Source organism: Sphaerodactylus townsendi, linkage group LG06, assembly GCF_021028975.2.
Source record: "Sphaerodactylus townsendi isolate TG3544 linkage group LG06, MPM_Stown_v2.3, whole genome shotgun sequence".
NCBI lineage: Eukaryota > Metazoa > Chordata > Lepidosauria > Squamata > Sphaerodactylidae > Sphaerodactylus > Sphaerodactylus townsendi.
In genome coordinates this window covers 132,802,373-132,916,068 of record NC_059430.1, presented here as the reverse complement: position 1 = coordinate 132,916,068, position 113,696 = coordinate 132,802,373, and the positions used below count along the sequence as shown (strand labels likewise).

At 50.0% G+C, this 113,696-nt stretch overlaps 1 protein-coding gene across 5 annotated transcripts; it reads left to right on the top strand.

Moving 5' to 3' along the window:
• Window positions 1-18,604: 18,604 nt before the first annotated feature.
• PAK4 (p21 (RAC1) activated kinase 4) lies at window positions 18,605-94,836 on the top strand. 5 transcript variants are annotated; one of them, XM_048499309.1, is made up of 10 exons: window positions 19,339-19,573; window positions 19,676-19,793; window positions 60,308-60,531; window positions 70,897-71,568; window positions 73,097-73,585; window positions 74,690-74,823; window positions 75,919-76,045; window positions 84,958-85,083; window positions 86,907-87,041; window positions 90,878-94,836. In XM_048499309.1, the coding sequence occupies exons 3-10, from the start codon at window positions 60,328-60,330 to the stop codon at window positions 91,031-91,033; spliced, it is 2,043 nt and encodes a 680-aa protein (XP_048355266.1). In that variant the 5' UTR covers window positions 19,339-19,573; window positions 19,676-19,793; window positions 60,308-60,327; the 3' UTR covers window positions 91,034-94,836. The 5 variants fall into 5 exon arrangements, with proteins under 5 accessions (XP_048355267.1, XP_048355266.1, XP_048355265.1 ...); XM_048499310.1 differs by lacking the exons at window positions 19,339-19,573; window positions 19,676-19,793 and adding an exon at window positions 18,605-18,796; XM_048499308.1 differs by lacking the exons at window positions 19,339-19,573; window positions 19,676-19,793 and adding an exon at window positions 22,608-22,630.
• The last annotated feature ends 18,860 nt before the right edge of the window (window positions 94,837-113,696 follow it).

The window sequence follows — 113,696 nt, the reverse complement described above, 5'->3', positions numbered from 1 at the left end:
CACGTTCCCATCAGAATATTGTTTCACGGACCCCGCAGGGGGTCCCTTGGTGGATCTCTTGGTGCCCACAGAACCTTCACTACTGAATCTGGGTGGGGGCCATTCTACGCAGATTGTGGATTACAAACAAATGAGTGTTCATTTCTCCACCGACTTTCCCGGAGGTGCTCGGCCAAAGTCAACTGCTCGGATAGTCCAGCAAGAATGTCTGTGCATCAACCCCGCCGTGGGTCAGGGATTGCGTTTCTCGGAAGTCCCTGTGTGACTGCCATCTCAGTCAGACTCGGAGGGGTCTGACGGAACCGGTCGTAGGGAATTGGAGTTGCAATTACTCGATGTGCAAATTCGGCTGGAACAAATGGAGGCTAGAGCACAGTAAGCGGAGGCGAAGGTGTTGGAATACAGACGGCAAAGTTCTGCATCGCAGTCGGTTAGCCGTGCTTCCATTAGCAAACCCGTGCAGACCTCGCCTCAGCCTACCCCAATCCACCGGGATCAGACAACCCAGAGTGCTCAGGTCCAGAGTGCTCCCATTCCACAAACGATCCCCAGGGCCCACAGTACCTTTGCTCCGCAACAGATGCCCTCTCAGCAGCAGCTATTAAAGCATATGGGCATGCCTTATCAGTATATGCAGCGGCCCCCGATGATACCTGCAATTCACCCTAAGTTGTCTGTACGGTTTGATGGCACGCCTCAGAAACTACCCTACTTTTTGATCCAGGTCGATACCCGTATGAATGATTTCGACCAGTACTATCGCAATGATGATGAGCGAATTCGAGATGTGGCCACTGCCTTTGAGGGTGATGCAGCGGAATGGTATGTGGAGCTGTTCGGACGGGCCGCTCCGGAGCTCACCTTGTTGCCTCTCTTTCTTATGGCCCTCCGTGAACGGTTCGAGCAATCCCACATGGATGAACAGGCCAAACGGGACATTGGAAATCTGAGACAAGGTTCTATGTCTTGTGCAGAATACTCCGGCAAGTTCCGTGCCATGGCGAGCCAGATTTCTGACTGGCTTGAGCAGATGTTTGCTATTGCCTTTTCGGAAGGTCTTAATCCGAAGATCCAGAAATGGGTCCTTATGAGAGCCGAGCCAGCGTGTTTGGCGGAATGTGTCACAGGCTGGCCACAAAGGAGGCACGAGGCAAAGTGTAGGGAATACTCACAGCTTACTGATACAAAATAATCAAAGAAGCTCACCGCTCCGTTGGCGCAGCACACAAACTAAGTTCCCCAGAACCAGTTCAGCAAAGTCCATAAGGTCAGGTGTAACACAAGGTTCAGCAAAGTCCACAAAGTCAGGCTTAACACAAGGTTCAGAGCAGGGCAGCCAGCAATGTGAGCTGTTGTTGTCTGCAAAAGCATGAAGCAGCAACCAGCCTTCTTTATCCACGTGGGACTAATTGCCAAGCTTCAGGGAGCCAAGTCTGTGAACACTCACATTTTGCGAGCAGCCAGGTCCTGCCGCAGCCATTGCCGGTGCTGCTCTAGCAGGGTAGGGGAACTAGGAGGACTGCAAGCTGGAGGGGAGGGGCTGGAGGTGAGCTCTGGGCCTGTTCTGGGGGTCCTGGCTGAGATGGCTGAGCTGGCCCTAGGTCTGTAAGGCCATCAGAGGCTGGTGTGGCCGCAGCTGGTTCCTTCTCCTCCAATGAGGTACTGTGGCTAGGTCTCGCTAAGTCAAAAGACCAGCACAACAGGCTACCATCCTCACTGTTGCTTACATCCGTGCGCCTATTTGTCTAAAAAAATTGTCGGGTGCGGAACTCAACTGGACTATTGGTAATGAAGAAACGGGTGATTAAATTGGCTTTAGCTACCTGGAGGCATTGACTTGAATGGCCTGCCCATCCCTTTGAGGTCTGGACTGATCATAAAAATCTAGCAGCCCTGTCTACACCAGGATGTTTGTCAGCCAAACAGCTACGGTGAGCAGATTTTTTTCTCACACTTCCAATTCACCGTCCACTTTTTCCTAGGAGCGTCCAACAAACTTGCTGATGCATTACCCTGCCTTCCCCCAGTTGATGGAGGTGTGAATTTACAGGAGGAGCCTTGGACAATGCTCACGCCACCCTGACTGGGCTTGGCCGTAACTCGTTCGCAGACACGCCTCCAGCACGGCCCTTCCAGCTCGTCACTGCCCGCGCCCCCCTCCTCTCTGCTATCTTCCTCTCTAGACACTGGCAAGCTTACGGTTGCACCGGAAGAGGGTGGATCTTCTCTGCAGTTGAAAGATGGCTTGTGGCATAAAGGCGACTGTTTGTGCCTCCCCTTTATGTAAAACAATAATGCAACAGGGTCATGATTCTAAATCTGCTGGTCATTTTGGCTTTTTGAAAACCCTTCATCTACTTCGCTGGCAGTTCAGGTGGTGGACCATGCGTAAGGATATTGAAGCCTGTGTTCGGGGCTGCCCAGTGTTCTGCCGCGAAGTCGGCTCCTGGTAAACCACATGGACTGTAGCAACCCATCCCTGCCCCTGAGGAACCATGGCGTGTTATTTCCATGGATTTTATTACCTATTTGCCTGAAAGCCATGGAAAAACTGTGATTTGGGTGGTAGTGGATTTATTTTCTACAGGCTCACTTTATTCCTTGCACCTCAATTCCGTCTGCTCCCCAGCTGGCTAAGATGTTCATTCAGCACGTCTACCGGTTTCACTCAGCCCCACTCAAAACAATTTCTGACAGGGGCCCATAAAGTTTTGGAAAGCCTTTTTGGAACTGATTTAATTAGTCATGCGGGTGAACTTTCTTGTCAACTTCTTTAGGATTGGTGCAAGTGAAGAAGGGGACGTTCCCTGTGTGTGCTCTCCCCTCAAACTAAGTTCCAAAGTTCCAAACAGGAACAGCAAGAGCAGCAAGAAAAGAGAAAGACCCACACAAAGAGATTGTCGGATCCTGACCCAGTAAACACTCGGTTGGTTCAAGGATTTATTTGGCAGACTTCAGAGAACAATGAAAAAGATGAAACTGGCAAAAAGGCGCCAAGCAGTTGGTCAAATGCCTCACTCCTCCCCACCCCCACGTGAGAACATGACAGAGCAGAGAAACCCAGGCCTGGGGCCCCTCCCAGCAAAGGCCTCCCCAGGCCAGGCTGACGGATAGCCAGGCACCTGCAAAAGTGACAGCAACCCGGAGCAACACCCCGGAACAACACTGCTCCTCCTCTGCTTCCTTCTTCTGCCGAACTTGCCATAGGGTCATGGAAGAGACCACCAGGGCCACCCAGTTCAGCCCCTGCCCTGCAGGCACACGCAGTCAAGCGAAGCATAACGTCCACTGGGCGGGTTGGGCCAGCGCCCAGGCATCGGCGCTTTGAGCCCGCTGGGGGCACGTGGGGCGGGCTCAGTGTGCCCAGGTGCGCCGCGCCAGCCGAGAGCCAGAGACGCCTCCGCCTCCGCGCCCCGCCTCTCCCCAGCCCGGCGGCCTCTCTGTTTTGCCAGGGAGGGGAGGAAACGTGCTCGGCGGCGCCTTCTCCGGCAGCGGTCCGGCAGCAGCAGCCATCGCCCCTGCCCCTGCCCCTGCCCCCGCCCCCGCCCCTGCCCCTGCCCCCGCCCCCGCCCCTGCCCCTGCCCCTGGCCGGGCGTCTCTCGTGTTTGTTGGGAGGGCGGGGGCAGGGCGAGGAGCTCGCCAGCCCCTGGGAGTCGCCTGCAGGAGAGAAGGGCGGGGAATCAATCCCAACTCTTCTTCTTCGCCTGTGCCCGGAGACAACTTTTTCTGCTTCCCGAAGCACCGGTCTGAACAACGGGAGGACTGCGCTTGGCGGAGGCAGCAGCAGCCCCGCCCTCTCCTCCTGCTCCTGCTCCGCCCAGCTAACCGACGTGGGGTGGGCTGTGGGCAAGATGCCCTGGGTCTGGGGCCCCCTTCCCTCTCCCTCCCTGCGGGGCTGCAGCCGGGCTCCGGGGCTCGAGCCGTCTGCCTTTTTGAAAATCGCCTTTGTTGTTCCCTCTCTGCAATAGATGCTCTTCCCCGCCTCTGGCCAGCCTTGCTCTGAGTTGCGTCTATTTGACCTGGGAGGAGGCTGATATTGGGGGTGGGGGTGAGAAGGTCTTTTTCATCTTCCCCAGGATTTGTGTGATGATCACAGCATCCATCCGGAGGGACACTTCGGAAAGGGGATTTTGTCTTCCTGCCGAAGGGCAGTGTGAAAAATCAAGAGACCATCCATCACTGTGTTGTGTAAGGCTGTGAAGGTGGAGAATTACAATAGTCCAGGATAACTGGCCATCCGAGGGGTTGCGAACATACGTGTTGTGAGAAATCATGAGGCAGTTAGTCATGTGTTGGTGTCTTTTTTCACCCACTTATCCAGAATTGTTGTGTGTGTGTGTGTTTAGATTTGATAGGAGATTTTTTCTTTCTGTTGTGTGGCATGGCCCATTGCTGTGTTCAGATTTGTGAGTTGGGGCATTTTCTATAATGTGATGATGATTTAGAAATGACCTGGTGCAAAAAATATTTTTTTTTGGTCATGGTGGGGTGGCTGCCCATGGCGGGGGGCGGGGGGGGGGGCATTCAACTCAGGTTTTGCCCAGGGCTCCAGTTTGCTTCGTTGTGCCCCTGCAGCCAAAGCATTCCTGACCGATGGGCACCCAGCCTCTGTTGAAAAACCTCCACAGACTTCCCAGCATTATTGTCTTTCCCAATGATTCTTGTCTTCTGATAATTGTTAGCCTCAGTTTAGTCATTTCTAATAATGTGATAGCCTCGGTATAATAGCCTCAGTTTAGTCATTTCAGCTGCTAGGGACAGTTCAGGCTTGATTTTATCTAGAAACCGCGGTGTTCATAAAATTCTTCTTCAGCACCACAGTTCAAAGGAATTCACTTTCTTCCTGATAGCTTTTTTCATTATCCAACTTTCATACCTGTACATAGTAATATCATGGCATGAATTAACTTGATCTTGGTCGACAGAATCATTTCTAGCTCCTTCATGTCTGCCCCTACCTTGGACTTCAGAATCATTTCTAGCTCCTTCATGTCTGCCCTTACCCATCTCCGACTCCTTCTGATTTCTTGGTTACAGTTTCTTGGTTGCAGCCAAAGAACAGAAGTTTTGAACGATTTCAATTTCCTCATTGTCTACCTTAAACCCGAGTAACTCCCCAATAGTCATTACTTTTGTCTTCTTGATGTGTAGCTGTAGTCCTGCTTTGGTTCTTTTTGCTTTAACCTTGATCAGGAGTGGTTTTCATGTCTTCACTATTTTCTCTGCCAGTACTGTGGTATCTCAAATTCTTAATGTTCCTCTCCTGATTTTCACTTGACCATTGTCTAAATCTAATCCAGTTTTCCATTTGAACAAATAGGGAAATTAAACACATCATTTTCTGACACCTTCGCCAACTGGAAACCATTCTGTTTCTCCATATTCTGTCCTAATAGCAGCCTCTTGTCCAGAGCACCAGCTGCGCATCCAAACAATCAGATGCTGTGGTTATTTTGGAGGTTATTAATTCATAGGGTCACCTGCCCTTACTTAACACACACAAAGTAGGATGAGCTCTTAACAACTGGGAGTGATCCCACTCCCCTTGGAGTAAATTGAATACTCTCTGGCTACTAGTAAACAGAGTACTGAGTAAGTTCCACTAAGGAACAGCATCTGAGCCGTACAAACAGGTCGAAGGTAACAGTAGCTAACCTGGAAAGGGTTGTTTGGGTCCTGGCAAACTGCTTCATGAGACTGTATGCTCAGAGGGCAGTCATAGTGTAAAAGGGACTTTCCATCCCAGGTAGTATTTATGGGAAAGACACTACAAATAAAATTGTGCCTGTTCCTTTTTAACTTGATAATCAACAGATTATTTAAAAAACAACAGGAGAGCAAAAATAAAACTGCACTGTATTGCATTTATATAAATTGTCCTGTAGCTGTGCAATTGGAGTATTGCAGTGATTTTTAGTTGCCCCGTCTCAAAAAGGAAGGCCTGAAGTTTGGGGGTGGGGAAGGAACAGCTTAACTGAACTTTTGCACACAGAGTCTGAAGAGAGCTTAGTTTTAAAAAAATACAACTGGGGAAATGACAATGCTAGAATTTCTCCCGATGCAGTTGCTTCACAAAAGGCATAGTTTCAAAAGGTAGCCAAGTTGGGCAGCACTGCAGAAGACCGGCTATAGTTGAGCCCAGCAGCATTTTATAGACTCAACAAGAATTTGGGAGTATGAGCTCTTTAATGCATAATTAACTCCCAGAACTGGGGTGCCACGAGTTGGATCGAGGACAACTGGTTCTCCCTTACTCTTTTCTGTGTCACAGCAGCCCTGTAGTTTAAATGACTTTCAATAGGGATTGGAGAAATGAGTGGCTCGGTCTGTGTGTGACTTGTGAACCAGGACGGCAGGTTTCCCAGGGCAGCTCTGCCTTTGATAAACCTGTGGGGCTAATTCGGGAGCAGATGTTGCAAGGCAATTTTACTTGGACCTTCACAGATGGAGTGGCACAGTGAGATGTGTGTGGGGTCACTCATGGATGTGACTGTGGGCAGAAAGTGGCTGAGAAGGACCCTGTCAAATCAGCTCAGGAGCTGGCTCTCATCTGCAACAGTTCTGGGGTGAGCCACGTCTAGCTTCTCCACAAAGTGTGGGGTTCTTATGGTGGACATCTCTTGCAAAAAGGAACAGGTTGGATGTCACAGCAACAAGGCTTCTGTCAGCAATTCCAGCACCACCAAAATGTCCACCCAAATACCAAACATGACGGTTATATACAATAAATATATATAATTTGGGGGTGTTGTGGGTTTTCTGGGATGTCTGGCCGTGTTCTGGTAGCATGTTCTCCTGATGTTTTGCCTGCATTCAGAGGAAGATGCAGGCGAAACATCAGGAGAAAATGCTACTGGAACACGGCCATACAGCCCGGAAACCCCACAGCACTCCAGTGATTCCGGCTGTGAAAGCCTTCGACAATATATATAATTTATATATGATATATTTACTGGTTCTGGTGGGTTTTCTGGGCTGTGTGGCCATGGTCTGGTGGATCTTGTTCCTAACGTTTCACCTGCATCTGTGGCTGGCATCTTCAGAGGTGTATCACACAGAGAAGTCTGTTATAAGAGAAGTGTGTAACAGACTTCCCTGTGTGATACACCTCTGAAGATGCCAGCTACAGATGCAGGAGAAACGTTAGGAACAAGATCCACCAGACCATGGCCACACAGCCTGGAAACCCCACCAGAACCAGTTGAATCTGTCCGTGAAAGCCTTCGACAATACACAATATATATAGTTTTAAGTTGCTTTATACAGAATGAGAAAAGAATCCAGGAAATCCCATTCAGCACCTTCCTCTGCTACTACCCCCTGCAACTCCGCACTAAGCCAGCTAATTTATGCGGGTGACCCCGGCAAAGACAGGGGGGGGGGTTTGCGTGCTCTCGATCTCGCCGCCAGAGGGCGCCTTTGCTCTGCAGCGGCCTCCCAAACTTTCGTGCTGCGGCCGGAGAGGCCCCCCCCCCCCCCCCCATGCAAGCGAGGAGCTGTGCGCCTATTTGCATGAATGGGAAATTGTGGTGGGAAAATTGCCCCGTGCAAAAAAAGGGACATGAAAAGCAAGCAGCCGGCTGGTAAATGGTGGATTAATTAATCAATTAATTAATAAGCAGGACCTAATTTCATTAGCAATTATTATTATTGCGACAGTTTATTGGTGACGGTGCTAAGTTATGGCATGTGATCGCTCGTTGCGACGAAGGTTTGGAGATGCCAACTTGCAGGAAATTAGGAGCGGAGCCTGAAGAAGGCAGGGATGCGATGCCCTAGCGCAGCAGCGTCTGCCCTCCAAAGCAGCCATCTTCTTCGCGGCGGGAGGGGGGGGGGGGGCTGCACTGGGGAGCTCATTTGTCATCCTGGAAAATTTCCAGGCCCCACCTGGAGGTTGGCAACGGTAAGTGGGCCCGTTTCCCGGGAGCAGAGCGAAGGCACGTCCCCTCCACAGTGCTTTTCAGTTACCTTCGTGGCAGTCAACGACCGGGCTACCTCCGCCCGGCTAGCCACTCCTCCTGTGCAACCTGCGGCTCTCCAGATGTTCGTGGACTATAATTCCCATCAGCCCCTGCCACCATGGCCGCAGTGGATGATGGGAATTGTAGTCCACGAACATCTGGAGAGCTGCAGGTTGCAGACCCCCGCTTGACCGGTGCCTGGGCAACTGCCCCGCCCATCGTGTGCTATGTTCTGCCAATCAAGGAGCAGGGTTCTCTCTTTCCGGTCCGGCGGGGCCCGCCCCTCTAAGAGGCGGGCGGACTCTGTTGCCATGGTGACGGGAGGGCTGTCCCCGGATGTTGCTTGGCCGTCTCCCAAAATGGCGGCGGCGTGAGCGGAGGCTGGTGAGGGAGAGCGCCGAGAGAGGACGGCGGCGGAGGAGGAGGAACAACACGGACGGGGAGGAAGGAAGGGAGGCCGCCCGACAGGTAGGCGCGCTGAGGGGATATGGAGGAAGGCGAGTGGGGGGCAGTCCAGCCTACCTCGCAGGGCTGTTGTGAGGGAAATCAGGCGGAGGTCTCAGGGAGGATTTTCTTTCTGCCCCTCCACTTACCTTTTTCAGTCACTCAGGAAAAAATGGGCAGCGCGCGTCTCCTTGCCTGCATTTTCCCCTCACAACAGCCCTGCGAGGTAGGCTGGACTGAAGTTAAACCGACTGACCCATGTTCTGGGGATCTCTCTAGAGAAGAATAAGAGTTTGGTTTTATACCCCACCTTTCTCTCCTGCAAGGGAACTCAAGGTGGCTTCCAAGCTTCTTTCCCTTCCTCTCCCCACAACAGACACCTCATGAGGCAGGTGGGGCTGAGAGAGTGCTGAGAGAACTGTGACTAGCCCAAGGTCACCCAGCAGGAATGTAGGAGTGCAGAAACACATCTGGTTCACCAGATAAGTCTCTGTCACTCAGGTGGAGCAGTGGGGAATCAAACCTGGTTCTCCAGGTTAGATTCCACCTGCTCTTAACCACTACACCACGCTGGCTCTTAAAAGAGAGATTCTTAAAAGGTCTCACTGTTCATCTGTGGAAGTCGGGGTGGCTTGCATGGTTCTCCCTTACTTTTCTTTGCATCACAACAGCCCTGTAAGGTAGGAACAGGTTGAGAAAAAGAAAGCTGGTGTAGGGGCAGGGCCTGGAAACCAACTGCCTCCTCTTTTGTACTGGTTTGCCCTTTGTCCCTTGAGTGCTGACTTGCCAGTGTGAGGAACTCGGATGAAATACGTCACATTCTGACCTGATCTTTCTGGGGCAGAGGATGTTCCTCTTTCCCTTCTGGATCTTGGCCCTGCAGCCACCCTGTGAGGTAGGTGATGGTGAGCGAGAACAATTGGTGCAAATCACTAGGTGGAATCCGGGACCATTTGAGGATTTGAACTTGGGTCTTCCTAGCACAGCACTAACTGCTTTGTTAGGTTGGCTGTAAGTTCCCCATGGCTCCCTTCCCTGCCACTGAGGCTGTGTGAATTCTCCTTCAGGGGGCCAGGCTTTGCACTGCATTTGCTTACTTCTGCCTTTAAATCCTCCTTCCTGTTGTTTTCTTCTCCCAAAGCTCTTGGGAGGGGCAGCATAGCATAGAAGCCAGCAGCAGAAGTGGGGCAGGTCAGGCTGTGGCCATTTGGGGCCAGCATCACCCATACGGTGTCGCTTGTCTGGCGACAGCATGGATCTTTGCTTCTGCTGTGCTCTGTAAACGGCATATGGTTTATGCCCACAGAAATCACCAGTCTGTGTTTATTGAGCCTTAAATAACAATATAAAAAGAGCAGATGGCGTTTTGCCACCGCATGTTGCCAGGACACGTTCCTGTGGTGGCTGGCCCTCTCGATGCTGCTCCCCCCCCCCCCCCCCGCTAAGGTCAAGACCTTCTGAATGAAGGTGTCCTTTGCCCTCTTTCCCACACTGAAGCTGGGCAAGAACCATCCACCTCTGCTGGGCAGGGAAATCAACCCACCTGTCAAGCAAGCAGGATGTTGTGGTTGGGGCTGGGAGAATCCTGAAGCTGTCCTGGAATGTTGTGGGGGAAGCTTTTCCTGAAGTCTCTGGGGGTGGCCCATCAAGCAGGGGTCCAAATTGAAGGGCATCCTCCTCCTATGGCAAAGCTCCCTTTTTGTTTCTTTGAGTGTTGAGGATGAAGGAATGTGGGGAAGCAGATGCCTCCTGTGTGTAAGAAGTAGGCATATGGCAGGTGTGCTTCTGAACAGCTGTTCAGGTGCCCAAAGGACACGATGCACCACAATGTTTTGAGAACTTCTTGTGGTCGTCAGGTGCTCTTCCAAATCCAGTAGAGCCACAGTCTCTGAGGGATGGGTTGTCTGGGATGGTAGCCATTGGACTGTGCTTGTTAAAGTGCAGACTGTGAGGTGATGAAATGGGCAATTATTCAAAATATTAGAAGGGGAAAGTATCCTTCAGGGCGGTGCGGGACCTGACTTGCCAATGTCTCCTGTAATTTCAGAGGAAGAGCTGTCCTAGCTTCAGAGCAAGTGTGGGGATATGTTTTGCACAAGTTGACTCCTTTCCTTGACATGTTTGGTAGCTGCATCCCTGGAACAGCTCTGTTGAGCAGATGTCTCCAGCAGGAGCATGCAGCGTCTCTTTCCGTTGGCCTGTGTGGAAAAGCCTTTAATCGCTAAGAAGCGGAATGCAAGTGTGCCTTAAAATTGAAACTAAGGTTTGTCTTCTGCCTGCCCACAGTTTTTGGGAAGGAGACACACACATTCAGGTAGTATAACGTGAAAAGTGTTTCCTTTCACTGAAAGCATATTGATTGGTCAGTTGTGCTTCCTCACTTTTTTTCTTGACACAGATGCATCTTGTGATGGATGCAGATTAACCTGGTTTATAATTCACTTTAAAACTGTGCTTAATTCCCTTGGAGTGACAATCAGTGTGCATGTGTATGCTGTTCTGTGACAGCTGCAGCTGCATGCAGAAGGCCCAGAGTGCAATTCCTTGTCTGAGCAGCAGACAGACCCTTCCTTGAAGAAGATTTTGGGCTTGGTTTTTTAACAGTTCTCGGACACCGTGTAACTCAGGTTGTGGTTACAAAAAATGTCACATCCCCAATCGCACCCGTTAACGCCTGCTAAAGCACCACTCTTTGCAAGTTTGATCTAGTCCGCCAAAATTAGGACTCCCCAAGGAACAAATGTTCTGCAGCTGCAGGCAACTGTTGAATTCGTGCCTTCCCACCCCTGTTTGTCCAGGTTTGGAATACCATCTTTGGAGTTGCGACTGAGCTCTTTGGGGCCACAGGTGTGCTCTTTTGTAAATCCCAGAGGGGGCTGCAGAGTGTTGTGCCTCTTTGGTTGCTGAGGATCTGTAGTTCCTAAAGCAGGCTCAGCCAATGTAAGGCCTGTCAGTCAGACTTGAGGAACTAATTTGTGTTTCAGAGGCTTTCTGAAGCATTGCTTATAACTTTTTAAAAATTGTCCTGGCAACATGTTTAGATTGCAGAACTGCACTGTGAGATACTACAGAAAGGTACAAAGGTCAACTTGAGGGAAGCTGGTTTATCATGCATTTGACCTTTTTAAAAAATTATATTATTGGGCTTTTTACTGGACTGCTGGACTCTGGGTGGCTAACACACAATCATACATCAAAACATTTAAAACTACATTAGCAGTCATACTAATTCTAAAAGATGGTGACAGTCTTTGAACTCTGCCAGGTCCTCTGGCGCTCTGGCTGAGGGGGCCAGTTGGGTCCACTAGCATAAGTGTGACATCTCTGCTCCGTATGCTTTTGTGGTCTGCGTTTTCGAAGGCTTCTTTCCACAATCATGAGCCAGTTGTTATCGTGCGGGGCTTAAAAGGTGTCCTTCCCACATACTTCTGCTGACTTTGGTGGGTCATTCACAAAGTCACTGCTTTTCTCTGAAGAACTGCAAGTTTTGCTTACAGTGTAACAGCTGGGGACAGGACAGAGAGACGATTCAAGCACCCTCACAACAACCACCATAATGAAAAAGGAGCTGCTTTTGCCAGGAATTGAGGCATCCATCTCATTTCAGTCTCTTGTTCATCCTGTGTGTGGGAGAGCACAAAAGAAGTTAGGTTCATGGGGTTTCTTATGCCAGGATATCGTACCACTAGCACACTCTAGTTTGAAAATGTTCCACACAAATTAATCAAGCGTCTGATGCAAAAAGCAGGTCTCTCACCCAGGGCATCTTCTATCTATTTGCTGCTCCTAGTTCGGAATCACTTCAAAGAAGTAGAGAATTCCTTCCACATGGAAACCACCAAAGGAAACCCCAAGGAACTAAGAGATGAAACGTTTACTAAACTTGGCAGAGTTGAAAAGGAGTGTGTTGCAAACAGCGATTAGTACTTGCTGCATTTGTTAAGGAGGGCAACAGGATTGAAAAAGTTTGCTGTCAAGCACCATACTGTCTTTTTGCAACCATAAGGACTAGAAACTTAAGAAAAAATAAAATGTGAATTCTTGGCTTTCTAGTGAACTTTTGCCTTCTTGGATCTTCCTGAAATCCTCCAGGTGTGACGTGGTGGGAGGGGAAATGTGGGCCACCCCAGAAGCTCCAAAAATGCTTATAATGGAACACAGTAAACAAGGCCTGAAAGCCGGCCAAAGGAGCCGCCTCCTCCTGCCAGTGAAAACATTAACTAATCCCAGCAGCATTTTTTTTTTAAAAAGCTTGACTTCTGGTAACGGAATAAACCTGCTGGATGAATAAATATATTGTTCTTTGCATCTCACAACTCTGGCAGAGAATAGAAAAGCTTGTGAAAATATCTGGATAATAGGCCGGAAGGATTATGTTTGAGTGGAGGCAGGAGGGGTCATTTAATTGCAGACCCTGAGAGGGAGGGGAGAGGGCTGCCCATATCAGACGGGGCCCTGGGGGCATCTGGCCAGAGTCCTCCTCCGCAGTACTCCTCCCGTGGCCTTGTTGAAGCTCTGTTTTCTTCCTTTTAAACCTTTACATTATACTTTCTAGGTTTTTGTTTCCTGTTTGGCAGTAACAGCAAGAACCTCTGTTTAATTTGTGAATTTCTTTTGAGCGTACCCAGTCCCCCGCCCCCGGTCTGTACGGGTGAGACTGTAAGAGCTGCTTATGCTCTGTGAGTGGCTGGCTAGAAGCTTCCAGGCAGGCTGGGCCATCAGCATCCTTGCTCTTTCTCCTTTGCATCTTGCATGTGTTCATGGAGGCTCCATTTAGCTACCCTGGCTGGTTGCTGTGGAGAGGCTGTCGTCTGTGTGTTCTGCCTAATCCTTTTAGTCCTGGGTGGCCTCCCCTTCTGGTGTTAATGAATTCCAGATGTTTAGTGTATGCTATGAGGAGTCCTTCATACTTGTCAGTCCCAGAGCACCAGTCTTTTGGCTGTGCTGACTCCTGAGTTCTCATGGGGCAGGGGTGTCCAACATTGGACACCTCTGTCATAGGGGAAGAAAGAAATGTCCCTCTGCCTCCTCATTCCAATTGTTGTTGCAGTGGGTCTCTTCCCCTCCGGTGGCACTGATTTTTTTCAAAACTGAAAAGGCCCCTTTGGAGTCCATATATGGTACCCACTTTGTGTGGGTTTACACCCTCCTCATTATAAATTCACCTCTGTATGATGATGCTTATCTTTTTGTGAGAGAACGTGTAGTCTGCTCTGTAGACTGTAGTAAGGAAATGTGCCTGCTGCTTTCTCAGACTTGGCTCACACAGTAAAAAAAAACTCATTGAAATTGTCAACATTAAAGTAAAACAAGCAGGGTAGAGCCGGACTGTTACGTAAATGGGAGACCATCAAGGAAGTCTAAGGTCACTATGCAGAGGCAGCGGATGGCAAACTACCTCTGCTCATCTCTTGTGCTGAAAGCGCTACAACAGGGGTGTCAAAACTCATTTGTTGCGAGGGCCATGTATGACATAAAGGTGACTTGGCCAAGCAGTGGGGGGAGGGGGCTGATGGCTGCCTCTGCTGGCCCCCGAATGGCACAGTGTGTGTGTATGTGTGCCTGGACTGGCAAGCCTGCAGTGGCTGCTTTGATGGGGCTTATCAGGCCCACAAGCCAGTTGAGGCAACCCCTCCTGGCGCTGAAGGGGGTTTGCCTCAGCTGGCTTGTGGGCCTGATAAGACCCCTCAAGGGACTGTACCCATCCCCCCCCCACATGTTTGACACCTGTGTCCTCCTACAGGGTCATTTTAAGTTGGCTGCCACTTGGCAGCCCTTTTCTCTACCTCCAATAAAATGGCCCTCAGGCTAGAAGCGGACTATAAAAACAACTACAAAAGTGCAACTGCATGACTTGCCATGTGCTCAAAAATACTGGTTGGTTGAAGTTGGGAATGTATTTCCCCCATGGTTATCTGCAGGTAGACAAATGTTCCTGAGGACTGGAAAATGCTTGCCTGTGCGGCAGCTAGCAAGTGTGCTGATGACCCCTGGAAGCAGTGGAGAGGTGACTAGATGAAGGGGATGCTGAATCAATTTGGGCTGTGATGTCCAAACTGATAGTCTGCGTTGGTCGCTCAGGAGAACCTTGTGAATCCTAATGGGCAGAGGGTTTGCTTCTCAGGGGTGGGTCATAAATTGTGGTCCCCCGGGCCTCTTCTTCAGGGGTTCCTTGTCTGTGTCCTACCTGCCTGCTGGGTTAACCTAGACTGTTTAAGATGGCACTTGATGGATTTTTAGAAATTGGCCCCAGTGTGGTGTAGTGGTTAAGAGCAGCAGAGGTATGGGTTTGATTCTGCATCAGCGGCCTCTACTTGGAGAACTGGGTTCTGTTCCCCGCTCCTCCACATGAACCCTGCTGGGCTTGCTTGGGCTAGTCATGCACAGTGGGGTCTCTTCCAACTCAATGATTCTATGACTTGACCTGCCTGCTTTATGGTGGGGAATACAACTTTATCATGGAGTTATTTTTTTATGTGATGACACCAGTGGTGAGGTTTCGGTCCACATCTTCTGTTTTTTTTTACATCGAAGTGAAAATGCAGGAGGCCAATTTCCACTGTTTATTCCCATACCCAGGTTTGGCTTTCGATAATGTGCTTTGTTTCCCTGTGTGGTGTTTTATCAGCACCCCAAAAAGGAAACAGCTCTCTAAATAAATATATTAAAACTGTCTGGCTTCCTTGGGATGGCACAATACTTGGGGGTGGGGGAACATGGTTGGTGGCTGCTTTCATGGATCTGGCCTTTCCATTAAGCATTAGTGTAGCACAGTCAGTGTTCAAAGCAGTTCAGATAGATTTTGGTATAATCCTTGCCACAGCCCTGTAAGGTAGGCTGGTTCTGCTACCTCTGTATTACAGATGGCTGGCCGGCCTAAGAAGTTTATGGCAAAAGCGAAATTTTAATTGGGGATCTGTTTCCTGGATTTGTTTCTCTTGGTCACATTTTTTATCCTCCCTTTTATGATTCTGTTCTCCTCTAATGTGTTTTCACAACAGCCCTGTGAAGGAGGCTAAGCAGAGAGAGAGTCAACCTGCTGCCAGTGAGTGAGAGATTTGGGCAGTTCATGAGGTTGGGCGAGTACTGAAGAGAAAGGGGGCGGAGTGCATGTCAAAGCATCTGATACTTCTCAAGCCTTCCCTTTGGCTGATTCCGCATGGGTCAAAAACAGTGGTGTGAAAACAGTATAAACCCTTTTACACCGTTTTAAACCCTTTTGCACAATTTTCACACCGTTTTCACACTGCTGTTTTTGGCCCATGCGGAATCAGCCTTTGATTCCATGATGTCTGGTGGCTGGTGGTTCCTGCCTTCTCCCCCCCCCCCCCCCAAAAAAAAAAAAAAAAGGATCTGTGTGGGTAGAAAACAAACAGGAGGAGGAGATGGTATTTTTATATCTGAGCCTCAAGTTCTGCACAGCCTTATGTTCTAATTTTGAGTTTTTCAGAACAGAAGGATGAGTGGCTCTTTGAACATCTATGCTAGAGAAGGGAGAAAATTGCCCATCTGTTCATCATTCAGTTTTGGGTGTTGGTGCGTTGCAGGGATGGGGGGGGGGCAGCTCTTGCCTGCATCCTCTGTGTTACCCTCCACTCCATGAATGGAGGCTGCTGATTCAGTGGCAGAGATGGCTGCCTTGAAATGGGACTGACACTTATTTACTTAGCACCGTCTACTAAAACAGCACTTTAAAATTTAGAAGTGTAAAATATAGTAAAAAATGAACTACAAAGGCAAGTGAAAAGAAGCATGGTTGTGCATTCATGAAAGCTAAAAAAAGCTAGCCTCCAAGGGAGTAAATGCATACAAACGAGCAGATGAAAAACCATAATTATTTGTAGAGCTTGCCAAGTTACGCAGATGCTTGGAAGTCTTTTTCCACTGTCCTGTGGAGCAGTAGAAGTCCAGCAGGGTTGGTCTTAAATGCCAGTACTAGAACCCACCCCTGGCTGTCTTGGTGACTTCTGGCCATCTGCAGTCTGAGCCAATATTTGGACGTTGTATTTGTGGGATATATATCCTGTCTTGTGGTTGGACGAGGGTCTCCAACATAGTTTCCAAGGGTGCCATAATGCCCACTCACCCTTTTTCAGAAAGTGGGAAGGGCTAGGGGAGGCATGTCCCCATAGGGGTTCTGATTGGGTATGCAGATCAAAAGGCCTCTGGCTTAAATGTTGAGAGTTGTGTGTAACCTCTCTCCCTGGCCTTTCTGGCTGGCTAGCTGGCTCCGTCTCCTATGGAAGCCATTTTGTGGATGTGTCCATCATTGTGTTTCAAAATTGGAAGGGATTTTCAGAATTGTGCCCACATCCAGATTTTCAGAATTGTGCCCACATCCGCAAAAATACTGGGGGCCCAGGGTCTAGGACAGGTCTGCAACCTGCGGCTCTCCAGATGTTCATGGACTACAATTCCCATCAGCCCCTGCCACCATGGCCAATTGGGAATTGTAGTCCATGAACATCTGGAGAGCCGCAGGTTGCAGACCCCTGGAGAAGGAAAAGAGTGTCATTTTAAGGCTCTAAGAGTATAATTTTAAAACTCTAAATGTATTGAAGACAAAAATACTCAGAGTTCATTGGACTGTCGGTAGGTCTGTAGTCTGACATTCTGAAACTGTTTTCTGGCCAAGCGCTGCTCCAAATGTTAGGCAGCAAGGCCATAACATATCATAAAACAATAATTAAATGTCAAAAACATTGAAACCCTAAAAACAATGTGAGATAGGCCAGTGGTACTAAAAGTTACAAGTTTAGCCCAGTAGAAACACATTTAAGAGCAGAGAAATTTCTAGCAGTTTCTGAACTGACGTTGAGGTAGAGTTTCCTGACGGAAGGGGCAAGCTGGGAGTTTAGCGTCTGTCCTCCTTGCATTGTTTGGCCTTCTGGGCTCTTGGTGCAAGCAGCTCATCCACGATTAGGTTTGCCTGAACAATCTTTACAGTTGCCAGGAAGACTGGGCCTCGGTTCTTATTATTTGGACAGGATTGTGTGTGTTGGAATTTCACTCCTTGAGGAAGAAAAACAAATCCAGCATCCTCTCTGCTCAGCTTTATGAGTGGTCCTTCTTTTGACAGGTAGTTTATCCTGGAAAGGTGTGGCGTGGGTTCTACTCTGGTAGCAGAGTGGCCAGGGTGGTGTGGAGGGTAGAATGTTATAGCAGGACAGAGACACCTGGGTTCAAATCCTCTCCCAGTTATGAAGATTCTGGGTGGCCTTGGGCCAATCACACATATTCAGCCTCACTTTCCTCACAGGGTTGTGTGCAAATGCATGTGAAACTGCCTTATACTGGCCCCTCCCCAAGGAAGAGGAAAGAAAATACCCTGCCCTGGAGGGATGGCTGGATTAAATATATAGCATGAGGCTGGATCGCAGGTGTCTCTTCTGGGAGCCAAGAACCCCCTTCCCCCTCCACCTGGTGCTTGAAGAGGCATTGGTCCATCCCATTCCTTTGAACAAAAGGGGCACAGAATGGGAGACTTGGATCCGCTAATAGAGGGTGAGGAATCTCTGCTTTCTCCTTCCCAGCTTCTCTCCTTGAGAACAGTTAAAATGCATTTAAGATTCCTTAAGCCATTTTTGTGGTGTAACAAAATACTTCCAAAGCCCTCTTCCCTACTGTTCATCAGCCAAAGGCGAAGGTGCCCCTTGGCCTGATACCGTCTGGTGTTGCCTCTGATCTGCTGAACAGTAGAATTCACAAAAGGAAGGAAGGAAGGCTCAACTATCACCAAAGCTCATCTAACAGTTGCAAACCATTTTCTCAGCCAGCTGTGTCCCAAGTGCCCGGATTCTAAATTAATTCTGCTGTTAGTGCCTTGGAACAACCTTTTCTGCTCTGGGCTCTCCTTGCAGTGGCTGTTTCTGGGTGCCCCCGGGGCATTTCCTGGGCAAGCTGCAGTGGGAAGAATCCTTGGGGCCAGGCATGTGGGCTGAAGGAGGTTTTCTGAAGGAAAACTTAGTCCTCTCTTTCGGCATTCGCTGACCTTGTGATGGTCTCTTGGAAGATTCTGCTAGGCCTGGATGGTGTTTTTAGTTTCTTTTCCTAGGCCAACCACCTCTTTCTCTTTCAGATCCCTCTCAAAAAAATTTATCCACTTACCACCAACTTAAACTTACCACCAACATTTTCTCTCAACTCTCTCTCTCTCTCTCTCTCGTGTGTGTGTGTGTGTGTGTGGTGTACTCACACAGGCCTACGATGGAATGAGCAGTCTGTGTTTTGCTCCATCACCATGATACAGAGTGACAGAAGAGGTGCAGTAATCTGTCCGCTTGCTAAACAGATTATTTGACGCTGACGTAGGAGGAGAAAAGCGGGGTCCAGTCACTGGGACAAGGCGCTCGGCAAAGATGTGTGTCTGCTGGAGTGGAAGGGCCAGGCAGGTGGTGTTGACTTGAATTTGCTGCATAAGCTGGTGACATCCGTGGTTGGAAAATGCTGGTATATGTAATACCACGAGTTGTTAATGTAGCCAACAAGTAGAAATTTCAGACACAGTTTCTACTTTCATAATCACCCAACCCAGAGCTTGACTGCATTCGGATGCTGTGACAAACCTCTTCTTGAGTGGTAGAAATGCATCTTCTTTGCCTGCTGGTGCTCTTCTTCCTCCCTGTGTACATGGAGTGTGTTTGAAAACTTCTTAACTTGGAAAAGCTTCAGTCAACTTGCTAAAACACCTGGACTCATACGTCTGAGTAAATGGGAGCTTTCTCTCTCACAGAGTAAGACTGTCAATTGTGGTTTAATCCTAGTTTAGAATTCCCCTTGAAGGGAGGAGACCAACTCCAGTTTGCCCAGCTGCTGGATTGCACTGCCGCAGCAAACTGGAGTCTGAAGGCTTCCCAAGCCCGGCCTCTTTCAGCTTTGCCTCCACGCCGCCGTGTTCTTGGGAGGAGAGAGCGGGATGCACGAGCACAAAAATAAGCTGCATTCTTGCTGGTCACAAATGAACAGGTTTGTCGTGTTGTCTGAAGACAGCTATGCATTCCTGAACATTTTCAGTGGCTCTGATTGGGTGGTTTACATTGTGACCTTGAAAGGCAATTAGAGTTTGGAATGCTGGAGCTGTTTGAAGCAATGGGTGCTCTGGGGAGACCTTGTTAACAAGGCAAATAAGCAAAAAATGCCTTGGAGGAGGAGAAAATAAGAGGGAACTTGTAAGTACTTAGAGTGAATAGGACCAGGCAGTTGGCAGGAGTGATTTTAATAGGGGAGAATTGGCTGGAAATGACTCTCATTATGAGTGGCTTGTATTATAGCTGTTGCTGCAAGATGAAGTGCCCTGGAAAGGAGAGGTGTGGTGAGAAAATAAATCTTGGTAATAACAGCAGGAAGTGAGAAAGAGCAACACGGTTTGGAAATGAGCAAAAGATCCAGGTGAGTTGGATCTAAAAATTAGGCAGTCTTGCCTTGAATCTTGGCTGCTGCAATTTGGTTCCGATGTTACAGGGCAGGGTACAAAGCTCTGTCACTGTGTCTGTGCCTCTGGTTTAGAGGTGGAAACGGAGTGGTGCCAGTGCCCACTGCTGTTTGTGGTAGGCAGACATTTGGCTGTCCCTTGGGAGGGCCTGGGTCCTTCTCACCTGAGGGGCCTCATCTTCTGAAAGAGGCAGGAGCTTCCTGTGGAATCCTGAAGTCCCACAAATTGAGAGACCCACTGCAAAGTCTGCCTGATGTTCTTTTCTGCCCTCCCACACACTTGCTTAGCAGAGAGGTAATTGTGGTAAACAAAATAAAAGACTAATTAAGGGTCTTGCATAATCAGTTTGCAGCTTAATTAGCACCAAATAGTGCTTGCTGGCTGGAATGTGGCTGCTGCAAACCCTGGGACATTTGAGTCTGTCATTGGGCACCTGAGAGCTCCCATGAAACAAGAAGTGAAGCTTGTGACCAAGGACCCTCCAAGGGCCTTCATTTGCTTTCAGTGGCTTGAGAGGTTTGATATTTGAAGGATCCTTCAAGTGCTGTTTATTTATTAGGGCTTGTAGCCAACAGATTTCTGCTATTGGAAGGAAGCGTGGGTGTGAGAGGGTTTGGGGTGGGGATTCAGGAGGGGGCTACACTATCCCCTTCTTGCGACAGACCTTTCTGCTATACCTTGTGCTGTTTCTGGGAGTCCCCTCAGTTGTCGGGCCAGGGATTCTAGGGCCGGAGTGACCTGCTTGCAACACCCAAGAACCCGCTTCGGCCACTCTGCCCCTGCCTGCTGCAGCTCACTCCAGTTCCAGAATCCCTGGCCCCAGGGCTGAGGGGACTAAACAGCACGAGGCATAGAGAGAGCTTCTTTGTGGTTTGTTACCCAAACACTGGCCTGATCCTCTGCTTTTGCAGTATGTATTAAATGTCTTTATATTGCTCTCATGATCTTAGTTTTGAAGATGACTTACAAGTCATACAATCATAGAGCTGGAAGGGACCGCAAGGCTCAGTGTTTCAGTGGCTGGGTGGGGGCTCTCACTTGGTTTTTCCTCCCTGGACAAGCGTTCTCTTCAACTCTGTGATGAGGCAGTGGGCGTACAGCCACTGTTCTCAGGCTCTAGGTGGGATGCCTGAAGACTCTGGTGTGGGACCTGCCTGCATTCCTGGCATGCCTGTTTTCCTAGTACTCCCTTTTGTCCCCACCTCCCTGTGAAGATCTGTCAAGCTCTTTGGCTGAGTGAATGCTGCTAAATTGGTCAGGCCTGTTTGCATCTCCCAGAGCTTCTGATCTCCTGCTCTCTCTCAGCAGACAGCTGCTTTGTGTGTGTGTGTGTGCTCATGCATGCATGCTGATTGCTGTTTGATGCCTGTACCCAATCGTCAGTCCGGTCCCCCCCATCCCCCCCAGTTGCTAGGAAATCACGAGGCACCTGGCCCTGCAACTGGGTATGGAGTGAGTGTGTAAGTTCACCCACCAGCACTAAAGTTCTCCTTGGAGCAGAGCCACTCTGTGTTCCACTTAGTTCTTTGGTGGGGTTGAGGCAGACTATTTCAGCCATCCTTGTTTGAAGCAAGAAGTTGATGAGGCCGGCTTGCTCAGGCTGGGAGCAGCTCCCAAGGCAGCCTGTGTGAGAGAGATTCCAGAGACAGCTTTGTGTACCCATCTTACTTTTCAGAAGGAAAAGTAGCTCCAGCTCCAGCAGCTGATGAAAGAGATCTTCTTGGAGAACCTGGCTGCCATTGCTGGTTCAATGGCTGAGAGGTCTGCATTTGGCCCCAATCAACTTGAAGTGATCCGTAGGCACTCCCACCCCCTCCCCCCCAAAGCTGTCTTTGTCAATAGCTACTGTCCTGGCTCAAGCTCTGTCCAGTCCCAGCTTTTGGCCCGAGAGCTGGCAAGACCCCAAGATGCCTTTCCTGGCTGCCAGTACAGATCCCATCTGTATACGTGTGATATTGAGGGAGGGGTGTGTGTGTTTTCTACCCCAATGCGTTTGGTTTTACACTGAAATCCATTTGCCAGTTGCCTGCCACTTTGTGATCTCTGGGAATTTCAGCATCCTGAATAATTTGGTACCCTCAGCTAACGGTGTTTTGACTCTGGATCTTTTGCAGTCAAATTAAATACTGTGATGCTGTGAGTGTCTTATACTAGGTGGCATTGGGGCAAGCAACCCTCCTCCCTCACCCATCAATCTGGTCACTACACACACTTAATGATGACTAAGATGGTCTAGTAGGTTTAAAGCAATTGAATTCAGGTACAGTATCATCCATAAAAAGGTTTGCAAGTGGAATGCACCGTTGAAATGGTAGACTGCAAAGCACCTCCCCCCAAGCAGTTGTGTGGGGAAGCCAGCGTGGTATAGTGGTTAATGGCAGATGGATTCTAATCTGGAGAACCAGGTTTGATTCCCCACCCCTCCACCTCCGTTTAGTGAACTAGATGTGTTTCCACACTCCTACATTCCTGCTGGGTGACCTTGGGTTAGTCACAGTTCTTTGGAACTCTCTCAGCCCCACCTACCTCACAAGTTGTCTGTTGTGGGGAGAGGAAGGGAAAGGAGCTTGTAAGCCACCTTGAGTCTCCTGAACAGGAGAAAAAGGTGGGGTGTAAATCCAAACTACTACTACTACTACTCTTCCTTCTCCTTCTCCTCCTCCTCCTCCTCCTCCTCCTCCTCCTCCACCACCACCACCACCACCACCACCACCACCACCACCACCACTACTACTACTTTGGTATCTTAGGAGGCATTAGCTTCTTGGAAACCTGAGCATGCTCAGAGAAGGAGGTACGTCCCAGCCTTCAGATTGCTTCCCTGTTCAGTATTGCTCCAAACTGTCCCCCTCTCTCTCTTCAGCAGAATTTTACTCTGGATTCCAGAGGGAAGAGAAGGTCTGGGTAGGATCTTTGGGGGTGCTGCTTGTCCCACCTTTCTGGGTTTCTTTTTAACTGCTTCTCTGTCATACTGCCCTCACTATCGGGGGGCGGGGGGTTGGTCTTCAATTTCCTGGCTGTGGCAATCAGGATTCTTACTAATGTCCACTTCCGGATCCTGTGTTGTCAAGCCAGTCTTTGTGGTATACGCAGTGGTGGGATTTAACAACAGTTTCTGGTGGTGGTTTAAAATAATTTAACAATTGGTTGTTTACAAGCACCATTTTAACAACCGGTTCTGCCGAAGTGGTGTGAACCGGCTGAACCCCACCACTGGGTATAGAACATAGAGTGACTTGGGTGGGGGGAGTTGCCTTAGCTGGCTCACAGACCTGATAAGTCCTCTCAAGGTCCTCTACAGTGCTGTTCTGGGACCAGCCAAGACAAGCCACCTAACCCTGGAGCCCAGCCAGGCCAAGCCATATTTACGTCATATCCAGCCCTCGCAATAAGTGAGTTTGACATCCCTGCATTAAGCCCCTTTGAATGAATGGCAGCAGCACCAAAGGGCATTTGGAGGGGAAGTCGTGTCTGAGAGAGGATGGTGCTCCTGCAGGCTGCATTTGACTGGTCTCCCTTGGCTGAAGTTTGCTTCTGGGTCCCCCAGCTGTGCCTGACTCTGCAAACAGCCACCCCATCTGACCCAGCTGCTTTGAGCAAGTATTTCAGTTTATCTGCCCCATTAGTGGGTCTTGGAGAGATGAAAACTGAAAGCCCGCGCAGCAGTAGCAAGTGGAAAAATAACTGGACAGACTAAATTAAATTTGGGAGGCCCACAAGAACAAACAGCAGGGGGGAAGCGCCCCCCCCCCCCCAGCAGGCCCTTGTATTCTAACATTGCTTTAATGGCGTGACCAAGTCTAGGGGTTAGAGTTTGTTGTTACTTGTTATTAATTTGGAATTCATAGGCTTGTAATGCAGCTTTTCTTGTGGTTGTTGTGGGCTTTCTGGGCTGTGTGGTATATCTTGTTCTGGTATATCTTGTTCCCAACATTTCGCCTGCATCTGGCGTCTTCAGAGGCTGTAGCACACTTCTTTCTATGAGACACCTCTGAAGATGCCAGCCACAGATGCAGGTGAAACGTTAGGAACAAGATCTACCAGACCACGGCCACACAGCCCGGAAAACCCACCACAACCAGTTGAGTCTGGCCGTGAAAGCCTTTGGCAGCTTTTCTTGCTTTTGATACTTATTTTATTTAAAACATTTATTAGCCCACTTTCTACCTTATAGAGTTCAGCACAGCTTAACATTGAAATAAAATACATAAATAAATCACATCAAAGTACATAAAACCAAAATTTACAATCACAGTGTTGAACTGTTTTAATCAAATGTAGTCCTCAATAAAACCATCTTCAACTGCCTCCTGAAGATTGACAACGAAGGCACGGGCACACCTCCTTAGGCAGGATGTTCTATAACTGTGGGGTTGCGACTGAAGACTGAAGTGAGAACTTGTGTTCCCCTGTTGAACTCCTTTGATTGTTAAGACAGTGTGTGTGTGTATGTGTCTTCCTGTGCTCTTAATTCCCAGGCAGAAAACTATCAGAGAAGACAGTCCTTCAGATCCACTGGTCCCAAGGCAGGCTGGCTGTCCCGTTCCCTCTCACAGCTTTGCAGCTCAATGTGTATTGTGAGCTTGTTCTCCGTTTGTGTGGTCACCATTCCTCAGAGTGGGCAGTGGTGGCTGAACCCCCCCCCCCCCCCCCGGCACATTGATCGCTTTAATTCTGCCTCCACAAAACCATCCTGATGGCTGAAATGAACTTGCTTTGATTGTCGTCAGTGGGAATATTCTTTGTGGAACACCATAATGCTGCATTGTCATACGCTCCCTGCGGGCATCCTGTTTATATGAAAAGCTGTCTCAAGAACCATCAGTGGTGGCGTGTAGGGGAGAGATGTTTAAATTAAAACAATGTAAAAGACACGTACAGCTGGGAAGAAGGTTTTCCTCAGAGAGTAGATTATTTAAAATATGTTAGTTCTTCCTTGCCCCCTTCCACAGCCACGAGAGGCTCACAAAATCCATCAAAATGCACCTAGTTACCAGCATCTGGACAGCTGTTGAGGCCCACCTGCTGCTGCGCTGTTGTTCTTCCAGGTGGCAGTTCGTAAAAGCCCCCCCCCCCCCCCCCGTAACTTGCCAGACTTTGATTCAGCCAGGTGTTCTCCATATCTGTGATGCTGGGGCAGTTTCCTCCCGTCCAACTTGGGAACAGCTATTGGAAGCATCGGCCTCTCAGAGAGTAGTCGCAGTAAAATGTGGGGATTGTATAGTGGTGGCCATGACTTTAGCTGTGCGCTCTGGAGAGGGCCCAAGTGTCTGTCTGAGTCACCAAGGTTATCCTTAGACTGGAATGTGGCACTTGGGGAAACTCAGCCCTGCTTGAAGCTGCCCCCTAAAGATGAACTTGTATTGAAAGACACTCAGTTAGCTGGAGGCCTGGTCTCGTTCATTCTGACAGCAGCCCTGTGAGGTAGAGCTCCTTTTGGACAGATGAGGCAAGTAATTGACCAAGTCCTGCTGTGTGTAGATCAGATCCTGTGCACTGGTTCTGCTCACAGAGTTGTCTTCCTCTCACATAGGGTTTCTCTGCCCTTTGGAACCTTTGGCACAGTGTGGATACTGTCACAAAATGGCTTCCAAAGGGGGCAGAGCCAGTCACAAAATGGCTTTTACATCTTTTCTTCAATCCTTGTGCTGTGGTGGCAACAGTTTCCAAAGCAACCTCTTCAAAGTACAGCCAATCAGAAGTCTTGCTGGACTTGCTGGGCCTGCACCCGGGAATTGTTGACGGGCATCATGCCTCCCACAGGCACCTCGTTGGGGACCCCTGCTCTAACCGGAGGTGGGACTCCAACCCTGGACCCCTGCTTAAGTAGCATTTGGACTCCAGGTCTTGGAAGTCCAGTATTCTGCCCAGATTAGCTTGTGTGATCCAATACATGCCAGCTGGGTGACCTTGGGCCAGTCACAGTTCTTTGGAGCTCCCTGAGCCCCACCTACCTCACAAGGTGTTGTTGTGGGGTAGGGGTAGGGCAAGGAGATAGTAAGCCCCTTTGAATGTCCTTACAGGAGAGAAAGGGGGGATATAAATCCAAACTCCTGCTCCTGCTCCTTCTTTTTCTTTTTCTTCAGAAGGGGTAAAAAAACTGAAACTAAACTGAAACGGCAGCTCCTATGGAGGGTTCAAGGGGACCTGTTGGGCACATTCTTATGGTGTTGCCCCTGCAGCTTTTCCAGAACCTTCCTACACTTGCAGCTGAAGGGCGGCAGAACCAGCAGCTGATGGTTGTAACCGATTAAGGGTAGTCTGGGAAGGCACCTTCTGGAAGAAGCCTCCTCACAGCTGGCATAGTCCCGCTGCCTCTAACAGGGCCCGGCTCCCACCCCTTCAGGGAACAGGGGGTCTTTGTTGCTGGCCCAAGAGGGTGGTCACTCGGTGCCTTCCGCCCCCTTACTCCTCAGTGAGGTGTTTTATTTTACCCAAACCCCAGCTGGTGCCTAATGCCCTGCACAGCACAGCGCAGCAGTTGCAGAATGGGGTCTACCAGGTTGCCCTCCAGCAGGGCAAGTCGGAAGTGGGTGCGACTGCTCTTCCTCCCACCAGGCTGCTTCCACCCAAGGCACCTCTATGGAGTTAGGGAAGGCAGAGGATGGCAGGCAGGTGGGAATGCTTTTCCGAGACATGAAGGGATGCCTGGTGCAGGTTGGACCCGGAGATCTCTTGGAATTATAACTTATCTTCAGATTACAAGGGCAGTTCTTCTGGAAACAGTGACAGCTCTGCAGCCTGGGCTCTATTGCCCTAAATCCCATTGATGTCCCTCCCTAGGAGGAGGAGGGGGGAGGGGGGCCATCCCCAGGTGCGACCGCTGCAGCCGTGGCAAAGTGCTGTCTGCAAAAGAACCTGATCCACTGCTGAATGAATGGGGCCAAGGAACGGAGGTTCTCCTGGGGTGACATTGCAAACTGTTTCTTGTGGCTTTCTGGGTGAATCCTCACAGGCTCCCTCCCTTGTGTATTTTCTTCAGGGTAATGTAAAGATTAGCTGTTTGGAGCATCTTGGCCATGACTGATTAATGGTTGTTAATGGGCTATTGCCCTGGTCAACAGATGCTGCTGTGGAAGGTGTGCCTCCTCCTCGATGGGGAGATGGGAGGTGTGGCTCTCGAGTGTCTCGGGCATTCCAGTTTTCCCAACCTCCATTAATTCAGGGCTGGAGCTGAGAAAAGTCATGATTGGAGGAGACCCCCTAAACAGCAGCCCCCAAAGTCCCTCTCAGAAGAAGCAGTGATTGAGCAGGCCAAAAACTCAATTCCCCTTTTTTGATGTCGCTGTTAGATCCCTTTAGAAAGTATTTTTGCGGCAAGAGAAACTGCTCACCAAACACAATATAAATGAAGAGTGGAGGGCCAGTTGTATTTGACAGGACCATATATGCCAAAATTCCCCACTCTGCTCTCTCTTCCGACACCATTTTGGCCATAAATAAAAAAATTTTTCACTTCTTTATGGCCTGCCTTTCTCCCCAGTGGGGACCCAAGGTGGCTGGCACACTTCTCCTCCACTGCACTGTGTTATCACAGCAACCCTGCTCACCACACCCGAGGGTGTGCGACTGGCCCAAGGTCACGGCAGAGCTGGGATTCAAACTTGGGACTCCTGGATCCTAGCCTGACATTCTAATTGCCACGCCATAGCTGGTTGTCCCACCTGGGAATGAGTGAAAGCTGGTCGTCAATGAAACGCTTTTGTAAAAATAGGACGGGTGTTTGTAACTTTTACATTGTGTGTTAAATTATGTGTTTTCTGTACTCTGACCTTTTGCAAAGAAGGGGGGGGGGGGAGTTCTCTGGTGTGCCTGCGGTAAGAAGGCTTGTTTTTGGTCCAGAGTCCAGTAAGTGGCAGTTTACACTGGTGTGGAGTTGTGGGGCGGGGGTGAGTGGGTGGGGGGTGCAGCTGAGAATGTGAACCTTTTGCTTGGCAGTTCCTGTATCAGATGTCTGTCTACTTTGTTGTCCCACCCCCCACCCCTTTCCACTTGATGTTGACTCACCAAACACAGAGCTAGATTGGCTGCCTTTGTTTCAAAAACTGCTGCCTCATTGGCCCTGGTCCTGGTTTCTGTTAACCCCTTTCTGTCTGCTGTGGGGCTGGCAGGCGTGAACACAGCCCAGAGGCTGGGAGAAGGGAAAGCTGCCAGCAGGAACAGAAGCAAGGAAATCTTATGATCCCCCAGCTCATTAAAACCTAGCATGTAGAAACCCTTAAGACCCCAACACCTTGCTCAGCTGAGTCTGGGGCTTAGAGCAGCTTGTGCTTCTCAGGATGAAAACTCTTGTCCTGGAGAGCCTCGTTTGTTCTGTGTGGCTGCGTTCCAGCTGTAAAATCCTAATGTCTACAGACTGTTTGATACAGAAGGTTCTTACCCCCCCCCCGCCCCCACCCCAGCAGATGGACAAAAGACCTGCAGACATACCCAGCTAGACTTGCTTGCTGTATTTGTATCTCGCCCAAACTAACAAAATCAATTTCAACAGAGATAAATGTAAGATACTACACTTAGGCAGAAAAAAATGAAATACACAGATATAGGGGTGGGGACATCTGGCTTGACAACAGCACTTGTGAAAGGGATCTGGGAGCCTTAGTGAACCACAAACTGAACATGAGAGTCAGCAGTGTGATGCAACAGCCAAGAAAGCCAATTCGATTCTGGGCTGCATCAACTGAAGGCCAGTGTCTAGATCAAGGGAAGTAATAATATCCCTCTGTTCTGTATTGGTCAGACCTCACCTGGAATACCGTGTCCAGTTCTGGGCACTGCAATTCAAGAAGGATATTGAGAAACTGGTATGGGTTTAGAGTAGGGCGATCAAAATTGTAAAATGTCTGGATTCTGTGCCTTATGAGGAGCTACTTAGGGAGCTAGGTATGTTTAGTCTGGAAAAGAGAAGGATGAAGGTGACATGATGGTCATGGTTCAATATTTGAAGGGATGTCACATTGAAGATGAAGCAAGCTTGTTTCCTGCTGTTCCAGAGACAAAGACAAGGAGTAATGGATTCAAACTATGACAGAAAGGGATTCTACATAAACATTGGGAAGAACTTTCTGACGGTCAGGGCTGTTTGTCAGTGGAATTCACTGCCTTGAAGGGTGGTGGAGTCTCCTTCTTTAGAGACTTTTAACAGAGGTTGAATGTATGGAAAAGTGACGTAAATAACTAAATAGTTGTGAAGATTGTCAACTGTGTGTTAGATTTGGAAGGAGCACAGCCTCTTTCTGGGACTAATTGGAAGAGAACTATGATTGGTGAGTGAACTATATATAAGGCAGCACTGTGCTTTGCATTGTGAGACACTTGTCTTCGCACTGCCTGGCGAATCACTTTGTCTGAGAGAGCAACATCTCTGTGAACTGAATAAAGTAGGACCGCTTCTGTGAAGCTGAATTTCTGTGTGCGTCTCAGTTCCTGCTGCGTTCCAGTGTGTGTTGTGCAACTCTGCTATCTGGGGATTGAACCCCACTTCAGTACCACCACCCCTCAACAGTCCATCTGTGAAGGGTGCTTTGATTGTGTCTTTGTGCATGGCAGGGGGTTGAAATTGATGGCCCTTGTGGTCTCTTCCAACTCTGTGATCCTTTTATCATTCTCTTCTCTGTTTTATCCTCCCAACTATCCTGTGAGGTAGGTCAGGCTATGAATGTGACTTGCACAGTCTTCCATGGTCGGACCAGGATTTCCCAGGTCCTAGTCTAACACTTTACCTACTACATCATGCCAGCTCTCTATTGCAATTGGATGCTACTTTTTTTAGATTGTAAGAGGGGGTTCTGATGACATTCTTCTGCCCTCTGTGTGGTATGTCTAAAACTACCAGCGGCAGGGGTCACTGGCTGCTAGGATGATTCCCTTCCCCATTTGACTTGTCCACTCCCTGCATACCCTGTGGGGTTTGATCTGCAGACTTCTTCCACCTATGGTGGAGTCTTACTTTTCTGTAAGGAGCCAGAAGCCTCTGTGTATCAGAGGAAACTTCTTCCATTAATGAGACACATCCATAGGATCCAGCATCAAGTTGCTGAAGAAAGATTATTTTAAAAAATATTTCTTCAATCTGGCTACTAGATTTTGTGAGATTTTGTCTCAAAATAATACTCTCCACTTCGCTTTGGTGTACATGTTAGTTCCATCAAGTCGCAGCCAACGTGTGTCGTGGTTGGGCTAGGATCTGGGAGACCCACTGAGGGATCGCCACTCTGCCATGGAACCTTGTGGGATGACTTAGGGCCAGTTATGCTCTCTCAGCCCAACCTACCTCACTGGGCTGTTGTGAGAATAAGATGGAGGAGAGGAGAATTCTGTCACCTGCTTTGGCTCCCACTGGGGAGAAAGGTGGAATATAAATGAATTAGATAAAAGATCGTGATCCGTCAGGGTTTTCTAGGCAAGAGGTTTGCCAGTGCCTGTTTCTTTGGTCTCCCATCCAAGCACTGACCCGAGCAAACCCTGCTTAGCCTCTGAGATCTGATGAGATTGGACCGGCCTGGGCCATTTGGGTCAGGGCACATATTAGTACCCACCCTAAATTCCTGATTTTTGTATTGTTGCATACGTTCTTAGTATAGTTGAGCTGACACCTTCGTCCCCCTTTAGAAATTGACATTTGTTCTTCATGGAGAAAATTTCCTGTAATAGATTTTTTAAAATAAGGAAATGTTCTAAAGGAGTGTTGTGGGGTTTCTGAGCTGAACGGCCATGTTCCAGTAGCATTTTCTCTTGACGTTTCACCTGCAGGTGAAGCATCAGGGGAAAATGCTACTGGAACATGGCCATACAGCCCGGAGACCCCACAACACTCCAGTGATTCCGGCCGTGAAAGCCTTCGGCAGTAAGTGTTCCAATGTTCTCTATGTTGGGATCTTTTCCCTTTGTATTCTTTGTTGCAAGAGCTCAGAGCACCTTCCTCCTACAACACTCCTACAGCTCTTCCTCCTACGACACCCCTCCCTTCCCCCAGTCCCCGCTGCTGCCTGTTGTCTGATAGGTTTAGACTCTGTTCCCAGTACTGGCAATTCTGCCAAGTGAAACTGAGCTAACAGAAAGGCCAAAGTCTCAGTTTCGCTGGATTGCTATTTCCGATTGGGTAGGGTTACCACCTTCCTGAGATGGGAGGGTCTGATGGTGTCTATATTCATGCCTATTAACACATGCAAAGGGGTCTCTGGCTGCCGAGTGAGCAGCCTCAAACCTTCCAGGTGGGCAGGCTGGTGGACTGAGAAGATCAGAGGCGCGCAGACAAAAGGTGTTTTTGTGCCCTACTAGGCAGTACCAGCTCCTCCCCTCGGAAAATGGCCAGAAGAAGAGGAAATACTTTGAGACTAAAATGGCCACCTGTGACAAAGAAGAAGGCGTTTGGAGATCAGATGACCCTGTCCTCGCTCATGTGCTTGCGTGTGTTTGCAGGGTCATGGGTCTCCCCTGTACTCTTGAGGGGCATTGCAGAGAGGAAGGCAATTGATGACCAAGTATTTTCAGTGCTTGGGGAAGGGCCCACTTTGACTGGCAGGCCCCAAAAGTGGGGGAAGTGGGCCTGTTGGGTTACTGGCCAGAAGGCCTGCAGTTTTGAGGGGGCCAACTCTCTCCAGTCGAGGCAAAGGGAAATATTGATAGGCGTTGTCAAAGGCTTTCACGTTCGGAATCACTGGGGTGTTGTGGGCTTTCTGGGTTGTATGACCGTGTCCCAGTAGCATTTTCTCCTGACATTTCGCCTGCATCTGTGGCTGGCATCTTCAGAGGATCTGGCAGTGTCATTTCCTGTAGTCCATCCAAGCAGAGTGAAAACCGGAAAACCTACAACACCCTACTAGGAATATTGATATTTTTGAAGGCTTTTACAAATGGAGTTAAATATTTGTTGTGAGGTTTTTGGCTTATGTAGCCATGAGTATTGTGAAGAGAGTATTTTATTCTGTTGTGTTACTTGTAACTTAAGTACATCATATACAGACATGTATATGCCCATACATAAATCATATGTATTTAGGACAGATTACAAAAATACGCAATGAGCTGTTTGAAAAGGGCCCCCCATTTCTCATCTGGCCTGGGCCTGTGACCAGCTTTGCACGGGCCTGTTGTTAGGACTTAATCTGATCTGCAACTGACTGCAGCTGATTCAAGTGTCGGGGGCCAGCTGTAGGGGTAGAATTGTGCAGTCTGGGTACCTACCACCAGCACCACCAATGGATTAGACAAATATTACAGGAAACTTTTTCAGTATTTGCCTGCAAGCGTCTGTCCAGTTTCTAGTAATGCTTAGCGTGTGTGTGTGTGTGTGTTTGTTTATTTATTCGATTTCTAAACCGCCCTCCCCCTAGGGGCTCAGGGTGGTGAACAACAATTATAAAACAACTTAAAAACATAACATAAAAACTGATTCGCAATAATAATAATAAAAACCGGAACCATATCTCGTCAGATGGCGTCATCCTCCCCTCCTCCCTACCTTTATGCCCAAAGGAGGCCAGATGAAATGGCAGCGATGTATTTAACCAGGCTGGCCAAATGCCTGGCGGAACAGGTCCGTCTTACAGGCCCTGCGGAAACTCTGCAGGTCCCGCAGGGCCCTGATCTCCCTTGGAAGCCTGTACCACCAGGTAGGGGCCAGGGCTTTAAAAGCCCTGGCCCTTGTAGAGGCCAGCCTGATAGCTTTAGGGCCAGGGATCACCAGAAGGTCCTCCTCTGATGAACGGAGAGGCCTAGCGGGGCGATATGGGGAGAGGCGGTCTCATAGGTATGCAGGTCCAAGGCCGTGAATGGCTTTGAAGGTCAAGACCAACACTTTAAACATGACCTGGAACTTGATCGGCAGTCAGTGCAGCAGGTATAGGACCGGAGTAATCCGGTCCCTGCTCGATGCTCCCATAAGAAGCCTGGCTGCCGCGTTCTATACGAGTTTCAATTTCCGGATCAAGGCTAAAGGCAAGCCCGCGTAGAGTGAGTTACAGTAGTCTAACCTAGAGATGACCGTTGCATGAATCTCAGTGGCTAGATCAGGACGGGAGAGGTATGGGGCCAATAGCCGTACCTGCCGCAGATGGAAAAAAGCTGACTGAGCCGTTCGGGTGACCTGGGCCTCCATTGATAGTACTGGGTCCAGAATCACCCCCACGCTTTTGGCGGATGAGGCCAGCTGTAAAGCCTCACCATGCAGCATAGGCAGGCCAAAGGACATAGGACACTCTTCCTGACCCAGCCACAGGACTTCCGTCTTTGTAGGATTTAATTTCAGCCGACTCGCACTCAACCAACCAGCAACAGTGTCCAAACAACACTGGAGATCCTCAGGAGCCAAAGACGGGCTGCCCTCCACCATAAACACGAGCTGCGTGTCATCCGCATATTGATGACACTGCAGTCCGAAACTCCGGACCAAACTTGCCAGGGGGTGCATGTAGATGTTAAAAAGCATCAGGGAGAGGATCGCTCCCTACGGCACCCCACAGACTATGGGATGTCGCCTGAAGTTCTCTCCCCCGACGCCACCTGCAGTCCCCGGTCTTGGAGAAATGAGGCCAGCCAACACAGGGCTGACCCCCTAACCCCAACACCAGCGAGGCGGTGGACCAAAAGGTCATGATCTACAACATCGAACGCTGCGGTGAGGTCTAATAACACCAATAATGCCGAACCGCCTCTGTCCAAGTGAAATTTGTCCACAACGGCGACCAACACCATCTTGGTCCCATGGCCAGCGCGGAAGCCGGACTGGAAGGGATCCAATACGTTTGCATCATCCAGGAACTGCTGGAGCTGATCCGCCACTGCTCGCTCAATTACCTTACCCAGAAACAGGAGGTTCAAAACTGGGCGATAATTGACTGGATCCCTAGGATCTAACGACGGTCTTTTCAGGAGCGGGTGGACCACTGCCTCTTTAAGCCGACCTGGGAAAACTTTCTCAAGGGAGCTGTTGACTATCTCCAACAGGTGGCTCCATAGCTCCTCCCTGCCAGCTTTCACCAACCAGGAAGGGCACGGGTCAAAAGAACAAGTGGTAGGTCATACAGCATCCAGCGTCCTGTCCACACCCGTTGGTTCAAGTAGGCTGAAATGGTCCAGACAAGGACCCAAAGATGGCCAAGGGGCCTCTAGTTCACTCACTGTATCAATTGTAGCGGGAAGGGATTGGCAGAGGGTCAAGACCTTGTGCATGAAGTAGTCCACAAATGCCTCACAGCATGACTTTTCCACATAAAGCATCAAGTTACTGGTCCACCTAACTCAATGCTGTCTCTTGGCTGGCAAAGACTCTCCAGGGCAGAGAAGGCCTTGCCCAACCCCAACCCCCTCTTCCCTGTGTGCTAAACCCAAGCATAGAGCTACCAGCCTCCGGGTGGGGCCTGGAGGTCTCCTGGATTTACAACTCATCTCCAGACTGCAAAGACCAGTTCCCTTGGAGCAGTGGCTGCTTTGGAGCATGTCAAACTCGTGGCCCTCCATATGTTATGGACTGCAGTTCCCATCATCCCCTTCCAGCATCATGCTGTCAGAGGATGATGGGAACTGTAGTCCATAACATCTGGAGGGCTGTGAGTTTGACACCTGTGGCTGAGGTACACACCCTCCCCAAGCCCCACTGTCCCCAGTCTCCACCCTCAAGTCACCAGAATATTTTCCAGCCTGGAGTTGGCAACCCTGTAGGACCTTCTGCATGTGCAGCACTGAGCCACAGCCCCTCTTCATTTTTGAAGTAGTGAAACTGCTTCACCTAGATCAGGGGTCGGGAACCTTTTCCCCTCAAAGAGCCATTTGGCTCACCACCAAATTTGGCTCACCACCCACCCACCCACTCGCTTGCCCCCCCCCGTCCGCTCCCCCGCCGACTTGCTCGCTCGCCCTCCCTCCCTCCCCCCGCGCGCTAGAGATGTGCCCGCAGAGGTGTAGCTGGGCAAAGCTGCGCCGAGCCGAGCCTCCGGAGTTCCGCTGGCCACCACTTACCTAATCCAGCAGTTACGATGGTGCTTTGGGGTGGCCGTGGCACAGGGATGGGGGTGTGTGTGAAAAAATGTGGAGGCTGCCATCCCCCCTCTGCCCCATGGAGTGGGGCAGTTTTCCCTGCTGGGGCAGGAGCTCCCACAGCAGGAGAGCAAGTGGCACCGAACAGGCCACCACCGCCATTCCCCTCTCTGCCCCATGGAGCAGGGAGCTGAGCCTTCTTCTCTGTGGGGCAGAGGGGGTCCTTGGCGCTCCCGGCTCCTGTGGCAGGAGAGTGCCGAGCTTAGAGGCTTCAGCGCCCCTTTCTCTCCCAGAGGGACTTCCTGAGAGGGAGAAAGGGGCGTTGCAGCCTCTAAACCCGGCGCTATGGGCTTGCTCTTTTTTTTAAGCTGAGAAAGGGACCTTTCTCCGTTTAAAAAAAAGCAAGCCCATAGCGCGGAGCTTAGAGGCTTCAGCGCCCCTTTCTCTCCCAGAGGGACTTCCTGAGAGGGAGAAAGGGGCGTTGCAGCCTCTAAACTCGTGGGAGCTTCGCCACTGATGTGCCCGCCCTGCTTCCTGCAGGGCGGGCGAAGAGTGGCCCGGCGGCTCGGCCTGCCCGGCCGCCGGGAGAGCGCCCACCCCGCAAGCAGCGGGGCGGGCGGGAGCCAAAGCCCGTGTCGCGGCCTCGCCGGCCGCGGGCTACAGATGTGCCCGCCCTGCTTCCTGCAGGGCGGGCGAAGAGGGGGCCGGCGGCTCCGCTCATGGAGCCGCAGAACAGCGGCGGAAGAGCCGCATGCGGCTCGCGAGCCGCAGGTTCCCGACCCCTGACCTAGATGATCATGGAATCCTTACAACAGTCCTGTAAAGTATTACCCTAACCTGAATGGCCCCAGGCTAGGCTGATCCCATCTGATCTTCAGGGTCAGCCCTGATTACCACCAAGGAAGCCCAGGGTTGCTACGCTGAGGCAGTCAGTGGCAAACCACTTCTGTTCATCTCTTGCCTTGAGAAATCATATGCCTGGCTCATAAGATGGCCCCCTTACCCTGATACAGCTGACCTGGCCTCCTGGAACCACACCACAGAATCATTGAGGCTAGACTGTGTCAGGATGAATCCTGTCAGCAGGACCAGGGGGGCTGACATGGGGGGGTTTGACTTCAAGTTGCTCGCGCCTCCCTTCTTCCTCTCTTCACAGGGTTCCCCGGACACAAGATCTTATCGCCAGGGAAGTGTGATCTGTTCCCAGGACTGGTTTCACTTTGAAGTGTAAAATGGGGAGAGCCATCTGGCGTGGGGTGGAAGGGGGACCAAGAGATATAGGGGTGGCAGATCTGAGCTGAGGCTCAGATCTCTCTTTTCTTGTGTACCTTACGCATCACTGGAATAAACAGCTTTGGAACGATCCAACAGTCTTTGTTATTTCCAGACCTGCAGGTCTGACAGACTGCTGTAATGCAGTGTACATTGGTCTTCCCTCAAAATCAACTCAGAATATCCAGTAAGTACAGAATCTTGCGGCTTGGCTGCTAAGTGCATGTTACGGGGCTGAATGTGAGGCATTGCCTCCATGGCCTTGGCCCCTTTTATCTGCACGACCGCCTCTTGCCCCATATCCTGCCAGGCCAACTTCACTTGTCTGCAGGACGTGTGCTTTCTTTGTTGTGGCTCCCACCCTGATTCTTCTTGCTTTCTGTAAACTGTGCAAAACCAAACTATTTAAGAGGTCTCCTCTGTGCAGGGATTTGGGTTCCATAGTACAGAATGTTCCATGTTGCCCATTTTACTATGTCTATTCTGCTTTGAGTTCCTGTGAGAAAGGTAGATTATAAATTACGTAAATCAGGGGTGTCCAATTCTGGCACTTCAGATGGCTGCAGGGGTTGATGGGAATTGTAGTCCATGAACAACTGAAGTGCCAGAGTTAAACATCCCTGATGTAAATAGATAAAAATAAACACAACACCCTCACCCCCCATGGGTTGCCATAAGTTAGCTGCAAGTTAAGGGGACTTTCCAGGTCAGTATAGTACCTGCAATAATTCTACCAAATTTGGTGCGGTGGGGGGGACTGAGAGAGTGTGCAGTGTTCCAGGAGTTTGTGGGTGGCGGAGGCCGAAATGCAGCCTGGGCACCTCCTGGGCTGGGGCGTCTCTTCTGTATGACGAAACCCTGCCCATTTTGCTCACGGGGAGTTGCAAAAACGCCTGGGAAGAGGCCCTGGACCCAGCCTTCCTTTTCCTCCTCTGAGTCACTCCGCCAGCGGGAGCAGCCTCCCTGCCTTTCCTCCTTTCAGGGAGGGGGTGGAGAAGGCGGGGCTTCTGGGCTTGCAACGTCAGGAGACTTGTGGAGTAGCAGAGGGATTGTGCGTGAGCTAGGAGGGTGCCTGTCGGTCACCAGCTGAGGCAGTGGACTGGACTCTCTCACTTTCTGCTGAACTGAGCGTAGAGGACCTCACTTGCTTCAGGGGTGTGGGTGTTTTCTCCCTCCTTTGTTGGTTGCTTTGTGGCTTCTTTCTCCCCAACACCTTGGGACTTCTTGGGAAGTGCAGCAATGGCAGAGGTAAGTTCCTTGGTTGTTCGCTTGCTCTGCCCCAGCCCAGCTGATCCAGAGCCCTTTCAGGAAGGGTGGATTCTCTGTCCTTGTGTTGGGAGAGGCTGGGCCAGGCTCCACTCTCTCTCCCCAACCCCCACCCCTTTGCCCCCGACTCCTACTGCATTTCAGACTGGCACTCCCGCAGCATATTGACTTCCATTGGTGAAGTGGTGTGGCTCAGTTTGAAAGGCAGCCTTCAGTTTTATGAGGCATGGGGAGGGGGTGGTAAATTGGTGGTGGGCCGCATCTCCTTCTTCCTGGAGTCTTTTCAGATGCTCTGAAGTGGGAGCCTGTGACATCCTGCCATGGAGTTATCTGCCCACCTCTAGAATAGCTGCCCCAAAAGGAGGTTTTCAAGTTGCTGCTGAGGCTTTCTCTTGCACTCTTGATTGTGGCTCTAGGGCTGGCCCCGAGTGTTTGGGCAGCGGAGAGATTCTCTAAGAATTGTGGAAACGTGGGGCTTGGGAGACGGCATGGAAAGGATTTGCAGGTGTAAGTAAATCCTCCTTCTTGATGTTGTGTATGGAGTGCATGCACGCGCACACACACACAATTTATTCAGTCTTGCAGTGGTGCAAAATAGAGTGTGTCATGAAAGACTTGGAATCAGTTTTTTTTCCTGGGAGGCAGCTGTAGAGAGAAACACAAAGGGACCCAGATTTTTTTTTGGGGGGGGGGGGGTTGATGCCGGAAGTGTGTAGAGGTTTGAGAATGGGGCAAAAGGTCCCGCCCCCTGGTGCAGTCCTCCTCCTACAGACTCCTCTTCCATTTTCTTGAGGGCCAGAAGTCTCGCAAATGCTTCATGAAGAGCAGTGGCAGGGAGACCAGAAGTGTGTGGCAGAGAGTGAGTCTTGGAGATATTAATTCAGCGGAGCCTGAACTTTCATAAACAGGGTCTGTGTGAGCTTGATAGTTGGTGCTTTGCAAAACATTTCTTGTAAATGTTATGAAACCTCAGTCAGTAATAGCTTAATTTTCTTCTGCAAGTGAGCCTTTTTGAAAGCTGAGATCTTAACACTCCACCTAAGTTAGAGCCCCTGAAAAGAGAGAATCAGTTGCAACTAGCGGATGGGAACTCCGTAGAGTTTTCAAGAAAAGAGACATTCAGAGGTGGTCTCCCATTCCCATTACGCCCAGGCCAGCCCTGCGTAGCGTCTGAGATCTGACCAGATGATGTCAGCATGGGCCATTTAGGTCGGGGCAGATGAATAGAAGTGGTTTGCCATTGTCTGCCTCTGCATAGCAAGGGACCCTGGACATCCTATCCAAGTACCAGCCACACTTAACTCCAGAGGTCTGAAGAGATCAGGCTGGCCTGGGCTGTCCAGGTCAGAGCATGATAAACGCTACTGCAAAGTAAACGGCAGAGATGGAACATGGCTGCAAAAACAGATGATCAGAGTCCTTAAACCAATTTGCTTCTTTGCTTTGCTTTGGATCAGTCCCAGCCAAGGAATGTAATACAGCTTAAGTTTTAATCTTTTTTTAGAATACCTAAACCTGACGATGAGTTAGAGTCACAGAATCATAGAGTTGGAAGGGGCCAGACAAGCCCTCTCGTCCAACCCACTGCTCAATGTAGGCAGGGGTGTCCAACCTATGGCACTCCAATTGGCCATGCTGGCAGGGGCTGATGGGAATTGCAGTCCATGAACATCTGGAGTGCCATAGGTTGGCCACCCCTGGCCTGGAGTATTCCTGACCAGTGTTTGTGTAGCCACTGCTTAAAGACTGCCAGTTTCGTATCCTTCTGACGTTTGCAGGTAGCCTTTCAAACACAAGGGAACAACCTGTAAATAAACCAACGTAGTTGCTGAACAAGTGTTCATGCCCACGGACACTTATACCAAGAATACAATTTAGTTGCTCTTAAAGGTGCCACTGGACTCGGGCTTTTTTCTGGTACTCGCTGCCTGTTTGTGACACGGGTGGAAGGCAGGTGGGGAGTGGATCTGTCGAGGCACCGCTGTGGGGGAGGGCTTAGCAGGACCAAGGCCCACTTTTCCATCTGTGGGGATTCCATGGTGCAGTTTTCTGGGTGTCCAAGCTGACGTTTGTGGTGGTTGCTGCGTAGCTGTTCCTTTTGCTTTCGGCTCACTTTCCCTGTCTGCCGAGGACTGAGCCAGTCCTCCTTTCTCTCTCCTTTTTGCCTTCAGCACAGTGAAGTGTAAAGGCCGCTGAACTTGGAAGAGGCTTCTGCTCCAATTTTCTTTCAGTCTGTTGGCCTGACGGTGGGGTGCTAGAAAGGCCCTTTGGGCTCACAAGCCACTTACCCTGGCTTGGTAATGGCCATGCAGAATGTGGGACTGGTTGGTGTATTGTGGCACAAGCCTCCTCTGTTGGCAGGTCTGCGTTTGGGCACCGCACTGGAGGAGAAGAGCAGCGGGTGGAAGAGAGCAGCAAGTCTCCCCAGCGAGGTTGGGGCTGACTGGGCCAGTCACCTGGGCTCTGGGGCTGTGCCCCTCGCTGCTGCTGTTTGGGGGCAGCTGGCACTTCCCTGTGTTGTTCTGATCGGGGCTCGCTGGGTGGCCTTGAGGAAGGAGGAGGGGCAAAGCGTGCCAGGGCTCAAGGGACTGAGCAGAACGGCCTGTTCTCTTCCTGCATTTTGTCATGTAAGGTAGATGACACTGAGAGTGAGTGATTGGCCCAAGCTCACACAGGAACTTCATGGCTGAGTGGGGGGTTTGTACCCCAGGCCTTCCTGGTCTTGATCTGACACTCTAAGCCAGGGGTGCCACACTCGTTTGTTGGAAGGGCCAAATGTGAAATTGTGAATGTGACTTGTGGGGCTGGGAGGGGGGGGCTGCCTTGGCTGGCCCCGGAAAAGCATTGCAGGGGATGCCTGGACTGGTGAGCCTGGGGTGAGGTAGCTGCTTTGAGTGGGCTTCTCAGGCCCACGAGCCAGCTGAGGCAACCCCCTTCCCTGTTTCCAGTTTGGCCTGGCAAGCGAGAAGGTGACGCACGGGCCTGATAAGCCCCCTTAAGGGGTCTGGAAGCGGCCTCTGGGCCACAAGTTTGAGATCCCTGCTCCAAGCAGTGGACTGTGCTGGCTCTGTATTTGATGTAATCGTGGCCCATGACACTGGATAGCTTGAGCTGACAGGCAGATGACTAGCCTGGCTGTCGGGAACAACACAAGGCTTAAGACTGCTCCCCGAGGAAGGCCTTTGACTCTTGTGCCAGCCCTACTGAGGGCAACCGAGCACTTGAAACCTCTTCTGGCCCCCTAGGGTAGTGGTGGCGAACCTATGGCACGGGTGCCAGAGGTGGCACTCAGAGCCCTCTTTGTGGGCGCTCGCAAACAGAGTGCCCCCCCCCCCCACATCTAGGCTGGCCTGGTCCGCTGGGCTCGATTATTAGCATTAAACCTAAGACCTAGTTTTGGGGAAGCAGTGTAGATAACCGTGATAAGCGCTGTTAAACCCCACTGATTTTCATGCGAAGAACTAAAGCACGATCCTTTACCTGGGAGTAAGCTCGGTTGCTGGCAATGGGGCTTGCTTCTGAGTAAACCCTCCTAGGGTTGTGATTCACCCATTGGAAGAGCTTTTCGGTTGCTTCAAAGCAAAGCCATGACTACCACCAAGCTTACTTCTGAGTAACGCACGCTTCGGAGCCAACCGTTTTTTCTAAACTAAAACCTCAGTATTCAGGCTAAATTTCCATGTTGGCACTTTGCAATAAATAAGTGGGTTTTGGGTTGCAGTTTGGGCACTCAGCCTCAAAAAGGTTCGCCATCACTGCCCTAGGCTATGGAGGGAACCTTTCAGTTGTCTCAGCATAACATGAAGATGTCCCTTGGATGCTTCTGCATGCATGTGGGTGCAAAGATGTTGTCCCAGGTGGGTCTCTGTACATTGCAAGCAGTGACTCTTCAGAAGCTTGGCCTAGATGCTCACAGGTGCCCCCAAGCCAGAAAAGGCTGCAAATGTCCTTAAAACGGAGGGGAGCTTTTGGGTAAAGAGGACAAGTGAACAACCCACTCTGCAAAGTTACGTGGAGGGTATCTCCCCTTCCCCCAAACAGTTGCACTGACTGTTGTTAGCTTTGCTCATGGAGTGTCTCAACTTTTAACAAGCACAGTCAAACCAGTTTATATCTGATCCTTTGGAAACTGGTTTTGTCAGTCTGTTGCGCTCTCTCTCTCTCTCTCTCTCTCTCTCTCTCTCTCTCTCTCTCTCTCTGAGTGCTGCAAAAAACTATTGGTTTAAGGCTGCCTAATTGAATAGGGCAGGGTGATAAAGGGGATTTGACCTAGGTGAAGACTGTTGGCGATGGCAAAGGGAACCTGGGGCAGCTGAGCCTTCTTCCCAGCAGAGTTCAGGAAAAGGGATTGACTCTAGTCCAAACACAAAGGGCTTAAAATCAGCTGATGGTTTTGAGAGGCTTTGGAGAGCTTGGGCTTCTCTGCATCCTAGTAAATATTGCTCATCAGGTATCTGCAGAAGTTATTCCGGGAGTCAAAATGCTTCGATGGTTTACACGATGTCTTTGGGGATTACATTGCTGGTGTTCCTTGTTTCAAAGTAGCTGGGAATCTGGACCTTTATCTGAATTTGCTCAGTATTCAAAACAATGCTTCTTGGACAGGGGAGACATTGGCCAGTGGTGTCATGAAGTCTGACTTCCCAACTGTGTACTGTCTCTTTTTTTTCTTTTGTTGTTTTGGTCATTTTTGTGTTTGTCTTCCTTTTGAGGTTTTAACTAGGAACCTCCAGGCCGCTAGCCTGCGAATGGCAGAGTCCACATGTTTGGAGCAAACTGCCCGTCTTGCGAGAGAAGTCAGGGCTATCCTGCATTCATGAAGCGCTCAGTGATGGAAGACGGGTGCCTTTGGCTGCTGATGTCTTCCCAGGGGAGCAGATGTGCTTCCACATGGTGCTTCCAGATGTGCTTCCGCAGAATCCAGCAGTGGGTCATAATGAGCACTGCAGTAGCACAGAGACGGCTTCAGGCTCATTTCCTGTTTGAATTAGAGGTGGGAGGAAACCACGGAGTCCTTTTGCAGTTGAGGCTGCTCCCTGCCCTCTAACAGAATATCTTGTACCCAAGCCCCAGACTCCTGGGGCCCTTCCGCACATGCAGAATAATTCATTTTCAGTCCACTTTCGGTGCACTTTGAAGCTGGATTTTACTGTGCAGAATACCAAAATCCACTTTCAAACAGTTGTGAAAAAGGATTGAATGTGTATTATTCTGCATGTGCGGAAGGGGCCTTGGAGAGCGAAACTCTGCAACTTCTTTCTCTCCATGGTCTAAAGCACTCACAGCTGGTTGTCCCCCCCCCCCCCAAATGACTCAAATCTGATTCCCTGCAGCTGAACTCTGCTCCCTTCCCCTTGATGGCAAAGAAGAGGTGCCGTTCTAAAATATAACTGGGGTGGCTGACCTCAGGATTGCCGAGCGGTCTGCACGCGCCGAACGTGCCGTTATTAATAATCCTGCTATTTCTAGCATCACTGGGGGGCTGGAAGAGTGATGGTGCTTCCATGTTGCGCACAGTTCCTAAGGGCTTTTGAGGGTCAGGAGTGATTTTCCTCTGTGTGAGCTGGTGATCAGACAAGTGAGTGCTGTCCATCAGCTTGCTTTTGCCGTTGTGATTTCCTCCATCCACTAGATATCTGTAGTATAGCAGAACTGCTGGATTCTAGTCCTGTTGTGCTTAAGAGACCAACAAGATTTTTGGGATATGAGCTCCTGGACTTGTATCCAGCTGTTCTACTACAGACAGACAGGCTGCCCTCTGTGGCCATTATTTATGTGTGTTCATTGTTTTTCTGCTCCACTTTTCAACCATATGACTGCTGTTCTAAGGGATGCCGGGAGGCCGTCTTGTTGGGGGGTTTTCACCACTCTCGGTTTAGGAGGCAGGGTCCAACTTTTAGCCACTCCCATCTGCTCCACAACGCCCTCATTGCCCCAGTATCTTCCTGCCTTGCTAGGGAGAGCAGGTTCCTCAGTAGGCTCTTAAAAAAATATTTTTCTTTTTTCTTATTCTTCATCGATCTGACTGTGTGTTTTTCCCTCACCTTCCGTCTCCTTCCCCCCCCCCCCACCTCTCCTCACCACCGGTCTTGTCCTGGTGTGCAAGGGAGTGCGTGTTTGAGACGGGGGGCTAGTTCCCGCCAAAAAGAAGGGGAAACTCGCCATTATGGCCGACGGCACCAGCCGATCCGCGCCCTTCTCGCCGCCCAGGCAGCTCTTCGGCAGGTCAGCTGCCGAGAACACGAGGGCAGCAACGAAGAGCGGAGCAGCCTCCTCGTACGGCCGCCGGGCTGGGAGAGAGGAAGAGAGCACAGGGACCCAGCGCAGCCGAGAGCTTGGCCGGTGGTCCCCGACGAGGGAACTCCCGCGCGCGCGAATGGGAGCCCGACGGTCCTCCTCGGCGGAGCCTTGCTCAGGCCACCGCAGCCGCTCCCGCGGCAGGAGGACGGAAGAGCGGACAGAGCCGGGAGCCCGCGCACTCTTCATTGGCGCCTCGCAGCAGCGCGCCCCTTCCCAGCGCCAACGGGAAGATGGCGGATCGCCAAGCACGTCGCTGCTGGCGCGCAGGCAAGGGGGAGAGGGGGAGACGGCCTCCACCACGCCCTCGGATCGCCCAGGCCTCCAATGGGCGAATTTCACCCCCGACAGGCTCATCTCCATTATGAAAGACTCCATCAGGGAGGAGGTGGGCCGATACGGATGGGCAGGCCATTCCCACATTGCAGAGGGTTCCTTAGTTCCCAGAGATAGGTCCAGATCCCCCCGTAGGTCCAGGAGGGACAGACTCTGGCGTGACATTTCCCCCAACTCCGACAGCAGCTTTGTCAGCGAAGGAGAGTTGGTGGACTCTGACCATTTCTCCGACACGGAGGCGCCTCCAGCCGAGCCTAGTGAGCAGTCCCATAGGCTATTCAAAGTGGAGGACGTTCCATTCCTCATCTCCAAAACTATAGCGGCTTTGGAATTGCATGATTCCGCTGACGCGGAAGACCCTTCAGAAAAGAAGGCCAAAGCCATCAAAGGGGTCCCCAAAGGGTCAGCCTCCATTTTCCACAAAGAGGAGGAGAATGAAAATTTTTTCCCCCTCCCTGAGCTGTTTGAAAAAAAGTACAGGAAGGAATGGGCAGTCCCCGCTTCCAACAAAGGGTTCCCCTCGGTGTTTAAGAAGACATATTTAATTCCCCCACACTTGTCTTCTCTCACAAAAACCCCCCTAGTGGACGGTCCGGTCTCAGCCCTGCAGTCGGGGGGCCTGGTCTACAGGGATGGGGAAGGGTGCATTAAGGACCCACTAGATAAAAAGGCGGACCATCTGCTGCGCAGGGTCCATGAGGGCATCGCCATGTCCTCCAGGATCCTAGCACCCGCCGCCACTGTCTCCAGGGCCGCCATAGTGTGGTTAAATCGCCTCTTAGAACGCATTCCTCCCAAAGACCAGGGCATCAAGGAGGGGGTGGAGAGGGTGCTCCTAGCCACATCCTTCCTAGCTGATGCCACCCTGGACACCTTCTTGAATTCTTCGCGCACCATGGTCACCGCCTCAGTGGTACGTCGCCTTTTGTGGCTTAAACCGTGGCAAGCTGACACCCATTCCAAGCTGGTCGTCTCCAGTTTCGACTTTGAAGCATGCATCCTGTTCGGATCGGAGCTGGACTGGGTCTTAGTCGAGACCAAGGACAACAAGAAGACCATGCCACGGTCCGTCCGGGCTGACAAGTCTAAATTTACACCCAGACACTCCTTTCGTTCCTGCAGGCCATCCTTTCGTTCTGGCAGGGACGGAAAAAGACAACCATGGCAAGCACAATCCTTTCGTAAAAGACAGGACTTTTGCCAAACGAGCAAGTCAGGCAAGGGTTTTCGCCAGGAACCTGGCGGAAACAAAGCATGACTACTCAGACCTTCCTATCGGAGGACGTCTGCTGGCTTTCAATCCCCACTGGGAGGGGAGCCACATAGACGCCTGGGTCAAGGAGATAGTCTCCGTAGGCTACTCCTTGGAATTCAAATTGTGGCCAAGAGATCGGTTCATTCCATCCACAACCAGCGCAAATCCAACCAAAGCCCTCAAGCTAGCGGCAGCAGCACAACACCTCCTGGACATCAAGGCTGTCGTGCCAGTGCCCCCGGAACAGCACTTCAAAGGGACATATTCCCATTTCTTCCTTGTCCCCAAGAAGAACGGTCAGGACAGGTCCATTCTCAACTTGAAGCACATCAACTTCCACCTCAGAAGATTCAAGTTCCGGATGGAATCACTCAGGTCCACGGTGGAGATGATACAGCGTGGGGATTTCCTCACTTCCCTGGACCTGGCGGAGGCATATCTTCACATTCCTATCCACCGGGCCCATCAGCGATTCCTGCGATTCGCCATAGACCATCGGCACTACCAATTCGCAGCACTACCCTTTGGGCTGGCCACAGCCCCCAGGGTCTTCACGAAGGTGCTGGTGGCCCCAATCTCTCTCCTCCGCAGCCGTGGCGTTCATCTATATCCATATTTGGACGACATCCTGATCCGTTCAAGATCACGGGAGGCCGCACTGAAGGACATCGCACTGGTCCAGCAGACCCTAACCGAGCACAGGTTCGTCATCAATCAGGAGAAGAGCTCAACGCACCCGGCGCATATCATGGAACACCTCGGTGCCAGGATCAACACCACCAACTGCATGCTGACGGTACCCGAGAACAAGGTCAAGAAGATTCAACAAACTGTCTCTCGGATCCTCAAATGCAGACATTGCAATCTCCTCCAATTAGCGAGCCTCCTAGGCCTCCTGCTGTCCACCACGGACATGATTCAGTGGGGCAGGGCCCACGCCAGGCCCCTGCAAGCCCTCCTCAGACCCTTTGCCAGACAAATCATCCTCAGGAAGGACTGCTCGATAGACCTATCACCAGCGGTGAGGTTCAGCCTGAGATGGTGGCTCCGCCGCGATCACCTTACAGCGGGCAAGACCTTCTCCATTACAGACCCCCATCACCTATTCACAGACGCCAGCCTATCGGGATGGGGGGCAATGCTGAGCCCTCACTACGTGCAGGGGCAGTGGTCAAACCGGTCACAGTCGCTGCCCATCAATGTGCTCGAAATAAAGGCAATCTTTCTAGCCCTGAAGCACTTCAAGAATCAGCTACACCGCAAACATGTGATCGTACACACAGACAACATTTCAGCCAAGTGCTACCTAAATCACCAGGGCGGCTCCAAGTCATCCACCTTACACAGGGAGGCATTCAAGATCCTCACGTGGGCAGAAATCAATCTGGCCTCCACAAAGGCAGAACACATCAAGGGTCTGCTAAATGTAGAAGCGGACTGGATCAGCAGATCCAGGATCAGGGAGTCGGAGTGGAGCTTGAGTCCGATAGTTTTCCGGTCCATCACCAACAGATACGGCATACCGACAGTGGACCTCTTCGCATCCCAGGAGAACCGACAGGTCCCAACCTTCATATCCAGGTTTTATCACCCCTTGGCCCTGAAAACCAACGCACTAACGGCGGAATGGCCCGAAGGCCTCCTTTACGCGTTTCCTCCCTTCCGGGTTCTCCCAAAACTCCTGCACCGTGTCCAGTCGGAAAGAAGGCTTCTGATTCTGGTCGCTCCTCATTGGCCCCGCCGGCCATGGTTCTCAATCATCCAAGAACTGAGCGTCTCCCCTCCCTTCCGGTTGCCGGTAGTGCAGGACCTCCTATCGCAGGGCCCCATTACTCACCCGGACCCAGGACGGTACAGCTTGACCGCCTGGCTGTTGGGGCGCAGGTTGAAAGACAAAGGCTATTCCTGTGAGGTAGTCAACACCATGCTAGCAGCACGTAGGAAGTCCACTATACGAATCTATAATTCGTCATGGAAGGCCTTTGTGAGATGGTGCAGGCGGAAGAGCCTGGACCCAGAACAACCTCGACTGTCCACCATCCTCAGTTTCCTCCAAGAGGGGTACAAGGCCGGCCTCAGATGCACCACACTTAAACGTCAGTTAGCAGCCTTAGCCACAGTCCTGCCGCCAGTGGAAGGGATTCCCATCACCGTCCATCCAGATGTGCAAAAATTCCTGAGGGGGGTTAGACTTTCCCAGCCGCCTGTGGTGCATCGATTTCCCACTTGGCGGCTACATGTAGTGTTAGATGCACTTTCAAAATCCCCTTTCGAACCCGTACAATTCATTCACCTTAGGTGGCTAAGAATGAAGCTGCTTTTCCTGGTAGCCATCACCTCCGCCAGGCGGGTTTCGGAAATAAAAGCCCTCTCCACCAATCCAAATTTATGCCAATTTTTCCCAGACAAGGTGGTTCTCAGGTTGGACCCCACCTTCAGACCAAAAGTGGACTCTAGATTCCACCTCAGACAGGAGATCGTTCTCCCAAATTTCTGCCCGGACCCTAGGCACCCCAGGGAACGTTTATGGCATAATCTAGATGTCTCCCTTAAAGCATTCCTGATCCGATCTGAGCAAATCAGAAAATCAGAAGTCCTTTTTATAAATGTGGTTCCCCCCAGACTGGGAGAGGCCATGTCCAAGGCTGCCATAAGCACCAATATCCGGACATGCATCACTGAAGCCCATAAGGCAAAGGGACTCCCCATCCCTCAGGGGCTCACCGCCCATTCAACACGGGGGACAGCCGCCAATGCGGCGCTGCTCAAACAAATACCCATGGAGGAGATCTGCAGAGCGGCCACTTGGACCTCCCCCTCCTCCTTCGTGCGTCACTATAGGATGTCCTCTATTGAGGCTGTGCAGGCATCCTTCGGAAGACGCATCCTGGAGCACATTGTGGGCGAATAAACTGCCCACCCTATAGGGGCATACTGCTCGGGAATTCCCGAACAAGACGGCCTCCCGGCATCCCTTAGAACGACCCATTGGTTACTCACCGTGAAGGGGTCTTCTGAGGGATGCCGGGAGGCCGTCTTGGCCCACCCTGCTGTTTGTTTTTTCATTGTTCTCCCATAATGTGCTCAAGTTCCTTCACTCTAGAGCCTACCTGTATCGCAGTCATTCCCATGTTAATAGTTCAGTTCTAGGTTTTGCTTGCTGTTCCACGTTGTTGGTTCGTGCCCTGTGGCACCTATTTCGTTTAAGAATACGCTCCGGCACTCAGATACTGGGGCAATGAGGGTGTTGTGGAGCAGATGGGAGTGGCTAAAAGTTGGACCCTGCCTCCTAAACCGAGAGTGGTGAAAACCCCCAAACAAGACGGCCTCCCGGCATCCCTCAGAAGACCCCTTCACGGTGAGTAACCAATGGGTCGTTTCTGTTCTTTCCCCCTTGCTTTAACAAGTATTGTGGGACAACTCATCCACCCCAATGATTTGTAATCTACCTCTGTAGTGTAGTGAGAGCCAGTGTGGTATAGTGGTCAAGAGCAGGTGGATTTTAATCTGGAGAACCAGCTGTTTGATTCCCCTCTCCTCCACCTGAGTGGCAGAGGGTTATCTTGTGAACTAGATGTGTTTCCGCACTTCTACATTCCTGCTGGGTGACCTTGGGCTAGTCACAGTTGTTCGGAACTCTCTCAGCCTCACCTGCCTCACAAGGTGTCTGTTGTGGGCAGGGGAAGGAAAAGGAACTTGGAAGCCACCTTGAGTCTCCTTACAGGAGAGAAAGGTGGAGTCTAAATCCTCCTCCTCCTCCTCCTCCTCCACCATCACCACTGTTTTGGAACTTGTCACATGATTAAAAAAACCCCACCCTGATAGACAAATCTTCAGGTTACTAGAAATGCTTTTGAAGACTGGGTGGGTGGGTGGGGAGTGTTTCATGCATGTATCCTGTTCTGAGCACTGGTTGTCTTGTGGGTCTTGTTAGAGAAGAAGAAAAGCAAAGGGAAGCAAGAGCTAGTCTCTTGTGAAGAACAGAAATCTTGTGGAATGGATGTGAACAGCCTGCTAATGAGTCCTGCCTTTGATCGAGTACTATTCTGGGCCTAGTCTCTGTGGTGCTTGGCCACAGCTAATGTGTTCAGATCCCAGGAGCTCTTGAGAATCCACTGGGATTACAAATTGTATGTGTGTGAGGAGAGCTTTCAGACCCCTTCCAACACTTTGGTATTCTGCAAGGAACAGAGAATCTGTTTGCAGACTTGCTTTCATGCTGTCCCTTCAAAAAACCAGTTTCTGGACCCAAGAGCACAGGGGGAGGTTGACAGATCCTGACAATCTGCTAAGGTAGTTTTGTGATCGCGAAGTCACTTGCTGATGCTTGTGGGTGGGCAGAGAGTGGTAGGCTTGTCTTTGTTTCTTCCATCGTGCTTTACATGTTCCTCCTGAAGCAAGAATGGTGATGGGGCTCTTTCCCTTCCAGCAACAATTCTGTCTTTGTTTTATTAGCGTGTGTGGCGGGTCTTCATGCAAACAATGTGAAATTGCCAGTGGGATTTGTAAGGACACTTCTTTCTCACTGGCTGGTGACCTGAAGCGGCTCTGAAGACAAGTTTCCTGCTGTCCCTCTCTGGTCAACCGATGGCCATTGTAGCCAATGTCAGAGGTGAGGTACACATTATCTGTAGAAAGGGTAGGCTAGGGAACTTGCGTGCAGGTCAAAGAGCTCTGTCAGGCCCTTCCTAGTCTCCATCTGTCTCCATCTCTGGCTGCGGGACACCAAAAAGGTGCTGAGTGTGTATAAATGTGCCCTTGGAGCACCCACAGTTGTTGCTAATAACTTTGCCAGGTGAACTCCAGGCAGGCAGCCAACGTCCAGTGTCTTCGGGGGGACCCTTGAAAAACTGTTGTGGGAGAAACTGTCATAGGCCAAAGCCACTTTTCTCAGTAGCTATCATGGGTTATTATGGTCATGCTGCCTCATGGAATGGATCTCAGTTGTGATGCATTGCAAGAGACTTTGGGGCAGGTGCCTGGGAAAGAAGCATTTTTTTTGGGGGGGGGGTGTCAGCCAGAGCACAGAGCTGGCAATCGCCAGCTCCCCTGGGTGCCTACCCTGCACTGTGGCCAGCTTGTGTGTTCTCTGTGTGTTCCTGAGGATGCCTGGTTCCAAGGGAGGGGACGGATGCAGCAGCAAAAGAAAGACCAGGGAGCACTGCTTTCTTTTTCCTCCTATCTTCTGTAGTCCCTCTGACTGTGACTCATCTGCTTGGCGTGCAGGAGGTCCCCAGCATCTTCCTTGAAAGGGTCATGTCATAGGTGCTGTGGAAAGCGTCTGCCTGAGACTCTGTAGTCTGACCCAGCGTGAGGCAGCTTCATGTGTTGGCGCAGAATTGACAAGTGGGTTCTTCAGTCTTGGGTTTCTGGGGTTCGATTCCTTGGGGTGCAGCGTGTGCTTGGCTTGAGCCTTGACATTTTAGTTCAAAGGCCTCTTAGGTAGGGCTGACCCTTCTCCTGTGATCCTCTTTGAGGGGCTTTGCTGAGGCTTGAGGGCATGAGTGCAGATGGGGCAGAGGGCTGATGGGCGGGGGTTGAACGCTAAACCGCATCTTTGTGGGCCGTCCTCTGCATTATTCTGGGAATGACTCCTCCACAGCTAGTGTGTTTGTGGGTGGGGTTGTGTCTGAAAGGCCCAGAGAGGTAACTATTATTTGGAATTAGGAGTGGAGAAAGCTGCAATCTAGTCCCTCCCCTACCTTGGCACATCCATTTATTAACAGCCTTTCCTACTTGCAAAGCAGTTTGACAGCAGTCAATAGAACAATGAGATACTCGGTAAACACCAAGATATGCCAGTAAACCACAAACAGAAAAACCTAACAAGGTTTCTCAATAAAATGCTAGCAAATGTTTTTAGTTGACCCCAAATTGAAGCAAAAGGGTCTTGCGTCCTCTGCAGAAGCTCAGAAGCATCGTGACTTTGTGGTAAGCTTCCTTGAACCACTAAAAAAGGCAGGATGTAAATGTTTTTATAATCAATAAAAGACATAAGCATCTTGGCTTCCCATGCCTTCTTTGGTAGGAACCAGCCCCAGAAAGGCTCCAGCTTTAGATCTTGTCATCCCCATTCAGCAAAGAGCGCTTGTTGATTTGGAGACAATCAGGAATGTAGGCCTTGGGTGGGGAAGGCTGTGGGTGCCGGCAATGTCATTTCCTGTAGTCAGTCCAAGCAGAGTGAAAACCAGAGCTCGGGTTTTGTAACTTTACATAAGGTGGGGTCACAGGCAGAGAAAATACGTGAACACCTCTGTCTGCCTTCTACTGAGTCAGGCTATTTTCCCATCAAGGTCAGAAGTGTCTGCTCAGACTGGCAGCTGCTCTTCGGGGTTTCAGGAAGAGGTCTTTTTTTTATATATCACTTATGACCTGATACATTTTAGGCTGGAAATGCTGTGGACTTTCTGCATGTTAGGTTGGAAATGCTGTGGACCTTCTGTGGACCTGAGCCCTTCGGGGGAGGGTGGTCTATAAACCCAATAAAATAATAATAATAATAATAATAATAATAATAATAATAATAATAATAATAATAATAATAATAATAATAATAATGTTGAGTAGATGCTCTCTCACTGAGTTTACATGAAGATAGATGCCTTCTACTGAGTCAGTTTATCAGCCCATCGAAGTCTGTATGGTCTTAGACGAGAAGCTGCTCACCAGGGTCTTAGGCAGAACAGGGTCTTTCGTATCACCTCGTGCTGGATCACTTTAACTGGAGATGTATGGGATTAAACCAGGACCTAAAAGATGCCTAAAAGATGCTCTACCATTGAGCCATGGCCCCTCCCCAAGATGAGATTAAAAATTATGAGGGTTTTATATGTTGAGGTTGAAGGAGTGTGCTGGATTTGGAAAGCAGAAGGCAGGTGGTTTCTGGTGAAGTTTAAGCAGCAGGATTTGTGTGTGTGTGCGCCCACGCATTTGTGGTCTGGAAGGAGCTTTTGGGACAGTCTACACTTCAGTCACTTCAGAGGAGCAGCTCTGAAGAAACTTCCACCCAGCAAAGGGAGGGATTTTACCAGCCATGTAATTGAGCTGAGTCAAAAAGCCATGAATGGGTGCTCAGAACCTCCCATCTCGATATAGTATGCAGCCTGGATCAAGATGATGTCCCACGGAGAGGAATGTGTTTGTAAGTTTCCAGACGTCTCTTCTCTTTCTCTCAGGAACCCTCTCCCCATTTCTGGGTCTCTTTCTGCGAGGATTGCCTCCTATCTGCCTAACCACCTGCTTTGGTGATTCTGCTTCCTGAGGGTACATCCTTTTCAGGTGAATTTGCTGTATCTTCAGGAGCGCAGTTGCTTGGGGGTCAGCTGAGTTCTAATGGATGGAGATCTCTGTGCTGAGCCAGATACCCGTGTGTTCTTTCACCAATGGAAATTGGTCCAATGTTAGGGGCAGTGAGTTTAGCATCTGTCCTCTGGGGCCAGTTGTGTAACAGCTTGTCTTCCTGCTTCAGATTAATGAAGAGAGATGCTTTTCCTACAGTTGGCTGGATTTGGAATGGGGCAGTGGGGATGGACGGGCAGAGGGGGTTTGAACTACTGAAGTGCTGTATGATTCTGGTGACTTTAAGGGTGTGGAAGAAAGCTGAATACCACAGAGATTATGAGAAATGCAAACTCAGCCCTTGAAGATCAAGTTGAGGCTGCCTGCCGTGCATGCTGTGTGTCCGCAGTGTTTTTAGCCGATATGCCTGGGGAAGTCTGAGAAGCCAGAGTGGCCTTTGGAGGAGGTCAAGGGGAAGTAAGGCTGAGAGGATCCCGCATTGCTTCTCCTCACTGCCAGCAGCCAGTAAAAGGAGACTGAATTATGCAGAGCAGTTCCAATTGGTAATTTGAATTTGTTTGCATAACTTCAGGATGCTGAACTTGGCTTTGCTACTGGTAAAGATTTGTGGGTTTTCGTTTTCCACCCTAGTGTGTGTTCCCCACAATTAACCTTGAACTTTTTGTAGTACACCTACTTGAGAAGCAGATGGAGGTTGGTGGTCCAGCCCTACCCCCCCCCCTTTCTGGAAAGTGAGTTATGCCGGTAAATTCCACTACCCCCTCTCCCAGTTCTCTTATTCTGTCCTATATATGTGTTTTGTGTGTGTGTGTGTGTGTGTGTTGGTGTGAGGGGCAGCTGGTGATGCCTACATTTGACCCTTTAGGTTCCCCAGCAGTGTTGCCAAGCAGTCCTTCCTCCCCTAGAGCCCACTAGGCTGTTCAGAAAGTGAGTGGAGCCATGGTGAGGCAGGCAGGGCTTTGTTTCTGTCCTCACTCAAATGGAAGGATTTTCCATGGCTGCAGTCTGGCTGGAGGATCAGGAGGGCCGGTTCGCATGTAGGACTGTGAATCTATTTCCCCTTCAACCTTTCTCTTTTCATTTCTCCTCCTCCCCTTTAGGCCTTCCTTTATTTCTATTTATTCCTCATCCATTATTCTTTTGCAAAGTGAAGATGGAGGAATTGTGTGTGATTCTGCCTCCATTGAAGCCATTTTGGGGTAGTGCTCATCACCCTGTTTCAAAATTGTGAAGGTGCTCCAAGCTTGAAAAAGCTAGGAGACTCTTGCTTTTTAGTATTTTCTGCAAACCACCAGTGTCCAGTGTTTAGCACCTGCCCTGTGCAGAACTGCTGTTGTTCTTGGGTACCCCCACCAAATGGGCCAGGTGTCAGGGGGATGTTATCTGTGTGATTGAGATGCATTCCCAATTCAATGTAACTGCTTAAGAGAACAAATCAATTCTGCTCGAAAGATATATGTAACCAGCCTGCTACATGTAACCACTGCCATCTGTGCATTCTTTCCTTGATCTTAACTTTATGGCTTCACACACTTGGTAGACAAACTAGGCTTCCCCTGGTACCTCTGTTCCATGAGAAAACAATTACATCCGTTATCTCGTGGGGGCAGGAAGCCAGGTGGCGTTCTCTTGCTATCTGCTGCTGACCTTGGGGCGCCTCAACTCCAAAGACTGTTTTTCACAAACTCTTGGGAAACTGGGAGGGGGGCTTCCAGCGGGGAATAAAGGGGACTGTGAATGCCAGTTTCGTCAGAACTGACTTTGCCAAGTACAGTGCTTCGATACCTCATCAATAAACGCTACTGATCAGTGCTCCAGAGACTGTTTATTTGGTTAAGGTTCCGAGCCCTAACATCAGGAGAGGAGATTTCTGGAACTCCTGCAGTTCTGGCCCTGCAGTGGTGAAAGAGGGTGGGGCCTGTTTTGCAGTCTGGCTGGCTTCTGGGCAAATCCCAAACAAGCAAGATTCCTTTTGGAAGGTGTGCCAGTAGAAATGACAGGGTCATGTTCTTGCACTGATTGGCAATTTCCTTACCTTGTGCCAGTGACAGGATATTTGCAATTAAAGAGGCTCGTCTCATCTTCTGAGGAGCAAGTGATGTTACATCAGAATGGGCCAACTAACGAAAGCGGCACGCTTTGAATCAGTGAGGAAGTTCTTCAGCTGCAAAGGACAGCCAATCGTGTGTCAGTGAAGTCTGACTATTTCTGCTTCTGCTTTTATTTTTCGGATTTTCCATTGAAGCAACTCACAATACTACAACTAGGGGGCATCCATTGAAAATGCTGGGGGGAAGAATTAGGACTAATAAAAGGAAACATTTATTCACGCAATTCGTGATTGGTGTTTGGAATATGCTGCCACAGGAGGTGGTGATGGCCACTAACCTGGATAGCTTTAAAAAGGACTTGGACAGATTTATGGAGTAGTCGATCTATGGCTACCAATCTTGATCCTCCTTGATCTCGGATTGCAAATGCCTTAGCAGACCAGGTGCTTGGGAGCAGCAGCAGCAGAAGGCCATTGCTTTCACATCCTGCATGTGAGTTCCCAAAGGCACCTGGTGGGCCACTGCGAGTACAGAGTGCTGGACTAGATGGACTCTGGTCTGATCCAGCAGGCTCTTTCTTATGTTCTTAACACTGGCTCCCCGCTCCCCCTTCAAGTGTGTGTGGCTACCCATGAAGTCTCTTGCAATTTACCCGTAACTGTCACCAGTGTTTGGGAAGCTGGCAGGCACCCTTTCATTATGACCGGATTCTGCTCATTGAGACCCCCCCTGCTGGACAAATGTTGTGAACTTCAATGTTGTCATTTGTATTACATTCCAGTTCTTGGGCGCCAGTTTTTGACTGCAAAGTGGACTAAACGGGCGCCATCTGTGCCCCCCTCTGCACAGGAAGCCAGTGGGCTCAATGGTCCTCTGCAGCAAATAACTGCCTCTTTTCCCAGCCGTGCTTGATCCCTCTGCCTGCAAGAATTTGGGGGCAAGGAGCTGCACACACCGCGCATAGGTCCAACGGGGCTGTCTCTCTAGCTGCTATCAGATGTGGCTCAGGTCTGCTAGGTGCTGGCTTAGCTTCAACTCCAAAGCCCCAGTTAATCTTCTTTCAGGTGTGACGGCCCTAGAACCAGTGAGGAACGTCCAGGGTCAGGGCAGACATCAGCTCCGCCAAGGAAGCCAGAGGGTTTATTTTCTGAAGGAAAGGCTTCTGCCAAGTTTTGTAGGTCACTGGTTCAAATCCAGTACATCAGCCAAAGCCACAGCAGCAGGTTCAGGATGATTCACCCAATGGCAAGCTGGGAACCGTCCTGGGCCAGGTGCCAACATTGCCACTAGCCACTTGGGCGTTGAGGTCATGGAGGCAACAGGGCTGCGTCCTTCCTGCCTTTGGGGTGAGGCTTGTTCCCAGCCCTGCCCCGTACTCAGCTCAGTTGACCATAGATCTGTATTGATCTGATTTTAAAGATACCATGTTGACCCTGTTTGATCTGGCAGAAGCTGCTTCAGTTTCAAGAGGTGTCCCTTCCCCTCCTAGTCTTTCTTGCTGCACTTCAGGAATTTCTTGTTCTTAAAAAATAATAGGGTTTTTTTCATGGTTGTGTGCTTACACAAGACTTTGTAGTTCTCCCACCTGCATATGCTGTCTTAGCTCAATGGAAAATGGGGAAGAAGTTTTATTTCCTTTACTACATTTTTACTCTTTACTGTTCTTCCTTATGGGGACCTGAAATGAAGAAGAAATGGAGTTTGGATTTATATCCCCCCTCCTTTCTCTTCTGTAAGGAGACTAAAAGGGGCTTACTATTTCCTTTCCCTTCCCCCCTCCCCACCACCACAACAAACACCCTGTGAGGTGGGTGGGGCTGAGAGAGCTCCGAAAAACTATGACTAGGCCAAGCTGGCATATGTTGGAGTTCACAAGCTAATCTGGTTCACTAGAGAAGCCTCCACAGCTCAAGTGGCAGAGCAGGGAATCAGAGCCGGTTCTCCAGATTAGAGTGCACCTGCTCTTAACCACTACACCACGCTGGCTCTCCTGATGGAGCTCTATGTGACCATTTCATGGGCTGAGGGCCCAGAAGGCAGCGAGGGAAGCCATCTCTATTCCTGAATACACATGCAGCTGCCATGTAATGAGGCAGAACCTTAGTTTTTTGGGGTCAGAATTATCTACTCTGACAGGGAGTAGTTCTCCAGAGCAAGGACGTAGGTAAGGGGGGGGGTGTTCCTGGGTTTAAACCCCCCCATTACATGTCCGAAGCTCTGCTCCACCCGTTCGTGGTTTTTTTGTATTTTAAAGTGTTTTTTCAGTTTTTGGCCTGCAGGGGGCACAGTTTAGGCTAGCAGTTTTAGGCTAGCAGTTTTAGGCTAGCAGCACCAACATTTCAGGGAGTTTTTGGGAGACTCTCCTGATGACACCACCCAAATTAAGTAAGGTTTGGTTCAGGGATTCCAGAGTTATGGACTCCCAAAGGGGGTGCCCCCATCCCCCATTGTTTCCAGTGGGAGCTAATAGTAGATGAGGGCTACACCTTTGAGGGTCCATAACTTTGGACCCCCTGAACCAAACTTCATCAAACCTGGGTGGTATCATCAGGAGAGTCTCCTAAAGATACCCTGAAAGTTTGGTGCTGCTATCTTAACAATTGCACCCCTGATAGCAGGCACCCCCAAAATTTCCCCAGATTCCCCTTTTAAATCCCCCCTCTTCGGCATGGATTTAAAGGGAGACTCTGAGGTCCCCAGTTTAAACATTGAAAGTAATGCTGTTTCAGGGTGGGGGATAATCTACCCCAAAACAGCATCACTTTCAATGTTGTTTTAACCAGGGACCCCAGATTCTCCCTTTAAGGTGGATTTGGCCTTGGAGAGCTGCTTTTATAAGCACTGATGCTGGGGCAGGGCTTGGGGAGCCATGGCCATGCCTCCAGGAGCGGGTGGGGCGTAGCCCCGCCCCCAGAACCCACCCCATAAAAATCTATACCTATATCCCTGCTCCAGAGCCTCAGACAGAGAGGGGTCTTTTTGCAACACTGGTTACCTGACTCTTTTAACTGGTGATGCCTGGGATATTTTTAATAATAATTTTCATTTTTTTCTCACATGAAAAAACAAACACATGCATAGATGCCACAACTACAGCAACAAAAACGTTAAAACATAACAAAATACAACCTCATATTTGATTGAATATTCACTCTAGATTCATGCATATAATTTTTTTGAAAAAAAGTTATTTTTTGTTTTACGAATATTCTAATACTTGCTTCTGTTTTCTTCTAGATTTCAAATCCTGCTATTGTTTTTCTGTTTGAGTAGGTTTTCAAAAGGTGTTCTATAAAAGGTTTCCGGTTTTTTGAAATGTTGTCCCTGACTACAGACATCATCTTTGTCATTTCTGAATATTCTGTGACTTTCAGAATCTAGTCCTCCTTTGTTGGTTTCTTGTTGTCTCTCCATTGTTGTGCATGTAGAGTCCTTGCTGCAGTCGTCATATACATAGAAAGCAGTCTGTATTGATTTGACATATCGTCTCCCATGAATCCCTACAAAAAAGCGTTAGGTTTTTTCAGAATCTTTTGTGTGTCTTTTAATATCATTTCCAAAAGAATTTAGCTTCTTTACAACGTCCCCCAAATTTGAAAGAAAAGACACCTCTTGTTGTTGGCATTTCCAGCATCTTTTAGACTTGCTTTTATACATCTTTGCCATTTTTTTTTGGTATCATGTACCATCAATTCATTATTTTGTAATAATTTTTCCTTCGAGTTATAACATGTCATAAACTTTAAATCTTTTCCCACATTTTCTACCAATGTTCCATCTGTATGTTTCTACCAACATTTCTATCCCATTCAATCATTACAGACTTAACCACCTCATCTTCTGTATCAATTTTCAGTAACATCTTTCATATTTTAGCATTCAGTTTCTCATCATTAGTACATAAGGTATACTCAAAATCTGCCACTTGTGGGTTAAAACCCATATTTCTCAACTTTTTCTCAACCCGTATTTTCAACGAATCCTTCACATCATTCCACACTTTAACATAGTTATTTTGGTATAACATACAATTTTTGTTGACTGATGAGATGCCTGGGATTGAACCTGGGACGCTGAGCCAAGGCTCGGGAGAGCCTCATGGCTGGAGCAGAGTTAGAGCTGTGTAGGTGGGTCATGCACACATATCTATGCATTGCAGGAATTTGGCCCTGGCTCTTCCTCCAGCTGTAGGGAGCAGAGCCAGGAACAGCTGCCCCTCCATGCAGCATTCACGGAGCGGCCATTCCTGCGGGGGAAGCGGCACTCTGCTGTGCTTGAGCCGTCCAGAATGGGAAAGCAGAGGCTCCCAGGGATGGGCTAGCAGTTGCCTCAGGCTCCTCATGCAAGCCACATTAATTTCTTAATAGAAGGCTGGTTTCCTGATCCCGCTCCTTTTGATGGGAGGCTCAGACTAGCTTCCCTGTCCCATGCTGATCTGTCTTCCAACAGTCACACCCTAAATGGCTGGCATGGCAACCCCTTTTCAGATTTCTCAGACACACCAGCGGAGAGGATTTTTCAGTATGTGAAAGATTTGACTTGCAGGCAGCATGACCTGGCTCTTTATTCTCATCTTGCCCAATATGGACTGAGATGCACCCAGGGTCGTGTGTCTGTTCTCAACGCTTACGGAGCGCCTTCAACATCTAAGCGCTGGGCAGTCGCTGCAGCCAACTCCCATCTGCCTGCAAGATTTCTAAGGTGCTGCTGGACTCAAACGGAGCTGTTCCACTGCAGACGAACACAGCTACCCTCTGAAACTTCCTTTGTCTGACTTTCTGCTTGGCAAAATATTCTGCCTGTCAGGCTTCTGAAATGTATTTGCTTCCATTTATTTATGTGATTTATGATCCACCTTTCTCAGTGAGGCTCAGGGCAGATTACAAAGGATAAGTAAATACAGTTGGGGTGAGTAAACATTACAAGAAGATTTGGATTGCAGAAATTTGAAACAAAGCATAAGAATTATGGTAAATGATGTAGTAGGATTATGTAGTAGTAGGACCATACATCCAGCAAGAACTTGTAGCTACTATAAACAGTAGTAGTCTACAGTCCCCCTCCCAGAACCATTTCCTTTCAGTCCAGCCACATTACCTATGTAAAAATGCCTTGCTGAATAATTCAGTTTTGCATGATTTGTGGGATGCCAGGGGGGTGGGTTCCTTCTGGACCGCACCAGGCATGAAATTATAGGAGGAACAGAATGGCATTAAGGCCCAAACTGGCAGGGAATCTCTGGAGCCTGTGGCCTCTGGGCTAGTCCTGGGGATTCTTCTGAAATGTGGGTACCTAAGGGTGCCAAGATCTATAATAGGAAGCCTAACAAAGCAGCTTTGTGAGCAATGGCTGCGTGTTGTTGACTTATGACTTGGGAGATCCAGATTCAAGTCCTCTCTTGTCTGCGAAATAAAGTGACCCAGTGCCTGTCAGTGTTTTAGCCTGACCTACCTGAAAAGATTGTTGTTAGAACAAAACTGAAGGTCTGAGAACTATGTGTACTGCTCTGGGCTTCTTGAAGGATGGGTGTGGAATAAAAACATAGGGACAAGGATACTATTTGTGCACATGAAGTGCTTTTTAAGGCAAAATTGTTTTCTCTCAAATTTCTGCTTTGCAGACTGCCCAAATTTGGGGAACCTTCACACTGGTGCTGTTCGGTTCTTTTTGGTAGTTCCGAGTTAAACTTTTTTGTTGGGTCCCTTCTGCTTTGTTTCAGGTGTGCTAGCCAGCATCAACATGTTTGGCAAGAAGAAAAAACGCATTGAGATCTCTGCACCTTCCAACTTTGAGCACCGCGTGCACACCGGTTACGACCAGCAGGAGCAGAAGTTCACGGGGCTGCCTCGGCAATGGCAAGGCATCATCGAGGAGTCAGCCAAGCGGCCCAAGCCACTGGTGGATCCTGTGTACATTACAGCCGTCCAGCCTGGCTCTCAGAAGGTAGGAATGCCAGCTGCCCTTTGGTGCCATGCTGGAAGTTAACTCTGCTCCACCTGTCTGTTAGATGAGGGCATGTCCTTCAGCAGGAACTATGAGTGTAGAACAGCCAGCTGGTCACTGGACTTCCCCTTCTTTGTCTCAAGGGCAAAGAGATCAGTTCCCCCGGTGAAGGCAGCACATAAGAGGGTCATTTGTAGGGGTGGGGAGTGGAGGAGGAGAAATGCCTCCTGGGACCTGACTTCAAAAAACGATGCTGTCTTGAACTGGTCTTGAATTGTCCTTTGTGTCTTTTGAGTCCATAGATGGTGACCTCCTAAAAAACCCAATTAGAAATATGAGTCCAGCCAAGTTGGGGTGAGTCTTGGAGGTGGGGAAGCAGTGGGTGAAGGGTGAAGGAGTTGTATGGGGCAGGAGTGGGTCATCCTGTCCTAGTTCAAAAGGCTGGTTTCCCCCACCCCTTATCCAGACAGGCGTCTGACCCTTAAACTTGCTGGATACACTTCAGCTAATGTATGTTTTTAGATGCAGCCCTCTGGCAAGTGGAGCTTGTCTCCTCATGAGAAGGAGCTGCTCCTGTTGACCAGACAGAAACATGCCCTCTTGATCCAAGTGCAGGCGTGGCAACTGCTGTGGGTGTTGATTCATAATGAGATGGAGTCAGCACCACCTGAGTGTCTTTGATGTGGCAGGTTGGGATGCTGTTTGGGCGCATTCAGAGAAGTGTGCAACAAGCCCAGCCACTGGACAAAATATTCTCCTGGATGGAGGAATCCATCTTGTTGGGGTGTTCCCCACCCTCGATCCAAGAGGCGGGAAGATACTTTGGTCACTTCCTGTCTGTTGGCACCAAAACTCCCCAGTATCTTTCCTGCCTCGTCAGAGGGTGCAGCAAAATTTGTAGGCTCTATAATCTTTGTCATTTTGTCTAGTTCTGTGATTTTTTTTCTGTGTTCTGTTCGTCTACCTTTGTGTTGGGGTTGTGAGGCTTTGCCCCCCCCCCATTCCCCCCAATTGTTCTTTCTTTTTGTTCTCTCTGGGGTGGGGTTGTGAGGCTTCGGTCCCCCCACCATTCTCCTCTCTCCTCGTTTTCTTTGGGGGTGGGGTTGTGAGGCTTCGGTCTCCCCCACCTCTCTCCTTGTTTTCTTTGGGGGTGGGGTTGTGAGGCTTCAGTCCCCTCCACCTCTCTCCTCGTTTTCTTCGGGGGTGGGGCTGTGAGGCTTCGGTCCCCCCACCTCTCTCCTCGTTTTCTTCGGGGGTGGGGTTGTGAGGCTTCGGTCCCCCCCCCACCATTCCCCTTCTGTGTGGTTTTCTTTTTGTGTTGTGGGGTTGGGGGGCTCCGGTCCCCCCCACTCTCTCTTGTCCCTGTCTCTGTGTCTTTGCGCCAGAAGCGCTGTTGAAGAAATGGCATCGGCGTCATTTTCCTCTCCCAGGGATGTCTTCACCAGATCCGCGGCTGAAAATACCAGGGCCGCCAGCCGCGGATCCAGGCCTTCCCTACATCCGTCCGGCTGGGAGGGAAGAGCAAGGCAGCAGGACCCAGAGTGGGCCTTCGGCTGGCTGGGATTCCTTTGCAGCGCCGGCTGGCAGTAGCCGCGAGGGTTGTCCCAGAGATTTGCCCTCCCTATTGGCCATAGAGGATGAGTCCCCAACATTTTTTCCCCTACCTGAAATGTTTGAGCGCAAGTTTAAAAAGGAATGGGTAGGTCCTTCCACTAATAAGGGCTTTCCTCCCACATACAAAAAATTGTATTTGACCCCCCCCCCCCTCACCTTAACAACTTGGTGAAAACGCCCTTAGTGGACAGGCCTGTTGCTGCCTTACAGTCGGGCGGTTTAGTCTATAGCAGGGGTAGGGAACCTGCGGCTCTCCAGATGTTCAGGAACTACAATTCCCATCAGCCTCTGTCAGCATGGCCAATTGGCCATGCTGGTAGGGGCTGATGGGAATTGTAGTTCCTGAACATCTGGAGAGCCGCAGGTTCCCTACCCCTGGTCTATAGAGATGGGGAAGGGAACCTCAAGGATTCCATGGACAGAAAGGCCGACCACATCCTTCGTAGGGTGCATGAGGGAAATGCCATGAACATTAAGATTCTGGCCCCATCTTCCGCAGTGGCTAGGGCTGCCATTATCTGGTTGCAGCGCATGCTCACCATAATTCCACCCGAAGCTCAGGGCATTAGGGAAGGGGCAGAGAGGGTTCTCATGGCTGTCTCTTTTTTGGTGGACGCCACACTAGATGCCTTCATTACCTCATCCAGGAACATGGCCATGGCTGCAGTGGCCAGACGCATCCTGTGGCTGAAACTCTGGCAAGCTGACAACCATTCAAAAACAGTTGTTTCAAATTTCAATTTTCAAGGGGGCATCTTGTTTGGATCAGAACTGGACTTAATTCTAGTTGAGACAAAGGGCAATAAAAGAACCATGCCCCGATCTGTGCATCTGGACAAGCCACGTTTCACGCCTGAGCCAAATTTTCGTTCCTTTTGGTCTTCCTTCCGATCAACCAAGGACCCGAAGAAATCTGACTGGCAATCCAACAATTTCTTTTGAGGAGGATCTGACTTTCGTGGCCAGACCAGAGGCAAGTCGTCCAAGAATAACACCAACTCCAAAGCGTGACTCGGACTCCCTCCCCATCGGGGGCGGGGTGGCTCCTGGCCTTCGTCTATCACTGGATGGGACCACACGTGGATGCTTGGACTAGGGAAATTGTTTGTTATGGCTACTCTCTAGAATTCAGGAACTGGCCAAGGGATCTGTTTATCCCTTCTCCCATCAGTCACAACAGAGAGAAGAAATCCAACCTACTTGTGGCTCTCAACCATTTGAACTCCATTCACGCTATTGAACCAGTCCCCAAGGAGGAACTCTTCAAGGGAGCGTACTCCCATTTTTTTACCGTCCCCAAGAAAAATGGGGACGTCCGGGCAATTCTGAATCTTCGTTTTACCAATCAACATCTTGGGAAATTCAGATTCAAAATGGAGACTCTTCGGTCCACAGTGGCCTCCCTCCAACAGGGGGACTTCCTGACCTCTTTAGACCAGTCAGAAGCTTACCTCCACATTCCCATTCATCCGTCTCACTACTGCTTTCTCCGTTTCGCCCTCAGTCCAGATCACTTCCAATTTGTAACTCTTCCTTTTGGACTGGCGACCGTGCCACGTGTTTTCACCAAAGTCCTGATCGCACCCATAGCCCTTCTTCGCAGGAAAGGGATTCACCTGTATCCCTATTTTGACGACATACTCATCCAGTCGAGATCCAAGGCTCAAGCATGCCAAGTTGTGCAGAGAGTACATCAGATCCTCACTCACCACAGCTTCATTATCAATGAAGCGAAGAGCTTCATGGTGCCCTGTCAGAGGATGGAACACCTGGGTGCTGTCTTAGACACTACCAACTGTGCTCTTTTCATTCCAGCACACATTGCCAAGATCCTGCAGGTCACCAGCAAGCTCCTCTCTCAAAGAACCTCGACTCTCCTCCAGCTTGCCAGTCTACTTGGTCTCCTGTTGTCTACCATGGACTTGCTACAATGGGGCTGTGCCCACACAAGACCTCTTCAAATGTTGTTACGACTTTGGGCAACGCCATATTATCCTGAAGAGGGATCAGCACCTCGAGCTTTCTCCTTCCGTGTGTCTCAGTCTGAAGTGGTGGACGGTCCCACACAACCTGGACACGGGAAAACTTTTCATAGTACAACATCCTCTCCACCTCTTCACTGATGCCAGTCTGTTCAGCTGGGGAGTGACGTTGGATCAACAGTGGACCCAGAGCACCTGGTCATCTGCCCAAATTCATCTTCCCATCAACATCTTGGAGTTGAAGGCGATTCGTCTAGCTCTGATGTACTTCAAATCGCAGATTCATCTAAAGCATGTAGTAGTCCACACGGACAATGTGTCAGAGAAATGCTATATCAACCACCAGGGCGGTTCGAAATCCTCTCGACTGCGGCAAGAAGCCTTCAAACTCTTGAAGTGGGCAGAGCTGAATCCGGCCTCTATCTGGGCCAAGCACATAAAGGGCTCCCTCAACAAGGAAGCCGACTGGCTCAGCAGGGCAACTCTGAGCGAAGCAGAGTGGCAACTGAAACCTCAAGTTTTTCGGGCCATCTCCAAGCGGTTCAGGTCTCCAACAACGGACCTGTTTGCCTCACCGACCAACGCACAACTTCCTGCTTTCTACACGAGAGTCTTCCACCGCCAAGCTCTGGCGACAGACGTCCTTTCAGCCCAGTGGCCAGAAGGGCTTCTCTACGCCTTTCGCCCCATACCTCTTTTTCAGAGGTTCCTTCATCGCGTCCAACAGGAACGCTGGCAAGTCATTCTGGTAGCATCGTTTTGGGACAGGAGACCCTGGTTCTCAGTATTACAAGAAATGTCCATAAAACCTCCGTTCCATCTTCCCGTCACAACAGATATCTTGGCCCAAGGTCCCATCTTCCATCCAAATCCAGGTTGGTTCAAATTGACTGCCTGGCTGTTGAGCGGAAAAGGCTAGTCAAGAAGGGCTACTCCGGGAAAGTTATTGATACCATGCTGGCCGTTCGGCATAAATCAACCATCGGCATATATAATTCTTCCTGGAAGGCTTTCGTTCGCTGGTGCAGACGGAAGGCTGTCAACCTGGAGAATCCCTCCTTACCTGCAATTTTGGACTTTTTGCAGCAGGGTTTCCAAGATGGGCTGCGTAGCACCACCCTACGGAGACAGATGGCAGCACTTAACACAGTCCTGCCAGAGATACACGGCTTTCCAGTCTCCAGACACCCAGACATCTTGAAATTTCTGAAGGGAGTACAACAATCGCAACCCCTGGTCTCTCACCAATTTCCATCTTGGCGACTCCACGTAGCCCTAGACGCCCTGACTCGCTCCCCATTTGAGCCCATACAATCAATCCACCTCCGGTGGCTCTGGATGAAGTTGCTTTTCCTCATAGCTATAACATCTGCCAGACGTGTCTCTGAAATTAGGGCCCTTTCATCTAACCCTAACTTCTGTTTGTTTTTCCCAGACAAGGTGATCTTGAAATTAGATCCATCCTTTATACCTAAGGTGGCCACGCCTTTCCAAATGCAACAGGATGTGGTCCTTCCAAATTTTTGTCCCGCTCCTACACACCCAAGAGAGCGATTGTGGCATCATTTGGACGTCCGCCGTTCCCTCAAAGCTTTTCTCATTCGCACAGAAAGCTTTAGGAAGTCAGAGTCATTGTTCATTAACATTGCACCACCTAGACTGGGGGACCCCATGTCAGTCGCCTCTATCAGCTCAAATATCAAACCCTGTATTTCTGAAGCTCATCAAGCTAAAGGGGTCCCCATCCCATCAGAACTGACGGCCCATTCCACTCGAAGCACGGCTACAAATGCAGTCTTGTTGAAACATGTCTCAGTGGAGGAGATTTGTAGGGCTGCCACCTGGGCAAAGCCATCTTCTTTTGTGAAGCACTATAGATTGTCCTCCCTAGCCACCAACCAGGCCTCCTTTGGTAGGAGGATCCTGGAACATGTTATCGGGGACTAATTCTACCCTCCCTATTGGGTCAAACTGCTCTGGGAGACCCCAACAAGATGGACTCCTCCATCCAGGAGAACGACCCATTGGATACTTACCGTGAAGGGGTCTTCTCCTGGGTGGTAGGAGTCCATCTTGGCTCTCCCTAAGTAGCATTCTTGACCGATAACTCATGTTCCTTCAAATAAGAACTCAAAAAATTTTTTTTTTACTCAGTCTACTATTTAGATACTTTAGTCTTTTTATATATTATTATGCTATTAAGAGAGAAAGAGCATACACATATACATATATATATACATACATACATGGCACATGGCTACATACATACATGCATATGCATATGCATACATACGCATACAGCATACATATACATGCATATGCATGCATGTGCATATATATATATATATATACATATATATATATACTCTCCCTCTTATATATATATATATATATATATATATATATATATATATATATATATATATGTATATATATATATATATATATATATATATATATATATATATATATATATATATATATATATATATATATATATATATATATATATATATATATATTTAAACTTCTATACCGCCCTTCCCCATGCCCTTCCCCATGCCCTTCCCCAAAGTCCATCAATTATATAAAACAGTTAAAATCCATTTCACACCCAATCCCAGTTAAGAACCATATATAAATTATAAAAATTCAGATGGTGATTAAAATTGTTTCCCCTTCCCCATTCTTGCACCTCCAGGAGGCCAGATATTTATCACAGAAGTGTGGTGTTATCCCGGCTGGCCAAATGCCTGGCGGAACAGGTCCGTTTTACAGGCCCTGTGGAAACTCTGTATGTTAAACCCGCTTGAGGTGACCCTGAATCTCACTTGGGAGCCTGTTCCCACCAGGCAGGGGCCAGGGCAGTCAAAAGCCCTTGGCCCTTGTAGAGGCCAGCCGTGGATCACTTTGGGGCCAGGGAGTCACCCAGAAGAGTCCCGCCTCCGAGGCCGAGGAGGAGGAGCCTAACAGTAGCCCGATATATAGGGAGAGACGGTCCTGTAGATATGTTGGTCCAAGGCCACGAATAGCTTTAAAGGTCAAAACCAGGTACTCGATCGGCAGCCAGTGTAGTTGGTACAGGACCGGAGTAATTTTGACCGTTACAGTTAGGAGGTTGTTTGTTCCTTCTGTGTTTGGTTTGTTTCAATGTTGCTGTTTGGTGTGTTTGTTCCAACACTTGTTGTGTCTAGTTTGCTTCCTCGGCTAGTGCAGATACTGGGGAGTTTTGGCACCAAACACCAGACAGGAAGTGACCAAAGTATCTTCCTGCCTCTCGGATTGAGGGTGGGGAACACCCCAACAAGATGGACTCCTACCACCTAGGAGAAGACCCCTTCACGGTAAGTATCCAATGGGTCCTTCTCAGGAGCCGGATCATAACAGGCCAAGCAAAGAGTTAAAGTTTCATTTCTTTACTAAAACGTATACATTCTGCTTTTCCTTATGGTTTAAAGTATCTTATAATAATAGTTTAAACAATGCACAAATTCCAACCCCCTCCCGAAAGATGCCTGCCAATTCAAACACCTTCAAAAGCCCTGGCAAACAGGCATGCAGGCCTTGCAGCACCTTTTGGCAATCTCACCTCTCCAGCGAGCCTCTTCCACAGAGCCAGAGCCATGATGGGAAGAGGCCGGGGTTCTGGTCGATGCCAGATGGGCCGCCGCGCGTGGTGGGACAGCCAGCAGAGGGCAGCCTGAAGACTGCAGTTGGCACACAGGGGCGTATGGCAGGAGGCTGTTCTTCATCGCTGAGCCTGCCTCATGGGGATGGACACAGGTGTGGCCCTAACTTCTCAGAGGTATCCTGGGGATGGATCAGCCAGAAGAAGAGTTGGCTTTTGCACCTTGCTTTTCTCTTCCTTTTAAATAGTCTCAAAGTGGTTTCCAATTGCTTTCCCTTCCCTTCCCTATAACCTACGCCTAGGGGCGTGGAAGGAGGAATGTCTCCCTACTCAGGGCAATATTGGGTCCAAGTTGGAAACAGGATCCTCCCAACAAGTAGTCTGTGTCTACATAGTCAACAGCTATCCTGCCAGAACTGGAAGCTATTGGCCAAGGGAGGGAGAGTTTTCTTCCTGTACATGCTGATTTGACCTGAAGAGCAATCAGATTAATAGAGTAGGTTGATTATACTTCCTGCTGGTCTGGGCCTTACCCCGCAGGCTAGCTCAACTGCCAGCTCCAAATTGCTGTGCTCAGCTGTATGGAAATTGGGTGGAGATCTGGGAACTGTTTTAGTGGTCATATTTTACTGTGGAAATAGCACAGGAAGTACACAGTTGTGTTCCTGATGGGCATCGGTGAAAATGGGAGTCACTGACAAGGTTGGTTGGTTAACCTTCCACCTGGCAAACTGGCCTTAGGACCCTAAAATGAAAGCTGAATGGTCCATCTGATTACAGAATGTGGGACAGGTATATATGAGACTGATGGCAAGACCAAAATCTTGATGTGTTTTCAAGTCCTATCAAGTTCTGTTGCCATGGGGATTGGGAGATGGTGGTGCATTTGTACATCCAGGTACATTGTGTGGTCTGTCTCCTGGCCACTGGACAAACAGTATTCCTTGAAAGACTCTTGAGAGTTGAACTTTCTAAAGTGCTACTGGGCTTGAATCTAGTTATAATACATGGACTTTACCAGTTTCAGCTGCAGGGGATATGTGGATATGTTTGCATATGGAACACTTGCAAGTTGTGAAGAAAGCTAGAGACTCTGTTGTCCCTGACGAGCAAGCTTTCTGTGCATATGAAATTTTATTTCCAGAGAAACATTTAAATTCTTCATTTCCAAAATAAGAGGTGCAGTCCAGGGAAGAGCTTTTCCGCCCGTGATTCTCGCAGTTGTCTTCCCTAGTTCTGTTTCACCTTGTGCAGAAAGTTCTTGGAGCCTTGAAAGGGATGTTGTCCACTGATTTTACTCATGCATGGGGAGGGAGAGAGTCCCCTTGAATACGTGAAGAGTTTCCCAAACTCCCCTGGCACATCACCATGCCAAGTTCTTAGGGGTTCTTTTGCAACTATTTTGGAGGCTCTATGTTGAAAACTGTGATGTCCTTCAGTGCCTGTGTTTGGTCTAAGCAGTTGGCAGGAGAGCATTGGCAGCCTGCGAATTGGAGCAGGCTGTCCAGGGCAGCCAGAAGTCCAAGGGCAGCCTGGCCAATGCGACGCACGGCAGGACTATGACATCCTCCAGTTTGGATGTTGTGCCTCTGTTGATAAATCCCAAGAGTGCATTAGGCTTTTTTATGGCTGCATCACACTGGCTACTCCTATTCATCTTCAAGTCCACCCGTACCCCAATATCTTGTTCACAAAAAGTGTTAAGCACAGAAGTGTATCCCCCGCCTGGGTTGCGGGGGAGTGCGCATGGAAGTTCCCAAAAGGCTTGGGGGAAGCTTGTTCTGTTTTGGTGGAGGTGGAATAACTGAGCCATGTCACAGAAGGTTGAATATCCAGGTAGCTCTTGGATCAGCTGCTCACCTCTGGCCAAGACATCCAACCTTCATTTTCTCTCACCACTGAGTAACGTCAATCAACCTGCCCATCCACACACCCCACCCCTGACTTACATAGCAAGAAGGGTTTTCAAGGCAGAGGAGACTGGTGCTTGAAGGCCTCTTAAGTCTTAGGAATGAGGCCCTGCTGTGGGCTTAGGGATGGTCATAGCACATTTGCAGAAGGTCCTCTGCAGGTGTCTTCTCCTCTCTGACCCTTGGCACAGAGGTTGATAGGGGATAACAGGAGGGTAATGCTCAAAACTTGCTTCCTCTGCAACCTGGCGACTCATGTTGAAGAGTTTTAGATCCTTGTATGTATAGTGGTTTTGCCAGAAATGCTTGTGGAAGTGTCCTTGTGGAAGGACAGGTGTTCTTCTCAGTCTGCAGCTTGCGAGTTATCTGTGTGCCAGGCTGGGCACACGGGCAGGGGGGGGAACCTTGGGGCCAGAAGGCAGAGGACATGGAAGAAGCTTTGCTTACAGGTTCAAGGGGCAACCAGAGTGCAGAAAGCACCCTAAAACGGGAGAAGTGAAAAGATCGGGGTGGTGGTGCGGGGTGAGCCTTTCCCCAGGCCTGTTTCTATCATTCATACTAGAATAAATGTTAGTTTTTAAGATGCTCTCAGAAGTCCGTTTTTGTTTTTCCATCCATCACAAGCAGAGTGAGCGCAGACTTTTTTAAATGCCATCTGCTGGCCGTAAGAGACAGTTCTTAAAGTTTCTGGAACTGGAGTTTGATCAGATTTAAACCCCGTACACATTGAGCAGATACCATCTTAAAGAACTGGCGGGGAAGAGTCTTGCTTGCTCAGAGTGAAGTGCGAAATATTCTTGGCGTCTTTTCATCCCTGTTTTTCAAAGGTGGCATGATCATTTTCAGTTCTCATATCAGTAGTTAAGAATGTGTGGATGAAATTGGGGCCCTGTGGGCGGGGGTGGGTGGGTTGCCTTCTAATCTGCAGAGTGCCATGGACATTACTCGGGCTGTCTAAATAATAATTGTGGGCCTGAGGGGGCTCCTCAAAGTCTCTGCTTCTCCAGTGTGAGCGCCTGCTTGCCTGCCCCTCAACCCTACCCCCCATGGCTTGCCTCTCTGTTGTGTTGTGTGTGCAAAAGCCAAGGCTGATGCTTGGGTCATGTTGAGCACTTTTCAGGCATCTTACGTTCTTTTTCATTTTACGTTGCTTATCTTCTTTTCTCATTTGTGTGTGTCGTCCTGTCTTATCCCTCCCCCCACCATTTTTTTGGGTGCCCTGTGTGTAAAGACCATCGTGCGAGGGAACAGAGCTGCCAAGGATGGCTCACTGGCTTGGCTGCTGGATGAGTTTGAGAACATGTCGGTGTCCCGTTCCAATTCACTGCGCAGGGACAGCCCTCCCCTCCCGGCCCGGCACGAGCCGCTGTACCAGGAGAACGGCCTGAGCGAGGCCTTGGCCAAACAACGCCCCCGACCCCCTAGCGAGGACAGCAGCAGGAGCCGAGAGCACAAGGAGCGGAGCCGCCATGTTTCCAGGAGCGAGACGGAGCAGGGCAGGGAGAGGAGCAGGGAGAACAGGACTGCCACACAGCACCCCCGGGGGCAGGAGCCCCCCGGCAGATCTCATCGGCCACCCCCTCCAAAGTACCACAAGTTCTCCTCAGACAACAGACACAGAGCCCACGAGCGGGATGGGAGAAAGGAGCTCCCGGTGGAAAAGGAGACGTCCGACCACGTGGTCAGGAAGGACCGTGCCGACTGCCCTGAGAAGAGACCCAAGTCTACGTTCTTGGGGGAGACCAGCCCGCAGTCCCCCCGGGAAAAGCGGCCTCTCTCGGGACCAAATATCCGGACCCCCAACATTCCCATCTCCGAGGGGGTCATGAAAACAGCACAGCAGACTGGGCGGCCTTTTAACACATATCCACGAGCCGACACCGATCCAGTCAGGGGCTCACAGGTAAACATGCTCTCTAGGCCTGCGTGGGGTGGCCTTGACCTTCTTGCCCTCTTGCTCCTTGAGGCCACTTTAAGCGGGGCCGTGTGTCTTCCTCAGACCTCTCTGGGCGGCGCCTGGTGTTCCTGCCAGGGCCTTTTGCAGCAGTGGTGGTTCCTACGGCAGCCACTGCAGGGGCTGTGTCTTTGCTGAATCTTGCTTTTTCAGCTTCTGCTGCATTCTTTGGCCACGTTTCTCGAGCAGCACCCCTCCTACCGCAGCTCTTCACTCTGCCGCCTTCCGTGTTCCAGCCGCCTCTGGGCTCCCTGCCTCGCCTCCCTGTCCTGCCACTGTCTCTTGCTTCTACTAACCCGAGCCACTTCTGAGCCTTCTGCGGGACGTCTATATTCTGCTTTTCTCCTCTGTGCTCCCCAGATGCCCGTTCTTCTAACAACCTTCTCCTCCTGTACAGACGTTCCTTCTCCCTGTCCCTTGCAACCTTGCAACAGCTCGTCTGGAAGCTGCAAGTCTTCTCCACAGGGGAATCTACAGTACAGCTGCCTGGCATTTGGAGCCTATTTCTGGATGCTCTTCTTGTACCTTTTCACCTTTCTGTTTCCTCTAAACACGCCACCATCTTTAGTTGCAAGTTCTCTTCCCTTCCTGCTCACCTCTGACCCCGTCCCTGGTCTGAGCCCCTTGGGCATGCTGCTTCCCTCTTCCAGTTGGGACCCATGGAGTGGATGAGGATACCTGGAAATAGACGGCCAGCCAGATGAAGCCCCATTTGACCTGTGGGTGTGGCAGATGGGATGGGCGAAAACTCAGCTCATCGTATAGGAGGTTCTGGCCTTCGGAACTCCAGCAGTGAGGTTGGAAGACTGGGAAAGATCTTTCTGTGGGATCCCAGATAGCAGCTGCCAGTCACTGTGGACAATTCTGCAATTGATGGGCCAAGTTAGCCCTCTGCAGCAGCACCACCCGCACCATGGCATAACCTTCAGGAAGTTAAAACACTGCCCACACTTCCGAGAGTCCTGAAGGGTTTGTCGTGATTACAGGGGAGATCAGTGTGTAGTTACTTTCCCACGTTATTAGAGCTGGAAGAATAATCTTTAATTTTGGGGCTGGGTGCTGAGGCTCCCTTTGCACGCAGGAGGTCCCAGGTTCAGTCTGTGGCATTTCTGGTTGGAAAGGAGCGGGTGATATGGAAGGCCTTTCTCTGCCCAAGGTCCTGGAGAGCTCTCGCCAACCTGAACAGGCAAGACTGACCTTGATGAGCTGAAAAGTCCAATTCAGGGCTAAAGAGCCTGGGCTGTCATTTCAATTGCCACATTTTAAGGAAAAGTGGTTTTGGGGTGGGAAGTGCCTTGGCAGCTCAATCCCTGGGATGATTTCCTGCTGGCCTCCTCTGTTTCTGGGTGAATTCCAAGGAGGCTTAAGGGGTCCTCGCATCTCCCGTATTTGCAGAAAAAGCTTCCGATCCAGCTCCAATTGCCTGCCTTATGGGATTCCCCTTGATATAACTCTTCTTTATTGTTTCCTTTTTTAGGGGGAGCACAGATCTGGGAAGCCACAGGAAAGTACATCCAACGGCCCCATAAGTGGACACAGCGGACCCTCAAGGGTACCACCCTCAGGCCCTGTGAGATCCAGGAACGCGGAGCCCCCTCATGCCGGACTCTCCCAGCACGCCTCTGATCCTCACTTAACACACACCCCACAGCCTGCCCCTCCCCCCTGCTACTCACAGCAGCCAGCTGCCCAGCAGCCTCCGCTTCCCCCTCCCCCAGTCCCACAGCAACAGCCCCGTTCCCCGCAGCGCGAGCCCCAACGCGTCTCGCACGAGCAGTTCCGAGCTGCCTTGCAGATGGTGGTGGACCCTGGCGACCCTCGGTCCTACCTGGACAACTTCATCAAGATCGGAGAAGGCTCCACCGGCATCGTCTGCATTGCCACAGTCAAAAGCTCCGGGAAGCTGGTGGCTGTCAAGAAAATGGATCTGCGCAAACAGCAACGGCGAGAGCTGCTGTTCAATGAGGTGGGCGGCAGAATGGGGCACTGCTTTCTGAAGGCTTCATTCATGTACCCACTCCTCCTTGTTTGTCCCCTTCCCCCTGCTGCTTCAACCCAGCGTGCTCCACTCCATCCACGGTTCCTAGAGCACGGCCCTTCTGGATTGAGATGTGCTTTCTGGAACAATGAGGCTTTGGGTCACTTTGGAAGCTGGTGTAGAGGGAATTCCTTCTCGGTGTGATCAGGGAAAGAAGAGGGATCTGCGCAAGTGTGTGCAGGTGGGAAAGGGCCTTGGTGTCTTTCCTCCTGTGAGCTGCTGCCAGAAAAGGCGTGAGACAATGCTGAGGTTTTGGAGAGAGTTTCCACAGGAATCTGTGTTGCACACCTGTGGCTGAGTCGCCTTGGAGTGCATGAAAGCATCCATGTTGTGCTAGTTCTTTGCCCAGGGATGCAGTTCGTGCCCATGCATGAACTGGCTGGAAACTAGCAGCTACAAAGGAGGAGTGGAGCAGAACTTGAAATCCCTCTCTTGAAACTGCTCTGCTCTTTTGCCTGTGGGCATTTTTGCCAGTGATGACTTGACTCAGCCCAGCAATTGTTTCACAGCGAGACATCCCAAGAGCATTCTCAGCATGTGCCCGGCCAGGGCATTTTGGGCACTGCTGGTCCTCCAGGTTGCTTCTAGAATCTCTGTTAAAACAGGTGTCCCCAACTTCCTTCGGCCTATGGCCCCCTTTGGAATCCTGAGCAAGGGAGGGGGCACACCCACAAAATGACTGCCATGGGAGGCGGAGCCACATACACACACAGAGAAGGCCCAAGTGCAGGACTAAGAGGAGTAATTTAAAAAAAACACTGAGAAAGAGATGTGAGTGGGAGAATAAAGCCATCAGTGTCTGGCAGCTGCTACTGAAGCAGCATTACTTAAATCTGCTCAGCCAGTCAGAAGCCCTGCTGGGCAGGAGCCCTACCTGGCCACACCCACTTTCTAAAAATTCTGGGCAGGAATTTAAAACATGTATATCTTGCCTTTCATCCGGTTAGGGCTCTCAAGGTTTCAGAGGGGTGTTTAGGTCAAGGCTTCTGTCCTCTTGCCCAGCGACTTCACTCGCCCTTTTCTCCCTTCCAGGTGGTGATCATGAGAGACTATCAGCACGAGAACGTGGTGGAGATGTACAACAGCTACCTGGTTGGTGATGAGCTGTGGGTCGTCATGGAGTTCCTGGAGGGAGGAGCCTTGACAGATATCGTCACGCATACCAGGTGTGGAGTAGAAGTGATTGTGTGTGTCCACCCCACACCCATTCTGTCAGTAACAATTGAAGCAGGCTTAGGAGGAAACCCTTTCCTTGCCACCGTCCCTGAGTTTTTGCCTGCCGTTTGAAGATCTGGTTCCCATATGGCTGCAGGCTGCGTCTCTCCCTGGCCACAGGTGCTGTTGTGACTGTGAATACCATTTGTGGCTAGCTGAAAGGAGAAGAGAACATGCTTGGTTTCCTCCTTTGGGGGAAAGGAGCATTTGCCAAGCAGGGGTCAGGAGGGTCTATTAGAAGAAGGAAGGGGGGGAGTCTGTTGGAAGGAGGGGGGAGAAGGAGGATTTATAGCCTGCCTTTCTTTCCTGTAAGGAGACACAAAGTAACCTACAAACTCCTTTTCCTTCCTCTGCTCACAACAGACACCTTTTGAGGTAGGTGGGGCTGAGAGAGTTCTGAACGAACTGTGACTGACCCAAGGTCATCCAGCAGGCTTCAGGTTGAGGAACGGGCAAACAAATTGGTTCACCTGATAAAGAGTCCACCACTCATATGGAAGAGTGAGGAATCAGATCAGTTCTCCAGATTAGAATCTAGCTGCTCTTAACTATGACACCAGGCTGGGTCTCATGATTGAGCTCCAGTGATCCAGCCATGCCCTTGTGGCAGGAAACTCATAATTTCAAGAGGATCCCAGCATGGCCAGTAGGGGAGAGGCCGGGATGGAAAATGTGCTCCTGTGTTTCATGTGTATCTTCCACAGTGAGCCTCTTGAAGCCTGCTTTTTCTTGGAAATAACGACAGGCACCAAGGCTGGGATTTTCATCATTTGGGGGTGGGGTCCAAGAGCCCTGGCTTCCTTGGTTGTCACAAATGCCTGGAGTGGAATGCTGGGTTTCCCAAAGAAACCGAGAAGGGTACTGATAGCAATCCTGGTGTGTGTGAATTTCTTCCTCTCTGCTCAGCTGAAGTTCTGGGAAAAGAGTGAAGGGGCTGAGAGGGAAAAAAACCACTGGTTTGTGTATCTCCTCTGCCTCTGTCTTGCAAAACAATATGACAAGGGGACACCTGATAACTGATGTGGGGCTTTTTGTTCCTCTTCCAGAATGAATGAAGAGCAGATTGCGGCTGTCTGCCTCTCTGTCCTGAAGGCATTGTCTGTCCTCCATGCGCAGGGAGTCATCCACCGAGATATCAAGAGCGACTCTATCTTGCTCACACATGATGGTCGGGTGAGTAGGGATGTCCCAGCTGCTGCCTCTGAGCCAAGGGAGGGGGATGAGATCTAGAGGAAAGGTTCCAGTTCTCTTGGAGGCGGAGACCTTCTCGGTGGGTGATTTCCACCCCATCTCAGGGAGGCAGGACCAAAAAGTAACTTCCTGTTCAGGCTAGGACTCCATTTTCTTCAGTTTTATTTCCTGCCTGATCAGGGAGTGCAAGGATCCTTTGGACGCCTCAGCCTCTGACTAAAAAATTCCTCCTTTTGTCTCTGTCATGAGTCTCCTTTCCTCTATATTTGTTCTTCTGTTAGTCCTGTTTGTGCTGTGTGTGTGTGTGTGTAGGCTCAGGAAGTTCCTTTACTTCTCCCGCTCTTCCCTTCCCGCCTTTTTCCCAGTTCCCGCCAAAATGCAGGACCAGGAATTCTCTCCCCCCAGGAAGACCTTTCAAGGGGGGGGGGGGGGCAGCTGAAGCCACTAGGATCGCTTAAAAGATCGCTTTTTCTGCCTACCGGCAGTCGCGCCTCCTCTGCCGCCGCTTCAACCACGACCAGTAGAGTCGCTTCGGAGGTGGCGAACGCTTCAAAGCACGGCAAAGGCCCCGCAGCCGGCGGGAAGCTCGCTGGTGCCAACAAGCACTCCGAACCTCCAGCCAAGCAGGGGAGGACGGAGCCGCCGCGTGCCTCGTCCACAAACTCCAATGCAGGCTCCAGGGGACACCACGCAACGGACCACCCGGCGGGGTCCCAGTGCAGCGGCAGCATCTGCGCCTGCTCATCCTCATCCTCTCACAGGCAAGTTCATTCCGACGGAGGGTTTTTTTTCCCCCGACAGGAATCAGCAGCTGGCCCGCCCATCTTCCCTCAGAGACTGGCAAGCACTGCCATCTACTGAAATTCCTTCAGTATTTCAAAGGGCCATTGAGGAGCACAAAGAGAACTATCTCCAGGGCTGGGGATCCAGGGCTACTGGTACTCCACCTCCCTCCAATGTGCCAGCCGTAACTGCTCCGCTCCAAGGGCATACTAGGGGTTATCCTAGGTCCCCTGAGTATGCGCTCCCTCCCTCATCAGCAGGAGAGGAAGAGAACCACATGGAAGGTCTGGATCCTGGTTCCTTAGAGCGCTTTTCTAATAATGAAGAACCCTTGCTGCCTTCATCTTATCAGTCCTTCAGGTGTTTCAACCAAGAGGACTTAGAATTCCTCATTGCCAAAACAGTGGCTGCATTGGAACTGCAGGAAGCTGAGACCCCACAACTCTCCTGCAGTGGGACGGCTTCCAGCATTAAGGGCTTTCCTAAAGGTAGCAAGACCTTTTTCCCGCAGGACGAGCCTTCCAAGTCTATCCTACCCTTACCAGAATATTTTATTAAAAGAATCAGGAAAGAATGGGAGACCCCTGCTTCCAACAAACACCTTTTGTCCAATGCATGCAAACAATATGCGGTGACCGAGTTTGTGGAAGAACTCCTCAAGGTCCCCCTGGTAGATGCCCCCGTGGTGGCCATCCAATCCTTAGGACTGGTTTCCAAAGATGGGGAGGGCAACATTAAGGACCCTCTCGATAAAAGATCAGAGGCGGCACTCAGACGCTCCCATGAGTCACTGGCCCTCGCCATGAAGGCTACCGCCCTTGCCTCCATCCTGGTTTGGCTCGGCCGCATCATGGAACTTTTACCCCCGGAGGCCCGTGCTATCAGGGATGGTCTAGAAAGAGTCAGAATAGCTGCATCCTTCATTGCAGACGCCACCCTGGATGCTCTCGTTTTATCAGCCAGGTCCATGGCCTCCAACGTAGTCGCAAGGAGAAACGCATGGTTAAGAACCTGGCAAGCAGACAATCAATCCAAATCGATTGTCGCCGCATACTCCTTTCAGGGGGGCAGACTTTTCAGCAAGGAGCTCGATGACATCCTAGTCGAAACCAAGGATCACAAAAAGACGATGCCCAAGTCTGTTCGCCCAGCGAGATCCGCCCAGAGAGATCCGCCTCCTGGCCTTTCCGCTCTCAGAGGTATTTCCAACGCCCTGCTAGGGAAAACAGAACCTCCAACTGGCAACCCAGAGGTTCCTTTCGCAGGAGGGGTGGCTTCTGGTCTTAACACAAATTCAACAAAACCCCCAGGATGGACGCCAACCCTAGATCCTGACTCCAGCGACTTTCCAGTAGGAGCTCGTCTTCTCAATTTCCGGGCTCAGTAGAGAGACCATCGACGCGTGGTCCCAGGAGGTGGTCTCTCTAGGTTACACCATAGAGTTACATCACCTCCCTCCATCCAATTTCTTTCCCTCTCCAATCAGCTCCAGAATGGAAAAGGCGATCAGAACACACGCCGCAGCCGACCATCTCCTGGCCATTCAAGCCATAGAGACCATACCTTCATCGGAGAAGGGCTTCGGTCACTACTCGCACTTCTTCACGGTCCCAAAGAAGAACGGGGACTGGTGGGCGATTCTCAGCCTTTGAACCGTGAACAAGTACATCCACCTGAAAATATTCAAGATGGAATCCCTGAGGTCTATCACAGAAGCCCTTCGGCCGGGGGACTTCCTCACCTCGTTGGATCTCACGGAAGCTTATCTACATGTACCTATAAGCCCTGTCCACCGAAGGTTCCTCCGTTTCAGCCTCGGGGAGCATCACTACCAATTCCGCGCTCTACCCTTTGGTCTGGCCGCCACACCGAGGGTCTTCTCGAAGCTGCTTCTGGGCCCGATAACGCTCCTACGCCAGCAGGGGGTGCACATACACCCCTATTTGGATGACATACTAATAAGATCCATATCAGCCTCGGCAGCTCTTCAGGACCTAAAGCTTACCATGCAGGTGTTACAGGACCATGGGTTCCTGTTAAATCGAGACAAGAGCCACCTGCAGCCTACGCAACAGCTGATTCACCTAGGTGCACTAATCAACATTGTCAGGAGTACCTTGTTCGTGCCGGAGGACAAGATTCAGAAGATCATCAACATGGTGTCCACAGTCCTCACATCCAAGACGGCTTCTCTTCTTTTCCTGTCCAAATTCCTGGGAGTTATGACAGCCACATTCGACATGATCCAGTGGAGCAGGTTCCACTCTAGAGGGCTTCAGTTCTTCCTCCGCCTGTACCAGTGGGAGATTCTTCAGAAACAGGACAGATCTCTCAACATTCCTCAATCTCTCAAATCAGAACTCCGCTGGTGGGCTTTCAGATCCCACTTGACTCAAGGCAAGGTCTTTGCCGACAAGACCTACGTTCAAATCTTCACAGACTCGAGTCTCCAGGGCTGGGGAGCCACGCTAGAGGAGGAGTTCACACAGGGTAAGTGGTCCAAACCAACGTCCTCTCTTCCCATCAATGTGTTGGAGGTACGAGCGGTCTTCATGGCACTGCAACACTTCAGCCCGAAGGGAAGCACGTGCTGATACGAACAGACAATGTGGCGACCAAAACTTACCTGAATCATGAAGGGGAGTCATGATCCTCCTGCTTTCACAAGGAAGTCAGCAAGATCCTCACCTGGGCAGAGGTAACCATCCTGAGCCTCCAGGTAGAACACATCAAGGGAAAACTCAACCTGAGTGCTGACTGGTTGAGCCGACAGATGGTCTCCCCAGCAGAGTGGTCCCTCAACAGGTCAATCTTTAATCAGATCTCCTCCCACTTCGGCACACCAACCGTGGATCTCTTTGCCACGGCGGAGAATGCACAAGTTCCAATCTTCTTCTCCAGGTTCGTCCATCGCCTGGCTCAGGCTCGTCCATCGCCTGCTGATCTTCTCACTTTAATATGCAACTTATCCCTGAAATCTGCCTCCATCCCTGAAGACTGGAAGATGGCCAATGTCACACCAATCTTTAAGAAAGGATCTAGGGGGGACCTGGGAAATTACAGGCCAGTCAGTTTGACATCTGTTCCTGGTAAATTAGTAGAATCTATCATTAAAGATAAAATTATAAAACATGTAGAAAAGCAAGACCTGCTGAGAAAGAGTCAGCATGGCTTTTGCAGAGGCAAATCCTGTCTTACAAACTTACTAGAGTCCTTCGAGGGTGTAAACAGGCATGTGGACAGGGGTGAACCGGTGGACATTGTCTACTTGGATTTCCAAAAGGCTTTTGACAAAGTACCTCACCAGAGACTGTTGAGAAAACTCAGCAATGAAGGAATAGAGGGGAAGTCCTCCTATGGATTAAAAACTGGTTGAGAAACAGGAAACAAAGAGTGGGTGTAAATGGGAAGTTCTCACAATGGAGAGATGTCGGGAGTGGTGTCCCCCAAGGATCCGTTTTGGGACCAGTGCTCTTTAACCTCTTCATAAATGACCTGGAAGTAGGGGTGGGTAGCGTGGTGGCCAAGTTTGCAGATGATACCAAGTTAAGTAAGGTGGTGAGAACCGCAAAGGATTGCGAAAAGCTCCAAGCGGACCTTGATAAATTGGGTGAGTGGGCTAAGAAATGGCAAATGAAATTCAATGTAGCAAAATGTAAAGTAATGCACATAGGGGCAAAAAATCCAAACTTCACATACACGCTACAAGGGTCAGTGCTATCAGTCACAAACCAGGAAAGGGATTTGGGCATCTTAGTTGATAGTTCCATGGGAATGTCAACTCAATACATGGCAGCTGTCAAAAAGGCAAACTCTATGCTGGGGATAATTAGGAAAGGAATTGAGAATAAAACTGCAAAGATTGTCATGCCCTTATATAAAGCCATGGTGCGACTGCATTTGGAGTACTGTGTTCAGTTGTGGTTGCCACATCTCAAAAAGGATATCGAAGAGATAGAAAAAGTGCAGAGAAGGGCAACGAGGATGATTGAGGGATTGGAGCACCTTCCTTATGAGGAGAGGCTGCAGCATTTGGGACTCTTTAGTTTGGAGAGGAGACGTCTGAGAGGGGATATGATTGAAATCTATAAAATTATGCATGGGGTAGAAAATGTTGACAGAGAGAAATTGTTCTCTTTCTCACAATACTAGAACCAGGGGGCATCCATTGAAAATGGTGGGGGGAAGAATTAGGACTAATAAAAGGAAACACTTCTTCACGCAACGTGTGATTGGTGTTTGGAATATGCTGCCACAGGAGGTGGGGATGGCCACTAACCTGGATAGCTTTAAAAGGGGCTTGGACAGATTTATGGAGGAGAAGTCGCTTTATGGCTACCAATCTTGATCCTCTTTGATCTGAGATTGCAAATGCCTTCACAGTCCAGGTGCTCAGGAGCAGTAGTAGCAGCAGCAGGCCATTGCTTTCACATCCTGCCTGTGAACTCCCAAAGGCACCTGGTGGGCCACTGCGAGTAGCAGAGAGCTGGACTAAATGGACTCTGGTCTGATCCAGCAGGCTTGTTCTTATGTTCTTAAGACGTGTCCGGGCCGAAAAGGCAGAGGTCATCCTAGTCTCCCGTTACTGGCCCAGGAGACCATGGTTCTTGGCCAGGGGTCCCCAAACTTTTTAAACAGGGGCCCAGTTCACTGTCCCTCCGACTGTTGGAGGGCCGGACTAAAAAAAACTATGAACATTTTCCTATGCACAAATGATTGTAAAATGTTTGATTTTACCTTTCAGCCTTTCTGTCATGGTCTATTTTTAGAACAGTGACCAAAGTATGTCAAGTACAGGGTGGGCTCCAAATATTGTTGGGGAGGCTGTGGAATACCTTCCCCTGTAAAAAAAAAAAAGCAGAAATTTCCCAATGAAGCATTCCATCTAACCCAGGATCAGGTATCTTCCTGGGTTCTTTCCTCCCTAGCAGCCAGCGAGCGATTCGCCAGCCTGGCTGATGCCAGTGGGAGTGAGGCAGAACAGAAAGCCTGAGAGCAACACATGGAGTAGTCGAGAGGGAAGGGCGGAGCAGGCATTGCCACATGTAAGGTTTCCAACTCTGGGTCAGAAAATTCATGGGAGATTTGGGGATGCCATCATGTAACTGCAATCAACGGCCATTGGGGCCGGTTCCTCCTCTCCCTCGAGCCCCCACTGCACATGAATGGAGCCATCGCAGCCATGCCTGGCGGGCCGGATAAATGCCTTCAGGGGGCCACATTTGGCCCCCGGGCCTTAGTTTGGGGACCCATGTTCTTGGCGATAATGGAGATGGCAGTATCTCCTCCGTTCCATCTTCCAGTGTCTCCAGACCTCCTATCCCAGGGGCCTCTTCATCATCCAGACCCAGGATGGCTCTGTCTGACTGCCTGGCGGTTGAGCGGGGAGCTCTAAGACGTAAAGGGTACTCAGCGGAGGTTATCAACACCATTCTGGCATCTCGCAGACCCTCCACTGTGAGACTCTATAATTCCACATGGAAGTCATGTGTGACACAGTGCAAGGCAAAACACCGGGACCCAAGAAATCCTTCCTTGGCCTCTATATTAGAGTTCCTGCAGGACGGCTTCCAGATGGGACTCTGGAGCGCCACTCTTAGATGCCAGGTAGCAGCTCTGTCCACGGTCTGCCCTCTGTTCCAAGACTTGGGTCTAGCACAACACCCGGATGTGTTACGATTTCTTAAAGGCGTCCAACAGCAGCAACCTATAGTGAACCATAGATTTCCTGCTTGGCGACTCCACACCCTCCTGACGGCCCTCACTGCTTCTCCTTTTGAACCAGTACAATCAATTCACTTGCACTGGCTTTGCATGAAGACGATCTTTCTAGTGGCAATTACGTTGGCAATCAGAGTTTCGGAACTTAGGTCTCTGTTAGTCAATCCAAACCTCTGCGTATTTCATCAAGATAGAGCAGTACTATCGCCAGACCCCACCTTCAAACCCAAAGCGGCGTCTTCCTTCCACCTTCAACAAGATATTGTGCTTTCTAACTTCTGTCCTCGCCCTTCCCACCCCCAGGTACGTACCTGGCACACCCTTGATGTACGCAGGTCGCTTAAAGCCTTCATGCTAACTGCAGATATCAGACTGACTCAATCCCTTTTCATCAACATTTCAGCTCCAAAATTGGGCCAACAAATGTCTACGGTAGCCATCAGCTCAGCCATCAAACTGTGCATAGTGGAAGCCCATAACGCCCTCAGCATGCCCCTTCCCGGGGGCATCACTGCTCACTCCACCAGAGCACAGCAACCGACGTGGCATTTCGCAACAAAGCCTCACTCGAACAAATATGCAGAGCAGCCATCTGGGCCAGCCCCTTGCCCTTTGTTAGACACTACAAATGGCAGTCCTGGGGAGCGGCCGAGACCGTGTTCGATCATGGAGTGCTTGAGAACATACTGGATGCTTAGCAATAGCCCACCCGATTTGGGGACACTGCTTGGGGAGTTCCCATCGAGAAGGTCTCCGCCTCCAAGAGAACAGTCCATTGGTCCTTACTGTGAAGGGGCCTTCTCTTGGAAGGCAGGAGACCTTCTCGTCCCTCCCACGGCATTGCTAGCATACGGAATGTTCTCATGCCACCTCAGGTTAGGGGAGCACCTTTCCCTATAGTCATAGTTCCTCTCCTTATCGTTGTTACTTGTTTAAGGATGTTACGTTTCTTGTTCTTCCTGTTCTATTTCTGGTTCTATTTGTGGTTATCACTGCTTGGTCAGGAGTAAACTGAAGAAAATTGAGTCCTAGCCTGAACAGGAAGTGATGTTTTTGGTCCTGCCTCCCTGAGATGGGATGGAAATCACCCACCGAGAAGGTCTCCTGCCTTCCAAGAGAAGGCCCCTTCACAGTAAGGACCAATGGACCGTTCACAGGGGGATAAGAGTGTTCTTCCAAGAATAACCAGAGTTCTAGTCCATGGCTGCTAGTGTTGGGATAAAAATGTGTTTGCCTTTCAGGGAGAGAAGACCTCTGAGTGGGGATATGATTGAAGTCTATAAAATTATGCATGGGGTAGAAAATGTTGACAGAGAGAAATTTTTCTCTCTTTCTCACAATACTAAAACCAGGGGGCATCCATTGATTTTTCTGCCAGGGACAAGCACAGCTGTCACTCTGCAATTATTTCCTCCAAGAAATAGCCCTTTCCTTCGAAGCCCAGCCGCCTGGTGGCTAGGAGGATCCCTGCCTCTTTGGTGACCGAATCACATGTGTCTGTAGTGCCACGAGGGGTGGGGTGGGATCCCCAACATGGTGTCTGCCGAAAAATGCCTGGCAGACATTTTTAGAAAGGGTAGGGCTTTTGCTCAGCAGGGCTTCTGATTGGCTGTACACATTTTTAAACATGTTGCTTTGGCAGCAGCTGTCACCACAACACAAGGATCCTCATTGTCTGACTGAAGGTAAACTGCAGCAGCCATTTTGTGGCTGTGACTACCACACTCTTTTAAAATGCCAGAGGTATCCACAGAGTCAAAAAAGTTGGTGACTCTTGACGTCGGCCAGCCTGTTGATTTGCTCCGGGCTCTATTATAAGGAAACAGCTTGCTACGCAATGAAGAACAATTGAAAAATCCCTTCCTTGGTCGTTTATATCCTCTCCAAACTCCTTCAAACTGTTTAATAGCAGGTTTCATGCTTTAGATGCTTTCTTCTGCTTTCATCCACTCGAAGGAAGGTCCAAAGCAGTTACATGTTAATAGAGTGGATGAAATTGCTGGCCAGCATTTACTTTTTGAAACAGGGGAAACTGGAGGAGCTGACAAAAGCCTTTGGTCTTGGTGGACTTGCTTGTCTGATGTCACAAACTGATGCCTCAAATCTTGATCCCATTTGCCTCTCAGAGCTGTAGTTCCTCTCATCTCTGGCTCAAAAATAAAAATTCAGTCAAATAAACAGCTTGCTGTGCTGAAGTTTATTTTGGATCACATTTAGAACTGAGCCAGGCATCAGTGAGATGTAGCATTTTGTTTCCCTCTTGTGGCTTTTAAAAAAAGAACAAAACTGGCAAGCAGTGGCAGGTCTGGAAAAGATGCTTTTAAAAAATCCCCAAGACCTGGTCTCGATTGTGCCATCATTGAAATGCCCTTCTCTCTGACCCCTGGCAGGTTAAGCTGTCTGATTTTGGATTCTGTGCGCAAGTGAACAAGGAGGTGCCACGACGCAAGTCCCTGGTTGGGACCCCTTACTGGATGGCACCAGAACTCATCTCCCGATTGCCCTATGGCCCAGAGGTAAGGGGGGCACCACGTTTGGGGGCAAGAGTGCCATAGCTTTGAAGGGTGGGAAGGGAGCCTGGTTGAACTTTACTAGGGAGAGCTGACCCTGCATAGCAGGCGTTTCAGAGCGTGGCACTGGACTGTGGCACTGAGAAGTGGCAGTACCTCTGGGGCGTTGCCTGTGGTTTTTGCAGGGAGATTCACAGATTTGGTCCATAGAATCTCTCAGACATCTGAGAAACTTGTGGGCTTCCAAGAGGCAGCTGGTCAGCCACTGTGGCAGTAGAATCCTGGGCTTGATGGGCCTTTGGTCTGATCCAACACAGCTCTTCTTATGATCTTCTGGGAGCCGGCCTAAGAAAGCTCTCTGTCTGGAATCCTAGAGACCGGATTTGGGCTCGACTGCGAGGAGAGGTGTACGTCATCAGTCTTGGGATGATGATGCAGTCACTGGGATTGCTCTGATGCAGTGAAGTTCTAGAACTTCGACACTAGAGGGCACTTTGGCTGTTGGCCTTGTGTACGTTCCCTCTCAAACAGCCACCTCACTAATGGCCACCCCAAACAGGAAAGGTTTTTCTGAGCTTTGCTTCTCAGTTTTACTTTTGGTTCTCCTTCCCCTCATCTCAATTTTTGGTGGGGGGAGCCGAGAAGTGCCATGTGATAGCTAATCAAGCCTTGGTTAAGAAATGCGCTGAATGTGGTGCTAAGTTAACCAGAGAACATTCATTATGTTTGTTGTGCTTGGGAGAAAGGTGCAGTGTGGTTGCGTGTAAAGTTTGTCAGCAGTTCTCAACTAACGCAAGAGCTGACAGTGTGTCAAATCTGCATCAAGGTTGTGCCTTATGAAAAAGTGTCGTTGGCTCAAGGCAATCAGGAAAAATCTGTGTTGGCTAAGGTGGTGTCAGATCTGGAGGTGTCGAAGAGGAAACTTAGGTTGGACTTGGTTCTGAGGTGCCAGTTAAAACCGCTGGTGGAGAAAGCAAAGGAGAAATCTAATCATGGGAAAGAACTGCCCCAGATTTGCTAAAGCAGGTGCAAGGCCTCTCTGCATGGGCTGGGCTTTGGGGTGGAGGGCTGGATCAACTGAGGTTAGCCGAGGCACCGCTGTTGGCTTCTGGATCCTCTTTTGCTGGCCTCCTTGTTTCTGCTCTGTTTTTTTCTGATCTTGATTGTCCATCCCAGGATAGGGCAGGCAGTGAATTCAGAGACCCAGAAGAGGCACTCCTCCTTCTCCTCAGAACTGATGCTCAGAGCAGTCTGGTTCATGATCCCCGGAGAGCCCTTGCTAACTCCAGTGCACCATCCCTGTATTCCCCAACCTGTGGGTTGCACACCTCCCTAGTAGCGGCTCGTGCCCTTGTCATCCTTGTTTTGTTTTCTCCTCTCCAACCTCTCACATCCTCATCTTCTCCCCGCTTTGTGATAAGAACGGGGAAGGGAGCCTCTGAGGTGCCTCCCTCCCTGTCCTCTGCCTGCTATGGGAGGGGTTCTGCACGGAGCTCTTTCTGCCAGCCTCTTCACTGTCATCTGCATCTCTCAAGGCCCTGGCCCCAAATCTGGCTCTGGCCAACCCAACAGAGGAATTGTTGAAGGAGAGGAATCCTCGCTTGCTTGGGGTACATAGTTGAGGCAGCAGAACCCTTTGTGTGATGGTTGCTGGTCTTGCAAAAACATCTAGTTTGGGTCTGTAGAAAATGGAATGCTGGAAGAGATGGGTGCCAAGATCATAGTTTGCCTGGTGCCAGCCCTGGACAGGTCAGCGTACAAAGTATATTTGGGCTTGTGGGTCACTCTACTAAAAAGGTTGGGAACCATTGCTCCATTCCTTTCTGCAGGTGGACATCTGGTCCCTGGGTGTGATGGTGATTGAAATGGTCGATGGGGAGCCCCCCTATTTCAACGAGCCCCCCCTAAAGGCTATGAAGATGATCCGAGACAACCTGCCCCCCAAACTGAAAAATGTGCACAAGGTAAATAGCTTGCTTCTTTCCTCCGTTGCTTTGAGGAGATTGGGGCCAAGGGGCCTAAAAGGGGGGGGGGGTGAGTCTCTCAATCATGAAGAAATGGATGAGGGAGTGCTTGTAAGAGAAAAAATTAGGGGCACCTTTTCCATTTCCTTTTTCCTTTTTGTCTTGTAATAAATCTTCACTGAATTTCCACCAATATATCACAATACATCCCAAATTCATTCCAAAACACCAGGCAACCTTTATATTACTCATAAAACCATTATGCACGATTTACACAACTATAAACAACAACAACAAACAAAATACACATCTGGTTCACTTTTCACTAGCCTCACATTTTCATTGTAATGTAATTTCTAACAAAGTCTAGATCCTTACAATTTTCTTAATTAGTATATAAACTATTATTGGAAACCATCTTTTAAAGTATTCCTACTGCACAACTATATTACATTAATTTAGATGTATATATATTCCTACAAACTGTTCTTAATCTTAATGTTGTAAATATATTAACAAATGGATGGAAGATTTTCTTTGCTTAGTGTAATTCACAAGAGAATTCCAATCTTTAAGAAAATTTTCTAAAAAATTTTTGTTTTAACAATGTCAATAATTTATCTATCGTAGCATATTCCAGTAGTTTATTCAGCCAGTCTTCAGCAGTTGGAATATCTTCAGATTTCCAGTTTCTGGCTATTAAATTTCTTTCTGCTGACATCATATTTAGAATAAATTTTTCATTTTCTAATTTTAACCCAGACTTTATCATATTTAACATAATCATCTCCTTTTTCATTGCAAACTCAAAACCAGAAACCTTTTTCATTACATTGTAAATACTATGCCAAAGTTGACCTAATTAAAGTCTGAGATTACATTTCAGAAGTCTGAGGTTACATTTTAGTCAGTTTTACTGGGTACAAATACCAACCATCGAACATTTTGTAAAAATTTTCCTTGAGATTAACATTGCTTGTAAATTTTAAATTTCTTTTCCAAATTCTATCCCATTTATCTAATCCAATCACTGAGCCGACCTCTCAAACCTACGTTATCATATTCTCCTTTATCCTATCAGTTTCTGTTTCTCTTGCCAGTAATATTTTATACATCCTTTTAATCACATATTTTTCATCTTTACATAACGCATCCCATAAATCAAATTTCAACTCTAACAATTTCATCAATCAAAAATCAACTCTAACAATTTCATCAATCAACAATCAACTCTAACAATTTCATCCTTCTTAAATATAAAAACCTATGTAAAAACGTATTGTCGAAGGCTTTCGCGGCCGGATTCAACTGGTTCTGGTGGGTTTTCTGGGCTGTGTGGCCATGGTCTGGTGGATTTTGTTCCTAACGTTTCGCCTGCATCTGTGGCTGACATCTTCAGAGGTGTATCACAGAGAAAAGTCTGTTTCACACTGTGTCTAAGTGAGAAGGGAAAGTTTAGTGGGGTATCTTGTCCATGTCCCAGGGTGGGGAACCAATCATTAAGTGTTTGGGTAGAACTTGCTATGCAAAGGTGTGGTTGAGTGCATTGTATTGCGGGTATGTAAAAACCATTAACGTTGCTCTTCATTTATCCTTATTTTTTAGAATACCTTTTCAATTTTTAAGGTCTTTGTGAGGAAAATGGGAGATCTAGTTAGGGAGCAGGCAGGAGATCCCATCTGCATGGCTGAGGCTTCTCAGAAACCCTCTTCCTGGTCTGCATCCTCTCTGGGGGCTGTACTCTTGTTATAAATCAAAAACCCCAAGAGAGAGAAATAAAAAAATAACAAAATATGATAACTACGGTGGCAAGTCTACAGATATGCTTTTATAAAAAGTTTCAGAGGTTGGTCCACAGTGTTGGATTTGAGAACAGACGCCTCTTAGATACCGACAAGAAGAGGAGGAGATTTGGATTTATACCTTGCTTTTCTCAACAGCTTACAAACTCCTTCCCTTCCCCATTGTGATGTAAGTGGGGCTGAGAGTTCTGAGAGAACTGTGACTGGCCCAGAGTCACCCAGCAGGCTTCGTGTGTATGAGTGGGGAAAGAAACCCAATTCACCAGATTAGAGTCCACTGCTTTTAATCACTACACCATGCTGCCTCTCTGAGAGTTTCAGTATATCAGCTTTTGAGAGTCAAAACTCCCTATGTAAGTTTTCTACTTTAAGTCTGACAAAGGGAACTTTTAACTCAAGGAAGCTCATATGCTAAAATCCTTATTTTAATTTTATTTCATTAAATTGCTAGACCGCTCTTCCCCGCTTGGGCTTGGGGCGGTTCCCAGCATTACATATCAATATAATAACATCTAAAAACAAACTATGCATTTATCTGCAAACCAAGATGGTGAATTATCCCTATTATTGAGCCCCACTAGATCTTAAATGAGGACAAATTAAACCGTTTATCTGAATAAATGGGTTTGGAAAGGTAGAGGGATGGTGGAGGGGGAGGCCATGAGTAACCGTGGTTGCCTCAACCATATGCCTGGTGGAACAGCTCTGTCTTGCAAGCTGGAATTGCACTACATCTGGTTGATCTCTAAGGTATTCCTGGACTCAAAGCTAACTCACAAAGCTGTCCATGGGCAATTGTCATTCAGACATTGCCAGGATCGTAATATAAGCCTTTTAGCAACAATAAGCATCATCAAGAATCAGTGAATATTCTAATGCAAAATTGATAGGCGTAGCTACTTCCTTCCTTATGAGGAGAGTCTACAGCATTTGGGACTCTTTAGTTTGGAGAGAAGACGTCTGAGGGGGGATATCATTGAAGTCTATAAAATTATGCATGAGGTAGAAAATGTCGACAGAGAGAAATTTTTCTCTCTTTCTCACAACACTAAAACCAGGGGGCATACATTGAAAATGCTGGGGGGAAGAATTAGGACTAATAAAGGGAAACATTTCTGCACGCAACGTGTGATCGGTGTTTGGAATATGCTGCCACAGGAGGTGGTGATGGCCACTAACCTGAATAGCTTTAAAAGGGGCTTGGACAGATTTATGGAGGAGAAGTCGGTCTATGGCAGTGGTGGCAAACCTATGGCACACGTGCCAGAGGTGGCACTCAGAGCCCTCTCTGTGGGCACACGCGCACAGAGTTCGTCATTGGGGGGGGGGGTCAGAAAATCACCCCCCCCACACACACACACATACACATAAGCTGGCCTGGACCACTGGGCACGACCCATTCAAAGTGTTGTATGGTTGCTTCACCAAGCTTACTCCTGAGTAATGTGCGCCTCGGAGCCAACTGTTTTTTCTAAACTAAAACCTCAATATTCAGGTTAAATTGCCGTGTTGGCACTTTGCGATAAATAAGTGGGTTTTGGGTTGAAATTTGGGCACTCGGTCTCGAAAAGGTTCGCCATCACTGGTCTATGGCTACCAATCTTGGTCCTCCTTGATCTGAGGTTGCAAATGCCTTTGCAGACCAAGTGCTCGGGAGCAGCAGCAGCAGCAGCAGAAGGCCATTGCTTTCACATCCTTCATGTGAGCTCCCGAAGGCCACTGCGAGTAGCAGAGGGCTGGACTGGGTGGCCTCTGGTCTGACCCAGCAGGCTCTTTGTTCTGATGTTCTTCCCAAAAAGAGACCCAAAGCAACATGTGTGATGGGGGAGCTCCACCACTCTTCCCCCTCCCCCACTGGAGGAGTCTCTGGCTCCTTAGAAGCATTCTGCAGAGAAGGCAGGCTGCAAGTGAAGGAGTTGTCCGATTCTAGGGTTGGAGGCATTCCCACAGTTCCCAGAAGTCCAGCTGCCTCTGGGCAAGTCACCCCTTTTCTCCCCACCCTGGTAACCCAGACTGTTTTTCCTTCCTCTGCAGGTTTCCCCTTCCTTGAAGGGCTTCCTTGACCGCTTGCTGGTCAGAGATCCAGCCCAAAGAGGCACCGCAAACGAACTCTTGAAGCACCCCTTCTTGGGAAAAGCTGGGCCTCCCTCCTGCATCGTGCCCCTGATGAGACAGAACCGGATGAGATGAAAGGAGCCAAAGGAACTGGACTTCTTGCCAAAGAGAGAGGAGGGCGGGGGAACCACCCCCTTCCCCTGCAAGTTCTCCTAAGCAGCTGGTCATCCGCCAGGGATGGTGGGGCCCCTGTGGTGTCTCCTTGCCGTCTTCCCCTTGGAGTTATGGGCTCCTCATGCCCCCCAAGCCAGGTGGACTGAAGCAGGTCAGCGAGGGACCCGCCCCTCACAAGGGCTGGCCTTTTTTGTCCTGCTGACAAAGACTGAAGCAGCAGATTCCCTACTGGATACAGACCCCTCCACCCCTCCTTCCTGACCCCACTGCATCCCCATCTCTGGAAAGGGGGCTTTCTGCCCCCCCCCTTTCTGTACTACTGAGCTGTGAGGTGGGAATAAGACTTGTGGAGACGATTTTGTTTATCTGGGTTTGCATTTTCAGAGACTGCACTGTTTCCGATTCCCATGCAGTTGTTTATCTTGGCAGAGGCAAGCCAGAACACAGAGGGCACCTCCAGCATCAACCTCTGGAGACGGCTCCCCCACCCCCCTTCCTCCTCTCTTCCAGCAGTACAGCCTTTCTCTTGAATTGTGTACCAAGTGGACAGGGACCATCAGGAACAGGCACAACAAGCAGCACTTGCGCTCGCACTCTGTCTGTCTGTCTGTCTCACTCTCTCTCTCTCTCACACACACACACAGGGGAAGCTTGTGGGGCATCTGTTTCTGTAGAAGGGAGAGGCAGTAGAGCCACAGACCATCTTCAGGTGTCCCCATCCAAGAAAGACTCCACCTGGAGCTGATCACAATCTTTGGTGGGAAGAAGCCCAGGACCCTGCTGATTCTGCTTCCTTTTGTTTTGAGGGGAGGGAGGAAATGAAGACAGTTCCTTTCAAAGTAACGGGTCTCTGCAGACCCTTCCTTGCCATGAGTGGTTCTGTCAGATTCTTTATCCAGACCCAGAACTAGCTTGCCGGCCTAGCCAGGTGGCAGCTGCTCATCCCTTGCCCTTTACCTGGGGAGGGAGGGGGTCAGTCACGCCTTGGACTCTGAGACGATGCTCTCAGTTGGGGTTTGTGGCCGGCCGGCGCTTCAGTGTCGCCGAGGATAGGGTTCCTGTTGCTGTGGAGCAGGAGAACCTCTGGACAGGAAATGGGGCAGGCAGGCAGACCGGAGCCTCTGAGCTCCCTCACCATGTGCCTGCAGGTGCTACTCCGGGAGCCACCGTCAGCAGCCCAGGTGAGCCTGCCTTGGAAAGGCAGCTTTGAATGGTAAACCCTGGACTTCCTCTGGCTCCAGAAAAAGCTGGCTTGCTAGCTGCTTCTCTTGGCCGGCCGGCCGGCAACAAAATGCCCAGCAGGACATTACTATGCTGCCCCTCCATCCCTCCCCTTCCCCCCAATCTGCGCTTTCTGTCTCCTGCTGCTGTCTGCTTGGCCTTGTAGCCACACGTGGCCGTTGCTTCCTGCTCAGACCCCAGCAGCCTCGCCCTCTGCTGGCTTTGGAGTTTCTGGGTCTGTCTTCCCAGAAGGTGACTGGTGGATTTGTCAGCTTGGGATAGAGCCTGACCAGATTTGCGTTCCTGTCTCAAGCCCTGTGCTGACCACTGGCCTCTGCTCCAGGAGGCAGGGCGGTGGGATTGCCCCTTCCCTGATTCTGATTGGGTCAGGAGATAAAAAGAGCCAAGCCTTGTTGGGGGTCTGCAGAACAGAGAGCAGCGGGGGGTGGAGGCCGGGCTTTTGGAGCTGTGGGCACCTTTTGGCATTAGTGCAACTGCTTGTTGGAGAGGGGAGGAGGCCCCTCCATCTGGGCTCCACATCGTGCCATTGCATGCTGTACAGTTCGGGCTCCTCTGCATGCACAAATGACAGGGAATGGGCTTTTCTTTAAAAAAATGTGGAGACACTTTAGGGTGCATGTTCTGCAACTCCTTCACTGTCACATCTTTTCACGCTCCTCCTTTCCCGAAGGGACTCCAATCAGGTGTGTTTGGTCCCTGCAGATCTGCCTCCCTCCACCTCTCACCACAAGTTTTTGGGGATCTCTGTTCAAAGCCTCCACTCGCTTACTTCTTTCTGAGAGGAAGACCGGCCATCTTCGGCAATGGCCCTGCAAGGCTTCCCTTTCCATCGCTGAGATTTGTTTGCATAGCGTGGGGGGCAGCCCAGTCCACAGGGCTGTGGTGGCCAGGGATGGTGCCAACCCCATGCCGCCTCCAGGGGACTTTCAGGTGGCACAAGGAGGCGGCAGCAAGAAAGGAAAAAACCCAATCATCTGTAAGTCCCTCCAAGAAGCCCAACAAGTCTGAGACCCCCCCCCCCCCCCCCGCCAACCCTCCTGGCACAGATGCCCAGGTGGAAGCTGATTAAAATGGGCTCCACCATTGGGAACGCCGCAGGCCGTCCTCTGACCCTGCACCAGTGTCCACTTGGATGCCAGCGTAGCTTTGCAGTCGTGCCAACTTCTGGGTTTGCCTGGCACAGAACTGCAGGGGGGAGTGACCGGGGGCTGCCATCTTTGCTCTCTCTGCTGGGTGCCCCATATACCAGTGGAGGGGACAAACTCATCAGCATGGGCCTCCGCTGCATCCCGAAGCGGATTCAGGCTGGATTGGGCTGTGAGAAATGCTCTGGGATAGGAGTGTCAAGAGTGCCTTTCACCTGCTCCCCCAGGGAAGCCGTGTGGTGGGCATGGAACTTTTGTGCAATGGCATTCTTCATTCATGTTTCTGATGTGTTGTTTCCTCTGTAAAAATCATTACCCCGGTCATATAGTGAGGCAAGCATCATGGGCTTCCAGTCGGCTGCCTTGCCTCTATACCTGTGGGTATTTCTATCTCTACTGCTTTTTCTCTCAGTGGCTCAAAGGTGTTCCACCTCTGTGAAGGGGTGGCTTTGCTTCCAAACTCCCTCTGACCCCTCCTTTCCTTCCCACACACCAGCTTTGCTTTCCTCTTGAACATGAATGTCCAGCCCCCCTTGTGGCTTCCCTGCTGCCAGGTGCTCAGTGGGGTGCGGGGGGTGGGGGCAGAGTTTTCTGTTTGGACCTCAGAATGGAATCCTTTTTGTGGCCAATCCTGTGAAATCTGGCAACTTGTTCCTCTTGGCAGGGATCAATCAATCTTCTGCCTTCATCAGCACCCTGGCCAGCCCATGGCTGAAAAGCTGGGTTGCTCCACATCTGGGAAGAGGTTTGAACTTGATTGCAGCATTAATCTGAGCTGAGCTTCATCTTGCCTGTGTAAGTGGGAGGGGTGGCAGTCCAGAATTTGCTTGCTGGTGCCCCCCCCCCCCCCCCCGCTCATGGACAGCTGGCTGCTGTGTTGTCTGGAGTCACTCACAGAAACTTTAAAGGCACTAGTCTCAAGGATGTGAAACACTACATGTTCTCTGTGGAGGAAATCTCGTACTTTTAACCAATGTTTGGTGAGTTCAGGCCCTTTTCTCTACAAAACCCTGTCTGGCAGATGGGTGTTTGGTGAGGGCCCGAAGGGGCCTAGGCACCTGGCCCTGTGCCCCACCCCACCTGGGCAGCTTCAAACTAGAGCGAAGATTTTTACCTAACTGGAGGTTTGGGATGAGGGCTTCACCCCTCTGCCCTTCAAGAATGACTACTGAATCATTTTGTGGGTTTTTGTTACCTTTTTTTAAAAAAAGAGAAGTTATTTATATTGTCTTTTTTTGTAACACAACAGTATTTTGCGTTGGGACTCTTCATCATCCCCCCCCCCCCCCCAGTTCTTCTGGACAGACCTGCTGTGACTAACTCTAGTGGCAGTTCAGCCATGACATGTATTGTATAAAGGATTTGAATTTCATGTGATGAGATGTCTGTGGGGTGGTTCTTTTTTGCTCCTTTTCTCAGATGTGGGGTTAACTTGGGTGCAGATGTTTTTAATAGCCAAAATTCTAGTTTTGCAAATGACAGCCGTGTACTGTCTCCTTTCTGGGTTGCAGAGACCTGATGTTCACTTGTGTGTGTGTGACCACATCAGCGTTTGAGAGCCAAGCTGCTTCAGTGGTGGGGATCAGACACACACACACACACACACACACACACACACACACACACACACACACCCGCCCTCCCCAACAATGAGCACAAGCCAGCCTTCTCCACGAAGTGATGCTTTTCTGGGCCTTAGCAGTTTGTGGGTGGGGAAGGCATTCCCAAAGTGGGGGGGGGGCATGCCTACAATAGTGCTCTCTCACAAGAGCCAGAGCCTGTGATGCTCCTGATAACAGCTGAGCATCAGAGCCCTTGGGCTGTGCTGGGGAGAGGCTGTGGCATCCATTGTTTATTTAAAACACCTCTTTGCTGCCTTTCTTCCTTACAGGGCACCAGGTGGTTAACAACACAGGTAAAATATATTTAAAAAATAAAAACCAAAATTTGAAATCACAACTAAGGACTGGTCGTGAACTGGGCCCAATGGAATCCTAAATGAAACCGGCTTCATCTGATGATTGAGAGGGAGGGAACTGGGGGCACCTCCCCAGGGAGGTTTATTCCATAATTGTGGGGCTGCCATTGAAAAGGCCCCGGATCAAATGAGCTGCTTTGATTGATGGGCTAATTAGAAGGACCAAGTGCTAGAAATCCACCATCACATTCCTCCAAAGGAACACCTCGCGGGCAAGAATTCTCACCATTGCAATATCACCCAGCAGATGTAAAATCAACAAATAACAACAGCACCTAAAAGGGAGCAAGCCATTGGTGGGTGGGTGAACAAACTGAAATACAAAGAATACAGCCAACTGGCTTACTGTCCAGACTGCAGGGGAGTTCTGGTGCACATGAGGGGTTGCTCCTAAGCATGTGCTATTTGGGGTTAGTCTTAGTGGAAAGGGTACAACTTCTTTGACTGGCCAAATGGACTTTGGTGCCTCCCTTGTGAGGCATGAGGTGTCTCTGCCTCCCACAACTCTGAGCTTGCCTGCATAGTTTCATTTTGAAAAAGTCAGTTAAGCAAACACCCCTTCCCCCCAAATCTCACTTCCTTTGGAGTTCTTCTCTATTCCTAGAAGTATTTTAATATCCTGCATCAGCTGTCCTAAGAGGTCTGGGGTTTTTGCTGCTGATAAATTTTGAATTAGCAAATAAGACTTTGTGCAGAGATCAGTAGACCAACAAAGATCAGGAATACAGAATGATTTGGCAGGAGTGATGTGTTGGCAGGTGCTAATGACGGCTCTAACGGAAACCTTTATTGACAGTAACTACATCCCAAATCCCAAACAAAGTTTACTGAATGTTCCCTCTTGTTGATTGTCATGACTCATACTGTATAAGGCACTTTGAGTCCCAATGAGAGGGGTGGGCTATGAATAAATACGCTTTCTTTTTGGAGTGGGGGCTCATTTTGTGCAAGAAGGGGAAGACTGTTTAATGTGATTGCTTCTAAGTAGGTGACCTTTTGAAAAAAGCAATTACAATAATTTCAAGTTAAATCGACAGGTAATTCATGGGGTCTGGCATGCTGGCAGGGTTTTTTTAAATTACACATTGGTGGACTATATGCACTCATACCTTCACTCATGCGAAGGTGTTTAGTTCTCTCACCATATCGTGCTTAATTTGTTTCTGAGTGCTTAAGCCTTGCAGTTGAGGATTTTCACACCTGTTATCAGACTGAAGTGTAGTTTATATTATCTATATCTATATCTATAAAATCTAACAGTGTTTTTGTTGATGATAGTATAACTCAGTAACTGCTGGGCCAATTACTCTGAAAATTCCCAGCCACTATAGTCAGCCAGGTGAGAGTGTTTTTAGATGTTCACATACCTGAAATTTCACACCTGGCCCAGATAAAACACCTTTTTTCCTGGCGCTCCCTGGTGAAGGGCATGCAGCTGCCTGAGTGTAACTGTCACCCTTAGAATGTTCGTGCTGCTTAGAATGTTCACTCAGATGGCCAGAGATGAGCAGTGGGAACAGTACATAGGCAGTAACTCGAGTGGAAGTGAAACACACACACACACACACACACACACACACACACACACACACACACACACACACACGAGGGAGAGGGAAGGGAGGGAGAGGAAGGGAGGGGTGGCATGCAAGGGAAGAGAAGTGAGGGGAGAGAGTGAGGGGTGGCATGCAAGGGAGGGGAGGCAGAGGGCCCAGCATCTTGATATGACCCACCCACCCTAGCGGAGGGGAAGGGAAGGGAGGGAGGGGGAGGGGTGGCATGCAAGGGAACAGAAGTGAGGGAGGGAAGAGAGTGAGGGGCCAGGCACTCTAGATTCCCTGAATACTGTGGTTACAGTTAAGAAAACCAGGCACGCATTACTCAGGAGTAAGCTCGGTACAGCAACTGTGACATACTTTGAATGGCTGTGTTGCGCCCCTCCCTTGTGTTTCCTCAGCAGCAACACCCATTGCCACCAACCAAACTTACTCCCAGGTAAAGGATCATGACCAGCCAACCTAGATGTCTGGGAGGGGTGCCTTTCCATTCCCTCCCCCCAAGGAATGCGGGCACACACATCAATGACATCGCACAGTATCAGGCTGCGTGTTTGCGTGAGCACGTACTGCTGGCCTCTGCAATTGATTTGCTACTACTGTTCCTTTCCCATTTCACCACAATAAGCCACAGCAATGCGTGGCCGGGCCCTGCTAGTATATAAAAATCTATCAGTGCGCTTTTCTGCTGACAGGTCATCTCCCAAACTACTGGAACGATTGCTTTGAAATTTTCACACAACATTGCATTCGCGTGCGGCCAGGTTTCCATACTGTTTCCACACCTCCTGTTGTGTACATGTCACAACTGTGCCCATTATTGTGTACATGTCACACCTGTGGCAGTTGGAACCACAGTTCTGTTCCGCAGCAGCGCCATGTGCTGGCCGTCAAAGCAACACCCTCTGATACAAGGGAACCAACCATGCCTTCCTTGAAAACCACTGCCTTATGGAGTGAAAGGGATGGGGCGGGCCATCTGCACATGGCCCGCCCACCCTAGCGGAGGAAGGGAAAGGTGAGGGGGGGGTCCAGGGGTTTGCTGGACCAACCACTCTGAAATTTGAACACAATGTAGCTCATGCCTCCCAGCGTGTTTTACGCTAGATAATTTGCCTGCAAGGGAAGGGAGTGAAAGGGACAGGACCAGCCACCTGCACATGGCCCACCCACCCTAGCAGAGGAAGGGGAACGTTAGGGAGGGACTGGCCGGGTTGCCATGCAAGGGAACAAGAGAGAGGGAGGGGAGGGAGGGGCCCCTTGACCCTCCCCTCCCTTGCAAGCATTGTGCAATGACACATGTTTGAACCATTTGCTTCCCCTTTTCTTTCTTTTCCACTTCACCAGACTCAGCCACAGCAACACATGGCCCGGCCCGCTAGTTACTTTTAATTTCTCAAAGGCCAAGGGCAACCCTCAAATGAATTGTGGCCTCAGAGTGGGAAAAATGAGGTATTTTGTGGACTGTATGAGAAGGCCAGGGATTCTGCACATACCTGGAAGTGGACTGAGGACAATTGGAGACAGCGAGTACCAGTTATGGACACCCTGTTTCCTTTTGGGGCATCCTCCCCTTTTTTTTCTGGAGAAGTTTTGCTTCTGTGGAGTGCTCAAAAGGAGCTGCTTGTTGGTCAAGATGAGTTGCTCTACCCAAACAAAAAGGAAGTTGGGGGCGGGGGGGGGGGCAGGTGGAGAGTGTCTCTGTGACAATCACTTCTTGGTTAATAGCAGCTGCTCTAGAAATTACAACTAAGGAAGTAAAAGAAGTGTGTGGCTGTTGCAGGTTTTCTGGGCTGTGTGGCCATGGTCTGTTTTGCCTGCATCTGTGGCAGGCATCTTCAGTGCCAGACCGTGGCCACAGAGCCTGGAAAACCCACAACAGGCAGTTGGCTCCAGCTGCGAAAGCCTTTGACAATACATAAAAGAAGCAGCTTTGTGGCACCTCCCGCCACAAGCAGAATACTGGAGTCCAAAGGGGATGTTCTATAATGTGATGGTGACTTTGAAACGACCTGGTGGAAAAAATCATTGTTTGGTCACGGTGGGGGAGGTTGGCCGCCCATGGGGGGGCGGGGTGTTGCCCATCAAACTCAGGTTTTGCCCAGGGCTCCAGTTTGCCTAAGCACGCCTCTGCCTGGCTTAGATCATGCGCTGGTGCTGGTGTCCCTCCTTCTCATGAGCCTGCGCACAACCAAGTTTCTCCCCAAGTTAGAAGGTGGGGGCTGGTCCAGTGAGCCGGCAGCTGCTGCTGTGGCTCCCGAGAGTGTGGTGTGTGTCCATGACTGTACATGGCAGGGGCTCTTGTGAGGGCAGAGCACTATGCAGCTGTGTGCTCGCCATGCACCAGGACAGGAATAAACTGCCTCTGAGAAGTGATCCCTGACTTTCTGTCCCCTCTACCCAAGGACCGGGAGGCCAACTGTGTGTGTGTGTGTGTTAATTCTTGTGTTCGAAGAAGAAGAGTTGGATGTATTGTCAAAGGCTTTCACGGCTGGACTCAACTGGTTGTGGTGGGTTTTCCGGGCTGCGTGGCCGTGGTCTGGTAGATCTTGTTCCTAATGTTTCGCCCGCATCTGTGGCTGGCGTCTTTAGAGGTGTGCCACAGAGAGAAGCGTGCTTCCTGTCCGCCCTCTTGCGATCTGCTTACCTTCAGTTTATTTATTTATTTATTTATGCTTTAGATTTCTATCCCGCCCCGTCCCCGAAGGGACAGCTGTTTGACGGCAGTGGGGGGCTCCCTTGTACTCTCAGGTCCCCCCCTCCACCTATCAAAACTGTGGTCAGTTGCTTTTTGAAGATCTGTCTTATTGCAGATGACAAGCAAGGTTGAGATCACACTGAAAGGGGAATGTCTGTCTTGAGGTCAGAGCGCTGAGGCCTAAGGGTAAGGAGGGGGTGGCGTGTGGTAGGGTATAGACCTCTGCTCTGCCCTAGTGTCTGAGGGGAAAGGTGATGTGGGCACAGAGGCTGGCTGTGGGAGAGGGGTTTTATAGCATGGTTCAGAACAGCTGTAATGGGAACTTGGGGCTACTCTTGAAGAGTGTTCGGGGGCTGCAGGCTAATGCCAAATACTGTGGCTGGACTTCTGGTTGGGGCCAGCTGTTCCTGTGGTCAGTTGAGTTGGGGTCACATGTCCCAGATGGAGGCCATTTGGGTGACTGGGGGGTGCAAAATTGTCCCCACCCCACCCCTCCTCCTTCCCCCCTCACTCCACTAGGCCCTGCCAGGCCCTGCAGCTGGCTAAGGTAAGTGGGGGAGGGGGAGACTTGGAGTCTGCCCCAGGCTCCATTTTCCCTAGCTATTCCACTGATTGGGGGAATTAGCTGGAAAGTGAGACAGGGAAAGAACCTGCATATTCCAGGCCTGTTCCTGATGAGAACTCATGAATGGGCAGGTGCTAGTTCTGGTTGAAATGGGTTTTATTAAAGAATAAAATAATAAAAACAGGAAATATATTTCAAGCAGTGACCATACACACAGAAACACAGCTCACAAGAGCTGACCAGGAGAAAAGGGAGAGGGTTTCAGAGAAGGGTGATATTTACTAGGCTTGAAGGGACATCGCAGAAGCAGCACTGAAGAGAGAAATGACCAGAGTTTCCAGAGGCAAAAGAGAAAGGCTCACATGCAAGTGGGGGGCTGGATGGGGGGGCATGGATCCAGGACACACTCATAAGGAATGGCCAAAAGACCCATATTTTGCACCCCCAAATGGATCCTGTGCCGCTATGAGCCAATAGGGAACAGCGACCACAATTCTGTCAGATTCAGTATCTCTGCATGCATGTACAGTATCTCTGCATGTAGTTACATTTGCCTTCAAAAAGGGAAATTTCTCAAAGATGAGGGGGATAGTGTGCAGGAAGCTGAAAGGGAAAATCAAGAGAGTCAAAACTGTCCAAGATGCTTGGAGGTTATTTAAAAACACAGTTATAAAAGCTCAGCTGGAATGTGTCCCGCAGGTTAGGAAAGGCAGCGCCCAGTCCAAAAGAAAGCCACCATGGTTAACAAGGGAGGTTGAGGAAATTATTAGGAAAAAATATGTCTTTTAGAAAATGGAAGTCCAACTTAACTGATGAAAAATACCAGAGAGAACACAAATGGTGACAAAAGAGAAGCAAGTTAGCTGTAAGGGAGGCAAAAAAAGGATTATGAGGAACACATGGCTGCAAACATCAAGACCAGCAACAAACAGTTCTTTAAGTACATCCAAAGCAGGAAGCCAGCTAGGGAAGCGGTAGGCCCATTAGATGACGAAGGAACAAAAGGTGTGCTAAAAGATGACAGGGAGATTGCAGAGAAGCTGAATGAATTCTTTGCATCTGTCTTCACCCAAGAAGAAGTGAGGAAAATTCCTGCACCTAAAACAAGCTTCTTAGGAGGCGAATCCGAGGAACTAGCGAAGATAGTGATAGACAAGGAAGAAGTTCTGGCAGCCATTGATAAACTAAATGCTACCAAATCCCCTGGCCCAGATTGCATTCATCCAAGAGTTCTTAGCAGTGGCGTAGGAGGTTAAGAGCTCGTGTATCTAATCTGGAGGAACCGGGTTTGATTCCCAGCTCTGCCGCCTGAGCTGTGGAGGCTTATCTGGGGAATTCAGATTAGCCTGTACACTCCCACACACGCCAGCTGGGTGACCTTGGGCTAGTCACAGTTCTTCGGAGCTCTCTCAGCCCCACCTACCTCACAGGGTGTTTGTTGTGAGGGGGGAAGGGCAAGGAGATTGTCAGCCCCTTTGAGTCTCCTGCAGGAGAGAAAGGGGGGATATAAATCCAAACTCTTCTTCTTCTTCTTCTTAAAGAGCTCAAGCATGAAATTGCTGATGTTCTCAATTTAATATGCAACTTATCCCTGAAATCAGCCTCCATCCCTGAAGACTGGAAGATGGCCAATGTCACACCAATCTTTAAGAAAGGGTCTAGGGGGGACCCAGGAAATTACAGGCCGCCATCATCATCATCATCATCATCATCATCATCATCATCATCATCATCATCATCATCATCATCATCATCATCATCATCATCATTAATTCGGCTTGATAGACCGCCCAATCCCCGAAGGGCTCTGGGGGGTGTACAATGAGACATAAAACAAATACAATATAGCAATAAAACATTAAAATTCATTAAAATAAATTAGTAGAATCTATCATTAAAGATAAAATTATAAAGCATGAAGAAAAGCAAGACCTGCTGAGGAAGAGTCAGCATGGCTTTTGCAGAGGCAAGTCCTGTCTTACAAACTTACTGGAGTTCTTTGAGGGTGTAAACAGGCATGTGAATAAGGGGGAACCAGTGGATATTGTCTACTTGGATTTCCAAAAGGCTTTTGACAAAGTTCCTCACCAGAGACTGTTCAGCAATGAAGGAATAAGAGGGGAAGTCCTCCTATGTGCCACCTTCCCTATGCAAACAAATCATCCAGCAGGGGCACGAATCCAAATCGGCAGGGCACTTTGGCTTTGCCTGGTTCATTGTCAATGCAGGGGAGTGCTGACACTTTCTTGCATGGGGGTTGTTCGGGGAGAGGGCAGAATGATAAGGCAAGGTGCTGTGGGTAGCCACTGGGGAGAGAAGCAGGGTAGAGGATTGTTTATATGTTGATTGCCCCGTCTGTGTGCCTTTTTGCCTACAGGATGTGGGAAGCCAGACGTGTCACTTCACAGTACGGACCTCCTGGCTTGTGCCAGGAGTCCCTGGATCCAGGCGCATTTAAAGCTGGCACCATGCTGGGATACTGCTGCCAACCTGGCTACATCCTAGCCAGTCTGCCTGGCGTCGCCATCTGCCGCAGAGGGGTGTGGCATCGGGTGCCAGGTATCTTTTGCAAGCCCCAAGAAAGTAAGAATTGTGCATCTCCCCCCTCCCTCCGTCCCTGCCCTTCACACCTGCTTCCAGACAGCTTTTGCAATGTTGAGCTGGTTTGGCATCATGTGCTGCACGACCCAAGAGGGATGTTTGGAAGAAGACAGGACCTGGGCAGCATCTGGTGCTTCCCTGCCCCCTTGTGGCTCACTATGGAATAGCTGTTTGCCACCTTCTGTGGTTGTTTGGCCGCCTCATGGGAGGACAGACCCCTCTGACTGACGTTCCAGCTCCATTTTCTTGAGTCTGGTGCTTGCTAGCATCGTGCTGTGGTCTCTGTTCTCGCTCCCCCACACTGCTGGTGCCTGTTCAAATCACTATGCTTTGGGCAAGTGGCGAATTTGTGTAGTTCTTGGGTAAGCAAATGTCCCGTGGGGGGGGGGGTGCTGGTGCTGGTGCTGTGATGTCACCGGGGCTCTGGACACAAGTGGTTCTCTGGTGCTGCCGCCAGGGACTCTCCCAGCGAGCAGACAGGTCAATCCTCTTCGGGTCGGAGTCCCAAAGGAAGAGAGAAGGGGAAAGCATTGAGGGCCTCCTTTTCGCTCTGGGCATCCATTACCATAAGCCACTGGTTAAGGCAGTCATAGATTTTGGGAAGGCCAGGAGGTGCAAATCCCTTTGCAAACCATCTTTGGGTCAGGCGCAGGGGTATGGCTTTGTGGGCCAGCTGGAGTTGGTGCCTCAGCAAGCAGGCTTTGGAACCACACAGCGCTCTTGAACCATCTGGTGGACGGTTCTGGGCCAGTCCCTGGGTCAGCAGGAGAAGATCCAGTGAGAGAACTCTTCAGTGTTCCTCCATATCTAATGGGTTGTGATCTGAGGCACGAATCCAGACATCACAGTGATAGCGGAGCCAGGAGAGAATCCCGCTCCTGGACTATGTCTGAACTAAAACCGATTGGAAAATTTATTCTGTCTTGTATTTGTTTAGGTAGGAACTGATTTGTATTAGGTAGAAATAGGATTTGTAAGTTTCCCTGTATTTGTGCTTGTATGGAACCTCCTTGGCCCAGGGCAGAGAGCCATCTCTGCCCCACCCGGACTTATCCCATTCACGTGTAAAGTCCCCTGATGCACGCGGACAAAGGGAAACCTCAGCCGAAGCGCCTTGCCCTGCCTAATCTCGTCAGCAGGCAGATAAGGGGACTCACGTCATCACTCTTTGCTTCCTGACCCCGGACACCTGGAGAAAACCTTTGTGTGTCCCCCGTCAGTGGACACGTCATCGCCTCGCCCTGCTCTGGCGCGAAACTTGAGAAGAGGATGCATATCGGAAACTGATTGGTTCCTGCATGTTGCAAATGAATGATTGGTTGTTTTGAATGGTGGTGGGCTGTCTTTGATTCTCCCGGGCTCCCGACGGGAGAAAGTGTACTTAAGGGGTTGCAAGGCTGCTAGGCAGCGCAGTGTTGGTGTAAGGAATTCCATAGAGCAGAAATAAAAGGCTTTGTTGGTTGAAAGACCGTTTATTCAGACATCTTAGAAAGCTCACGTACACGGCGTGGCAGGAATGAAGTCTTCCCGCCAGACCCACAGGTTATAACTTTCTCCGTCCCATCCCCCTCCCGGTTTCCCCTGTCCCATTCTCATGGGAACGGCATGCTCATCTCTCTCCGGGAGATAAAACCTCTGCCAGAGAAATCGCAGCCGATTCTGGCCCATCGCCCGAGCCCTGGAATCTACTCAAGGCCAAGCGGCTGTGCTGAGAATCAACACCATTGAAACCTTTACACTCTGCTTCCCCTAAGAAACACTTCTCCCCCCCTGGTTTGTCTGGGAAGGTACGATGGAAAGCAGAAATAAGGGAGGGGGCGTTAATATTTTCTGAATACACCCATTGATTATAACCAGAGGAATACCCCACCCAGGAAACCAAATATTGCAAACGTTTGCGGTTAAAACGAGAGTCCAGGATGGCGTCAATTTCATAATGCTTGTGGCCATCAATTATAGTCGGCGGGGGTATCTCCGGAGGGTCGTGCCAGGCATCGGAAGCGGGAGCCTCCTTGAGCAAACTGGAATGAAAGACAGGATGGATATTACTTAAAGAATTAGGCAGATCTAACCGGGCAGTAACATCATTAATCACCTTCGTTATTCTAAAAGGTCCCACGAATTTTTTGCCCAGTTTTGAAAATTTATGCACGTCTCTGAGATTTTTTAGTAGACAAGTAGACCCAAGCCCCAACACGCAAAGGGAAGTCAGACCGATGTTTATCCGCCTGGAACTTTTGGGAATCTTTAGCTTGCTGCAAGGCAGTCTGAACCGTTTTCCACCCCTCAGCCAGAGATGAAATCCACTGCTGGAATTCTGGAGGATGCAGCGCCTCCTTGGGTAGTTGGGGCAACCTTGATTGGGAAGGAGAATGGCCAGACACAATTTCAAAGGGGTTTTTTTGCGTACTGCTATGAATGGCATTGTTATAGGCATATTCCGCAAGCGGAATTAAAGTAGCACCAGTTGTCTTGGTGATAGTTGGTGTAACAACGTAAATACTGTTCAAGAGTTCTGTTAAGTCCTTTCTGACTCACCATGCTGAGCGTGGTAGGGGCAACTGCCGGGGTAGCTAACAAACCCAGGAAAGCTTTCCAAAATTTTGAAATGAATTGGGGCCCGCGGTCGGACACCACCTTGAGGGGGGAGGAGTGTAGACGGTATATATGTTGAATGAACAACCACGCCAATTTGGGGGCAGAAGGAATGGAGGTGCAGGGGATGAAATGGGCTTGTTTGGAAAACAGGTCCACCACCACCCACAAGACTGTGTTTCCCTGGTTCTCCGGTAAATCCGTAATAAAATCCATTGAGATGACTTCCCAGCTGCGCGAGGCCACCGGGCGAGGTTTTAACAGTCCATGGGGCTTTCCCGGGATGGATTTGGCCTCCGCACAAACAGAGCACCCCTTGATATAAGCCTCAATGTCTTTGCGCATGGCGCGCCACCAGAATTGACGGCGGGCTAAGTGCAGTGTCTTGAGAAAGCCAAAATGTCCAGCTGAGTGGGCGTCATGGCAGGCTTCGAGAACCTGCTTGCGAAGGGGGGGGCACGTACCAACAATTTCCCCGCTTCCAAACACCATTCACTAAGCGCAGCTGGGAGTCACCTTCCTCCGCTGGCAGCTCATGAAGACCCGCCTCCTCGAGTTCCCGCAGGAAGGGGGAGACAAGGCTGGGAACGGACGTTGGAGGAGGAGCGGATGTCTGGGATCGAGTGACGGCCACCCCCAGTTGGGAGGGGGAGAGGACAGTGCGCGGGATGTCTCGTAAGGCAGCTCCACCCAGGAAGGCGACAGCGCATCAGCCAGTTTGTTGGTTTTTCGGGGGAAAAAATGGACAGTGAAGGAAAAACGGGAAAAGAAATTGGCCCAACGTAGTTGTTTTGCAGACATTTTGAGGGGGGTAGAGAGAGCAGCTAAGTTCTTGTGATCCGACCAAACCTGGAAGGGGTGTTTAGCCCCCTCAAGCCAGTGACGCCAAGTGGAGAGCGCTGCCTTGATGGCAGCAGTCTCTTTATCTCCTACGGTCCAGTTGAGTTCTGCGCCGGAGAATTTTTTGGATAAATAAGCACACGGAACAAGCCTACCATTTTTATTTCTCTGCAATAGGGCTGCGCCAAGCGCCTTGTCCGAAGCATCCACGTGAACCACGAAGGGAAGGTCTGGGTCGGGGTGTTTTAAGACAGGCTCGGTAGTGAAAGCCGATTTCAAAAGCTGGAAGGCTGTTTGACATTCTTGAGACCAAGGGAGGGGAGTCCCGGGTTTGGCAGCTTGTGAGTCTTTACCTTTAGTGCGTAATAGGTCTGTGAGAGTGGAAGGGTCAATTCAGCAAAGCGGGGTATAAAGTCACGATAAAAATTAGCAAACCCTAGGAAAGATTGTAGCTCTTTCCGGTTGGTGGGGGCTGGCCATTGCTGGACTGCTTCAACCTTTGCAGGATCCATTTTTAAACCTTCAGATGAGATCCTGTAGCCCAAATAGTCTATGGAGGGTTGATGAAAGCAGCACTTAGACAGTTTTGCGAAGAGGGAGTTGTCGAGCAAGCGTTGTAATACTTCCCGCACCAAAGCCTCATGCTCCTCCACGGTTTGTGAGTAGATTAAAACATCATCTAAGTACACAACTACTCCTTTATATAATAAATCATGCAAAACTTCATTGATGAGGGCCATGAAAGCGCCGGGTGCCCCAGCTAACCCGAATGGCATAACTAAGTATTCATACTGTCCGAATTTAGTGTTAAATGCTGTCAAATGCTCGTAGCCTTCTGCAATTCTGACTCTGTAGTATGCTTCTCTCAGATCCAACTTAGTAAAAATCCGTCCCTTGCCCAATGCATCTAAAAGGTCCTTGATTAAGGGCAAGGGGTATTTATTGGACATGGAAACAGCATTTAATCCTCGGTAATCAGTACAAAGTCTTAAAGACCCGTCCTTCTTCTTTACAAACAGGACAGGAGCGGCGTGCGTATGTTTGGTAGCCACGTCATTATGAATCCGCGAGCAAGGTTTTTATCTAAGAAGGCACGGAGTTCCTTCTCTTCGTTGGGGCTCATGCGATAAATTCTACCCTTGGGTAGTTGAGCCCCGGGCTGTAGTATGATTTTGCAGTCAGTGTCTCTATGGGGGGGGCAATTGGTCACATTCCTGTTCTTGAAACACTCTGGCTAAGTCCTGGTAAGCTGGAGGAATGCCTGTGGAATTGAGAGCCCTTGGGGTGTGCACCGCTGAAGAAACCAAGGGATTTATCTCATTGGATGGGGGGTTCTCCCTCCAATTCATATGCTCTCCACAGGGGGGGATCAGTGAATTCTAGAATCCGTTCCTTCCAAATAATATTTGGTTCATGTAGCAATAACCATGGCATGCCCAGGACAATGGAATGTTTGGCCACCGGAGCAAGTATGAAACTAATCTTCTCCCAATGGTCAGCGCAACGAAGGAGGACAGGTTGCATTTTGAATCGAGCCGGGCCCTCGGCTCCGAGTGGGCTGCCGTCCATTTGTGTGAACGGTATGGGCTTTGCTAGAGGAACTCGGTCTAAACCGAGCTCTTCAGCCACCTGGGGCCGCATTAAGCAATGGGAGCAACCAGAATCTACGAGGGCCAAGGCGAAAATACGTGTATGCTTAGCAGGATTCGCCAGAATCGCTTGAAGAGTAATGGGGGCGCTGCCTTCACTCACCGCATCTGGAGTAGGATCCACATCCATGGGCGCCGATGAGAGGCAAACTGCCACTTCCCCCTCCTCGGTGTCACCCTCGGTAACCGCTTTAGACGAGCCCGTTGGAGGAGGGCCGGATCTCCGTGGTGGCTTGGCAGAGGTGGCGCGTGGGGTCGGTGCGGTGGGCTTCTGTTTTCGGACAGTTGGCAGCCAGATGGCCTGGTCCCCCGCAATACAGGCACAATCCTAAGCGTCGACGGCGTTCAGAGGTGGTTTTACGGTAGAGACGGCTGGGCGGCTTGCGAGTTGTAGAGGTGGTCGTAGTGGCGGGTTTCGTGGCGGTCGCCCCCCCGCGGCGTAGTCCAAGCGAGCAGCTACTTGCGATCCCAATTCGATCCACTCAGCGATAGTGTCGCGGGATACGGATGAGAAACACCATCTCTCGAAGTTTCGTCGATGGCATCAGAGAAGTATTCACATTTCATGCGTTCAGGCCACTCCGGAGGAAGTCGAGCAGCCGCTGCCCGGAACTCACGAGCAAATTCGGCAAAAGAACGGTTGCCCTGTTGAATAGATTTTATGGTACGGATGGCTTCATTTTCAGCGTCTGGATCTTGGAAGCGGGCTCTTAGGGCTTGAAGAAATGCAGCCACTGTGCGAGTATCATCCGCCTGCAGCTCAAGTAGGGTCACAAACCAGTCAGCAGCCACCCCGTCCAGGACAGACCCGATGTCCCGTATTTTTTCACGTTCAGATCGATATAAGTCATCATATTCCTCCATATGTGCATCGAGTTGCAAGATGAAGTAGGGGAGTTTAGAAGCGGTCCCATCGAAACGGGCAGGGATCGGGGGCCTGTAGTATCCTCTCTCCACGGCCCTTGGAACCCGCTGAGGCTGCGGATGCACAGGTTGGGGCGGTGGAGCAGGAATCGGGGGAGGCACGGGGCCTGGCGCCGCTGGTCCCCGTTGAGTAGCAGGACCTTGGGAGGCGGTAGGAGCGCGAGTAGCAGGACCCAGAAGCGTCGCCCGATAGGGACGGGCAATGGTGTCGGGCGCTCGGGTAACAGTGTAGGCGCCAACTCGGGTCATCCTGTCCCGCTGCTTCTTCAGCTCCTGTTCTAAGGCAGCTAACTCCCTCTCTTTGCGAGTCAAGGCATCTTGATGCGCGTGCAAAGCTACCTTCTCACGCTTCCAGTTTGTCAAGTTACCGATCCCGTTGAATAGCTGCAGTCAATTTCACGCCTTGCTAACGTCCGGATGGCCTTAATACCTTCGGCGTTGGCGTTCCAGGTCCATCCTAGAGATGCTCTAGAGAACCTTATTGTTGGATACGATAAATCTTGCATATATTGCCTGCCGTTTGCAGCAGCGTCTTTGCTTCGGTCTAATTCAAGTTGGGGCGATCTTTGCGCTGTTGTTCACGATCTTTTTTGCAGAGTTTTCCGCAGCTCCTTTTGCAGCTGTTCTACCGTTCCTCCTCCCCGCCTAGCTGGCGTTCCACGGGCCGCTTCTTATGGGCATCTGCAGATCGAGGCCACTTCCACCGTCCCAATTTTCTTTTGGGGCGGGAGAAACATAATCCGGATGGGGAGGCGGAAGACTTTCCTCGGATTCTTCCCTCATCGCCGGAGAAAGTAGCACCTCAAGTCCACAGGCGGCCCGATGGGGAAATCTTCTCTTAGCGCATCAGCTACCCTACGTCCGGGATCTGATGGGCCAGATTGGAATGTGCGGCACGGGAGCCCCCTGCCAATCATTGAACCCGATCTCGAGCAAGGACCCGGTGTTAACTTTGCAGTTTTAGAGACCGAAGGAGCTCGATTCGCTATGCCACTGCCTAATGGATTGCTTGGGAGACCATCATCCCGAAATACGAGTCCAGGAATGCGATTCTATTGATTCCTGGAGTTTGCCGCGCTATGAAAAGTGGTCGAGCCTATCTCCTCGAGACAGAGGTTGCATCTGAGGTTTGTAATCCCACCGCAGCGGGTAGAATCCACGATCCACAAGCGCCACGATCCATAGACAGCGCCCCAAGCGTCTCATGCCACTCGCGCATGATAAGCTTCCAGCGTCCCTCATCAAGTAAGGGAAGATTTCGTGTGAAGGCGAGGGCGGGAGAGAGTTACCCAGCGAGACCCGTTCCCCGCTGGTTTTCTCTCCAAGTCCAGGAAAGGGAAGGCTTTCCGGAACCCTCTATGGGGAGCTACCGAGCCTTCCTCAGTTTCAGGAATGTTCAACCTCTGCATGCCGGAACACCAGAGGTCCACTGATTTGTAGAAGTAAATGAGGATTAGGATTCCTGCCACAATGTAAGGAATTCCATAGAGCAGAAATAAAAGGCTTTGTTGGTTGAAAGACCGTTTATTCAGACATCTTAGAAAGCTCACGTACACGGCGTGGCAGGAATGAAGTCTTCCCGCCAGACCCACAGGTTATAACTTTCTCCGTCCCATCCCCCTCCCGGTTTCCCCCGTCCCATTCTCATGGGAACGGCATGCTCATCTCTCTCCGTGAGATAAGGCCTCTGCCAGAGAAATCGCAGCCGATTCTGGCCCATCGCCCGAGCCCTGGAATCTACTCAAGGCCAAGCGGCTGTGCTGAGAATCAACACCATTGAAACCTTTACAGTTGGTGCAGAAGGGAGGTGCTGACACTTAGGTCAGCATCTCAATAAATCTCTTTTATTTATCCGAGCCTTGTCGGGTCTTGCTTGGGTTCCTGGGCGCTGCCGAGAGCGGGATACCTCTGGGACGGAAAGTGTTATCCTGAGCAGCGCGGTAACAACAGGATGCCTAGACTGAGACCAGCAGGTTTTGGGGAGGGGTACTTTGCATTTTGTCCACATTTTTCCTCCCCCACCTGTCTTAGTCTGATCATCTGAGACCTTTATGATAGAATGTTTTTTTTATTCTTGCTTCAGTGAAAAAGGCAGGCTACAAAAGGAGCAAATGGCACTCATTTAGTTCCTCAACCTGTGTTCCTTCTCTCCACCACAGCCTCTGTGGCCCCGCAGGGCCCCCAGCTCACCCTTTTGAGCTCCATCCCTCTTGTGGCGGGGGGCCTGGGCCTGCTGTCTTGCCCGGCGCTGTGCTGCCTAGTGCTGAGGACTGCCCCCTCCCTTTGCCGCTCTAACAGGTGAGTGTGAGCATCCTTCCTGGGCCCCTCTCTCCTTTCCCTGGAGAAAGGCTGCCCTCAGCTTCTGGGCTGCGGAGCTCTTCTTTGTCCTGGGCCACAGGTGCGAAGGAGGCCAGGGGCAAGGGAGGAGAGGCTGCCCGACGCTACGCAGTCTATTGGGCTGCTGCTCCCCTAGTCAGACTTTCTGCAGGCCCCCACGATGGTCTCTTTCCAGTATCCTGGTCACTGGGGCTCCTGTGGGGCTCCCCTGGAATGCCTGAGGAAGGCTCTGCAAGTGTGGCTGGAGTTTTCCCTGTGTGGTGGCTGTGAGGTAGAGAATTTCTTGATGGTGGGCAGTCGTCTGGCGGGCTTGTGGCCAGGATCCACCACAGGGACCTGCATGCTTGGCTGGTTTTGTGCTGGGCTGGAAGCTTTGCTTGCCTTCTTGAGCCCGGTTTTGGCAAGTTCTTTCCCACACTTACTGCACACCCCGTCTAGGAGCGGGTCAGTAAAATCACCACTTGCACGTCAAGAGTCTGGCCTGCTTTCAAGTGGTTCTTTCTTCTCTCTGACAGCCAGGCATATGAAACTTCGGAAGAGCCGAATGCATTCGTGGTGGAGGGCCTGGATGAGCCAGGCGCAAACTGCACTGACGTCCCATTACCCCTCCCTTCCTATGAAGAAGTGGTCTATGGTCACAGAGGGGCCTCAGTTCTGCCTGCTTGCCGGGCCTGATGCCCCTCCTCCTCTTAGCCCAGTCTGGACTGTCTGGTGCCAGACATGAGCCAGGAGGGTCTCTGGGAGTGCATTGACCCACCCCCCTCCTACCAAGGAGCCATGGAAGCAGCCTTCACCGGAGCACGGGATGCACCAGAAAAGACAGGTGCAAAGTGGCCGGTGTTGTCTTCGCTCCCCCCGGAAAGGTGCTCATTGGGGAGGGACCCCCCCCCCTCGTGCCTTGGGGGTGATTCCTCTGCTCCAGTGGGGACTTCAGCAGAAGGGGCATGGCACTAAGTACTGATTGCAACTCCCTAATGAAGCGCCACCCCTCTCTGTCAGTTGGAGGAGAAAGGGGGTGGAGTCACTTATCTCTGCCCAAAGGCCAATGAACTGCTTTCCCGGCCCAGGAGGACGCACCCCCTTCTCTCATGAAGTGAATGACCTCTCTCTATAGAATGGCCAGTACAGAGACTTCCCCCACCCCGCCCCCCTCCCCGATATCTCCAATAATAACAATAACGACGATGACGACGATGATGCACTGGGTGCAGTGCCTGAAGACCTTGGACGGCACTTAAAAACAATCGGCGCTGACAAAATCACCATATGTCAGCTGCAAAAGGCCACCCTACTCGGCTCTGCACGCATTATTCGTCGATACATCACACAGTCCTAGCTGCTTGGGAAGTGTCAGACGTGTGATGTAATAGCATACTGATCTTGTTTGCTGTGTATAACTGTTTTTGTATCAATATAATAATAATAACAACAACAACAACTACGCTGACACATTACAACTTCCTAGGCCTCTGGGTGAGGCTTGAATTGTAATGAAGGCCAACAACCAGCTAAAGATCTGGCAGCTGTGAAATCTACAATACTACTACTACTACTACTACTACTACTACTAATAGTAGTAGTAGTAGTAGTGGTGGTTGTTGTTATTGCTGCTGCTGCTGCTGTTATTATTATTAATTCATTTTATATAGCACAGGCATAATTACAAATATAAAAATAAATATGGCTCTATAACATTAAATAACTAAAACCATTTAAATACAGCTTACATATAAAATATAGCGTCCAACAATTTAACACACACACACACACACCCCAAGAGGGGGGATGGAAGGCCCCATAGATGCAGTAGGGACAGTTTTTATGATTCAATTTTATTATCTTATTGAAGCTGAAGCTGCTAAAGGGCTTTTCACAGCACAGTGGATGCTACATTGGGAAGGGAGCTTCAGCCTAGCAGATTGGAAGTGGCCCCGGGAGGCGCTGCTGGACTTATCTCGGCGCGCAACGTTTACATGGATGCTTTCTGCAGGATAACTAACTACCTGATAGGTGTTGACCCTGATCTTGTGAATACCCTCAAAGGTGGGTTAGGGTGCTTTAAAATGTTTCCTGTATTCTACGGATGGCTAATTTTTGTTCTTTTTAACTTTCAAACTCCTAAAGTGAATTGGGGGCTGGATGGGTTTTAATAGCCAGGTGGTGGTGGTGAAATTGTCTTTATTTAAGGTATCCTTATTAAAAAGGGTTTGTAAGCAGTTGGTTCTTTTGAAAGTCATTCTTTTCTGCTCCGCCTTTTTCAGTGTGGAAGTGCCCCACCAGGGCTTGTCAGTTGGGGAGGGGGGGGTGAATAAGATTTACATCAAGGGGGGGCTATGAAGTCGGCCCGCGAGGGTCGCGAGGAAGAGGTGAGACGCAGTGATATCATCCGGTGGAGAGAGCCAGTGGCAGGAAGCGTGATCCGTGGATCTGGCAACTCTGCCGTGGTCTGGTCCCTGGCACCTTTTATTAGGGTTTCACAAGAGGCGGGACGGGA

Bases quoted from the DNA above. Each gene is read 5' to 3' on its own strand.
- PAK4 (XM_048499308.1), top strand. The intron at 74,824-75,918 runs GTGTGGAGTAGA...TTCCTCTTCCAG, and splicing joins GATATCGTCACGCATACCAG to AATGAATGAAGAGCAGATTG. The intron at 87,042-90,877 runs GTAAATAGCTTG...CTTCCTCTGCAG, and splicing joins AACTGAAAAATGTGCACAAG to GTTTCCCCTTCCTTGAAGGG.